Source organism: Camelus ferus, chromosome 13 (genome assembly GCF_009834535.1).
Source record: "Camelus ferus isolate YT-003-E chromosome 13, BCGSAC_Cfer_1.0, whole genome shotgun sequence".
In the NCBI taxonomy this organism is placed as follows: domain Eukaryota; kingdom Metazoa; phylum Chordata; class Mammalia; order Artiodactyla; family Camelidae; genus Camelus; species Camelus ferus.
In genome coordinates, this window is record NC_045708.1 from 16,338,826 (window position 1) to 16,478,174 (window position 139,349).

At 45.1% G+C, this 139,349-nt stretch overlaps 7 protein-coding genes, 2 long non-coding RNA genes and 1 other non-coding gene across 20 annotated transcripts in view; 5 read left to right on the forward strand and 5 right to left on the reverse strand.

Annotated features, from left to right (window-relative positions):
- Positions 1 to 24,469: 24,469 nt before the first annotated feature.
- On the forward strand, positions 24,470 to 28,578 carry RPL11 (ribosomal protein L11). Of its 3 annotated transcripts, none has more exons than XM_006179154.2 (6): positions 24,482 to 24,542; positions 25,280 to 25,430; positions 26,398 to 26,504; positions 26,820 to 26,951; positions 27,961 to 28,071; positions 28,500 to 28,578. In XM_006179154.2, exons 1-6 carry the CDS (start codon positions 24,537 to 24,539, stop codon positions 28,527 to 28,529), a joined length of 537 nt encoding a protein of 178 aa, XP_006179216.1. In that variant the 5' UTR covers positions 24,482 to 24,536; the 3' UTR covers positions 28,530 to 28,578. The 3 variants fall into 3 exon arrangements, with proteins under 3 accessions (XP_014410089.1, XP_006179216.1, XP_032351345.1); XM_032495454.1 differs by lacking the exon at positions 24,482 to 24,542 and adding an exon at positions 24,549 to 24,691; XM_014554603.2 differs by having other exon boundaries at positions 24,470 to 24,542; positions 27,961 to 28,501.
- Positions 28,579 to 38,905: 10,327 nt separating this feature from the next.
- On the forward strand, positions 38,906 to 58,489 carry LOC116668297. 2 transcript variants are annotated; one of them, XR_004325419.1, is made up of 3 exons: positions 38,906 to 39,283; positions 42,392 to 42,474; positions 56,347 to 58,489. It is a non-coding gene; the product is annotated as an uncharacterized LOC116668297 (long non-coding RNA). The 2 variants fall into 2 exon arrangements; XR_004325420.1 differs by lacking the exon at positions 56,347 to 58,489 and adding an exon at positions 43,105 to 43,353.
- LOC116668373 lies at positions 56,343 to 56,508 on the reverse strand. The gene has a single exon (XR_004325543.1). It is a non-coding gene; the product is annotated as a U1 spliceosomal RNA (small nuclear RNA).
- A 984-nt stretch (positions 58,490 to 59,473) lies between the features above and the next one.
- Positions 59,474 to 73,680, forward strand: ELOA (elongin A). The gene is made up of 11 exons (XM_032495455.1): positions 59,474 to 59,658; positions 64,052 to 64,108; positions 64,847 to 64,953; positions 65,359 to 66,547; positions 66,889 to 67,003; positions 67,774 to 67,929; positions 68,018 to 68,115; positions 68,942 to 69,122; positions 69,420 to 69,531; positions 70,029 to 70,210; positions 71,164 to 73,680. The coding sequence occupies exons 1-11, from the start codon at positions 59,506 to 59,508 to the stop codon at positions 71,223 to 71,225; spliced, it is 2,412 nt and encodes an 803-aa protein (XP_032351346.1). The 5' UTR covers positions 59,474 to 59,505; the 3' UTR covers positions 71,226 to 73,680.
- Positions 73,673 to 81,857, reverse strand: LOC106728953. 3 transcript variants are annotated; one of them, XR_004325418.1, is made up of 4 exons: positions 81,716 to 81,857; positions 81,332 to 81,497; positions 78,107 to 78,175; positions 73,673 to 75,421 (listed from the first exon to the last, which is right to left on the reverse strand). It is a non-coding gene; the product is annotated as an uncharacterized LOC106728953 (long non-coding RNA). The 3 variants fall into 3 exon arrangements; XR_004325417.1 differs by having other exon boundaries at positions 81,691 to 81,852; XR_001365223.2 differs by having other exon boundaries at positions 81,332 to 81,852.
- A 24-nt stretch (positions 81,858 to 81,881) lies between these two features.
- On the forward strand, positions 81,882 to 89,343 carry PITHD1 (PITH domain containing 1). 2 transcript variants are annotated; one of them, XM_032495460.1, is made up of 6 exons: positions 81,884 to 82,199; positions 82,857 to 82,900; positions 83,282 to 83,359; positions 86,823 to 86,927; positions 87,605 to 87,713; positions 88,389 to 89,343. In XM_032495460.1, the coding sequence occupies exons 1-6, from the start codon at positions 82,002 to 82,004 to the stop codon at positions 88,488 to 88,490; spliced, it is 636 nt and encodes a 211-aa protein (XP_032351351.1). In that variant the 5' UTR covers positions 81,884 to 82,001; the 3' UTR covers positions 88,491 to 89,343. The 2 variants fall into 2 exon arrangements, with proteins under 2 accessions (XP_032351352.1, XP_032351351.1); XM_032495461.1 differs by lacking the exon at positions 86,823 to 86,927 and having other exon boundaries at positions 81,882 to 82,199; positions 88,389 to 89,339.
- A 138-nt stretch (positions 89,344 to 89,481) lies between these two features.
- LYPLA2 (lysophospholipase 2) lies at positions 89,482 to 95,811 on the forward strand. 2 transcript variants are annotated; one of them, XM_014554602.2, is made up of 10 exons: positions 89,482 to 91,536; positions 92,947 to 93,050; positions 93,319 to 93,350; positions 93,472 to 93,537; positions 94,007 to 94,054; positions 94,144 to 94,214; positions 94,357 to 94,430; positions 94,512 to 94,613; positions 94,686 to 94,859; positions 94,945 to 95,811. In XM_014554602.2, exons 2-10 carry the CDS (start codon positions 92,973 to 92,975, stop codon positions 94,993 to 94,995), a joined length of 696 nt encoding a protein of 231 aa, XP_014410088.1. In that variant the 5' UTR covers positions 89,482 to 91,536; positions 92,947 to 92,972; the 3' UTR covers positions 94,996 to 95,811. The 2 variants fall into 2 exon arrangements, with proteins under 2 accessions (XP_014410088.1, XP_006179213.1); XM_006179151.3 differs by having other exon boundaries at positions 89,482 to 91,506.
- Positions 95,812 to 95,864: 53 nt separating this feature from the next.
- Positions 95,865 to 100,474, reverse strand: GALE (UDP-galactose-4-epimerase). 2 transcript variants are annotated; one of them, XM_032495456.1, is made up of 11 exons: positions 100,359 to 100,474; positions 98,528 to 98,746; positions 98,262 to 98,377; positions 98,064 to 98,177; positions 97,681 to 97,857; positions 97,295 to 97,408; positions 97,139 to 97,205; positions 96,962 to 97,047; positions 96,772 to 96,849; positions 96,406 to 96,520; positions 95,865 to 96,242 (listed from the first exon to the last, which is right to left on the reverse strand). In XM_032495456.1, exons 2-11 carry the CDS (start codon positions 98,646 to 98,648, stop codon positions 96,184 to 96,186), a joined length of 1,047 nt encoding a protein of 348 aa, XP_032351347.1. In that variant the 5' UTR covers positions 98,649 to 98,746; positions 100,359 to 100,474; the 3' UTR covers positions 95,865 to 96,183. The 2 variants fall into 2 exon arrangements, with proteins under 2 accessions (XP_032351347.1, XP_032351348.1); XM_032495457.1 differs by lacking the exon at positions 96,406 to 96,520 and having other exon boundaries at positions 95,867 to 96,242.
- Positions 100,475 to 102,659: 2,185 nt separating this feature from the next.
- Positions 102,660 to 117,599, reverse strand: HMGCL (3-hydroxy-3-methylglutaryl-CoA lyase). Of its 3 annotated transcripts, XM_006179148.3 has the most exons (9): positions 117,450 to 117,599; positions 114,033 to 114,116; positions 111,987 to 112,094; positions 111,176 to 111,271; positions 109,903 to 110,051; positions 107,545 to 107,608; positions 105,942 to 106,130; positions 104,466 to 104,591; positions 102,660 to 103,409 (listed from the first exon to the last, which is right to left on the reverse strand). In XM_006179148.3, the coding sequence occupies exons 1-9, from the start codon at positions 117,507 to 117,509 to the stop codon at positions 103,308 to 103,310; spliced, it is 978 nt and encodes a 325-aa protein (XP_006179210.1). In that variant the 5' UTR covers positions 117,510 to 117,599; the 3' UTR covers positions 102,660 to 103,307. The 3 variants fall into 3 exon arrangements, with proteins under 3 accessions (XP_006179210.1, XP_032351349.1, XP_014410085.1); XM_032495458.1 differs by lacking the exon at positions 111,987 to 112,094; XM_014554599.2 differs by lacking the exon at positions 105,942 to 106,130.
- Positions 117,600 to 128,177: 10,578 nt separating this feature from the next.
- The window catches only part of FUCA1 (alpha-L-fucosidase 1), a 15,636-nt gene continuing 4,464 nt past the window's right edge, over positions 128,178 to 139,349 (reverse strand). Inside the window, exons 2-8 of the mRNA XM_032495462.1 lie at positions 138,114 to 138,248; positions 136,124 to 136,261; positions 134,262 to 134,367; positions 131,704 to 131,904; positions 130,380 to 130,570; positions 129,163 to 129,262; positions 128,178 to 128,937 (exon numbers count right to left, since the gene is read on the reverse strand). Coding sequence (XP_032351353.1) covers positions 128,797 to 128,937; positions 129,163 to 129,262; positions 130,380 to 130,570; positions 131,704 to 131,904; positions 134,262 to 134,367; positions 136,124 to 136,261; positions 138,114 to 138,248 — 1,012 coding nt within the window. The 3' untranslated portion in view covers positions 128,178 to 128,796. The remainder of the gene's footprint in view (positions 128,938 to 129,162; positions 129,263 to 130,379; positions 130,571 to 131,703; positions 131,905 to 134,261; positions 134,368 to 136,123; positions 136,262 to 138,113; positions 138,249 to 139,349) is intronic.

Sequence of the window (139,349 nt, forward strand, 5' to 3'; positions counted from 1 at the left end):
ACAACTCTGAAAACTGCAGAAGTTAAAAAACATTTATTATATAATATTTGGTGAATACACAAAAAAATGTGTGATGAATGTCTGGTTTATGAAGAGAAACAACTATGAATCTACCGCCCCAACTTAGGAATTAGAACTTCACCAGTACCGTTAAAGCCAATTATGTGTTTCCCCAATTCTGTTCCTTGAATCACTCCAGAGTTCAACACAATCTTGAATTTTGTGATCACCATTCACTTGCTTTGGAAAAAACAACAACAACAACATAGTATCACCCTATGGGGTTGGATCCTATACAACATACTGTTTGGTTTGCTTTTTGACTTTTATATAAATAATATGATGCATGGGCATTCCTCTTTGGCTTAATTTTTTCATAGACTACTAGGTTTCTAAAATACACACTTGATTTTGCATTTTAGCTGACATGCATTCATTTTTTCAGCTGTCTAGTACTCCATTGTCTAAGTTAGAACTTAGCTTCTTCCATTCCCAGTCAATGAGCGTATAGGTTGTTCCCAGTTTTTTGTTATAACTAATAGGGCTGCCATGGTCATTTTTATTCAAGTCTCTTGGTGCACACACATGGGGGTTTCTCTAAGCTACATATCTGAGATTGAAATTGTGGGTCATCAGGTGTGCACATGTTCAGCCTTACAAGTGCTGCCAAATTGTTTTCCAGCGTGCTTGTACCCTTGAAAACTCTTCCCTTCCGCTGCCATGGTGGGTGAGAGTTCCAGTTGCTCCACGTCCTCACCAACACTCAGTATTACCAGAATTCTTCATAGTGTCTAACATGTCAGTCTTCATTCGCTTCCCTCTAATAAGATGAAGCATCTTTTCATTTGCTTATTGTGCATCCTGGTTTCTTTTTCAGTGAATACCTGTTCAAGCCTTTTACCCACTTTTCTGTTAGTTTGTTTAGTTTTCTCTTATTGCTTCGAGGCATTTTCAGGGAAGTTTTTTGGTTTTGTCCCTTAAGAGAGTTAGAATCTGAGACCCAAGATCACAGAGGACTGAGCTGGGTCCCAAACCCGCATCTGCCTAACTCCAGGGCTCTTCGTACCAGTCCCTTTGCCTCTCATTCATTCGTTCATTTTTCAAGTGTCTATTGATGACCTTCTCGGTAAATGTTGGAGAGGGAGGAGAGGTTGTGGTTGAGACTGTAGACCCTAGACCGCCTCTGCTTGAGTTATAATCTCTTCCCAGCCACTCACGAGCTGTAACCTTGGGTAAATTTCTAACCAATCTGTACCTTAGTTTCCTTATCTATAAAATAAGGATGATACTAACAGTACCTCTTTCATGGGGTTGATGTATGGGGATCGAATGTGTTAATTCATATAAAAGGGTTTAGGACTGTATCCAGCACAGCCAGTGCTGAATAAATAACCAGCACATGCCAGGCACTAAGCCGGCAGGGTACTTGTTCTGGGACCTGGGTTTGAAAAGACAGACGAGGACACTGCCCTCGTGGAGCTCTCTGTCCAGTGGAAGGAGACAGACACAAAACAGGCAAATTGACTGATTGCTTGATTGATGTGACTTGCAAGAAGCACAAGGAAGAAAACCACAGGTGACAAGAGAGAGTGACCAGAGTGACTCAGCTGGGTGGTCATGCAAGCCCCCTGGAAGAGGTGACATTTAGGCTGAAGTGGAGAGGATGAGAAAGAGCCACTCAGGCAAAAAGCAGAGAGAAGGGTGCAGGGAAGGGTGAATGCAAAGGCCCCGAGGCAGGAAGAATAGGGCATGTCCAAGAGACTGCCGAGAGAGCAGCGTGGCTGGAGCCAAGGAGGCAGGCAAGGGGCAGGAGAGGAGGGTGGGGAAGCCACCAGGGTGAAGAGTCTGGAATTTATTCCAAGTGCAGTGGGAGGTTGCAGACAGTAAAGTGTTTCTTGTGTTTTTAAAAGATCACTCTGGCTGCTGTGTAAAGATCAACTATCTATGAATTCATCTAAATACTTCTTGTTGCCACTAGTATTTTTAGCCAGTACCCCCTCTGTGCAAAGCAAAACTTCCCTTTATTGGTCTTAAATTTACTGCTTTCGGGTTTCAAGGGGAGCCCCCTTCTGCCTTGTATCTGAGGGTTATTGGGCCCCATGTGAGATCTCCGGTCAAGATTTTTAGAGTGGCTGAGAGGGAGGTCTCCCAGCTGACACCTTACCTGCTCTGTGATGTTTCCCCATCTGTAAAATGAAAATGATGAGAGTGGCCACCTCAGAGAGGCTGCGACGGCGAAAGGAGATGCAGCTTGGCGGCCGGAAGTGATCAGTGTAGGCTGGCAGTGCGAAGATGACAATGGTGGTGTTGACGATGAGAATGATGGGGTGATGGTGGTGATGGGGATTCTGCTGCACAATCTTGGGTGAGTCACTGAGCCTCTCAAGCCTGAGCTGAGAAATAAAATAAAATCAGGGTGTTGTAAAAGAAAGCTGGAAAATAAGGATGTTGGACCAGGTGAACTGGGGGGACCAGCCCAGCCCTGATATCCTAGAATTCTGTGATTTAGACCCTCTCTTCCTCCTTTCAGCCTGGGTTACTCTCTTCCCTGCAGTTTTGCTGTTCCCTACTGACATGTGATGAGAGAGGGAGTAGCTTGGCAGAGAGAAGACTGGCCTGGAGTCAGGAGGCCTGAGATTCCAGCTGTTCCATCTATGCTGGAGTCCTCACCCCAGTGCACTTAACTCACATTTGAACACACACGTGGAAGGAGAGAAGAGAGAGAGCAACGTGCAAGAGTCCCACTGCAGAGTCCCACTCCCATCCCACCTCATGAGCACTCACACCTTGATGGGACGGGACCTAATGTGACCTAACCTGGTCCCCCAGTTGGTCCCAATTCCCCCACATCCAGCAAATTGTGAGCTCTCACTGTGCCCAGTGTGATCCTGGCATTCAAAGGATTTTCTAATGTGTGGCCCTAAATACAAGCCAACATTTTCACCTGGTGGTCAGTGGAAGCTACAGCTATCTGTAGCAACACAGGAGTGTGAGCCTACTGTATTCGCTGTTAGCTGATAGATGACCCTGCTTCCTGTTTCCCTGAAAAAACAGAAGCAATCAGAAGGAAGCTTCCCCAGACTCCCACCTGGCCCTCCGCTCACCCGCCATCCTCTGTGCCCTTTCTCTGCCTCTTCCTCGTTAATCGCTACTTGGATGCCTTGTGTGTACTTCTAAGACCACGCCTTCCACTAGGGCGATGCACTGGGTCCCTCTGGCTCCCAGAGGCATCCAGCAATTCCTCCTGTCTCTCCTAAAGCATCCGATTTCCTCCACTTCTGTTAGTTATTCCCATCAGCACGCAACCATGCTGCAATTCTCCCGGTCTTGAATGCACGTGCATGCACACGCTCATACACACACACACGCACACGCTCATACACACACACACACACACACACACAAACACACACACAAACACAGTCTTCTTTGCTTCCCTTGACAGTAAAACTTATCCAAGAGTTTTCTGGATTGACACTCTCCCTCTGTCTCTTTTTTTTTTTAATATTTTATTTGTCCATCTTAAATTTAGATCCTTATCCATGTGCAGATTTTGCTATATTTCCATTATTATGCTCCACAGGATTTGACATTCCACCCACCTCTTCTGTTGAAAAAGTCATGCCTGTTTTTTGTGTTGAGCTTTTTTTTAGGGGTGGTGGTAGGAAGAGGTAATTAGGTTTATTTATTTATTTTCTAAAGGAGGTACTGGGGGTTGAACCCAGGACCTCGTGCATGCTAAGCATGTGATCTACCACTGAGCTATACCCTCCCCCACACATTGAGCCTCTTAATTGCTCTTTTCCCTTTCCCTCCCTCTTCAGTTCACTCTAGTTGAGCTTTCACCCCCACCACTTGTCAAGGTCCTCAGTGATTTCATGTTGCCTAATGCAGTGGTCACTTCTGGGGGTCCTCAGCAGCAGCATCTGACCAGGTGATTGAACCTTCCTCCTTGTACACATCCTTTCTGGACCTTCCTGGACCCCATTCTCTCAGTTCCCTGAGATCTCTGGTTCGACCTCAGAGGACCCATTTTCAATCTCCTCCCTCCTCTTCCCGACGTGCACATGCTGGAAGTCAGCCCTTGAACGTCTCCTCTCCTCCAGCTCACTCTCCCATCTTTCCTGACGCTTTAAATGCATCCTATATACGATGACTACAGATTTGTTTCTCTGGCGCAGACCTTCCCAGTCAACTCCAGAATCATACATCACTACTCAGACGTCCAACAAGAAACCCACACTTACTGTGCCCGCAACTGAACTCTTCGTTTTTAACCTCAAACCTGATCCTCCCTTGGTCTGCCCATCTCAGGAAATGGCAGCTCTATCCTTCCTGTTGCTCAGGCCATAGCTTGAGTCATCCTGGACTCCTCTGTCCCACGTGCACGTGTGATTCAGCACAAATTGCATCCGTCCTTCCTTCAGAAGATGTCTAGAACTGACTCTCATCACCTCCACAGCTACTGCATGAATCCAAGGCACCATTTTTTCTTGCCTGGGTTTGTGTTAAAGCCTCCCAGTGGAGCTCAGTTCCCTCCCTTTTCCTCCCTCCATGTTCCATTCTCCATGTCATAGCCAGCATGATCTTTTATAACATGAGTGAAATCACTTCATTCCAGTGGCTCCCTTCTCATTTGGAGAAAATCTTCACACTTTACCAAGGCTTAGAAGGTCTTGCTTGAGCTGAGCACACCCTTTCTCACCTTATCTCCTCCTACTTTCACCTCCCTCACTGCAGCTACCCTGGCATCCCTGCTTGGGGAGAAGCCCAAGCACAATCGCACCTCAGGGCCTTTGCACTTGCTGTTCCCTTTGCCTCGAGCGGACTCTGGCCCATTTATCCACCCACAGGGCTCACTTCTGCTCATCAGTATAGAGGCCTTCCCTGGCCACCTTACATAAAATAGCACCCCACCCCCCTCACCTCTGGCACTTTCTAGTCCTCTCTCCTGCTTCACTTTCTCCATAGCACTCATCACTGTCGAACAGACATGCTAAATATTTTCCTGTTTATTGTAACTCTTCCCCCTAGAATGTCAGCTCCACAAAGGCAAAGACTTTGTTTCATCCTCTGCCGTATTGTGCTGATCAGGATAATGGCTCCAGAACCTAGCTCGTAGTGGCTGCTGAATTCATATGTTAAATGAAAAAAAGGGTATGAATAACCCAGAAGCTATTTGTTGGTATCCACTGTGGCATCTTCCTTAAGGACTTTCAAGCACCAGCTCATTCAACAAACATTTTATGAGGTATTTTATCCACGTGTCAACTTAAAAACCCAGCCTCCAGGAGGATGAATTTCCACTGTGTTCTCTGTGTCATGGCCCTCCCTAGGCTCTGTCTGTGAGATACAGAAACCATCTGTCCAACATGAATTTGCTGAGCATCAGTCACGTGCCAACCATTGTGCCAGGGTCTGAAATTCAAAAAGGAGCAGCCCAAATAAGATCATCTCTGGAGAGAGAGGTAGAAAATATATAATGTAAACACACAGTTGCCCTAAGAGTAACAATATTGGTGAGGATGTGGGTGACAGTACCAGTGGAAGTGTTAATGGGTACAACCTTGCAGAAGGCAGGTCCTTTTGCTCCTCAATCTCCAGTCTAGGAATTTACCCTCAGAAGTTTATCACCCAAAGGCAAAAAGACTCAGAGATGTTCACTGAACTTTTTCTTCCCATTATAGTGAAAGATTGGAAACTCCAATGTCCAATCATAAGAGGTTGGTTATGAAAGTTATGATAAATTCATCCAGTGGATACTAAGGGGCCATAAACATGATGTTATAGAAGAGTATTTGCTGAAACTTGAGAAGATATTTGCAATGTATTATTAAAAGTAAAAATAAAAAATTTAAGATAGCAGAACAACATGTGTATCATTCTTTTTTTAAAAAAAGATTTATTTATTTTATATTGTCTTTTCGGGGCAGCTAATTAGGTTTATTTTTATTTATTTACTTTTTTAATGAAGGTACTGGGGATTGAACTCAGGACCTCATGCACGCTAAACACGCACTCTGCCACTGAGCTATACCTTCCCCCTCATTCTTTTTTTCAATTGAAGTATAGTTGATTTACAATATTGTGTTATTTTCTGGTGTACAACATAGTAATTAAGTTATACATATATATTCTTTTTTTGTATTTTTTATTATAGGTTATTACACGTTATTAAATATAGTTCCCTGTGCTATACAGTAGGACCTTGTTTATCTGTCTTGTGTATGATAGTATCTGCAAATTCCAAACTCCTGATTTATCCCTCCCCCCTTCCTCTTTGTTAACCATAAGTTTGTTTTCTATGTCTGTGAGTCTGTTTCTGTTTTGTAAAAAAGTTCATTTCTGTCATTTTTTTAGATGCCGTATATAAGCGATATCATATGATATTTGTTTTTTTCTGTCTGATTTACTTCACTTAGTATGACAATCTCCAGATCTATCCATGTTGCTGCAAATGGCATTATTTCATTCTTTTTTTATGGCTGAGTAGTATTCAATGCATGTCATTCTTTTTTTTTTTTCCCCTAAGGTTTTTTTTGGGGGGGGTAATTAAGTTTATTTATTTATTAATTCTTTATTAATGGAGGTACTGGGGATTGAACCCAGGACCTTGTGCATGCTAAGCACACACTCTACCACCGAGCTATACCCTCCCCCCGCATGTCATTCTTATATACACGTACTTGTATGTGTTTCGATTCAGGCAGACATTTAGAAAGCGAGCGCCAATGTGTTTAAGTGGGGTGGTTTCAGCTGTTGAACTGAGGAGGCAGATGTAAGGGTGTTTATTGGGCTACTTTTTCCACCTTTCTGCATGTTTGAAAAGAAATCGTACAAGAAAAATTTGAAAGAAAATGTGGTTATTTGGGAATAGAGTGATTTGGGGAGACAGTTTTCTTCTTTGTAGTTTATGTATTTCATTTAATTTTCTATAATGAGCATCTACTACTTTTGCAAAAATAATGAAGTGATTTCAAAATAAAAGATAGCTTTTGTCATACAAAATACTTTATTTAGACAAAGAATAGTTGCCATGATAGTTAAAAAAAAAAAAGACAATACAAATACTTGCAAATAGAGAATTGGGAAAATAAATAATGGTAGTCATACAAATACTGTGCTACTGTTTAAAAAGGTGTTATATAAAAGATATTTATAGTACTTTTATAAGTGAAAAAACAGGCCATAAAACAGTTTATATAGTATTAACTCATTTTCAAAAAAACAGTATATAATGCCCACCCATAGGAAAAACTGGAAATATTCACTCCAAAATGTCAGCAGTGGTTTTCTTTGGGAAATGGAATTACAGGTTGCTTTTTTCCCATCCTTTTCTTATTTGTATGTCAGAAGTCAGTTTTGTCCAATAGAACTTTCTGCAGTGATGGAATCGTTCTGTATCTGCTCTGTCCAATATGGTAGCACTAGCCACATGTGGCTACTGAGCACTTGAAGTGTGGCCAGTGAGACTGAAGAATTGAATTTTAAATTTTATTTAATTTTAATTAATGTCAATCTCAATGGCCACGTGTAGTAAGTGACTATTGCACTGGGCAGCTCAGTTCTAAATTGTTTACAAGGAACACACACTGGCTTTGCAAAGAGGAAAGAGAGCTTTTCTTTCTTGTTATCTTGTTTGTCCATTTGCTCTGCCCTGCTGCTTACAGAGTTCCTTTGAGATCTCAGCAAGAGTCAGTGAGTGTGAGGGCTTTGCAAACTGTAAAGTCCTGTGCTCGGGAAATGCTGCTGTATGTGACTCTTCTTCCTCTTGCCTGGGCCCCTTTCCCTCCCTGCTTTTGGGCTCTGAGCTAGAGCCCTGACTAGAGAAAGCATCTCTGAGTGGTTTCTGGAAGGGGGTCTGGGGTCTGGACCCTGTAGCTAAGGAGGAATTCATTCGCTCATCCATTCATTAAACAGCCATTGCACACCCTCCCCGTCCTGACCAGGCCCTGCACTAGGCACCAGATACAGAGGGACTGTGACGTGTGGAAGCTGCCCACGTGGAGATTAAAGTCCAGGCTTGGGATGCATGGAGTGGAGAATCACAGGGTGTGGACACAGAGGCCTGGCTTTGAGTCCCAGCTCAGCCTCCTTTGAGCAGGCCACTCGGTCTTCCTAAGCCTCCGTTTTCTCTTGTGTAAAAGCAGGAAAACAGTGTCACTGCCTTGCCGACCCCACAGGGTTGATCAGGGCTGGGGAAGTGAATTGCAAAGGCCTGCAGAGATGTTCATGGCCAATGGACACAGTGTCCTGGGGAATAAGTGGTCCGTACCAGCCAGTTCCAATGCCCACTGTAGATATTATTACTGGTGATACTTTATCACAACACACCATGGTTTTTATAAGCATAGTTAAAATATCAACTTTTACGAAGGCTACAAAAAGATGTAATCATTCATCCGTAGGACATATGTTGAACCCCCATGGTTTTCCAGGCCAACGTGATGTAGGTTCTGTCTGGAAATACAGACCTGGATTACAGCCCTTCTGGTAGAAACCGGAATTCATTCAGCCATTCCACTGGTATACGCCAGGCCACTAGGGACGCAATGGAACAAGACAGCCTCTGCTCTCAGGAAGCTTTCAAAGGAAATGAGGGAGGCAGATAGTCATCAAATAGTAACCCAAATATATAATTAGAAGCTGTGATAAGGGTTAAGAGGAGCAAGAACAGAGAGGTAGGAAGGCGTATCATGGGGGATCTTGGGTTAGTAGTGGTGAGAGGGTCAGAGATGATGTATCTGAGAGGATCAGGATCTGAAGGAGTTTAATAAGAGGTGAAGGGGTGGGGAAAGAGGGTCCAGGTGGAAGAAACAGTATGTGCAAAGGCCTGAGGTGGGAGGAGGAAGAGCACTCCGAGGCCTTGCGGCTAGAACCCGCAGGAAGGCAGAAGAGATGGGTTACGTTACCTGGCTGAGGAGGGGCGGAGCCCGCAGGGTCCCGTGGACCATGGGAGCCAGTAAAGGGTTCCATGGGAGGGCGGTGAGAGAAGCTGTTCGTTCTGGGAAGAACACTGCAGGGGCAGAGTGGAAACAGGGTGGGCACAAGGGTGGCTGGTGTAAGGGAGGTGGCACTGGGGATGCAGGCAAGAGGAGACTTGAGAGCTGTATGGGAGGGAAGTAACTTGGTGTTGGATTCGCCCTGGGGGAAGTGGCAAGAGGGATCCTAGTGCGATAAGATCCGTGATGGAGGAAGGTCTGATTAAGGCTGACTTGAGGGGCCTGGGGCAGGTCTCCCAGGTGGAGGGGATCTCCCTGGGCTGTGGGACAGGCTGCAGCACCCCTGGTGGAGAGACAGGGGAAAGACAGTCTCTGCAGATGAACCCGTGGAGCAAAACTTTTGTGTGCTTGGGGAGCCCGCCGGAAATGAAATTAACATTTGTTGAGTACTGGCCACGCTCCAGGCCCTATTCCCAATGCTTTATTTTCACCACCTCATTTAACTCCCACAAAAACCCTACGAGGTTGATGTTATTATCACTCCCACTTTACAGATGAAAAAACTGAGGCTCAAAGAGGCTCCGCAGCTGGGACACCAGCCAGGCTGACTCCCGACCTGCCGTTGGGCCATGGTGTCAAACTGCTCTTGTAGTTTGGGGTGACTAGAGCCTGGAAGGGTTGGAGAGGTGAGAGGGATGAGGCCAAGGCTGGAGAGACGGGCTGGGACCAAATCCTGAAGGGCTGCATGCGTCCAGTTAGGGGATCTGGACTTTACCGTGGCAGAATATGTAGTGTGTTCTTAGGGTGAGGATGATGAGATCACATGCTTTTTTTTTTTTTTTTTTTTTTTGAGAAGTCACTTTAGGACCAGACAGGGGGAGAAAAGCCAGAGAGGGAGAGACAGGCAGGGTGTGTATGGAAGCTCAGGGGAGAGGCCACTGCAATAGCAGAAGATGGGCGTGCAAGGCTGGAGCTGCAGGGCTCCGGACAGGGGTGGACCCCAGACAGACAGTTCCAGGTTCTATTTAACAGGCTGGTTGGCAGGCGGGATGTGAGGAAAGAGCAATAAAACTTGAGTAACTGAATGGTGCTGATTACTTTATTCATGCAGACAGACCTACTTAAGCACCTACTAAGTGCCAGGTCCTGAGTGAAGTGCTGAGAACACAAATAAAAAAGATGAGCTTGCTGGCCCAAAGAAGCCAGGAAGGGAGGTGGGAAACCCTGGAAGAGGAGAAGGGAGGGGAGGGCAATGATGAGTTTGGTTGGGGGTGTACTGAGTTAGAGGGGCCAGGGGTAGCCATGTGGCATTATCTAATGGGCTCTGAAGAGACAGTCTGGGACTTGGGAGAGAGGTCGACTTTGAGATACGTGATTTTGAAAATCAAATCTTGAATTGCTGTTCCGCACCCCTCCCTCCGGAGGGAAGACTTCATGTTGTTTACTGCCAACTTTTTGTTTACTTTTCAGATTTGTACTACAAGGCTTAATAATAAAATCGAAGTTTTTTGGGAAAAAAAACTTCCCAGAAATCATTGAATTGTACACTTAAAATGAGTAAATTTTTATGTTATATAAATTAACACTCAATAAGGTTTAAAAATGCACTTAGAGGGGGGAGGATATAGCTCAGTGGTAGAGCGCATGCTTAGCATGCATGAGGTCCTAGGTTCAATCCCCAGTACTTTCATTAAAATAAATGAATAAATAAAACTAGTTACCTCCCTACCCAAATAAAAAGTACAAATAAATCCATTCTGACAATCCCTGCCTTAAAAAAAAATGCAATTAGGAAAAAAAGTCTCTAGGAAGTCACAAAACATGGATAGAGGGAACATTCCACACAGAGGGCAGGAGTGAAAGCCTGGGTGACGTGACCAGATGTGGGCAGTACGGTGTGGATGAATTTGGGCAGCTCGGAAGGGAACAGGAGACAGCGCCTGTCTTTCAGAGCAGCTGTACTAGTCACGTCACTGAGCACTGACCCCCTGCAGGTGCTGCAGGAACTTTTCATCCTAGATGGAATCAATCCTCCAAACAGAGGGATGCCATCCTTGTTTTACAGATGGGGAAACTGAGGTTCAGAGAGGTTAAGTAAGTTACCCAAACTCACATTGCCTTTATTAAAGGGGTAGAATCAGTCCAGCTCCAAAATTCGGCTCTTCATGAACACTCTAGACCAGGTTTTGCCACATAAAACAAACATACCTATCCAAGCAGGGGAAGGCAGTATGGGCTGGGACCTGGGAGCTCACTGCAGGAAAACGAGGAGCCGAGACACTGGCGCTACGATGGCGCCATCTGCTGGCCAAGATGTGGAACTTGGCGGGCAAGGGGAAGGTGCTCATTTCCAGCACAATTCTTTTTTTTTTTTTTTTTTTAATTTATTTCTCTTTTTTGGAGGTGGGTGGGTAATGAGATTATTTATTTATTTATTTTAATGGAGGCACTGGGGATTGAACCCAGGACCTCATGCATGCTAAGCACGCGCTCTCCCACTGAGCGATACCCCCCACTCCCAGCACACTTCTTTGTTTGCCCTCTCCTCACCGTGGTTGCCTCCCAACAGCCCTGGATGGCTGCTAGGCAGGATTATTGTCTGGCTTCAGTTTACCAACAAAGAGACCGGGGCTCAGAGAGAAGAAGTGACTTCTCCGAGATGACTCAGAGAAGTAGAGGAGGACCTAGGATTCAAATCCATGCCGGTGAGATGCTGTCCACATCCCGTCTGCCCCCAGTGTGGATTTAGCCTCCAGAGTGTCCCCTGAGGGCATCTAGGAGCATCTGGGCCAATCCCCTTCTCTGTCTGGTTTACAGATGGGAAACAGCTCAGGTAGTGACCTGACCTACCCAGGTTTGTCTCTGCGGGGTTATGCCTGCAGGGTCTGCATGGGGTTTTCTGGGTTCTAAGGTGGGGCAGAAACCACCCCGCCTTGGGAATCCAAGCCAGAGGTGTTTCTCTTTGGGAAATGGCTGCCCTTTCTCCTTCCCCAACCCCTCAGGTATCCTGGGTCTCAGGTTCAGGAAGGAGGGAAGGGGGAAAAAGAAAGGAGGCCCAGTGGGAGGGGAGGAGTGGGTGGTGAGCTAGGAGGAGAGGGAGAGGCAGGGGCCCTGCAGGAGGCAGAAAAGTGGGGCCAGAGCAGGGTGAAGGCCAGCAGTAATGAAAGCGAGGACCCTAAGCTGAGCTACCACTGTTGAGGGACAGGCTTTACAAGGGTATCACCCTTAACCCTCTCAGTGACCCTGAGATGGGGGAAGGATTACTACCATCATTTACAGCTGGGGAACAATATCAGGGAATTTCAGTAACGTGCCCAAGGTTACAAGCAAATGAATATGAAGCTGGAATCTGAACACAGGAAGTGTGACTCCAGGAGAAAGGGACTGATGGAAAGCAGAGAGAAGGGGCCAGTGTGCTATCCAGACATCAGGCTGGGACTGGGGAGCACAGGGGTCCTGCTGCTGGGGGTCCTGTCATTGTGTGTGTGCATGTGTCCATGGCAGGGAGGGAGAATGTCTGAGTCTGTTGTCACACCTTGGTGACCACCTTGGAGCCCGAGTTGTCTGACTGTGGCTGAGCAAGCTGGGATTGGTGAGTGGCCTGAAAGGCTTCCTGTCCCCTACATGTGTGGGCTGATGTGTAGTCACCCTTCCCAATTCGGCTTAAAAGTCACCTCCTCTGGGAAGCCCTCCCACATTGCTGAACCGAGGTTAGATCCCCATGTTACACACTTGCAATGCTTCTCCTGCCAAGTGGTTAACTCTTTGTATTCATTCAGTAAATACAAGTTTGTCTGACCCAATTTGTAGTAGGCAGGTACCAAAACTCTAGAAAAAAATAGACATGCAGGGGTGAATGAACAGGACCCACTAGCCTGGAACATTTACTGTCTCTTGAGCTTCAGGCTGTGGGTTTTACAGACAGGAAGGAGAGCAATGGTTAATTCTCCTATGGGTTAATTTGAGATTTATCAAGCCAGTTTCCACCATGTCTTAATGTCCATCTTTCCACTCTAGTCTCCAGCCTGTGAGGGTCGAGATGACTGTCTTGATTCCTGCTATATTCCCAGTACGTAACACAAAACCTTGCACGGGGTCCTGGCATTAGGTAAATACTTGTTGAACAAATGAGTGTATGAATGAATGAAGCCCATGGGTTTGGGCACAGGCTGCAGAGGCCAAGTTTGTCATGAGGGCATGAGGGGAAGGGACCCAAGCAGGACTGGCACAGGGGAGTGGCAGGCCACTGTAGTCCCCTCCGTGATGGCCTCTCCTGGGGCTGCACCATGCAGTGCACAGCCTGGGGACCACATCCGGGGGCCCTGAGCCAGTGCTTCTGTGGTGGGCTGGCTTCCCTTAAAGGCTACTGGGAGACAAAGCCTGGAGAAGGCAAGCAGCGGGTCCCCCTTCTTCCCCACCCCCCACCCCAGATGGCTGGGCCCCCCTTTGCCCACATTCCCTCCTGGGAAACCCAGGAGGCTAAGCCACCCATCCTGGGGAAGAGGGCCAGGCCACCCACCAACACCTGGCCAGGTACTGCCCTCCAGCATCCCTGGGAACAGAGATAACGGAAATAGAAAACTCCCCCCTCCCCAGCTTCACCCTACCACACCTGATCCGGAAGGAGGGCTTAGACGGGAGAAAGCGGGCAAAGGGAGTCAGGCAGATGCCACTGTTCAGCTGTAAGGGGCAGGTGAGCCTCAGCCTCCTCACAGGCAAAGCAGTATAAGAACAGTGCCTATTTCGGAGTCCGCTGTGAAGATTACATGGTTTCGGGAGCACAGATAGTTAGGGGTTCAGTAAGCGGCAGGCGACACCGCTGCCGACATTGCACAGTGAGGAGTCGCCCCCTCGTGGTCGGCCCTCACCAACGCTAATGTCTACCTTCATCCAGTGCTGACCATGCACCACGTACATCCTTAGCACTTCATCTGCATTAATTCATTTAATCCTCATATGATGTTGTGCCCATTCTGCAATAAAGACAGGAAGTCTTAGGCATAGAAGGGCACGCGGTTTGTAAGGAGCAGAGCTGGGGTTTGAACCCAGACAGTCTGGTTCCAGAGTGGCTGTCCCTAACCCCTAACCCATAACCCCTCACCCCTCTGCCACATACTTGTATTGTCTGGTCATGAGCTTTTTTCACGTTGCTGTGTCATTAGGAATGATCATCCTCTTAGGCTCGCTGCACTTTATTCTGCTCAGCATTTTCTGATCACTTATTGGTGCAAGGCCCTGTGCTGGGATAGAAAAGGAGACAACAGAGAGCTCCCAGCTGGGCGGGAGACAGACACTTACACAAATACCCATGCTAGCAAGTGATGGGTTCAGTGATAGTGCTTCTATAAGGCGCAGAGGAGGGAAGGATACACCTTAGGACAGATGACTCGAAGCAGAATGATTGGCTTAAGGAGAATGGCTCTGACATCCATCTGTTTGCATTAGTGATTCTCTAACGTTTTGGTCCCAGGAGCATTATCAAGGACACTACAGACCTTTTGTTTATGTGGGTTATATCTTTTCAACATTTGCCGTATTGAAAATTAAATTCGAGAAATGCTTAGAACCAGAGCATATGTAAACACACATTCCATTTTCCATCAGAACAATGGCACAGCTGTGTCCCAGGACCTGTGCTCCAGCAGAAGAGTGGGAACAAAAACCCCAGCTCCCAGGTCCAACTTTACAAGAAGCAGAGGTAAAGCTTTAAAAAAAAATTAGATTTTAATACTGGCATTACAGTTGGGCAGTGTGGCAGAACCGCTTAGTGAACTAGGGAAATATTTCTCCTCCCGTGGATAAGTACCAGCTGCCGGGAACCCTAGCAGCCTCAGCCTGCCCCGGAGATTCTCCCACTATTGTAAATCATTCTAGAAAGAATACCCCTGTAATTATATTTCCTTTTGATAAATACCTAGAATTGAATTATTGAGTCAAAAGGATGCACATTTTAAGGCTTCAGAGTCACATTTCCAAAATGCCATGCAGAATGTTTATGTCAGTTGAAATTCCCACCAAGAAAGCATGAGAGTGCCCATCTTCCTGTGTCTCTCCCCAACCATGCATGGTCTTCATACTTTTTCTAATGTTTGAAAACCCAGAAGGTGAAAAATGGTATATTGCTTTCATTTGCATTTCTTTGATTCTTAGAAATGTTGACTATTCTTTCTTGATTTATTGATTTATCTATTGACAAGGCCTCTTTTTATTGATTTTGGAGGGGTGAGGTAATTGGGTTTATTTATTTTGAATTTTTTTGGTGGGGGGACGTAATTAGGTTTATTTTTTTATTCTTAGAGGAGGTGCTGGGGATTGAACCCAGGACCTCGTGCATGCTAAGCATGTGCTCTACCACTTGAGCTATACCCTCCCCCACTTTTTATTGATTTAAAAGAAATCTTTGTATATTAAGATGCTGCAACTGCAAACTGTAAATTCTTGACTCTAGACCTGATGTGGGGATTGCCTCTTTCTCTCCTACCTCCTCTAGCCTCCTCCATGGAACTAGGAGAGGAATTACTTTTACTCATTTCAGAAAGGCTTTTTGTAGGAGAAATCTTGAGAAGATGGAAAATAAGAGATACTGAGAGATTCCGAGTACTTTTTATTTTGGAGGACTTTCCTCTCCAATCTACCCTTCCCTGCTTTGAACTGTGGAAAGGTTGCTGTGTTCTTTGGTAGCAAAATAACTGAGTCACGACCAAGTGTGATCTTTCTGGGTTGCAACACTCTAGGCCAAGTGCGTCCCCATCCAGGAAATCGCACTTTTGTGCTGTGCTGACTGAGGTAAGACCCAGCGCATTGTCGGCTCAGCAAGCCTTGATTCATGATGTCTCTGCTGCTCCCCAGCTGTGTGTCCTTACACAAGTCCCTTAACCTCTCTGTGCGTCAATTCCCTCTGGAATGGGGGAAACATTACTCACCTCTTCACAAGGGTTGTTGTGAATATGAGAGCAGGTAATGTGTGTGTAAAGCACTGGACTCAGTGCTTGGCACAGTGTAGGTGCTCGAGAAACCTCTGTCAAATTAATAACTGACAGTTGTCTTCCTTTCAGTTTGATCTTACTGTGGTGTGTGTGTATGTGTGTGTGTGTCCTTGTTTAGCTTTCTCTTTTTTTTCTACTGAAATCGTACTCAGCTTTTCAGAAAAATAATAAACCAAACCTCTGCGCATTAACCTAGGTGGGTTAGAAACCTTTGGTGACAAGGAACAGAAGTTAATTGGGAGCTTAATAGAAAAGAAGAAAGTGGGGCAAATCCATTACAAACACTCAGAGTGTCTCACGGTCGAAGAGCTCAAAATGGGGACTCCTCTCTGCTTCTCCCGGTAGGTCTGCTATGTTCCTCTCTCTGTTTCTCTCTCCGTCCCTCTAGACTTTCCCTGCCACTGTGGCCACCAGCTCCTGCTACTCCCAGTTCCAGTCTCAGCCACGTGCAGAGACTCGCTAACTGACCCTGAATCCCAAAATCACATTCCTGCTCAAATCTCAGATCCAACCAGGTGCTGTCCTTTGAAAAGTACACAGTCAGTCCCTGGAGGACAAAGGAGCTCATCAAAGCTGCTTTTTGTAGGCAGGGAAAGACTGGGCCAGCTGAGAAGCTTGAGTTCTCTGAGAGACTGGGTGGACGTGACTAGAAATTGATATCAGAGCTCAAAGAATTGACCCCAGAAGGTCATAGCCTGAAAGAGATTCACATATTATCTAGTTCAAACTCTGCCCACATTTAAAACAATTTTTTTTATAAAGAAGGAATGAGGTCCAGACATATGTGGTTTGTCCACATACAATTTGGACACATACATGTCCACAGCCTCCCAGTCAGTCAGTGACAGAGCTGGAACCAGAAGTCAGGTCTCCCGCCACCATGGCCCAGTCTCAGGCTCTCGAAGAGGTAGGGGTTATCATACTCCCCACTCTCTCAGGGAGTAAACTGAGGCAGAGAGCAGTCAGGTGGCATGCCCGAGATCCCCCAGCTGGATGGTGCCACAACTGGGGTCTGAGCCTGGGTCCCAGTTCTTCCCATGGCCCACTGTGGAAGAGGGAAGGTGGGAGGGAGAATCAGAGAGGAAGATGGAAGGGTAGAGTAGGGCAGGGGGAACAATGGGGAAGGGAGCTGAAGGGGGTGGGAGAGGAGAGAGCCTCACCCTGGACAGGATCACCCTCGACAAGCTTTTTCCCCAAGAGTGTTAGGCCCCTCCGTGCTGGTCATGGCTGTGAGTCTATCACCTCAAGGCTGCACCTTGTTCTTTTGCTCCATGACCTTGACCTTGCTCTTTCTCTCCAAGAGCAGGCTTCTTGGTGAACCTGATGAAGTGCCCCCAGGTGAGGCCTTTCCTCCCCACCCCCCATTTCCCTCCCTGTCACGTCTACCCTTCCCACCTGGGTGAAGGTTGGGTTCTGATGGGAAATAAAAGGTCAGAAAGCCCAACAGAGGACAAAAACTGGGACCTATCGGCTAAATTCAATGCTTGGAAGGTCTGGGTTTGGTCCCGACCTTCCAAGCATTGAGAAACTATTCCAAGCATTGAGTGAAAATAACAATTTTATGAAACTTGAAACATCTTAAAGAACCAGGTGTGATGACAGCAGGAGGAGATCCTGTGTCATGATCTTTCATCCTGCCTTTCATCCTGTTCTCCAGGTTGTCTTCATAGTAAAGAAAGATTTCTCTACACCCCAATTTTTATCAAATGTATGGAAACAAAAGTCAATGAGGGATGGATGTTTCAAGAAAAGTGGAAGTATCTTTGTGAAAGAGAGCTCATCTCTACAGGTTGAATTTTAAACAAACGGTGTTGCAGGAAGACAAGTGATGGTTTTCACCTGCCTGATCCCTGGAGGTGCTGAGTTTGCAACCTCTGCCTTGGCTGGTTCCAGCAGGTGTTTCTCAAAGATGGGGCATTTCGTTAGGAAGCACTCTCTCTATTGGACGGGAAAATCCACGCACGGAAGATGTTCAGCAACCCTGTCTACCCCTACTCCCTAGAAAATATCAGTAGTGCCCCCCAAACCTCTGAGAGGGTCCTGAGTGTAGGTTTTGACCCAGAATCTCTTTGGGGACTGGGCCAACATCTGGGTAGCCATAGCAGCACTGATATGGGCCTGGCGCAGGCTTGGTGCTCACAAGCTCTTGTCCTGTTCTGGTCAGTCCTTCCCTGAGGACCTAATAGGCGCCAGCACCATCTGGGCACTTCATATCCATGTCTCATCTAATCCTTACAACATCCAACTGAAATCAGTATCATGAAGCCCATTTTAGAGGTAAAAATGCTGAGGCTCTGAGAGGGTATGAAATGTGCCCAGGATCTCAAACTAGGAAAAACCAGGACCAGTATTTGAACTCAGCAGTGCTGACTCTAAGACCAGCTGTCTTGTACCTGCATGATCAGGCCACCCAGGATGGTGGTTTTCCTGCTCTCTGTACGTCCCTGCTTGACTAGAACCTGCTTCGCCTCCACCTACTCACATGACCGACATTCTGTCCCAGTCACAGAGCCCAGTCAGTAACTGCCTATGCACTTACCCGCCAGCCCAGCTAGTGATTGTTCTAATCTTTAGATCAGAACTACCTCCATTATGATAGTCTATTAAAGGGACATGCCCTGTGCTGATTTCCCTGGTAACTGATAGCCGATCTGATGTCAAGTCCCTCCATAACTGGTAACCTTCTTCCCACCCCCACCCCAGCGCCAACCTCTTCCTACTCTCAGCAAAGACTGCTGCCATGTCCTGCCGTCCGCCTCACAAGGTGGAGTGTCTCTCCAGGACCTTGCTTCAGACGTGTAAGATGCCCCTTACCATGGATGTCTCTGTTGCTGACTCCATGCTCTTTCTTCCATCTTTAGGCTGGGTGAGTACAGAGCGTGCAGGCCTGCGGGGTGCAGCCCAACTGCACCACACCACAGCTGCTTCTCAGAACACAAGGGGACACTAGAATGCCAGCCCCTGGGGGCTGTTGTTGCCCACATTCCCCTGTTAGTTAGGTGGAGGAGCCAGAAAACTCAGCTTCAGAGCCCATTCTCGTAACTGCTACCCAGGCTGTGTCAAACCCAGGTTCAACCCCAGCTCCATCCCTTGCCCACAGTAAAGGGATGCGTGAGGTATTAATGCTCTGGGACTTAGGACTCACTTCATGGGGTTGTGAGAATTACCTGCAATACTCCACATGGGCATCTGTTCGTGCATACAGTTGGCACTCAAGTGCAGACTACTGTCATTTATTACATTTGCTTAAAGCCTACCTTTTCTACAACTGACTTGAGAATTCTTAATCTTCTGCTCCACGTGTACATGGATATCTTTTTCTGATTATAAATGTAATGTCTAACATTTTACAATGAACATTTCATGTAGATATGAAGTATAAACTGCAACCCCCTGGCTTACAGATAACTTACTTTTCATGTAGCTCTTTCTAGATTTTTACAGGTGGACTCAAATTAAACATAATACTCTATTCACTTTTTCAAAAATGGAGGTACTGGGGATTGAACCCAGGACTTTGCATGTGCTTAGCGTGCACTCTACCACTGAGCTATACCTAGTCCCCTCTATAACACTTCTTATTTTAAAAAGTTCCTTGTCATTTAACATGTTGAATAGTTAGTGGATTTTTTTTTATTGCATCTCAAAGTACAGTAGTTTGTTTAGCCACGTCCATTATGAAATGAAAATGGTGATTAATGATTAGAGAAATTACTAGGTAACAGACACCAGACTAAGCAGTTTACACATACAGAACCCCAGAAAGAAGGGATTTTATTTCCATGTAAAATAAGAAAGCTGGAACGCAGTTAAGGAATAGCTCAAGGTCACCAGCTTCTAAGAATATTGTTCCTAATTTTTATTAAAAACTGCCATAAGCATTTTGGTAAATAAATCTTTGCATGTGTCCTCGATGACTTAATTAGAATAAGTTCCTAATGAAACAAAGAGTACGCATTATTTTGGAATCTTCTCACATATCCTGCCTAATCGTCCTGGAGAAAGATCAGAACTGCCATTGGCAATGTGTTCCTTTGGATGGTATTTGAACATTGACAAGCACTCCAGGCACTGTCCTTGGTGCTGAGGGTACCATGGTGAATAAGAAGCAACTCTGCTCATGGCACTTATAGTCTTGTAGGGGGGGTGTGTGTGGAGGAGGCAGGTGGATAGTATAGTAGGTGAATGCAAGTGCTGAGAAAAATCTAAAAGGTGAAGGGACATGGTATGAGTGAGTTAGTTGTCAAGAAGGAGTCATCTAAAATGACAGAAATCTGAAGCTTTTAATGCCTGTTTCCCCTCACCCTGAGTATTACCACACATTTCAACCAGTGAGATAAGGGGGTTTCATGCTCATATCCTCCTGAGCATTTATTAGGCACCTGCCATTTTCTAGATGCCAAGAGAACGAAGCGTGCAGCTAGTGGACTAGATAGTAGACTTGGAGTTTTGTAGCTCTCAAGAAATACCGGTGACGCTGGAGATCTCGGTTTGCTCAGCTTTAAAATGGCGATGATGCCGACCCCATAGGCTTATTGTGTAGGTCTGTGAGTTGGCATAAAGCCAAGCAAGTTGCCAAGTTCCTCAAACTAGTGGAAGAGCTAGTCCTCACTGATGAGTCTGGTGTTTGAGTGGGGAGTTGGTCTCGTTATCAACTTCTGGTTTGGCCATCTGCCAGTCTTTGGTCTTTTGGCAACCTATTTCTGACCCTCAATTATCCCCTCTGGAAAGAGAAGGAATATTCTTTTTTTTTTCCCTCCAAGCTTGATTTATATAAAATTGCTTATTAAATTTTTTCAGAGCCTCCTACCCCTCCCTTCTCCTCCACCCTCTGTAAGAGTTGAATATTGTGGGGAGGGTATAGCTCAAGTGGTAGAGTGCATGCTTAGCATGCACGAGGTCCTGGGTTCAATCCCTAGTACCTCTTCTAAAAATAAACAAACAAACATAATTACTTCCCCTTGCCAAAAAAAATCATTAAAAAAAGAGCTTGATGTAAAAAAAAAAAAGAGTTGAAAATTAATAGAAATAGTAGCATTCTTCCTCAGGCCACTAATTTTTGAGTCCCCATGAGGCGAGATGTGTTCTATGTGGCTTCTGTGAAGCATAGCTCTGCTTCTCTTCCAGGAAAGAAGGCTTCCTTGACTGGAGCCTTCTTCCCCATCCAGCAAAACTGTCCCTGATCCTCCTTTCCCAACCCTTTCACCCATGGCAGTTGTTGCCTCTTGCCCCTTCTGAGAGTGACCACGCACTGAGAGCTTGCTGTATGTGACCTCAGGGCCAGGGCATGTACCTCTCTATAGTGCCACGGTAGGGGCTGGTGTTTCCTCTGATGGTCATGGGATACTGGGGTTTCAAAGCCTAGAGATTTGCTTAAGGACCTACGCCAACTGGAAAGGAGGAACTCCATCAGGATTCCAATAATGGGCCTAACCTATAACGCTCAAGTGCTAACCAGCTCTTGGTCAGCCCACTTGGCCTTTAATATCAACCTCCTTGGTTCTTTCTGTACTTCCCCTGTCCTGGATGTCCAGTTAACTGATACATCTTTGAGGGCAAAGATGATGCCTCTGACAAGCTTTGTATAGGGTTTTTAGAGGAGTAATTACAATGTCTGCTTAAAAGGCATGCATACAGTGCACTGTCATACTGATGTCGGCTTCCCAGGGGGTCTTTGACTCAGGAACGCACCCTTGCCTACAAGCCTGCTTCCTTGGTCTTCAGAGCCTGCAGCGCCTTCTTTACGGTGCCTCTGTGGGGGAAAAGCTTAGTCTTTAGAAGGTATGAGTATCAGAGTATTTGAGTCTTGTTTTCGTTCTCACTCCTGATGCTTACTTCACTTTGCTGAATGTTAACAAGTCCTTTTCCTTCTCTGGACCTCAGTTTTCCCAACTGTGTAATGAGCAGATGGAATGAAATCTAAGTGCTGAGACTTCTGGGTTTCCAACCATTATGGCCAAGTGAACTTCAACTTCCTTGGTCTGTTTCCCCCCGCATGAAATAGAGATGAGATCTACTGTGAGTTGTTGGGAGAATTAAACAAGCTCATATGTACAACTCAAAGTATCAGCTACGTTACTCACTCGGCCTCTTGTGCCATGGTCCCATAGCTCGTGCTGCTGGCAGTGTTCCCCACTGTTTCTCCACGTCCTGTGTCCTAGGGTGCTTTGCTGCACAGGATGTGAGGCAGGATGGTGGCTATTGGGGTCATCAAAGCAGTGGAGGAAAAAGCAGCTACTGGAGGTAGAGTCACTACCTTTTATGGCAGGTGGTCATAAAAGCCACCAGGAAGTGAGGGCTGACAGCTACTCAGGCCCCTCCAGCCAGGGGCAGCCCAGGCAGAGCTCACCTGGGAAAGAGTGGCTCAAAGAGAAGCCTTGAACTTGCTCTTCTCTTACTTGAACTGTTTTTCCCTCCTCTTAACTGAGGCACTGAGGATTGAACCCGGGACCTCACGTACACCAAGCACACCAAGCATGCACTCCACTGGTGTGCTATGCCTGCCACCCCCTTGCCTGAACTGTTCTAAACCTGCCCCTGCTGACCCAGTTTTCTTTGTGCTGATGAGTTTATGGCATGGGAATAAAGCACAAGTCCTTTTGCCTCTGTGTCTACTGACCTGCCTATTTCAAGCAAGGAGGAAGCAGAAGGGTGCAGGGTCTAATTCTGCTACTCCGTCTTCCTTCTAGGGGCCTGACTGGTGCAAGAACCAGAGAGCTGGGGGTCACGGGGAGGAAAAGGTATAAAGGGGGAAGCCTGGGGCAGCTTTTGGCCCTGGCTTAGTTCATCAGCTCCTAAATCAGGATTAGACTCTGGTGTTAGACCATCTGACTTAAATAGAGTCTATAAATGTTACTGAACTTCTGTGTGCCTTGTTTGCGCATCTGTAAAATGGGAAAACAATAATACCTACCTCCACTGGGACGTTGAACGTTGAGTGATTGGTACTTACTGGGCACCGTATATTAGCTGTTAATTAGCTTTCCTCATTACCATGTGTGGGTACCGCAGTCAAGTGACTCAGTTGGAGAAAAATTGTGGAGGCAGGGAATGAGATGAGAGTTTTTGAAAATAAGCTATCTTGTATCCTCCTAGGTACATGTTTCCCTCAAGTTTAGAGAAGTTGCAAGAAGTCCCATGTATCCTTCATCCAGATTCCCCAAAATCTTAAATTTACCACATTGGCTTTATCCTTTTCTCTTGAAATATACATCCCCCCCCCCCGAACCAGTTGATAGTAAACTGCAGATATGCCCCTTTCCTCCAAATACTGAACGTGTATTTCTTAAACCCAGGGAAATTCTCTTAGGCAGCCAAGATCACGTAATCAGCCCAAGCATTAAATGAACATTTCTGACGTCTGTAGATTCAGATTTTGCCAGTTGTCCCAATAATGTGCTTTACTGGAAAAGAAAACCCAGGATCCTGTGCTGCATTCAGTTGTCTTATTTCTGGAGTTCTGGAGTTGCCCCTCCCTTGGCTCTGCCCATCCTAGGGGCCCAAAACCCCTGATCTGGGCTGGCACTGGGTGCTGGATAGAGGAGGCTCGAAGGATGGCCCTTTGCTCTGTGCCTTCTTCCATCAGCCCAGCTTCCCAGATGTGCCGTTTTGTCCTCAAGGATGAAAGCCTGGGGGCTTCTGCCTCTCCTGTGGCAGTGGGAGCAGGAATCATGGAAGCAGAAGAAAACCCTTGGCTCCTTTTCCACCAAAGCCCTGTATGGTCATCTTTTTCCATTTGTCCCTGTTAAAGACACTGGCTGCCTCAAGGCAAGCTTCTGCCTAGGATGTGGATCCTGTCACCTCCTTGGGTCCTGCTGATGAGGATTTAGTGCAAACCTAGGAAGACCTGTTACTGTCTGAGATCGGTGTCCTTGTCTGTCAAGAGACTAATTTGCAAGCTGTCTTGGTGCCTGCACGATGACCCTCTCTTGCTTATGTACCATGTCTAACAGTTTTCTGGGGAGGGGGGAGTGGGTTGCTTGAATACAGTGAGTTCATATTAATTAGGGTAATATCTTATCGTGGGCTTACTGTGTGCTCCACACCTCATTTAATTTTCACAACAATCCCGTGAGAAATAAGTATCCATTTTAAAGCCGAGGAAAACTGAGACTTAATAAATTAGTAGCCAGTTAAGGTCACATAGCTATTTAGCTAGCCAAGACAGACTGCATCCGCTTGCCTTCACAGCTCTGAACTCTCAAGCCAACACTCTGTTCGAATTACTATTTAAATTCCATTTGTTTACATTGTTGCGGAATAAAAAATTAATTTCAGGATTCGCATAATTGACATAGCGTAGTTCTGGTCATCTCTAGGCCAGTCGTGAGGCTGTGGGCGGAAACAGCGTTAAGGGGGACTGGAAGCTCAAAGAGATGCCAGCTCAGGGAGTCTAAAAACTGACTTTTGGAAAGCCTGGGTCCCAAGGAATCGGACAGCGTTGCCTGCAGTTGCCACTGTGTCCACGAGGGGGAAGCCAACCCAACGCGGCCCCAGACTCGCCTCTCTTCCTCTCGTTCGTCTCACTGGTTAGCCTGGGAAAAGAGCCCGCCTCCTGGCCCATAAGGCTCTGGGTCGGAAGTCTCACTCTCTCTTCCTGTTTCCCATCATGGCGGTGAGTGGCTGAGACCTGGGTTTGCTTTCCTTCATCCGTCTCCATCCACGGCCAGCCGAGCCTGAGGGGGTTACCTCGCTCGTGGCCCGAGAAAAACAGAGCCCTCATTGCCGGCCGTGCTGAAACTGGCAGAACCATGCGACCCCAGGGTGCGGAGCAGGGCTTTGTCACCTTCCTCCCACCCTCTTAGGATCGGGCTCCGGGCAGCCCCCGCAGGGTCTGGAAGTGCGGCCCGCAGGCTGCAGCGAGGGCCGTGCTGCGAGCGGAGGGGCCTGGGACGCGGGGTTCGGACCTCTCAAGTCCCAGGAACTTGAAGCTTGCGCTTTGCTGCGGAACCTCAGCCGGGTCGTCCTTTAGGGCGGACGCTAGGCTTCCGCTGCCCTAAGGCTAGACGGCTTCCGAATGGGGTAGGGGACGCTGTACAGCCACGTGCTTGCTGTTTCCTCAGCAAGTAAATCCTGTTTTCTTCCATCTCGTCTGCCGTGTAATGACGCTGTCACTTTAGACTTTGAGTCACTTAGGGTTTACTTCGGTGTCTGTAACTCTTAACACCAGGTATCCGTCCTGTTCACCCGTTTGTGCTTGGGAGGAGAAACAGGGCCCCGAGATGCCTCCCAAACATCGTGATAGTTCATAAACCTTTAGAGGTTTGCCATTTGAGCTGAGCTGTGCATAAAAATACCGGGCTGACAGCTGCGGTGGGGTTGTGTGTTGACTGGTGCGCTTCCCTGTTGCAGCAGGATCAAGGTGAAAAGGAGAACCCCATGCGGGAACTTCGCATCCGTAAGCTCTGCCTCAACATCTGCGTGGGGGAGAGTGGAGACAGACTGACCCGGGCAGCCAAGGTGCTGGAGCAGCTCACAGGCCAGACCCCTGTGTTCTCCAAAGGTGAGCAGTGGCAGGTACAGAGAGGGCTGGCCACTCAGTAGGCCTGGATGTTTCTTACCTCGCCTGCTGTCGAGCCTGTTTTGTACCCTTTTAGGAGGTGACAGTTGGCATTCCTTAAAAGCATTGCCTTCCCGAGCTTTCCAAGCTCAGGTGGCATTGGGATACCAGGTTTTATGAATGGAGACTTAAGACTAGCCCAAGTAGAGATACCCAGGATATGAGGTAGCGTGGAAATGTTGAGAATGCAGAAAATGGCATTTGGCTTGATGAGTGGTTAGGGTTAAATAGGCTACATCAAGAACAGGGCTGTGTACCTAGACTAACGTAGTTCAGATCCTGGCTCTATCACTCGCTAGTGCTTTTGACCTCTCTGGGTCTCAGCTTCCTTAATTGCATAAAGGGGATGGTGATAGTTGCTGTATGAAATTGCAGAGGATAGAATGAGTTAGAAGATGCCTGCTCCATAACCAGGAGCAGTGTCAGCTTTACTGTTATTTTTGTTTGTTTTTTGCATTTCCTTGCTTCAGGGTAATGGAATACGGCAGGTCCTTGAATTCAGATCCTGCCTCTTATTTCCAGCTAATCTTGTGCAAGTTAACGTATCAGAACTTCATCTGTGGAATGGGGAGAACAGTACAATAAGGTTTTAGCAAGTATTTGCTATTAACATCAGTAATGTTTTCTTCAGAACACATTGTTTTCCAGTGGCCTAGTCAGGTTGTGAACTTGCCCTTCCTGGGGCTTTAACATTATGGCTTCGAGGTCTTAACTGCTTAGTATGAGTGAGTGTCTTGGAAGTTGGAAAATCTGCTTTCTGTGAACAGATTTAGGTGACACTGGTTAGAACACCACCACTTTAGAGAGTGGATGGATACTAATATCTCTTTGGAGCCGTGGAGACGATGTTCTGGGGACAGAAGTGAGTACAAGTGTGACAGCAGCTGACTCCTTGTTACCCTGCCTGCAGCTAGATACACTGTCCGATCCTTCGGCATCAGGAGAAATGAGAAGATTGCTGTCCACTGCACAGTCCGGGGGGCCAAGGCAGAAGAAATCCTGGAGAAAGGTCTAAAGGTGAGGCTTCGTTCACGATGTGATGCTAAACGCATCAGCATAACACATGTGGATAATGACAGTGGCAGTAGTTACGTCTGATGTACTGTCTTTGTTCTGCTTATTTTGAACTAATGGCTGTTAACTTGTCCTTTGAAAGTTAGTAAAGTTCTCTGAAATCCATAATTGAGATGTGATTTGGTGTAGTGGGGAAGTTAGATTTTGTTACTGGCCAGATTACACAGAATTGTGTTCCTGGGCTTATGAGTGTTGCAGGTTGAGCTAGTTAATGGGGGTTGGGTTGACAGGGAGTGATTGCTGTATTTTTCTCCTCAGGTGCGAGAGTATGAGTTAAGGAAAAATAACTTCTCAGATACCGGAAACTTCGGTTTTGGGATCCAAGAACACATTGATCTGGGGATCAAATATGACCCAAGCATTGGTATCTATGGCCTGGACTTCTACGTGGTATGAATACTTAATCTTTTCCACTTCTGGCTTATTACAGTGGAATCTGTTACTCCTTTATTTCATATGTGCTGTCTTGATGTTCACATGTTGGATTGAGGCTTTGAGTGTTGTCTGTCTCTCCCTCGGGAAGATACACCTTGTTTGTGGCAGGTGTGGAGATATAGCATCTTGAACCAAATGGGTAAGATGCCTGCTGCTGTGGAGCTTACGGCCTAGGATCTAGCACACACCAGTGTGGCTTAAAGGTGGATGAAGGAAGCACTCCATCCAGCCACTGTAGTGAAAATTTGAGAGATGGTGCTGGGGTTGCGTTTGGCGTGTGGGTTGGCTGCACTCAGGCTGTTCTTTCCCTGCTCCTTCGCTTATACCCTGGGGATGGGGTGGCTTCCGTCCAGAGGACACAGGAGCAACTTTGGTGATGTGATTCTTTGCTCAGTCAGGATGGGGATTTTAATGTAGAAATGCCCATGTGTGTCACTAATGTTTAGGTAAATCCTGACTAGTGTGACCCTGAGCAATGGCAGCACCCTCACTATTAGATTTGATTATGCAAACAGTAGTGAGAGTTGGGTGTACCCGGGGGACAAGAAACTTACGAAGCACTTAGAGCTGAAGCAGAGGAAAGAAATATAACTCTTTGTGCTTCTTGGAATTTTAAGATTTTTACAATGCATATGTTAAGTAAGGTTTACTGAAATGTTATTTTTAAAAATAAAAGTGCTTTGGAGTTCGGGGGCAGTGGAGAATCCTTAACTACCACTGGAAGTTAGGTAGGGGAAGGGCTGCAAGTTCTAGCCTCCAGAGCAAACCTAGAGTAAGGTGGTGTGTTGTCCAGGTTGCTGGTCACAGTTACATGAGACACTGAGATCATGCCATGGGCCTCTTGCTCCAGAATTCATTGGGCGAACAGGTGACTCTTGAAGACTGATCTCTCCACTGTGTGAGTCTTGTCCGTCTGCTCTTGACTCTGAGCTGGCTAGGTGACTGTTGGTTATTCCTGGGACAGGTGCTGGGTAGGCCAGGTTTCAGCATTGCAGACAAGAAGCGCAAGACAGGCTGCATTGGGGCCAAACACAGAATCAGCAAAGAGGAGGCCATGCGCTGGTTCCAGCAGAAGGTAAAGCTTGATTTATCTCAGGTGATGTGGTGGAATGTGGTGTTGGTGAGTGGAGCTGGGATACGGGGATGCAAGAGCGAGCACCCTCTGGTGGGTAGCTTTCTTAAAGATAGAACACTTGGGCAACTTGGCCAGTGGGGGCTTCGCGGGTGTTGGCTTAAAGAACACTCAGGCTTTTTGCCCAGCCCCATGAATGCAGGTAGCTGGAAGGGGGAGGGATGTGGCTTTAATAGGAGCCACTTTTTCTCAGGGTGCAGTAAAATTGAGCCTAGGGTAGCAGTTGTTAAAACTGGCCAGCTTCCTGTTAAGGGATATGGGATTAAAAGCCAAAGTTCATGTATCTGATTTGAATTCTCTTAACGTTAGCCATTGCTACAGTCTTCACTGTTACCTCCTGTTCTGAAAAAATTAAATCTCTTCTCTTTCAGTATGATGGGATCATCCTTCCTGGCAAATAAATTCCCGTTTCTATCCAAAAAGCCAATAAAAGGTTATCAGTGAAATGTACAATTACTGTTGTGTGTTCTGTGAAAGGAGCCTGGCCATATTCAAGTCCTTGGACCTCAAGCCACTTAAAGCTTCGATGGGAATAGCTGGTAACAACCCTGTCATCCATCCCTGATTGGATGTCAGTGTTTCCTGGCAGATCCAAGCCTGAGCTTCACAGCATTGCCCGTGTTCACCACATCCTTGTTGACAGGCTGTTGTGGTGGTCCTGTGGAAACATACAGAGGGAGGGTGTGGTTGGGGCTGGGGTTTGAAATCAGAGCCTTAATTAAAGGTAGGGCACAGTGCTCCCCTGTTCCAGGAGCCTCCTCTCTACTGTTCTTCACTAGAGGTTTTATCAGCACTGTCTGGTGAAGGAATCAGAGGCTTTGGTGTCGTGCTTGGGGTTAAATTTTGGACTCGGTTTTCCTTTAAAGTGAGAATCTATGGGGTTGTTAGGCAGTATAAGTAGAGAAGGGGGTGGTCTTTGAGACACATTGCCTGGGTTTGATCCCCGCCCTGCCTTGTATTAGCTGTGTTACCTAAATCTACAATAATAGTGATATTTCTCAGGATTAAATGGTTTGATACTTGTACACTGCTTAAACACGGACAAGGCACATAGTGCTCAAAAAGAGTTAATTTTGTGTTTCTGTATGTGAGAAATGTTACTCTTACCTGTTTGTTCCCCCTTTGGTATGAAAATGGGACTTGCCTGTGCTTTTCCAGGTCACTGAGGCAGTGGCATTCGAAAGCCACCATTTCTCTGTTAGACACACTACTTGGCCAGTGGTTCATAGTTTTCAATCTCGGTTTTACATTTTGAACACAAGTTAATTCAATAATTTACTCACGTGTGACTGAGTTCATTTCTCCCTAGGCCACCTTTTCCTTGCCGTTAAATCGTTCTCTAATTTCTTAGCTGCTTATGTAGATATTTTGAAGCCTGGAGATTATTTGGTATGCCTAACTTTATGAAGATGTGGCTTATATTGTCTTCCTGATAATAAAGTCTTATCCATGAGATCCAGTTGGTTAAAGGGGAGAATCATGAAATGTGTTAACATAAACTTTTTGTTTCACTTACAGTGTCAATGCGCACTCACTTCTCAGTCTTTTTCTGTAGGGGCACCACTTTGTAAATGGTATTGAAAACTTGTGAAGGAGTCCGATTTCTTGTGATTCAGCTTCATTTTTATAGGGGGGGACCTCATTGTTTCAACTTCTGTAATTACACTAACAACTACAACTGGAATAAACATCTTTGAGAACAAACTAACTCTTGGTCAATATATAGCTAACCTAGTGCTGGGTGCTGGCTGCTGTGGGAAGTCTGTATTTTCCAGAGGAGATGGAGTGTGTGTTAGCTTCAACTAAATAAAGCATTTCAGGAAGATGTAGAAAGTGAGAGTCCCGCTAGTGGCGTCGCCACCCTTGTGCGCGTTACTCTTAGACAAACGTTTGCTGTATCGCTGTGTTTTTATGTTTGTAGTACCGTATGATTTAACTGTATAAAGCTCCCTGCCCTTTATTTGTCCTGCTGTCTTGTGTACTCAGTTGAGTTCACTTCCCATTTAAAAAATTTAAACTGCCTGGGCTCCTGGCCCAGTAGGGAAAAGCCCCTGGGGAGTTTGGAGATCAGCTGGATTTTGCTCCTAGTTCTAGCAGTGATATTTTAGGTGAGTCATGAAACATCTTGGGGACACTTCCCTAACTAGTTGAGAGCAGCAGTGCCAGGAAAGCTTAACTCCTGTATGGTTAGAAGCCCGACTTCTAGACAGATGTCATACCAGGTCTGAAGCATTCATGTTGGGTTGAGCTTGCTAGTAAGTGGGTAGGACCACCTGGGGGGTTGTCAAAGCTCTTGGGCTCCACCTCGGACCTACTGAGTTAGAAGTTGTCTGCTTTTAACAAGATCTACGGGTGATACGTATGAACACTATAAAGAGTAGAAGCCCTGACCACATCCTAAAGCCAAATCAAGGGAGGGCGGGAAAGCATAACATCCAGGGAGATTTCTTTAATAAATTTAGTCTTAAGAAGTTCCTGCTGTGTGGTTATTTTTCTCATTTCTTCAGCTGCTACACATGAAAACTCAGGGTGATCTTAGGTGCCCCTCTGCCCCCATGTTGCATTGTGATTGTCTTCAGAATAAGGTGGTGTACATGGCGAGCATCTGTCTATATCCCAATTCCAGGCCCAGAAGTACTGGATGCTACTTTGCTGAATGAATCTTCTAGTCCTGCAGCTGTCCTTTAGGGCAGAGTTTCCGAGCTGAGGCAGTAGCATTCATCCCCCATCCTGGGGTATTTGAACGTTTGTGGGATTGGGCCTTTATCACAGGAACTAGGGCTGCTGTTGGCATTAGTAATGCCTGGAGGTCAGGGGTGTGAAACGGCCATTCTGGATGATCACACAAATGTGTAAAGTGCTAGAGTTAAGTACAGGGTGGTTACTGGTGACTTAGGGCCACTCACCTTTCCAAAGCTAACAGGTCTCAGTCTGTTTGGTTTAGAAACAGCAGGGTGACCACAGAACCCAGAGTATGGGTGGGGAAGAGTAGTAGATCAGGTCAAGCCAGTGAGGGGCCAGAGCCTGCTGTTAGAGCCTCCAGCCCTGGCAGCAGGACAGACCTTAGAAAAGGGAATGGGGGCACAACAGAGGAGACCCTGTAGGTTATTCCAGGGGGCTGGCGTTTGTATCCACATAGTATGGCCAAAGGGGAGAGATCAAAATCCACAGACAAGTAGTCTTGGGAAGTTGCATGCGTATGTGCCCATGTTACTGTTTTGAGCTTTTTGAGCTTTTAGGTAGAAAATGTGCCAAATAACTAATCAAATTAAATGTAAGAATTAGAGCTAAGGACAGTAGGTTTTCTCTGTTGGAATTGCTAATTCACAAATACAGCTAATGTTACTTTCTGGCCTTTTTAAAAACAAGTTGAGGAAACCAGAATTATGATTTGTACTTTTTCGCCCCTCTTAAGGCTTCTCACGTAGTAATGGTTTTATATGCCATCCATTGGGTGTGTAGGATATATTGCCTTACCTCTGCAGCCACCACCAGATACCAGCAATGTCAGTTTCGTAGAACTGCCCCAGTAGAAGCTTTTTTGTCCTGTTTTCTTGGCCCTCTGTGCAGTGAGTATACGTAAGATCCTTGTTATCTTGAAGCTGTTAGACGGCATGGTATGATTGAAAGAACACTAAGCCGGAAGCAGGTCATCCAAGTCCCAGTAGTTTCTGCTAGTGTTGCAAATTGCATCCCCCCGGCCCTCTGCAGCAGAGCTGATTGGATTTTGTACTTTTGCCTGTTCCTGCAGCTGAAACATGGCCAGTCCCAACCTGTTAAACTCCATGATGAATAGGCTGCCAGAGGGGCCTGGGTCCTAAAGGGTTAAGGCCCAGGCCTTCTAGGTGAATGGCTAGGTCAGGGCCCAGAAACCATGCACAGATAGTTTAAGCTGCCCGCCACTGGGGACCTAGCTGGTGCCTGGGGGTACAGAACCGCTTTCGGAGCAGCTTGTTATGGAAACCACCCTTGTGGTTGTCAGGGGAGAATCTAGCCTAAAGCACCTGGGGGCACCAGGAGGACTGAACTTGACTCCCTTTAAGGTGCAGGAAAGCTTAGGAAACAAATGTAGATGGTTTGTATTTTCATAAATCTGAACAAAAATGATACATGATTGTACCAGTTAAAGACCTTACATAACATGATTTTAAGATGTTATGTAGTTATATTTATCACTATTGATTTCATTTGTTATGTGATAAATATGTCAGTAGTTACCTGGAGTCTGAAAGTAGCTTGAAAGGCAAAGACATTCATCAATTTATGCACTAATGATGTTCTAGGCTCCCTCAGTTACCCTGCTGAATGTATTGTTTTGATAACATGACTTCTAACCCTCTCAATATCATAGTGACTGCCTCTGAAAGCATTTTCCTATGTATATATATTTATACTTTTTGCTTTTAAAGATTGGCTCTGCTTAAACATTACATAGTATATATCACAGTGGGTAAGAGCACAGCATTTGGAATTTAAGCCTCACAAATCCCTTGTAGGTCCCTGGCAGATAGTGTAGGCTTGTTTTCTGTGAAGAGTCCCACCAGCGGCCAACTCACTCCTCTTCCAACTCTAATTTTAGGAAATAGCTGTGCAACTGTTACTCCCAGGCGGTGGTCCAGACAGCTCCGGGGGAGGCACATGCTTTCCTGGATGCTGGTTGGGGTTCTTTGCTGGCACATACTATCTCATGTAGTTTTCATCACTCTATGAGGTGTTAAAATGATGAGGACACACAAAGAGACACAGAGAAGGAAATTAATTGCCCAAAGTCACAAGTCTTCAAACCAAGGCAGTCAGACTCCGGAGCCTCCAGACCAGCTGTCTTTTTGTAGTTTTATAGCTTTTAAGTAATGAGGTTAAACCACACATCTGCCCCTTGAAATAAGCTTCTATCAAATTTTCCCTGAAAATAGGTTGACCGGCCCACAAAATGCTGTTTCTCATTCTAGCCTATGTTCCGCAAGTGCCCAAGGAGGGCTGGCAGTCATAGAAATGGAGTTAGTTTTTACTTTTCAATGACTTTATCTATAGGGATAAACACCCCAGTAAGCGCTGAATGAAAGGAGGAAATTTCTTCAGGATGGGAGATGTGTGCATTTTGTAGCTGATGTTCTGTAACCTCAGGCACAAGGCAGTGGTGCGCTCCCAGCATCTGACCCCCTTGTTGCTCAGAGTGGGCACAGCCAGCAACACTGCCCCTTTCTACCTGGGTGAGACCTTAGGCAAGTCAGCCAGCCTCTCAGGGCCACAGATCATATGTAAAATAGGTCAACACCTACCTTTCAGGGTTTTCAAAAATTAAAGGTAGTATATGTAAATAGTAGGAGCTGTTACTAGTTTGTATATATTACGTATTTATTGAAATACATATTCTTTATGGTCTGTGGTAGGCTTAGGTGTAAGAGGTTTTATTCAGTGACTTGAGTGCTACTCTTTCCTGAGAAAGGAAAGAAGATGAGGATGGGGGTTACTCACTGTAAAGGTATTGAGTAAGTAAGCTCAGATACAGGTGGTTGCTTCCTGGGCTTTTCTCGTTTCGAGAAGTCCCTAAAATCTATGAAGAACTGGGCTTTGGGAGTGACAGCAGCCTGGAGAGAGACCAGGTACAGCTTCCTGTTCTTCCAGATCAGCATTTTTCTCTCTTGTCATTCACTCAACAAATACTCGAGTGCTTACCTACCTGAAGCATGGCATTGACCCAAACAGATACAGTCCGTGCTGCTAAGTGGACAAAAAGTACATGTTCCTCCTCCTGCCACTTTTCAGGTGGAAAAAAAAATCCTGTGAACTCTTGAAATAACAATAAATAAGTAATAGCGTTCCTCCCCAATATAACAGTACAGGGATATTAACTATGCTTTTCCAAATCTTCCCTTAACCACCAGAAAAATGGAGGGTTGGGATTTGCATTCCAGCCCCTTCATCCTCCTCCCCTAGTATTGAAAAGCACTGGTTGAATTGGTCCTGGGGGCAGGTTTGAGTTCACAGAGCTCAGTAGTCTATAAAGTGTGGTCTAGGACCCCTTCCCTTCATGTCACCTGTTAAAAAATGCAGATTCCTGAACTTCACTCAGAGACTTGAAATTTATGGGGCTTAGAAATCATATTCTTACAACACCGAAGGTTGAGATTCATTGTTCTCTTAACAGTAGCTTTCACAATTTTTTGACCACAGCCCCCCCAACACACAAAGTATTTTGTATCACCACTTACTACATCCATATACTTACCTCTGAAAAATATTTCATGAAATATAACCTTTACCACAGGCAATACATCTCATTTTATAGTCTGTTCTATTAAGTTTTTTCCCTTATGCTGGTTGAAACGTGTTAAATCTGCAGTTAAAAAACCCTGCTCTCCAGTGCACTGTAGTCAGTTACGTTTTATCACGATGTCAGAACTTGCGAGCTAGAAGAGCCCATGGAGGTTATCTGATCCAGCAGTCGCCAAGTCCTAATTTTTGCCCGGTACTGGACTGGTTACAGGAGAATTACCTGAGACATTTAAAATACAGATTCCAGGCACCAATCTCAGAGAGTTTAGAGTGGAATATAGGGGTCTGTTTTTTAACAGCCTTCCTAGATGATTTGTATACACAGCCAGGTTTGAAAATTCTAAGATGCGTCCCTTATGCTGCGAAGGCCCTCAGGAACGGGAGAGGATCTGAATTTGTCTCTGTGTGTAGAGGTCAGGGTTTCTCCACTTGTGTGTCACCTGCAGATTCTTTCTCTCTTTTTTTTTTTAAATTGTAGTATTGTTGGTTATAATGTTTTGATTTCTGATGTATAGCATAGTAATTCAGTTATACATATGTTCTTTTTCATATTCTTTTTCATTATAGGCCATTACAAGATACTGAATATTGTTCCCTGTGCTATACAGTAGGTCCTTGTTGTTTATCTATTTTTTATATAGTAGTTAGTATCTGCAAATCCCAAACTCCCAATTTATCCCTCCACTCCAGATTATTTCTGAAATACTATTATTTACCAGATATTTTCTTTAAGTCATAAAAGAACCTGTTACTCCTGAACTTACATACTTAATGTGTTTACTATATTACTTTATATACTTTTAGTATATTATACTCAAGTATAATATACTAAAATAAATATGTAACTGTCTAAAAAATGTGTCCTGCACAAGGCATTTATTCAGTAACTTTTTTGAGTTACTGAATAAATATACTATAAATATAAATATAAATAATCTATATCCCCAGCACTTTTTAATGTTCTTGGGATACATCAATGAACAAAAACAAAGATCTTCATGGAGCTTAAATTCTAGTGGAGGGAGATGGACGATAAATAATACACAAGTGAATTATAAAGTATGTTATAAAATGATGTGTGCTGTGGAGGGAAAAAGCAGGGGAAGAGGACAGGGAAGGCTAGGCAGGGTAGTCTTACTGAGAAAAGTGAGATTTGAGAAGACTTGAAGGTGGTAAGGGTTGGCCAGGTGGATCTGTGAGGAAGAGCTTTCCAGAGAGGGAGCAGCTAGACCAAAGGCCCTCAAGCAGAGGGGCGTGTGGCACTGAGGCCAGCAGAGCCAGCAGAGTGAGAGAGAAGGAGTATGAGGGATGAGGTCAGAGAAGGGAGGGCTTGGGGAAGCTGCTTGTGTAGGGCTTCGCAGGCCGTTGTGAAGACTTCGGCCTTCACTGTGAGTGGAACGAGTCCCTGCAGAGTTACGAGCAGAGGTACCACATGATCTGACTTCCATTTTAAAACTGACCTTGCTGTGTTGAGACTGGAATGTGGGGGCGAGGGTAGAAGCAGGAAGCCCTGTTAGAAAGTATTGCAATGATCCAAGCAGTCTTGTTGGCTCCGGCACGGTGGCAGCATTGGAGGTGGTGAGAAACGGTCAGATGATAGGTTTTGAAGGTGAACCAACAGGATTTCTTTGAATGGAAGAGGGTATGAGAGAAAGAAAGCAAGCATGGTTAAAATTTCTGGCCTAAGCATCGGAAAATACAGAGCTAATTGCTGTTAATTTTGATAGAGAGGGCTGTATTTGGAGCAGCTTTGACAGAAAACTAAGAATTCCATTTTCAACATGCTTAAGAAGTCTACTCCCCATCCAAGGGAGGACGTGGAATTGGCAACCCGAAGTCTGGAGTTTGGGCTGCAGGTGTGTGTTTGGGGGTCTTCAGCGTCAAGATAGCCGCATTTGAAGTCTCAAGACTGGATTAAGTCATAAGGGAGTGAGTATGATGAAAAGAGAAGACCACCCAGGGGAACCTTGGGGGAACTTCAGTAATAAATGATTGGGGGAAAAGAAGAATTGGTAAAGGAGACTAAGAAGGAGGGGCCAGTAAAGCAGGAGAACAGAAGAGTTTGGTGCCCTGAAAGCCAGAGAGTGTGTGAGGGGGAGGCTGTGATGAACTGAGGGGAGTGCTGCTGACAGATCAAGTAACGTGAGCACTGGGACTGACCGTTGGATTTCACCACATGGAGCTCATAGTGACCTTGACCGGAGCAGTGCTGCTAGGGTGGTAGAGGTGAGAGGCTGAGTAGAGTGGGCTTAAGAGAATAAGGGGGGAAGGTATAGCTCCGTGGTAGAGCACATGCTTAGCATGCACAAGGTCCTGGTTCAGTCCCCAGTACCTCCACTAGAAAATAGATAAATAAGCCTAATTACCTTCCCCCCCAAAAAAAATTTTAAAAAAGAGAGAATGGGAGGAAAGTGACTGGAGACAGCTGGCACAGCTCTTAGGAGGAGTTTCACCGCCAAGGGGAGCAAAGACGAGTGACATAACTTTTTCAGTAGAAATTAAAATTGACATGGGAGAGAGGAGATGTGCTGTAGCAGTATCTTTGAGTAAGTGAGAGGGGTGGCTCTTCGCACACAAGTGGAGGGATTAGATTTGGATAGAATTGTGGCTGGGTGTGGTGGTGAGTCAGGAGGCTGAGTATGTGGGCGTAAATGTTGGTAGGTGGTAGATGTGGGAAGGAGATCTATGGACATTATCTTCTGACTGAGCTTCCATTTCCTCAGTGAAGTCAGAGAGGTGGGATGGGGGAGAGGTGTTAGGCATTGGAGGAGTGAAGGAATCACCAGGGAGAGTCCTACACCAAACCTGGGGGAATGGAGCACCTACGGGTGAAGAAACATCGGTTGGGAGCTAAAGGGCCATGATCACACCGCTGGTTAATGGCAGAGCCAAGCCCAACCCAGATCACCTGGTCTCCTGGCCTGGTACTCCTTAGATCCTCGGGAACTAATCTTTCCATGATAGGCTCTTTACCTTTCTCGTAGTGTCCCAACCGGCAGGTCTGTCCTGGTACAGAGAACAGCTTCCTCGCATCTCTGCTCTTGCTCTCTGGTTTCTCTCTTGACTGTCTTTTGTCCCTGCTCTAAATCTTTTTCCTACAGGTCAGTGATGATCAAACCCAAGAGTGCATTAGAATCTCCTGTAAGACTTTTAAAAACCAGCTTGCTGGGACCCTCCTCTCAAAGTGTCTGATTCGTTAGGCCTGGTGTGGGGTCTAAGGAGTTTCCAGGTGATACTGAAGCTACTGATTCAAGAACCATGCTTTGAGAACCACTGAACTAGACTATATGTGGCTGTTATTCATTCAGCAAGTTCATACTGAATACCCACTGTGTGCCTGCCATGTGTTGGGATCTGGGGGATACAGCAATGGAAGACAGTCTCTCCCTGAGGAACTTACAATTTCGTGGGGAAGACAAATGAATTAATATGTATTAATAACATGTTATTATAATAACAATATACTTCCTCACCTTTTTCCTGCTCAGCTTTATTGAGGTTTAATTGACAAATAAAATTATATATATTTAAAATGTACCATGTGATGATTTGATATATATATATACATTATGAAATTGTTACTACATTCAAGTTAATTAGCACGTCTGTCACCTCACATAGTTATCTTTATTTTTTTTTTGGTGAGAACACTTGAGTATACTTCTCCAATTTTATTCATTCCAATACTGTTCTTATTTTTATTTTTTTGCTGTATTCAGGTACCACCTGTATTATTACCTAATGTTCATTTAAAATGCACTCGTTAAATTTATCTGTTTATATTCTACTATAAATGGAACATCAGTATCGCTAGCTGGTTAGGTTCTGTTGCCTGCTGAAGGCTCTGGGCCTGAGGCTTGCTCTGTTCAAGAATAAGCAGCAATAGTCAGAGAGGTGCCAGAGAGAACTGTAATAGCCATCTGCTCCTGAGCACTTGCCCTGTGCAGGCGCTGTGTTATTAACTCTTTAACCCGTGGAACGACCCCATTTATGTTCTTATCTGTGTAGTGCAGCCACAGAAGCTGAGGCCCAGTTGGCTGTTAGGTGACATAGCAGGGATTGAACCCAGGCAGTCTGGCTCCACAGATAACCACCGCCGTCCTGAAACGTCCTCCTTGTAGTCAGAGATTGAAAGAGAATTGGAAAGGGGATAACTTACTCGCTTTGTGATTCTATGTTGTTTAATATTGTGTCCATGCATGCCCACCCCACACTTTAGGATAGGGCAGGTTAGAAGACTGTGATGTGTGCCGTGCCAGAGGCTTTTCAGGCTGTTCTGTGAGTACTGTATGTGCATGTGTGTTGGTGGGGTGGAGGGGAAGGGGTCGCTGATGACAAAAAACTCACTTGATTTAAATGTCAGTGTCATGAGTGAACCAAGCAAAGAGAAGGGCTGAGGAATGTCATTTCAGTCAAGGCAATAGTGATCACTAGGTATGGTTGCAGGAAGAAAGATGTTAGTTATTTGGTGTGTCTGGAGCTGAGAGCGGTGTTGGGGGTGTGACAGGAAGGCTCTGGGGAAGCCAGTCAGCTGTAATGGGGATGGCACAAGCTCTGGAGCCACAGAGACCTGGTGGAGTTCCAGTCCTGGCTCTTAATAACCTTCTGATCTCGGCGAGTTTCTTAATTTCTTTGAATTCAGTTTCTTTGGCAAATAGGGATAAATATTCCAATCTGACTTGGTTATTATGAAGTAGAAGTGTAAGTGAAGTTATTATGACACAAATGGTCCTAGTTTTGATCAGTTACCTTTGTGTTTAGAAAGCTCATCCTGGCAGCAGGGCATCAAGACTGGGCAGAGGCAGAGGACCGGGAACACTTTGCCGTACTCCTGATGTGAGATTGTGTGACCTGATTTGAGACAGTTGGAGAGGGGATGGTAAGTAGGGATAGCTGAGTGGTGTCTGGTGTTTGCAGATTTTAGTCAAAACTATAGCTGTTTGCAAACAAACCTGAAAGTCTGCAGCAAATTTTATTTTGTAATTTTGCTGAGGCAGCCTAAGAGGTGTCTGTTATGAAAATCATTTGCTAGTGAGGGTGATGGAGGTGAAGTGAAAATGATATGCTCTAAGGAAAATGGTTTCAGAGACACAAACAGTGGGAGATAAAGAGTGGGGGTCAGATTCTGCAGCCTTGAATCCATGCTGTGAGGTGGCTTCTGTATAGGTGGAATACTGTGAACTGTACAGCAAAGAGGAAGAGCCATTTGTTTCATCATTTTCATCCTGAGTAAAAGTTACTCATCCCAAGGAAAAGGAAAAGGTCAGGCAAAAGCTGACAAGAGAATTTAATAGCTCTATAAAGCACTGTAGTCCTGGATTTATATGACCAGTAGGTTAAGAAGATTAAGGATCTTTTTTCCCCAATTATACCTTATATCAATTTTGGAGGCATTTATATGGAAGTATAAATTTGGGGAATTCTCAAAAGTCTTCTGTCCTTCCAGAATATCAGGTGTTCTCTGTGGAACTGATGGGCCTTGGTCTCTTAATTTTCAAGGCTAAACTTTTCTCATGTTTTCAAAGATGGCAACAACAAATGAAGTCAGTGAGTGTAGGTTCTGAATTGCAGGCCACAGAGCTTAGTTTGAGTTACATTAATCTAGTATGCTGGTCCAGTCTTTCAAAGTATATGCCACTGATTAGCGCATATCTGGAGGGCTATGGGCAGTTTGGAGGTTTTGACATATCAAAGTAAGATAAAAAGAGGGCCTCCAGGAACAAAATATAAAAGATGTCTGGACTATCTGAGATCTTTTGTATAAGTACATGTCATTCATCCGAGCTGTAAGTATGTAATTGTTCAGACTGGTGGGTTCAGCCTAGACTGACTCCCACTGAGCCATAATAGCTGTCAGAGTCGAAATAAAAGGGCTTTAAACTCAGACCTGCCTTGTGCTGCTGAATTTGAGCTTGTGCGTTAACCTCTCTGAGCTTCAGTTTTCTTATTTGCAGAAGAGGGATAATACTATTACACAGGATTATTAAGAACTAAATGACATCATACCTGTACAATACAGTAGGTCTATGACAAGCACTGGTTCCTACATCCTTATAGGCAGTATCTAACTAGCCTTTGTTTAGAAGAACAGAGTAAATGACATCTATCTAGTTATTCATCTAATAAATATTTATCAAAGGCTAGTGTATTTCAGGCACCGTTTAAGCTTGGGTGTACTTACTCTCATTGGCTTACATTTAATAAACATAATAGCAAGCGTTGATTAGTGGTGTGAAAGTTAACAGTGTAGAGAGTGATGGAGGATGTTAAAAAGAGTGGTTGGGGAGACTTCTGGGGAGATTACATTTGAACAGGCCTGAAATAAGGGAGGCAGCCTTGTGAATATGTAGGGGAAGAGCTAATTCTAGACAGAGGGAACCTTGACATGAGAAAGGCCTTGGCCACTTTGAGAAACAGCGAGGAGGCCAGTGCGACTGGAACACAGCTAGGGGGTGAGAGAATGGAAAGAAAAGAGGCTAGAGAGGTGCAGGGCAGACCACTTAAGGCCTCAAAGGCTGTGGTAGTAAAGAGTTTGGATTTGTTGTTTGATGGGAAGCTGTTGAGGGGGTTTGGGAAGGGCACTGAGGTGGTCTGATGTAGTTCCTCCTCTTGTTCCCCTGATATTTCATCAACTTAAAAAAAAACTTTATTTTGGAATTATTTTAGACAACAAAAAATTGATGTCATATATACACAAATGAGCACAAGTTAAATGGGGAAGATGGGTAGATTGCACAATGTTAGTATCCTGGTTGTGGTACCGTTCTGTAATTTTGCAAAATACTACCTTTGGGAGAAACTGGATGAAGTGTACAAGGGATGTCCATTATTTTTTGCAACTGCATGTGAATCTATAATTATCTCAGTCAAATTTTCAATTTAAAAATAGTAGAGATCTGTACTATAGCCTTCACCTGGGTTACCCTGATGTTAACATCTTATGTAACCACAGTGCAATGATCAAAACTAAGACGTTAATATAGATACAATACTACAGACTTTATTTGGGTTTCACTAGTTTTTCTAGTAATGGAAAAACTTTTCTATTTCAGGATCCAATCCAGATCCCACATTACATTTTTTTTCTTTTTTTTCTACATTTTTTAATTGAGTTATAGTCATTTTACAATGTTGTGTCAAATTCCAGCATAGAGCACAATTTTTCAGTTATACATGAACATACATATATTCATTGTCACATTTTTTTTTTTCCCACTGTGAGCTACCACAAGATCTCCACATTATATTTAATTGTTACCTATCCTTAGTCTCTTCTAGTCTGTGGCAGTTCCTAGTCTTTCCTTGTCTTTTTATGACATTGATTTTTATTTTTGGAGGGGGAGGTAATTAGATTTGTTCATTTATTTATTTTCAAAGGAGGTACTGGGGATTGAACCTAGGACCTCATGCGTGCTAGGCAAGTGCTCTACCACTTGAGCTATACCCTCCCCCTTGACATTGACACTTTTGAAGAATGTCCCTCATTTTGGGTTTATCTGCTGCTTTCTCATGGTTAGACTGAAGTTAGTGCATTTTGGGGAGGAATACCACAGAGGTGATATGCCCTTCTCAGTGCATTGCTATCAGGAGGTATGTGATGTTGATCTACTACTAAAGAGGTAGGGAGAGAAAGGATCTGACCTAAGTAACCTTGGAAAATAGTGTTTGATTGGAAACTGTAAGGTTAAAGACAAAAAGAACAGTACACAAACACTGTATTCTAGTTGGTAAATTTGTTTATCACACTGGGGAGAGGGAGAGAGCAGGAGGGGTGTGAATTAGCAATTCTGAAGTTATATTTATTCCAGGATTGAACAATAAGTAAATAAATTGCAGATAATGAGAACTAGGCATCTCAGTGACAAGAAGAATTACCAATAAGCAAAAGGGAAATGCTAGCTGGATTGGAGTGGGTATTAGTTAGAACTTGAAACAAAGATAAATGTGTGTCGATATGTGACTTAGTGTAAACACAAATATTTTCTAGCTCTTTCAGCTGAGAAGGCCTGGAAGAAGTGACACCCCAGCACCACCACCTTAACTGAGCGATCAAGATTAACATCGCCAACAGTAAGACATACTGTCATTGTGATGTATGTTTTTAAAAGATTAGCTGTGAGGAGAGCAGGCTGTAGGAGCAAAGAATGGGTGTGGAGGCCCTCACAGTGAGAGTGGCCTGGACTAGGTTGGTGGTGATGAAGACTTGGTGAGCAGGGTGGGATTCTGGGTGTTTGAAGATTGGATTGGCAGGATGTGTTGATGGATTGGATTGGATAAAGGGCCTGAGAGAGAATGGCATCAAGATTGCCACTGAGGTTCTTGGCCTGAAGAGCTGGGTCAGTGGTCTTGCTAGTTCCCAGTGGGGAAATACTGCAGATGGAGCAGGTTCAGAGAGAGAAAATCAAGAGTTTGGCTTTAGACACATTACACTTGAGATGTCTTTTAGTCATCTAAATGGAGACGTCAGATAAGCAGTTGGATAAGCGGGGGAAATAGATGTAAACTTGGGAGTTACCAGAATACGTTCCAGATTGCATCAGTTTATACATTTTGTGTGGCAAAGTGCTTCTCAAACTGTAGTGGGTTTACAGATCTCCTAGAGAGCTTATTAGAACATGGCTTCTTCCTGGACCTCCCAGGGATGCTGATTTAGTAGGTCTGCAGTGCAGTTGGGAATTTGCATATCTAACAATTTCACAGGTGATGCTGATGCTGCTGGTCTCCCAAGCGTACTTTGAGTAGAACCTGATGCTGGCCTTTCCCGCTGTGTGTTCAGTTTTTCCTTCCTCTCTCCCAGAGAGGGCAAAATATACTCTGCAGGACAAGTATCTAAAAGTCGTATGCCTCAAGTAATTATTATGTCTTTTTAAAAACAGATAACCTGAGTCTCATTTACTTTATCTTGCCTAAAATCACAGCATGAATGAATGGCCGGGTCAGAATTTGAACCCAGATCTGAATGTGTTGCATTATACCTTACTGCCAAATGCAGGCTGTGTAACCTTAGACCAGTCGTTCAGCTCTCCATCTGTTTCCTGCCCGGCTCAAAAAGGATAATATAGTGAAAGTGCCAAGCAAACTCCACCACTGTCTGTCCTTGTGAGGCCTTCCTTATCATTTCAGATGTGGTCAGTGTTTGTCAATGTGCCAAACGTTTCTGATCTGGGAAGAGTAAGGACCCTCTCACCTCTAATTGTGGACTGAGCCTCTGTGGAGAGAACGTGTAGTGTATAATGAATTCCTCTGTGTTCTACAATATGTTCCTCTGGTCTTTGTTTTAGAAATTGCCCCCATGGTGATCAAAACCATAAAAGCTTTCCAAAACAGATTATCATGCCTATCAGCTGAGCACACATGGTGTGTGTGGGGACAGTTAGAGGAGGAGAAAACGAGGAACTAACACTTTATTGACAGCATCTCCTTGGTTCCAGGCCCTTTACACATTTGAGATAATCTTTATAGTTGCTCTATGAATTATATGATATTCCCATTTTACAGACAAGGAGAGAGAGGCTCAGAGTCACCACCAATAAGTGGTGGAGCTTGAATTCTAACCATGTTCCTTTTGACGCAAAGTTGTGCCCACAGTGTGCTCCTGTTACCTCAGGAGGAAGAGTAAGTGTAGACACTTGGACACAGTGGTATATGCTTCCACCCGATAGCTTCAGGTGTAGGACCACAAGCAGGGTGAGCCCTATAGAAAGGTTATGAAAACTTAAAAGAAAACTGGAGAAAACAAGACAAACTTGTGGGCACCCTCCTTGGGACTTCTGAGGGTGAAAACCCTGGTCAGGAACTGCTGCCACTTTTCCTCTGTCTACAACCGCTACAGGCCTCCACCCTTCACCCAAGTCAGCCACATTCTCACACTCATTCATTCAGCAGCGATTGAAGCATCAGCTTGTGCTGGTCCCAGAAGTAAGATAGACATGGTTCGTATCCTCACGGTACTAAAGGCTGCAGTGCAGGAAAGGGGCAGGGAGACTAGAAGAATGGACAAAAAGCAATGTGTATTAAACATACAGTTACCCCTTGATCCAGCAGCTCCACTTCCAGGCATATACACACAGAAGACTGGAAAGCAGGGGAATTGATATTTATACACCATTGTTCATAGCAGCATTGTTCACAATAGCTGAAAGGTGGAAGCAACCCAAATGCCCATCAGTGGATGAATGGGTAAACAAAATGTGGTACATCCATACAATGGAATATTATTCAGCCTTAAAAGAGAGTGAAATTCTGACACATGCAACAATATGGAGGAACCTTGAGGACTTTATGCTTAGTGAAATAAGCCAGACACAAAAGGACAGATATTGTATGATTCCACTTACATGAGGTACTAAGAGTAGTCAAATCCACAGAAAGAGCAAAAGCAGTAGTTACCAGAGGCTGTGGGGAGGGGAGAATGGAGAGTTGTTCTTTAATGAGTGTTAAATAGAGTTTCAGTTTGAGAAGATGAAAAAGTTCTGGAGAGGGACAGTAGTGCTGGTCACATGACGAGTGTCCTTAATGCCACTAAACCATTACGCTTAAAAAATGTTACAGGGCAAATTTTATGTTATGTATATTTTACCACAATAAAAAAGGACTTTGTCTTGAAGAAAATGAAATGAGAAATTATGAAAACAGATTCCTCTTATATTTAACCAAGATAAGGTAATACAAATAGTCCTATGATGGTCATCAAGTTAAGTGCTAGAGAGAGTGCTCCCTGGAGTTGGGAGAGAAGATAACAGGTGAGCCTGCTCCGGTCAGTGGGCTGAGGGAGCTGGGCAGGGCCTCCTCAAGAGAACGGCATCTAAGCCAAGCTCTGAAAGGGTGAGCTCGGTGAAAGTAGGGTGGGTATGTGTGGAGGGCAGACATTGCCAATAGAAGGAACAGCTGGGGAAGACCGGGAGCAGGAAAGGTCCTTGGTGCAGTTGAGGAGGCACCAGGTTTGTGCAGGGAGCAGAGGAGGAGGCAGAGTGGGAAGGGTAGGTTGGGCCTGCAAAGGATTTTAGGCTTCTCCCTGGAGCAAATGGAAGCCACCAGAGGGTTTGAGCAAGGGATTTTTATTTTTAATTTAAAAGCCTATCAGTTTAGTTGAGATTAAGTAAAAAGGGAAGTAAAGTTTATTGAGGGCTTGCTCTGTGCCAGCTCCTTACCTACCATTCAGTGGTCTCTAAGCATAACACTTGGCACAGATGAGGTGCTCAGTAATGATCCAGATGGTTAATTTACAGAATGAGGCTCAGGCAGGTACATTAATTTGACTCAAGACAGTACTGCCTATGGGATCCTGGCCTCTGTGCTTTAAAGGGTCCTTCCTTGGACCACTCTAGGAGCTGTGTGCCTCCCAACATGACCTAGGAATTGTGCAGCCCAGAGCCCATACCCTCTACCAAACCAACCACAGATATGGAAAATGCACATTTCCTTGCTCAAATGGCCCCATCTCTTTTCTAGAACCTCTTCCCTGGATCCCTCTGAGAACACTGGTGTGTGCAGCTCTATGCCCAAGGGGTGGCCAAGGGGCAGCTGTTTGTTGAAATGCCACTTAGGGCTCCTGACTGGTGTGGCCCTGCAGGTGAACACGATGCCTTGTGCTTTGGGGCGGAGCTGGGGCCATTTACTAGTTTCCTGTTGCTGCTGTAAAAAATTATCACAAATGTATCCTCTTACATTTCTGGAGGCCAGGAGTCCGAAGTGGGTCTCAGCAAGCTACAGTCCACGTGCCAGCAGGGCTGTACTCCTTTCTGGAGGCTTTAGAGGAGAATCTCTTTACTTGCCTTTTCTAACTTTTAGAGGCACCCATGTTTCTAGGCTCGTGGCTCCCTCCCTCCGTCTTCAAAGCCAGCAGTCCTGTGACTCCACACTCTGCTTCTGTCATCATATCTTCTCTGACTGATTCTTCTCCTCTTTCACTTGTAGGGACCCACCAGGATAATCCAGGGTAATTTCCCCATCTGGAGGTCAGTTGATTAGCAATCTTAATTCCCCTTTGCCATGTAAGACAACATAGTCACAGGCTCCAGGGATTAGGCTGTGAACGTCTCAGGAGAAGGGGAGCATTACTCTGCCTCCCACTGGTGGGAAGAGAAGCAGAGAGGTCAGGGCTAGCTTCCTTGTGCCACTGTATTCCCAAGAACCCTGAAAATTCAAAATTCAAACCTAGCTCTCCAGGTCATTATGAAGGTATCTTTATCAAAGTAGGAGAATGGAATAGAAATAACATTTAAATGGTCCATTAGTTTAATTGATGCCTTTTAGATAGTTAGACATATGGTATGTACCTCCATTTGCACTCAAAGTCACATCACAAGCAAATGTCTAATTTAGGATACAAATTAGAACACAATTCCTGTTATTTCCACCACATACACGACCTCTTCAAAGAGAAGGCAAGAGGCTGCTACCACTGTCACTACTACCACTATGTAGATATCTGTTTGCCTTCTTGGTGGTTGCAGAGCTGTCTGTTTTGGAACCTCCTATCCAGAGCCTGGTTTCATGAAGCTTCTGGAGCTGTAAGCCTCCTCTAACTAGTTTCCAGTCTGCTCATAACTTGCTCATACCATATACTGTCCTATGTGGATGCCTCGTATACAGAGCCTCCTCCTGGGCATTCAGGTTCACTTATTTATGGACTCACCAAACAGTTAGGGCCTCCACTGGGGATACAGAGATGGTTTAGTCATTATCCCTGACCTCAAGGAGCTCACAGTCTAGTGAGGGTGCCAGATAATGAAATGGACAATGACAGCCATAGACACGGACAGGTGCACTGTTAATCTGGGCAGGTTCGGGGGCGGGGGCAGGTAGAGCCTTTTCAGAGGAAGTGGTTCTCAAGCTGAGTCTTAACTAGGCCAGGAGTCTGAAGGCTAGGTTTTTGGTTGAGAGAGTGGCACGTTTATGGGCCCTGAGGCTACAGTGGGGCAAGTTTGGGGAATCCCAAATCAGTCAGAATGGCTGGAATAAAGAGTGGGAGGTGGGAGGAGGCAGAAATAAGGTTTAAATACTAACAGCCGGGTTGACCCTGATAGACCGTAGGCTTCATGAGGGGCCTAAATGTTACTCTTCACTTAGCCTCATGCCAGCAAGGTGTCTGGTACACAAGGTGTCTGGTGCTCAATAATAAATATTTGCTGAAAGACTGAATGACATGGAGTTCCTGAACATCGCACAGAGGAACCTGGAGACCAGCAGCTCTCAGTCCTGGCTGCACATAAGAATCACCCGGGAGGCTTTAAAAACCAAAAGTCTGGGCCCAGCTCCAAGCCAGCTGAGTCTGAATCTCAGGATATGGGAACTTGGTGTGTTGGGGTCATCACAGCAACTCCCTGGCTGACTCCAACATGAGGCCAGGGCTGAGAATCAGGGCTGCAGGTCACCGCAGACTGTGGAAGTGTTCTACCCAAATCAGACTGGCAGGTCGGAAACACGCTGAATTGACAGCCCCGGGGGAAGTGAGTGCAGCTGGGAACGGAGGTGGTGGTGGTGACGGTGATCCAGGTGGTGATCCAGGTGACAGAGAATGAGAGCCCCAACTAAGGCAATGTGAAAAGCAAATGGATTCTGAGAGAGTTTAGGAGGATACAGTCAACAGGATCTGGTGACGGGGGTGGACAAGTAAGAATCTAGGGTGGCCCCCGACTTCAGGTTTGGGAAACTGAGGAGAATAATGGTGCTGTTTCCTGGAATTAGAAATACTGCGCAGACACAGGTTTAGGAAGAGTTTCCTGGCCTTGTAAACCTAACAGGCCTCTATAAATATCTGTCCACTCTCTTTCTGGCCTTCTGAGCTTTAAGCCACAGGGTTTCCCTAATCTCCTCCACCTTGCCTCAGGCCCTGAGTAGTTCCAGCTGTTTTCTTTTCTTTACCACTTTCCCTATCCACTTGCAGGTGGGCAGGTAGAGAGACGGCTGGCACTTCTTCCACAAAATCTGGCTGATGACAGGAGACATGTCTCTTTAGTTTCTCTCCTCCATGCTGCCCCAAAGACACACTCTGGGCCTGTTTTCTTAAAAAAAAAAAAAAAAAAAATCAAAGGGGATGGGTACAGGAATAGGGGACAGCAGGGAGAAAGTTTACCCTACTGTTATCAGAGTAACACTCATTTAAGGATATTTGGGAAATACTAGAAAAAAATCACTTACATCACATCCACATAAACCCAGTCAGTGCCATCATTTTGGTGTGTTTCCTCCCCCCACCTTTTTTTTAATTAGACATAGATTATTTTGTTTTGTTCTTTTTATACTTGTAATCATACTGGTGAAGCTGAACTGATTATAATCAGGCAGCTTAAGGGAAATAGCTTGAGCGCAGTGCACAGAAAACAGGAAAAATGTACCCAGTGGAGGCACGGGCATGGAAAACAGGCCTCTGTGTGGTGTTGCTGGGGATGTACACTGATAGAGCCTTTCTGGAGGGCAACTTGGCAATGTCTATAAAAATCTTACATGTGCATGATCTTTACCCCATAATTCTAAGTATCCTGCAGAGGTTATGTTCACATGCACAAATTTACTTGAACGTGGATGTCTGCTGCATTTTTTTTAAGTAAGGAAAAACTGGAAACAAATGTTTATAAGGAGATAAATAAATTACAGTGTGTCCATAGAAATTCAAGACCATGATGATCTGGAAAGTGCTTCACGGTGTATCGTTAAGTGGGAGGGGAATACTTTGCACGATGGGATGTGGTATCCCATTTTGGTGTTAAAGGCTAACACAAAATGTTGGTCTTGAAAGAGAGGCACTGAACTGTGTATTGGCGAGGTCCGAGGTCTGGGAGGTAGGCGCTTGATCTGTGGAAGCTCCAGAGTCCTGTCAGGGTTGTGCTGAGATTCAGGCTCTCCAGTGAGGCTGTTGGGCTCAAAACCCTGTTCTGCCTCTTACCAGCTGGGTAACCTTTGACAAGTCATTAAACCTTCTGTGCCTTCTTCTTCTTCTTTTTTTTTCTTCACAAATAAAGTGGAGATAATAATTGTTCCCAGGGTTGAAGTGAGAATTAAATTATTTAGTTCATATACAACCCTTAAAAGTGCTTAAGTATATGAATGTGCTTTATCAACATTAGCTCATTCAGAGATTCCTGAGTTTGCATTCCAGCTTTGTAACACTTTGGGCAAATTTCTTAACTTCTCTGAGCCCTGGTTTCCTGCCAGATTATATGGGTTAATGATATGTAAACACCTTGCTGAAGATATTGTCTCTCGCTATAGTTCCTGGCCCCGTTGAAGAGTTGGTAATACAAGTTTCTGAATCTTATGCCCGAGAGTAGATCCCATGAAATCTTCAATTGAAGAGGGGGGATGCTTCAAGGCTAAAGGTAATGCAGTGTGTGCAACAGCCCTAGTGCTGGCGGCTTGGAGAGTGGTGGGGACACGGTGAAAGGTGGGGTTCAGCTCCTACCCAGCTCTAGCCACGTGTTGCCCTGTAGACTGGCCAAAAACTGCTAGATCTTAACAGTTTTTTGAGAGAAGTTGTGAAATCTCCTGATTTTTAACTCTTGGCAACTAGTTCAATTTTGTAAACACTTTGGGGGCAAACAAAACATGGCAGCAGGCTGTATTTAGCCCATGAGCTGCCAGTTTGCTATCTCTGCTGCAGCCTTTCTATTCTTGGATTAGCAAAATATTTACTCAGTGCCTGCTGTACCTGTACTCCTTCAGTCCCGGGTCATGTGTATTTTTTGCAACTTCAGGTCTGCTGGCCCAGTATTTCTATCAGGTATTATTAGTTCAGTCTAGTGGGTTTGAAATGGTATTTCACTGTGGTTTTAATTTGCATTTCCCTGACTACTGCTGAGGTTGAATATCTTTTTATGCATCTACAGAAGTTTCCTCTTCCTCAGTAGAACTTTTGTTTCAAGTCTTTGGATCATCCTCTAGTTGCTGATACGTTTAGGGCTTCCCTAATAGGATTGTTCTTCTGAATAATATTACACCCACTAGTCTGGACTCCTTATAACTTTGGGGCTGTCTTCACATCTTAGGAGGCCCAGCACCAAACACAATGCCTGCCACAGAGTAGGGGCTCGGTAAATAAATTGAATGAATCAAGTCATGTCTCAAGAGTATGATATCTTTTTATTTATTTTGTAGTTCTTGGCACAAGTAGTATTGATTCATTCAACAAGCACTACTCCCCTACTTTGATAAGGAGACAAACTGAGAGAGATTTTTCTGTGTCTTGCCCCGTTAAAACCAGGAAGTAAAAAGAGGAATTGACTGGCCTTAAGGGAACAGTGATTCTTTCAGGTGATTAGGGAAGTTTACTGAAAGAGGTCCTGAAGCTTGAGAGAGGGAGAGATTGGAACCCTGATAGACAACTGCCTAGAAATTATCCTAATGTGAGGCTGAGGATGGTAAGCCTGAGCTGTGAGTGGCCCCATGGTAGTTTGTGCATATCATATTTACACCTGGAATTGAATATGCCCTTTTCCCTCATGACATAGAGGGTCCTCCCTCCTATGTTGGTCAATTGTGAAGTGAAGTCTCTTTCGTCTCGAACTGAAAAGAACATTGTTTTCACAGCTAGAGACCTAGGTTCCAGTCCCAGTGGTTCCTACTACCTCACCAAGCCTCAAGTTTCTCTGTCTGTAAAATGGGGACAATAATACCCACCACATAAGGCTATCCTTTAAATGAGGAAGTATTTAAAGCACCCACTTTTCCTAATAACACTGTCTCCCATTTGATTTTTATTGTTTTTACCATAACTAGTTTGCCTTTATATATATGTATATTTTAATTGTAGTATAGTCAGTTTACAATGTTGTGTCAATTTCTGGTGCACAGCACAATACTTCAATTATATAGGAAAATACATATATTTGTTTTCATATTCTCTTTCACTATAAGTTACTACAAGATATTGTAGTCTGCCTTCAACTAGGTCAGAGGAACCTCTTATCTGGTGGGGATCTAACCCATGTTCATCTCTGAATCAATCTGCTTGTCTTAGGCAACTCTGCTCCCAGGAGTGGTCTTCCTGAGGATTTGCTGATCAAACTTGATCTTTATTGGCAGGGGGGTATAGCTCAATGGTAGAGCGCATGCTTAGCATGCATGAGGTCCTGGATTCAACCCCCAGCAACTCCATTAAAACAAACAAACAAAAAAACCCTGGTCTTTGTGGTGGCAGTTTCTCTGATTTTTGGTTACACGATGGCTTTTCTAGAGAGTAAGTTCCTTGAGGGCTGCAAGGAGGTCACGCTAGTTTGAGCATCGTGGTTCTGTATGGCTGGAGGTCATGCTGACTTGAACATGGTGGTTCTGTGTGGCTGGTTTTGCATCTGTGCTCAAATTACCCGCGTTTTGTCTTCACACCCCTTAGATAAACATCCACTGGAAGTATTTGTGGTTGTGTTACCAGTTTCAGGGTACCTTGACCAAGGTTGGGTGGGGGGTACACTGTGAGCACTGCCTTGTCCCTGGGCTCTCCTTCATATACCCTCCACTTGACAACCATTATCTCCAATACTGCAGACTCTCTCAGACCTCCAGTTCCTTTTGCCTGCTGTTGCCTCACCTGCAGTGGCCTTCCACACACTACTCACCTGGCAAATTCCTTCCTTCTCATCCTTTAAGATCTAGATCAAATGATTCCTCTCTGAAGTTTCCTCTGGCCCTCCAGGCAGAGTTAGGACTCCTTTCTTTATAGATACCCATTTACTCACTCACTTGGTTAGCTACAGATTAATGGAGGTGCTACTGTGTGCCAAGCAGAGGCTACAGGGATTCGTGAAAAACAAAACAAAACAAAACAAAAAACCCTGCTCTAAAGGCTAGCAGGAGAGACAGAGCCAAATATGCAGACAGACATGCTAACTGTGTTAAGGAAGCACTGAGGGGGAGTGCCTCACCTGCTTTGGGGGACAGATGACAGGACTGTTCCTGAAGATGGTGACACCTGAGTCCTAAGAGTGTGGGTATCCAGGTGGAAGGACTGGCTTGGGCAAAGCCACAGAGCAGAGACATAATATTGTGTGTGCAGGACAGTGGCAAATGGTTGTGCTGGAACATTGGCAGGAGCTAGAAAGCATAGGACCCTAGTGGGTTGACCCAAATGAAATTGTCATTTTCGTAGGTCAAAAAAAGAATAGTCATATAGCCTCAGTTTCATATGGTTCAAGCTAATGTGTTACCTTAAGGGTCTTGGATCTTATTGTTTCCCAAACTTCTGTCATTCTTGAACCATCTTCATGATTTTTACTACTGAGTATACACTTAATTTTTATCCACTTTTTTTACTTAAGTAAACTTATTTTAAAAGGAAACTGTATGTCAAAATTAAAAAAAAATTGTCACCAACATAAAAAATTGATTATAAAAAGAACCTCAATGAAAACAAAACTGTTAGATCCTGTTGCCTGCCATGCTCTGTCTAAAAATGCCCCCTTCCACAAATAAAAGGAGTCTAAGCAGTAAGCAATTGTTAGAGAAGTGTGCAGAGAAAGTCTGAGAGAGCAGACGTCTTTTAAGAGCCCGAGAAGGTTTGTGACAGTAGGAATTTAGAGGAGAAGATGGAATCAAGAAACGCTTGAGAATGAAAATCACCAGGATGAGTTAGAGGAATCAAGAATGACTTTCAGGTTCCTAGCCTGGAAGGCTGGGGGTACCTGCTGTTGATGTGGGGAACAGTGATTGAGGGAGGGAGGATGACCTTACATTTGAGATGCCCTTGGGGCCCCCCAGGTGGAGTTGCCCAACAAACAGCCAGGGCGAAGGTTTGTAGCAGAGCCACTGGGTGCCGGCAGCACTCAGGGCTGATGGGATGAGCCTCCAGGAAGTGAGCTACGGAGGTGGCCATTTTGCTGGGGGTGCTTCCCTGCATTTCCTCGTAGGCTGAAAACAGATCTTTGCCCTCCCCTTTATGAAGAAGCAGATGGAGGTCCTGGGGCAGGAGTGTTCTTCATTACCTTGGTCTCAACAGCTCCTAGCTCACCAGAAGGAAGGAGGTGTAAGGAGAAGATGGCAGGTTCTGTCTAGAAACTGCTGAGCCATAGGGCATGGGGGACAGCCAGAGGGAATGTCCATTCAGAGGGATTCTTAACTCCATCCAGGCACTCTAAAGTTTGGGACTGGACCTGCATATTTGGGAATCACCAACTTATAGATGGTGGCAGAAACCATGAGAATAGATGAGAATGCCCAAAGGGAATACAGAATCATAATATTAGCCGGCCCAGGACTAAACCCAGAGGCACTACAGCATTTAAGGGGAGAGAAGTGGTAGGAAAGGAGACTTAAGGAGACAGAAAAGGAGCAGTCAGAAACCTTCGAAGTTAATCAGGAGAGGAGGTATCACAGAAGCCAACAGGTGCAGTTTCTCAGAGAGGAGAAATCATCAATGTCAGATATAGCAGAGAGGTCTGCCACGAGAAAACACCCTCAGATAGTGCAACTGGGATTTTACTGGTAAACTTAGAAAAGTTATTTTCAGTGGAGTGGTGAGAATAGAAGCCAACATTCATATTGATTGAGGAGATGAACACACATAGACAGGAGATGTAGATTCTTCTTTGGGGGTGGGGTGGGGTGGGGTGGGGTGGGGGAGTATAACATACCTTTGTTATTTGTTCACGCAATAAGTATTTATTGACTGCCTACTGTGTGCCAGGCACTGTCCTAAGTGGTGATGAATAAAAGCAGTGAACAAAAAGAGTGCTTGCTTTCATGGAGTTTATATTCTAGGGATGGAGAGACAAACACTATATAAAATACTGTTGGCCCTTGAACAACAACGTGTGAGCTGTGCGGGTCCACTCATAGGTGGATAATTTTCCATACATATACTACTGCGTTTACCACATGAGGCTGGTTGAATCCACAGATGGGGAACCACGGATACAGAGGGCTGACTATAAAGTTATATGTGGAGTTTTGAGGGTTGTTGGCACCCCTAACACTCTAGCATTGTTCAAGGGTCAACTGTATATCAGGTGGTGATAAGCGCTTTGAAGAAAAATCGGGTGACAGAGGTGTGTGTGTGTGTGTGTGTGTGTGCACGTGTGCACTATTTTATATAAGGTGATTAAGTCAGGTCCCTCTGATCTGGTGACTGTTATAAGGGATTAAGTTTGTTTTAAAGCACAGTATCAAATTAATTGTAGTCCTTTCTTCTTGATACATTGTCTGCAGTGTTAAAATAATTTATAGGTTTTATCACTCTCCTACCTAGGTTCCATAAAACTTTGCAATAAATACAGTGTCCTTATCATGGTTTCTAAAACCCTCCATAATCTGCCCTGCCTTCCTCACCAGATTCATCTGGTACTGTCCTCCCCCTTTCTCCATCCACTCCAACACCAGAGCTGGAGTGAATGAATGAATGAATGAATGAAGTGTGTCAGCTGGGTGGTGTCTCCCCAAGTGGCTTCTCTGGCAAGGGGAGGCAAGGCAGCTTAAAGTCAAAGAGCTTGAGCTTTGGTGCTAGACAGACCTAGTTTTGACTCCCGGCTGTGCTGCTTTGGGTAGGTCACAAATCCTCAGTTTCCTCAACTGTGAAATAGAGATTATATGATCTATATATTGCAGGTAAAGTTGATAATTAATGCAAACTGTTTGGCATAATGTGTGGCACATTGTAAGCGCCAAGAATTGGTAGTAGTGCTACATCATTGTTATTGTTATCACTACTTTGACACATCAGGCTTCCTCAGTTAACAGATGAGGAAGCAGGCTTCACGAGAGTCCTGCAATGAGTCAGGGAAGGAGAGGTGACCCAGGTGTTCAGACAGGGAATTTGGCCAGTGTGGGCTTCGGGGCTGAGCAGACCCTGGTTCATGTGTTGGATTTGTCTTTTGCTACATTTGAGCTAGTTGCTTAACCTCTCTAAGCTTTGGGTTCTCCATCTTTAACATGTCTCATGAGGTTGTTGGAAGGTGGAGAGATGACACATAAAGGCAGCACAGAGCTGGGCAACCTAGAAGGCACTCAACAAGCAGCACTGTTTTTCCCACCCCAGCTGTGGTGATGCTTCCTTAATCTTTTCTACTTAACCCTGTGGTTTGTTGGTTTGTTTTCCCAAAAGGAGGAGGGAGTCATGGACCCTGTTGAGAATCTGTGGACACCCATACTCAGAGTTCATAGACCTTTGCTAGTGAGGGGTGATAGGGAGGGGTGAAATTTTAATCAGCCCAGACTTAATCCAATCAGTCAATCTCTCCTTCCTCTCCCTGCCCCCTCTCCTTTCCTTCCCTTTACTGTCTGGCCCCATGTGTTCCAGGCCAGCTGCCTTTTGCTCGCACTTTTCTAACAACTTCCTTCCAAGGGCGTTCTCAGCAAAGGGGACCACAACCACACGCTCAGTTTTGGGGGCTGAGGGCATGTGTCCCTTAAGTTTCCAAAGCATCAATTTTCTTATCTGAAAAGTGGATAGTGAGGATTAATTAAAATAACATTCTTGGTTGATAGCACTTTGCCAAGTGTGTTCACATATAATCTCATTAAATCCAAACAATAATTCTCTGAGGTAGAGTTTTCATTCAACTCAGTCAATACTGAGTGCCTAATAGGTTCTAGGTAGTTTTAGCCACAGTGATGCCTCACAGAGATTACATAGTTGGAAGAGACTATAAAAACATGAACTACTACATACGGCAATTTCAAATTGGGATAGACCCCATAACACAAATGAAACAAGATAAAGAGCTAAGGGAAGGCGGTTACTCAGATACAATTTATATTAGTTCATAGTATAAAAGTATCAAAGTATATACTTGTTACATTTTAATTTTTATGGTAGCTTTTTTTCCCCCCTGGTAAATACAAATTTTCAGTGGACTATTCTTCATGGACATTATAGAATGCTTCAGTCTGCCCTCTTTAAACAAAGGGCCTCAGAGTGTTTCTAGGCCTCATATCCTTAACTAGTCAGTAGAGAGTTTAATGGAACTTCAAGGCAAGTCTATGAAAGGTGTAGATTTTTTTTTCTTTTCTCTTTAGGGGAAGCATGAACGCAGTCTCCCCACTACCACAAATTATGCAGTCAGGTTTCCCACATTTGGGGAAATCACAGGGGTCAGCACATCCAGAGTGCAATGGATGAGCCTCGCCCTGGGAGAACCCCCTTCATGATCATGGTCTCTCTCCTGCCAGAAAAAGTGTGGAATTTGAATCTCAGACACCATTCCCTGGAGCTGGCAGTCTCCATTTGCATTACTGTATTTGAAGAGGGCAAATACAGCCTGTGAAACTCAGAAAGATGCCATCCTTAAGTAAAATAACCAACTGAACATGTCTGAAGGATGTGAAACAAAGATGAATGTAGTTAATTCAGAAACACGAGCCCACTGGGGAAGAGAACAGCAGCTACAGCCGTGCAGAGCAGAACTGCCCAGATGGAGGGTGTTACATTCTCCTTTACAGAAGAATACAATATTCTCTTTACCAACGCAATGAATTTTCCCTAATAATTGCTTTTTAAAAATACTTACTCTATATTAGTTACTTAACATATTAATAAGCCTCACAAGAAATCTATAAAGAAATTATTTCAACCAGTTTAATTTAAGTAATTTGACCACAGTTAGCATTGGCAGAGGTGGGGACTGGAGCTCAGGTTGCCACTGAGCCCCAACCCGGTGTCCTTTACACCTATCGTCCAATAAACCGCAGGTACTGCCTACTTCATAAGACAGAGGAATGGCAGAGCGCAAGCCAGGAGAGGCCCAAGGGGGAAACCCCCACTCACCAGTATGCCTCACTCAACGCACTTTCTAGCCCACAGAATCCCACTTGACCATTCCATGAAAGGCACGGGCTCCTTTCTGCTATTCAAGACATTTTTTTCACTTATCTTTCAGTGTTTTAAATGACCCTAGTGCCAATTAGCCTGGGATTGCTTTTTTCCAAAAATTAAAATACCTTTAAGTTGTTTTCATTATAAAAATAGATCATATTTGTTGCAAAAAGTCAAAAGTGTGCATAGCAAAAGATGAGAGCCTCCCTGCTTATTTTCTCTCCCCAAGTATAGCCTTAAATATGCCTTCTGACAATGTTTTGTTGTTGTTTTTAAAGATGGTTTTTTAAGTCCTTTCATAGGGGGCTCTATAGTACAGGTAAGAGAGCTAGAGAATCCCCCTCAGGTTTTCAGATGATACTCTGGGCTAGCTTTAAGGTGAATAATAATTAGTTCAGTTTTCAAGAAACCTTCATGGAATGTCACCTGTGTTCTAGGTGTTGCTGATCCAGATGGACAAAACAGCCTCTGACTTTAGGGAACTCATTCAGGTGTTGAAAACTCTTGCATAAACCAAAGATTTGGTGAACCATCTCCAGTGAACATATACAGAGTATCATTTTTAGAACTGGTTAAAAACTTTCCTTTTAATCAGCATGACACATACGACATAATTAACTGATATGAGAAGTACTTAAGTATTAAGAGTAAGTGTTCCTTACTTTGCAAGTAACCCTTCCTCAGGGGACATAGATGGGGTGGAGGGATGGGGTACACTCTCTCCAGTAGCCCCCAGCACCATACATTGTTTCTTTTCATTCTGGTTGTTGAGATCTCCCTGGGTAACATTATGTGCAAAATGTCTCTTGTGTCCCAGGTCACTCAGTCACTTAGCAATTCTGCTTAAAGAATGGAACCATTTTTCCATTACACCAATGCAACACTTTCAAAATGGAAGGCATTTGAAGTGTAAAACATTTGCTATACAGAAGAGGGAGACTCTAGAACTAGAATCCAAGTCTCCTCACTCGCAGTTTGATGTGTTTTCTTAGGGCACCAAGTGGGTGATCATTTATCTTTAAGGACTTTTTATCCAATGCTGATTATATGGACTGGATTGTGTTGGTCAACAGAAATTTAAAGTTGGACAAGTCAGTCACTGCACTTGATAAATAAACAGCCCTGGCAAGAGAGGATAAGTGGACAGTTTACACCTTGGAAAGTATTAGTTGCAGAGGAAAAAGCACCAAGCAGAGAGGTGAGAACACAGGCGGGAGGGCTTCTCAACATAATGAATGAAATCTCATTTGAAGAAGCAATTTATATTGTTTTTCTTTTTGAAGAGCCGCTGGGCTTTCCCACATTGGGTGAGAGGTCAGGCTCATCCATTGCCAAATTGCTGACAGTGATCTGATTATGATGTAATCCGATATGCTCTAGTCAAACTCGATGTAATCGATGCTGGTATCTTAAACCAATCTTAAACTGTTCTTTTTAGTAGTAATACTTGTAATAGTAAAATTTTGCGCTCCTAGGATGAGGGTAAGGGTACCTCAAGGATGGTGTCTTGGCTTGGCCTGATTAAGGCCCTACTGCTTTAGAGGAAACAGCTACTCATTCATTCACTCACTCATTCATTCAAGAAGTATTTAGAAGGATGTCTCCGTACCAGACACTGTTTTGGGGGAAAATGAGACACAGGCTATTACCTCATGTAGCTAAACTATTCGGCTTTTGACAAATCCGTTTCTCCCTCTGGGCCTCAATTCCTCGACCTTTTCAGAGATGTGCATTCACAGTGGACTTGAGCTGTTTAGATTCAAATTCCAGCGTCACCTCTTTCCTGTTTTGTGACCACATGCAAGTTAATTTAGTCTCCCTGAGCTTCAGTTTCCTCATCTGTAAAATGGGGATAATGTAACTCGTTTCACTGGGTTGTACTGAGGGTGAAATTAAGCTCCTACTGGCCCTTAGTGCGCCCAATCTAGTGTCGTCACTAGCGTTAATCCCTGTTGATTCCCTGAGCGGCGGACCCACCCTAGAACCACACACAGGTGTTCTTTAGGGCGTGGCTCACAGCGTTCGGAGGATGGGGGCGGGTTAGGATTTATAAAGCTGGGGTCCAGCGCTGTGGCCTCATTTCAACTTGGCTAGACACCGGAGAGGTCTTCCAGGCCTTGGCTCCGCACACTGAGGACCAGATGCGGGGCTTCCCGGCGGCGACCAGTGCGGAGCCGGCGCGCCTGGACTAAGTGTCCCCAGCTCCCCGCGCGCGCTGCCCGGGGTGCGCGCTCAGGAACGGGGACCCCAGCCCTGGGGGCGGGGCCTGCAGCTGGCCGGCCCTCACGCCCCGCGCCGCCCCCCCCCCCCCCCACTTCACCGAGCTCCGGAAGGGGCCGGTTGCGCTTCCGTCTCCGCCGGGGATGCACGGAGGGCGGAGCTGCGGCCCGAGGACGCAACGCGAGCCCAGTTCCGGCGAGGAGGCCGCGCCAGTGACAGCGATGGCGGCGGAGTCGGTGCTCCAAGTTGTGGAGAAGCTGCAGGCGCGCCTGGCGGCGAACCCGGACCCGAAGAAGGTGAGCGGGTGGGCAGCGCAGAGCGCAACGGGCGTTGGGCGCGGTGCGGCCCCGTAACGGTCCCAGGCCCGAGCGCTGCCCCTTCCCGACCAGCTGAGGCCGTGGAGGCTCGAACCCGGAGCGCGGCCCCGCTGGGCTTCGGCCTGCGATCTGGAAGTTCGTGGCCACTGGCCGCTACCCACGCGGTGGGACCCAGCTCGTCGGGCGGCGCGCCTCGGCGGGCCGGGCCTCCTTGCTTCCCGGGCCAGGCCGGGCCGCCCGCGGGCTCCGGGCGGGCCAGGGCGCGCTCCGTGCGGACACCGCGTGCCGGGAGCCCTCCCCTGGCGTCCGGGGCCAGCTGTTTTCTGTCGGGAGAGCTCGCCTGGAGTTAACTCCTGCCCACTCCGTTCCTTGTCCTGCGAAATGTTTCTTATTTCTTAGTGTCTTTTCATGTTTGTTGAGAGAAGGTGGTTCTGCCTGTGCTCGATGGAGTCTAGGTTCCGTTTGTGCTCCTGCGTCTTAAAGAGACGTTTTAATTGCTTCTCGACTTGATATTAGGACGTCGACCTTTTCGCTTTCTCAGTAAATCTCTTTCAAAACAAAATAAACCTTTTGTCGCCTAGCTAAAAACTTAGGTTGTAATTGGAAGGGAAAAAAAGAGGAGTTGGAGCTAGATTTCCTTCTGGCCGTGATTGAAAGTAGAAAGGTAAGAGCTACCGTTTCTGGCTGCTGCGAGTGATGGGCGACCATTTTTAGTTGTACTCAGGTAGTTCCCCCCACCCCCAACTGTTTTCTTAAGTTAAATGCATTATTCTCTCTCTCCGACTTTCTGCCATCCCGCTTCTTGGTGTCTGGGAGAGTATCTGGTGGATGTTAGAATTTTTTTTTTTAAGTGAAATACACTGATGAAAACGCTCAAGGTGTTTGACATTCTCTGTCAGCATTATAGCTAGAGTGCACAGTCCTGAAGAGTTGGATCTCTGAGCCACATAGTGGTTTTTGAAGTAGTAGTAATATAGGGAGGCAGTCAACATTCAAGTGGTTGAGGACATTTGAGATCTAATCCATTAACCAGCCACGGGGTTACACTGGGGGATGTTCTTTGCTAAACCAGTTTCCTCACCTGCTTCTTCCTAGGATTAAACCAAAAGACGGAAATGCTCAGTAGATATAAATCTCCACTCTACGATTTTTCTTGAAGGCCCTCTTTCTCTTCAGCTTGTTTCCAGCCTGTCATAAGTGACGTTTTCTCCCTCCATTTCTAAAGGCTGCTCACAGCATCTCACTATCAGATCACTTTTTAACTCTGCTCATTCATGGCTAGCTTAAAGATTCACTTCTTCAGGAAGATATTTTAGCTTAAAGTCTGTGAATTTAAATAAATGCTTTCACTAGTTTTGTGTTATATTTTCTATCGTGGCTTCAGTACCTAGTGGACAGGCATATTTACAAGTTTCTTTTTACGGTAACCCTTTGTGGGCATCTAAAAATGGTCATTATTTCTGAGTACTAGCTTGTTTTCCCAAGCACTGTAGGTTTGTGTCTGATTTTTAAAACCTTAAAGCAATATTATGTAACCCCCCCAAACCCCTCAATTTGGTCTCCCATCAGGTTTTTTTTTTTTTTAAAAATGCACCATGTAGAACCTATAGTCATTTTCCCACTAGAATTTAAATTTTGAAGTAGCTTTTTGAATAGTTGATGTGTATGAAATTTCAAATGAAGAAAAAGTTTGTTTGATTTTTCATCCTACTTGAACTATCAGTGACTATTGTGAGTATCTGGGCTTTCTCTTCCCAGATAGAAAATCACTCTGAACTTCTGGCTTTGCATCATGAAGATCATTTTCGTGAAGGGCACAATAGTTGGCATTCACAAATGAGCCAATGCAGAGGGAAAACTGCAAGCTGGCACACTGGCCTTCTTCTCAACCTTCTGTTAACCCAACAAGCTCCCACAGGTTGTTCTTGAAACTGCAAGATGATTATATAGCAGTACTGAATTTGCAACTAAATTTTGATTTCAAACCATTATTAGCCAAAGAGTTGATTCCACACCTATGTTCATGGATTTTTCTGGCATTAAATATAGATGTTTAACTGTCACTATGTTTTCCATCTGTGATCTAGGCTTTCTTGGAGAAAAGAAGTATCAGGCAGACCAGGGTCGCTTGGTTCTTACTATTTACATGGAAATAGTTTTCATGGCTGGTAAAGTTATTTGTCTCATGTTACATTTTAAGTATGGAAACTACTAAGAGCACAGTTTGAAGGCAAGTGGAGAATAAGGGGTCAACATTATTACATCTTTTGCTCTTTGGGTTGAAGCAGTGTGCAAAGATCAACTGAGATTCTTAAGCGTGGACTATGCAAATATTTGACATTTCTCAATGACCTGTTATCAGTTCTTGCAAACCCTACACTGGTCCCTGGGTTTGATAACAGCAAGTTTCCACCTACATGAGGATGCCCAAAGTGCGTTCTTTACTTTTTGAATGCTTTGTTCTTTCTCAAACCTCATTGAAAGTAGAGAGGCTCTGAAGCCCTTTTTCTCTTATATTGGGCTAAATTGGTTTGTAAGTCTCCAGGGTTTTATTTTTGTCTGCTTTTAAGTCACCCTTACCAACCCAAAACCAAGTATAAAGGCAGCATTTACTCTTCCAATTAGTGCTAGGCTTTGAGATGAACACACCTTCAGTGATGTCTGGCCCCGTTCTTATATGTTGTCTTTGTAGAGGTCCTGGGATTCTTTGTCCCGGTGGTGACCTTCTTTCGTCTTGGACTCTAAACTGTCTGACAAGGTAACACTGAGTGGGAACTCTTTTGCTTTGTTTTGAGTATGTTAAGAGGCACATGAACTACTGCTCCATTTTCTTTTCCTGTCTTCGAAGGACAGTGTTTCTGTGTTGGATGTTTCTCTGAGTTCTGTAGTACATGCTGTGGTAAACACACTTACTTGCTTGTTAGGCAAATTACCTGACCTCACTAAGCTCAGTCTCAATATCTACAAAATGGGGAGAATGATATCCACTTTATAGAGTTGGTTAATGAGGATGAAATGAAGCAACACATGTAAGAACTTAGCACAGTAGCAGACACAGTAGATAGTATATAAATGCCTTCCAGGGTATGGCATTAATCTGTTTTTAACCTTTTCAATAATTGTAAATTTTCCTTTAAGAAAACAAATTGGCATTAATCTTTACACCTATAGCTTGAGTGACAAGAAATACATATATACATTGTCCTGAGTTAGATGGTGGTGATCAAATTTGAAATAGATGATAATTTTCACTCAACTACGAAGGTGAAACTCCTTAGATACACCACTTGACTTCTCACTTTTTTCCCAAACAAGATTATCACATGTGGTCCAACTGCTCTGCCTAGCGACCATTTTCAGTAATTATTGAAGTAGAACGACCAGAAAAACATACTTGCTACTCCACCTAATAGCACCATGGTGAATTGTAGCCTGAGCGACACATGGAAAAAGAGCAGATCTCATTATCAGATATTGTACTATAAAGGCATTTAAAGAACAGTCAGTTGATGAATGAAACGATTAGTAAGAAGCATTTATTGAGCTTTTGTTGCATTCTAGTACTATGGCTAAGGACTGCGTATGGCTCATCTCTCTGAATGCTGTGAAGTAGGGACAGGATCCAGTTCCTATTTTGGAGATGAAGTAACTGAAGTTCAGAGAGGTTACTGACTTGCACAAGAGCACCCCGCAAAGAAGTGACAGAGCCAAGTGAAGCCTGTCTCTGACTCTGGAACTGTCTTAACAGCTCTGCTATCCTGATTTTGACCTAGTTTAAGGGACTACAGAAAGGAAATTTGGCCAAACCCAGATCACTTCTCTAATCTACTCTGACATTTTATGTCCACCATTTGCAGCTGCAAAGTTCTGATTCTAGCAACCTGAAATTGGTCTTGGCTTCCCAGTTTTATCGAAAAAATACTATGACTTTTCCTGGAAACATGATACCCTTTTCCTAAGATACCTTTTCTCCTTTTTACTTTCTTCTGTACTGGGTCCATGGGTAATTTCCTAAAACTGGCACCTTTTCAGAAATTCTCCTCAAAACTGGGGCAGAATGATAGTTATGGATGACTGTTATTAGAGTTGGTAGGTTTGATTCTCTCAAGTCGTCTTCCTGTTGGTGCAGCATAGTGGTTGAAAGCATGGAATCTAAAGCCACAGACCTGAGTGAATCCTGCCCTGCTTGCATCCTGGGGCAAGTAACTTTTTTTGAGGCTATTTTCATACTTGTAAAATACGGATAATAACCATACTTAATACTGTATAACACGTAGAACAGAGTAAGCACTTAACCATTAGGTATTCTTATTTATTCCAGTGAATGATTATGATTTTATAGAAATTAATGTTTATTTTATTCTCTCTGCAGCTACTGAAATATTTGAAGAAACTCTCCACCTTGCCTATTACAGTAGACATTCTTGCGGTAAGAATTGTGTAATTTTAGATATTATATAATGATATCCCATCCCCTTCCCAGTGGGAGAGATTGTACAGTAGGATTAAGAGTATGGGCTTTAAAAGTGAAAAAACCAGACGCAAGGCCACATATTGTATGGTTTTAGTTATATGAAATGTCCAGAATAGGCAAATCCATAGCTAGAAAGTAGGTGAGTGATTGCCAGGGGTGGGGAGAATTGGGAGCAACAGGGTTTCTTTCTAGTGTGATGGAAATGTTCTGGAAATAGTGACGATTGTGTAGTATTGTGAATATTCTGGAAACCACTGAACTGTACCCTTTAAAATGGTTAAAATGGTCAAATTTACCTCAAATTTTTTTCTAAAAATTAAAAGAACATTGGCTTTGGCATTTAGTTCTAGATTCAAATCCAAGTTCTGTGACTTTAGGGTGTTCCTTCTTTGTAAAATGGAGCCGATTCCTGCCTCATAGAGTTGTTATAAGGATTGATTCAAATACTGTATGCAGTGTTAAAGTTCTGTAAGTATTTTAATTTAGTGTTTTCTTCTTCTGAGTCTGGCATATTTTGCTACTGTGTGTCATTAGAGGTTTGGGGCATTGACACAGTAATTTTGTATTGAGACTTGACAGGTATGTTTTTAGAAGGAAGCATTGGTTTGTTGAGAGCAGGAAGCCTTATTTCTTTACAAAATTGTGAGCCTAGTTCCACAACTCTCTTGACGATTCGTTTTGTCAACTTTGTAGGAGACCGGTGTTGGAAAAACAGTAAATAGCTTGCGAAAGCACGAGCATGTTGGAAGCTTTGCCAGGGACCTAGTGGCCCAGTGGAAGAAGCTAGTTCCTGTGGAACGGTAAGAAAAGTTTTTCTTTATTATTCCTTCTGTGTCTGGAATGTTTCTTTGTAACCTGTTCTTAAAAGGCATTTTTATATAATTGTGAACTAATAAAAATTACAGCCCCTTATGTAGCAAATAAATATTTCCCTATGTTCAAAGGCTTAAGCATTTTCATATCCATAAGATATTTGATCTTTGTATCCTGTAGTTAAACTTGTCATTTTCCATTCACTAAATATTTGAGTTTTCCCGATTTTAAAATTTAGTTGAGTATCTTTGAACAGAATCCATTTAACCTTGTCCCAAGACCTCGTTTGTAACTCTGTGAACTCCATCTCTTTTGTGAGTTCAGGTTCTGTTACTCTGTCCTGTGAACAAGGATTACCCTGAGATTTATATCTGCTTTTTCTTTTCTTTTAGAAATACTGAGCCTGATGAACAAGATTTTGAGAAGAGCAATTCTCGAAAGCGCCCAAGAGATGGCCTTCAGAAGGAGGAGGAGGTAGAGGGGGACTGTGCAGAAAGCTGGAAGGCCTCCAGCAGCCGGTCGTATAGTCCCGATCAGAGACAGAGAAAACACAGAAAACTCTCAGAGCTCGAGCGGCCTCACAAAGTATCTCACAGTCACGAGAGGAGAGACGACAGAAAGAGGTGCCACAGAGCTTCTCCAGTTTACTCTTCGGACCATGAATCTTCTGACTATGGCCACGTTCAGTCCCCTCCGTCATCCACTAGTCCTCATCAGATGTCTGTGGACCATTACAGATCCCTGGAGGAGGACCACCAGCCCTTTGTTCCACACCAGAAGCCTGGCAAAGGCCACAGCAATGCCTTTCAGGACAGACTGGGGGTCAGTCAAGAACGACTGACCCCCAGTGAACCCCAGGGGAGAGAGGTTGTGAGTCAGAGCAAGGAGCACAGATCTTCCCATAGAGAAAAACGTCCAGTGGATGCCAAAGAAGATGAGAAGTCTTCTTTGAGCAGAGAAAAATCACACAAGGCCACCTCCAAAGAGGAAAACCGGAGGCCACCCTCAGGGGACACAAAGGAGAAACCACCCTCCAGTGGTGTCAAGAAAGAGAAGGAAAAAGAGGGCAGCACAAGGAAGAAGGTTTTGCCCCCCTTGGAGGTGGCTTCAGACAACCACCTTAAAAAGCCAAAATATAGAGACCCAGAGAAAACCAAATCAGACAAAAACAAGCAAAGTCTGGAAAGCTTAGACATAGGCAAGGGGGCAGGAGACCTGTTGCCCAAGGTGAAAGAGAAGGTTTCTAACAACCTAAAGACTCAAGAAGGGAAAGGAAAACCTTCTCTATCGGATAGAAAGTCAGCAGGCTCCTTCCCTAAAAATGAGGAGGCAGATATGGATGATGAATTTGAGCAGCCCACCATGTCTTTTGAGTCATACCTCAGCTATGACCAGCCCCGGAAGAAAAAGAAGAAGATTGTGAAAACTTCAGCCACAACTCTTGGAGAAAAAGGACTTAAAAAAAATGATTCGAAAAGCACTAGTAAAAACTTGGACTCAGTTCAGAAATTACCTAAGGTGAATGAAAACAAGTCAGAGAAGCTTCCGCCAGCTGGAGCCAATTCAGCCAAGCTGAGAAAGGTAACCCTTGCAGCCCCTTCCCATTCAGAGCACCTGTTCCTGCAGAACTTCCCAGGATGCCCCCACTGCTGTTTTGCTTGTCTGCTTTTTCATGACCTGTTGAATTTCAGCTGGAAGTAATTTTCTTCAGGCCTTTCTAGCTGCTAGAGTCAGTAGTACCCAAGACAAGTATTTTCTGAGGTGTCCCATTGTGCTGGGCCCATCTCTTATCTCCTGACGTAGGTGGTGTCAGGCATGGCTGTTGCCCCTCCTCTAGGCTGGATCTGCCTGTGAAGCCATCTGCCGTGGCAACACTGTGCTCGTAGAAAGAGGCTCTCCAGTCACTCCTCTCTTCTCTGTAGGTCCCCAGCGACGCGTTGCCAGCGTTGCCAGACCTTCCATTACCTGTGATACAGGCCAATTACCGTCCCCTTCCTTCCCTTGATTTGATGTCCTCCTTCCAACCAAAGCGGAAAGGTAATCTTCTGTATCTTTTGTTTTTAATGGGAAAAAAAAATTTTTTTACTTCATTTATGATCTGTCACCAGATTTTGGTGCATCTCCTAAAGAGCACAGGTTCTGGAGTTGGATGGTTTTGGTTTGAATCCCAGCTCTGGCTTCTACTACAGGTTATATGAACTTGGGTAATAGCTTGATTTCCTTGGACTTCAGTCTCATATTCTGTAAATGGGAATGATAATGGTATCTGCCCATGAAGTGGATTGAAAGTGATCATGCTGGTAAAGCTCTGAGCTCTGGGTTTTTTCCACATAGTGTTCACTAAATCTTAGCTGCTATTACCATCAGCCCTTTATTCTATACGTGCTACAGGGGCTTTAAGAAAAAGTCTAGTTTTAACAGCAAAGGAATTAGAAGCTACATTAGTGCCCCTTAGCAAGAGACTAAAAGATGGATCATGGTTCGTCCACACAGTGGCACCTTTGCACTGTGTTAAAAAAAAAAGGTGAGGGGGTAGGTAGAAAGTCTGTGCACCGATGTGGAATGATTTCTAAAATGTGGTAAATGACAAAATGATACTGAGTATTTTATTAATTGGTTAAAAAGGAATAAAATAAAGATTAGCTTATTTTTGCATAGACTGAAAGGAAACACAAGGAACTGGTAGAATTGGTTGCCTTTGAGAAAGGGAACTGAGAGGCTGAGGAATAGGGTGGGAAGGAGTTTTCACTATATAGCTTAGTGCCTTTTATAACTAACATTCCTGTTTTTCTTGCCCTGCCCTACAGCACTATCCTCACCCCAGGAAGAGGAAGAAACTGGATTCACTGGACGAAGAATGAATTCTAAGATGCAGGTGTATTCTGGTTCCAAGTGTGCCTATCTCCCCAAAATGATGACCCTGCATGAGCAGTGCATCCGGATACTTAAAAACAACATCGACTGTAAGTCACTTGCTCTTGCTCATTGGGGCAATGGGACAGTGGGCGACTTGGCCACTACTCAGTACTTTTCCCGTTTGATTATCTGCAGCAATCTTTGAAGTGGGAGGCGTCCCGTATTCTGTTCTTGAACCTGTTCTGGAGAGGTGTACACCTGATCAGTTGTATCGCATAGAGGAATACAATCACGTAAGTATCTTATTTGGATGGGAAGAGAGCAGTTTTCTGGCTTATGTCTCCAGAAATAGCTTTGTCTGCATCTGCCACAGCAATGGGCAGGTGGTGGTGGGATTACGGTTCTGGGCTTTTAAACAAGCATATTTTTAGCACCTGCTCCCGGCATCTTAAGTGGGCCTCTTGGGCTAGAATCAAGGTGAGACTGAAAGGCAGTGGGAGTGGGGACGGGGTGGGCGGGGGCATCACTTCCCATACCTCCCTGGAGCTTGCCTAGTCACAGAGGTTAAGGGACAACCCTGGCAGCACAGCCCCTGGGATCCAGGGCGGGGACGGAGCTTTGTATTGACAGTCAGTGAATACAAGAGCACAGATTGGCTAGGTGTCTTCTAGAGAAAACCAGAGCTATCCTGAAGTCCTCCTAATGCTGGAGATGCTCATTTGAATGCATTAGCTGTCTCCAATTCTGAGGGATCTATAACATGTCCGGCCATTGCTGTTCAGTATAATGCTGGAGAAATGCCTGGGTTTGACTTCATCCCAATTCTTCCCCTGCACTGATTTTCTAAAGGAAAAGACTGATCTTAAACTAATTTTTGTGTTGTTTTCTCTCTGAGCCCCACAACCCCCACAAAAGCACCTAGTATGTAATGCATCACACTAAATATTTTTTTTAATTCAGTGATTGTCTTTTTTCCCTAGAACTGTGGTATTTTAATACAATACTACTGCTGTGCAGACCAAAAATCATTTGGAAACTGGTCACCCCTGGGTGATTAAGGATGGAAAAGACATATGTAAGAGGGCTTGCATGTAAGTGATGTTCTGGTTCTGATTTAAGGTATTAATTGAAGAAACAGATCAATTATGGAAAGTTCATTGTCACCGAGACTTTAAGGATGAAAGGCCAGAAGAGTATGAGTCGTGGCGGGAGATGTACCTGCGGCTTCAGGATGCCCGGGAGCAGCGGCTCCGAGTCCTCACGAAGAACATCTTGCACGCACATGCCAATAAGCCCAAAGGTAGGGGGTGGGCGGGTCTGGCGGAGTAGTGAGCCCTGTGCTCTGGTAATAGCAGGGCCTTGGTGGGCTTGGCTAAGGTAGAACCTCTGGCCCCTAAATCTCTCTCATATTTGCTGAAGAGGGCAGAGGTGGATTGTTTCTTCTGCCACCACCCATGCTCCCCTGCAGAGGGGCTGATAGTCCCCTACCTTTGGAAGCACTTGTTTTCAAGCCTTTATCTCTTAATAGCATAGATTACTAAAATAAGAGCAGCATCTCAGCTCAAGAAGGCAAATATTGATCTCCATTTCCCCACAGGCCGACAAGCAAAAATGGCCTTTGTCAACTCTGTGGCCAAGCCACCTCGTGATGTTCGAAGGAGGCAGGAGAAATTTGGAACAGGAGGAGCAGCTGTGCCTGAGAAAATCAGGTGAGAGAGCCCCAAAGCCTGTCATTCAGCCCTGAAGCTGCCCAGGGGCAGGAAGCAATTCATTTTGGGGGTGAAAGCATGGCTTCTTGAGAGTGGGTTCTGGAGGCTGACCTTGACCTCCCTGAGCCTCAGCTTCCTTGACTGCCTTTCAGCGGGGTCAAGATTAAATGGAGAACAGGGCTTGACTTCGGAGAAACATTCCCTAATACTTTCCCTTTCCCTATTTAAACAAAAGACCTATTACTGTGGTGACTAAGTTATCTAAGTACATTAGCATTTGCAAAATGCAGATTTATACCTACACAGTGAAGTTAGTCGAGATCATCATTCATTTTGAAGGGCTACCACTGTCATTTCCAAGCCATCACCAGAATCTAGGGTGCTAGGTCCACTGGTCAGAGCCACAGAACTGAGTCTTCAGACCAGCCAGCTCAGGCTGCTGACACCGAGGGCAGATTTCTCCTGTTCTGGACTAGCAGCTGTGCTCTGTGTCCCAGGATCAAGCCAGCGCCATATCCCACGGGAAGCAGCCGTGCTCCCTTCAGCAGTGGCAGCAGCAACAGCTTTAACGCCAGCCCCGAGGAGCCAGCCTATGATGGCCCGAGCACCAGTGGCGCCCACTCGGCGCCTGTGGTCAGCAGCACTGTTTCCTATGATCCTAGGAAACCGACTGTGAAGAGTAAGTAACTTGGGGTTCCCGCTCAGATATTTCAGAGCTAGTGTTTGAACCCCTGCTGTCATTGCTGCTGCTTCATGCTTCGCGTGTTAGATGTGGCACATGTGATGCCTTGCACACAGCTGGTCTAAACGTCCCTGCCTCCTCCTCCCCGCTTTGTTCATATTGCATAGTTCCAACGTGTATTTTGAAATTATGTTCATAGTGAATACTCATTTTCATACTCTTTTTTTTTTTAATTATTTTTTTTAACCTGAATGTAAACCTGTTTCTCTAGGCAATAACATAAAGAGTTCATAACTATTATTATTAACAGCTAAATGATCTTATTGAAGTTTTATAACCTTATAACCCCCGCTTCCCAGTATTTATTTTCCATATCTAGTTGGGTCTATTTCATATTTTACTAACTTTACTACCATAGACTATCTCCAGTCTTCTAAGGGGGTGTCCTACCGTAAGCATTATTCTCTATTTACTTCAGGGCCCACAGGAGGGTGGGAGTCCTGACCTAGGCTTTGGCTGGGTCCAGGTTAACTAGTCTGGAGGGCAGGCTAGCCCTTGGGTGGTATTTGCACTCAGCTCATCTCAGACCTGTTGCTACACTGGACAGACACGAGTAGGAGGGGGGTGCTTTTTGCTGGTTTGGATATTGGTGAGGCAGAGTTAAATTGCGGCTCAGAATGGCCTTTAGAGTCTGGCAAGGATTGAATTCCGGTTCTGCCACTTACTGTACAGGGGCCAGTCTGAATCTTGGGGAGGCTGTGAGAAGTGGAGAGTGATTGTCAGCGGCCTGGCAGGTGCTGCTTTTAGGTGGTGCTGGCAGGTAGCTGCTGCTTGTATCCATTTGTCTGGATATGTAGAGCCAAGAGTAGAAAGGCTTCGGTTTGATTGTAAACTACGGGTGCCCAAAGTGCCATGGATCCGAAACAACTGCCTTATTTCTCTTTTCACAGAAATTGCCCCAATGATGGCCAAGACAATTAAAGCTTTCAAGAACAGATTCTCCCGACGATAAACGGAGGACTTGTCTTGGAGATGAAATGTTGGGGGAGGAATACAAGGACGATGGGGGTTGGGGAATGGAACTTCTAAAGGAGACCAGACTCTTTGGCTTAGTGGAAACTTTTGGCCTCCAAGTCGTGCACAGCGAGCAGGTGCTGTGCCTGTGCCCGCAGCCACTGCCTCCCTGACTGGAGAGCACTTCAGAGTTCTGAAGATGTGAAGCCTCATTCTCACTGAGGATTTTAAGGTCAATTGTACCTTTGTTGTTGATTAGCTTCTTTGTAAACTATAAGACATAGTTTTAATTAATAAATATTGCCCCCAGATTGTATTTATATTACCCCCAGTTTTTCCCCCCCAGTCCTCTATCACACACTTAGCCTTTTATTTTTGGGGTCCTTTGTTAATAGACAAAAGCCTAGTGAAAGCCATTCCCCTGTCCCAGTTCCTCTCTCCTGAGTGGACTTTGGTCCAGAGGGAGGACTGGGCGTCCCCAGAGCCTGTGTAGTGCCTGCTGCACGTAGGGGTGGGAGTCCTGGGCTGCCTGTCCTGGGCGGGGGGAGCCTTGGCATGGAGACGGAGTGTTCAGGTTAGGCCTCCACCTCCGAGACCCTTCTCAGTGTTGTTTTGAGGTCCTATGCAGGTGCATCTCTTTCTCATTAAATTGTATTTATTAAGGGAAATTATTTGGAAAGGCCTAGAGTCTTTCCCCCTATCCTTTTTGCCTGGTCCCGCCTTTTTTTTTTTTTTTTTTTTTTTTTTTGAGGCCCACTAGAGGGCACAGAATCTCAGTATTTTTACATTTTCCAGTTTCTAATTCAAAGCTTTAGGCTTTTTTCCTCCACTATTTTTCCTTCTCTCCACTGGCATGGGGGCAAAACACAAACATGTGGCAGGGCTTTTTGTAGCCCTCCAAATACAACTTTACAGTTTTAAAAGCCAGCACTTTATTCTCTTATTCCCTGTGAATTGCTACTGCAAGTGAATGGTTTTAAAAGTTGTAATGGTATGTTGGAAATTGGCTTCGTTTTTGCCTTTAAAAGATAAGATCATGAGATTGGTAGAGCACAACAGTTTGCTATGTTTTGTAGAGAACTTTGCAGCTTGAAACTCTACATTTTGTCTTTAAGCCAGAATTTGGAGGGAAAAACCAGCTTAAGGAAAGTGAGCTGTAGCATCAGGATGGGGGAGAACCACAAGGGCACCCAGGCTTGGGAAGGAAGGATCTCACTTTCTAGTTGACACAGGGGCAAGACCAGAACTAGGAAGACTGTGTCAGCTTCCTTCGTGGCTGTTGAAGGGCACTGATCTAATAGGAGCCCGCTTGGTGTGACCCAGGTAGAAGTAGATACTATAGATCTGAGGTGCGCATCCTTAAGAAACCTGAGAAGCAGACTGAGGGCATGGTTAGTGTGGCAGCCCATGGAGCTTGACAGTTAGTCCCTTTGATAAGCTCACTCAAAGCCCAGAGTGTGGAGCCCACTGTTTTTAACCATCCTGGAGATCTCTAACTTAGATTGCAGAGCAACGCAGCAAGAAGTCTGTATGGCAAGAGCTGCACTGTTCAGTGTGTGTTGCTGTGCAGGGTGCCCGAGGGATGCAAGTATTGCTGTGTTTTAATTTGCTGTATTTTTGAATTGGGTAAAGTATTATTTCTCTTGATCACTTGTTTTACCATTCCACCCCCGTCCCCCAGCCTGTCCCCCAAGTCTGATGTTAGGAAGCCTCTTACTTAAAACCAGATGAGCATCTGGGTCAGCTGCCAGACATCTGTTGCCTAGAATAGCTTCCTCTAGGTGTCCACCACCTTGAATTTGTCTCTTACCTGTGTGTTCAAGTCTTTGCCATTGAAACAAGTTTTTCAGTTGTGTGTGATTTAATTTCCTTTACTAGGAGTCTTTAGGTAGGGAGGGAAGAAAAGACACATCCCAACATCACTACCCATTTTTGGTATATAAAGATTTTGGATCACCCCTGTTTGCACAGAGCCAGATCTTTCCCCTTCCCCCTCCAAGAGTGTCTGTTCTGCATCAGGGGTGTGACTTGGTGAGGAGAGTAAGGAGGGAAGAGGAGGAACTGAATTTCTAAGGGCCATCCTCTCCTGGGTTATTGAAATGGCCGCAGAGCGGACACAGGATGATGTTGAACCCTTGATCTCATTTGTGAAAACTTGTGCAATTTTTTTCCTCTGCTACACTACATACAAATCATCAAATTACAAATTAACTCTCTGATCTTTGGTGTAATGAGCAGTTTTAGGGGAAACTTTTTCTTTCCGGGAAGCAGGAGGGAAAGGAGCAAGGTACCATCTTGCTCTTTATTTGTATTTTGGTCCCAGAATGTAAATACAATTTTCTATGTTACTTTTTTGTGGTAACTACCAAGATGAATATTTTAATTAGATAAGTTATATGAAAAGACAGGAAAATTCCATGTCTAAATAAAAACAACAACAACAAAAAACACACCCATATGCTGTTATCTTTCTTCCTTTCTCTCTTATTGTGTCAGAGCATGGAAGTTGGTCACGATGTCTAATTCCTTGGGCTGGGCCATAAGGGATGTTGGATTTCTGTCTGTACTGTAGCACAGCAGAATGGGGAAAGGGGAGCTCGGAGGGAAGGAACCCAATGAGCAAAGCAAGGAAATGCAGACAAAAATGAGCACCTGGGGGGACCAAGCACTGTCCCTTGTGCACTTGTAACCCTGGGACTGAACTGTTACCCATTTCACAGTTAGAAGCTGAGGCTCAGAGAGGTGAAATAACCAAAGCTGCATAGCTAGGAAGTGGCAGAGGAAAGGATTTGAAACCCAGATTCTCTGACTGCAAAGTGTGTGCCACTCCACATTTCAGTCACTGGTGGGTGTGGAGGACCCAATTAGGTCTCCGTCTTAACACTGGCTTCCTAATGAGAGCATGAGGGACAGGCAGGCAGCAAGGTGGTGGCAGCAGCAGCTTAGTAAGACCCTGCTGTGCTGGCCCTGGCTGAGCTGCAGGTGCTTCAGCATTTGCTAGTGGAACCAAGGTTCCAGCCCCTGAGTACCAACAGGCTGTATCTGACAGATTTCAACCTCTTACGGTAACATGGTTTTACTATCCCTTCTCTCCTAAAGAGGGCATTCCTGGTGAATGATCTGTACTTATTTTTCCCAAGTCTTTACTGGATCTAATTCTCACTATGCATGGAAGTTGTTAATTATGGAACATTATCTGATAGGTGACTACCCAGAGTCTGCAAGTTGTCCCTTTGTCCCTTACTAATTCAACATTTGCTGAGCCAGGACCTGTAGTAGACCCTAGGATACAGAGTAACACACAATCAAGTCTGGCGCTCACTCAGGTAAGAGTAACTGGCCTCACTGGTTACACACCTACCCTGTGCCAGGGACCACTGTCTCACAGATGAATGTTATCTCGATTATCACAATGACCCTACAAAGTAGGTTGTTATAACCTGCATTTAAAAAATGAGAAATCTGAAGCACAGAGAAATTAAGAATTTTCCCGAGGCCACACAGTGAGTGAGCTGTGGTGCTGTGTGTTGGTCTGACTCCCAAGCACATGTTCTTAGTCACATTTACCATCTCATACACACACATAGCTAATGTTAGGCTTCTGGAGCAAGGTCGACCTCCAACGCATTAAGATGCCCAGGCCAAGGCCCTAATCGTTTCTAAGAATGATTTCTTCTCTCTGCTGCAGGTAACTGATGGCTAGAAGAATCAGCCCTCTGGCTGGCTTATCACCTTGGCGGATGTCCCTTTCACAGGGTTTCTCCCCTAGGGCTCCACATCCATTTGAGTGTCTCCCTGATTATTTGGCTAAATGGTGAAATAGGCAGTTTGTCCACATAGCTCCTAGACTTCTCTTCCTGTGATACCTAGATTGTCTCAACTCTTTTCAGAAACTTTCAAGGAAAGGTCAAGCCATCAAAATCTTTCACAGCTACACCTGTGTTTCACAAGCATAGAATCTCGGGGGTTGAGACCCCAGAGTGTGCATGTTAAAAAAAAAAAATTCTTCTTACAATGTACATTAAAGTTTGAGAGCAACTCCAGAATTTTCCACAGTTTAGAAGCTCTTCACAGCAGGTCCAAAGGTCAGGGCTGGGAGGCTTGCACACTCAGTCACACAGCAAATACTCGTGTCGCCCCCACTCTGTGTCACTGAATGACGAAGACGTCGCCCCCGCTTCACGGAGCTTTCACCTAGTCGGGGGGACAGTAATCAACTATCCAAATCATTGTTTAAAATACAGGTTTCTGGGCCCCACTGCAGAAACCTGAATAGATCAGAGGTAGGATCTGGAAATATGTACTTTCTTAAAGGCTTCCTGCAATGAGTTCGATGAGCAGCCTGGTTAGGAAATGCCCAGTGTGGTGGAAAAACAATGCATGAGCTTTGGAATGAGTCAGATCCAGGTTCAAATCCTGGCTCTACTACTCTTTAGCTTTGTGACATCGCTCTGAGCCTCAGTTTCTGCAGCTGTGAAATGGGAATAATGACAACCCACAGGAATTCCGGTAAGGATTCAGTGAGAGATTTGGGGCTCAATAAATTTTAGTGTCCTTCCTTCATTTCCTCTAAATGTAGAATGAAAAGGAAAGTTTTGTTTCCTATTGATGGGAATTAAAGCTTTAGAACACAAGCTAAGAACTATTCGGAGGCCAGTGAGTCCTTCCTCCAGCTTTCCTGTTTCTGGGCCCCTGTCTACTCATCTATTCTTTCAAGTCCCTTATACAATAGCCTCTAATGACCACCGAAAAGACAGATGATTCTAATTTCTTGTCTCAGGGGTCACAAACTCATAAATACCAGGAGTTTAGCGTATGACAATGGTAAGTCGTGGAAACAGAAGGAAAACGAGATTTATTTACACAGCTCCACCTGGTTGTTTCCAGGTGGAAGGCAGGCCCAGTGTTACCACATTTTCTGAGTTTTAAAGAAAAGACAAATCTAGACTTCTATGTAAAACTTCCCAGTTTTTAAAACCCTTTGCCACAACTATATGCAATATACCAGGAAACTATATGAAGTGTATAATTTTCCAGAAAAATATAACTTCCCAAAATTGACCCCTATAGAGATGGCAAATCTAAACAGACTAATTACCATAGAAGAAATAAAGCTGGAGAACTATAAGAGAACTCCAGGCCCAAGAAGGTTTCATAGGGGAATTCTTTCAATCTTAAAGGTCAGATACTACCAGTGCCACTCAAACTATTCCAAAAAAAAGCAAAAAGAAGAAGGAGGATAAGGGGGAGGAGGAGGAAGAGAAGGGGGAGGAGGAAGAAGAAGGAGGAGGAGAAGGAGGAAGAAGAAGAAGGAAGGAGGAGGAAGATGAGGAGGAGGAGAAGAAGAAGAAGGAGAGGGAGAAGAAGGAGAAGATGGCCAATCTTATTTGTGAATATTGATGTAGCTATCCTAAATGTTAGCTGACTCTAACAGCAATATTAAAACAAAGAAATCATGCCTAAATGGGGTTCATTTAGGACTGTCAGAATAATCAGACTATTAGGATGGGTCAGGGCAGTAGTTCTCAACTGGAGGTGATTTTTGCCCCCAGTAAGACACTTGGCAAAAAATGTTAAACTTTCCACAATGCACAGACAGCCCTCCACAGCAAAAAGTTATCTGACCCAAAACGTCAATAGTGCCGAAGTTGAGGAACCCTGGACTTGGCTATGGTGCAGTAACAACTCCCAAATCTCAGTGGCTCGAAACAACAAAGGTTTCTCACTCACACTACATGTCTAATGAGTGTCTGTTAGAACTCTGCTTTATGTCCTCCTCACTCAGGGGCCCAGGCTGAGGGATGCCTTCTAAGATTTTCAAGGCAAATTAAGAATATTGCACTGGACCCTAAGCTATGTCCAGAAGTGACATCCATTATTCCCATCATATTTCATTGGCTGCACTTAAATTCAAGGAGATAGGAAGTACATCCATCCATGTGCCTTGATGCAGAACTGGAAAATGTTGCTAACTCCTTTAGTTGGGACTCAAAGGTAATCTGCAAAGCTACCCAGCTTTGAATCCCAGACTTTCTAGCTTGAGCTAGGTCATAACCTGTGTCTTAATGTCGTCTTCCAAAAATGAAGAAAATAAACCAACTTTATAGAGCTATCACATAATGATTTAATCAGTTAAAATTTAGCATAGTGCCTGGCACATAAAAAGAGCTCAAGACATGTTAAGCCAGGATGTTGATGATGAATTAGGTGAAGTACTCAACGTGGAACTGGCATTTAGTAAAGGATTGTTGTTATTGTTGTCTGAGAAAAATGACTTATTCAAGGTAATCTAGCTGGTACCTGCAGCATGGTGGTTAAGAGCCTGAGCTCTGGGGTCTCAGCTTGGCACCATAGTAAGTACCTAATAAATGTTAACTATTATTTGGAGAAGGTTCAGTGTGGTTAAGAGCACAGCCTCTGGAGGCCCACTACCTGGGTTCAAATCCTAGTTCCATTAACTAACAAGCTGTGTGTCCTTGGGCAAGTTACTTAGCATTTCTGCGCCCTGGTTTTCTCATTTGTAAAATAAAGATAATAATAGGACACCTGTAATTATGAGTATTGAAAAACAATATATTTTTAAATTGTATAAAAATTTTTAAATTAAAATAAAATTTAGAAAAAGCAATGTAAGTAAAGCCCTCAGGACAGTGCTTGGCACATTATTAGTGCCATATGGCTGTTAGTTATTATTATTATGATACTCTTGGTTCGCCACAAGGAAGCATTCAAAAGTAACAGAAAAACAGCTTGTTTCTCCCAGCCTAATTGAGACAGGAGAGAAGGGAAGATGGATACAAATTCAGCAGTCCTTGTGCTACAGAAACCTTTGCAGATGGAGCCCAAAGTAGGAGAAAAAAAAATAGAAGCTTTTCCTACCTGCCCCAGGATATTCCTAGAAGTCAGTGAGAATTCCCATTTGTCCTCAGACATCCCTGCAATGTAGGACTGCAAGAGAAGGGACAGGCAGAGTAAGCAGAGCCAAAAGGCGTTCAGAGCTTCCCTGCGACAGCTGGTTTCTTCCAAATCCAATCCTGTTAGTAGCTGCAGTTTCCCATTCAACCAGACGAGGGCGTTGAGCTGAAAGTCTGGTTGGCAATGAGTGAAAAAACGCTATTTAACCTTTTCCTACCCACCAGATGTTGCTGCAAACCTTAAACCCCAAAACTTAAAAGCTTTAAACAACAACATTTATTTCTTGTGATTCTGTAGATCACCTGGGCAGTTCTTTTCAGGGCAAGTTGGCTTGGCTGATTAGTTTGCATTATTTCATATCACCCTCATAATAAAGCCTACAAAGTAGGTATTCTTATTATTCTCATTTTATATGTGACAAATCTGAGGCTTAGAGAAGGTAAGTGACTTACCCAGCAGGCTATACCTAATATTTGCAGGACTGGGGCAAGAGTATAAATGGAGGTGCATTTAAGAAGTTACAAAGGAAGCAAATGAGCAGTTGAATAAAATACAACCTATTCTGCTACCTTGACAAATAAACCTCCACAATGACCTGGAAGGCCATATGCAGATATCTGAGCCCCATGGAACTCTGCACTAGAAGGTGATGGAATTGGGGAGAGCAGGACAGTAGCCCCACTCCCCTTCTCTTTATAGTCCTAAATACGTTTCCCTGCAAGGGGCCTTGTGCACATGTGTGCAGGTGTCTGAACCTGTACGCTCGTGTTCTGTTCTAGGGCTTCTTAATTGAAAAGGTCCATCAGGTATCCAACACAATGAATGATTAACGAGCCACAGCACATTTCAGTACACAGGGAACCAAAAGAAGATCTTAAAAGCCTCCAGAAAGAGAATGGGGAGAACCTACACCAGAGTCAGGAATAAGAATGGCAAAGCTAGAAGAAACCAGAATAGCTTCAAAATTCTGAGAGAATTCTATCCTCATCCAAATCACCATTTAAATGTACGAGAAGAATAAAGACATTTTCAGTGGTCACTTAACATGTATGGTAGTGTGGTAACCACCTCCAAGGGGCCTCTAATGAGTTCTTCCTCTTGGTACCCACACCCTTATGCTCTTCTCTCTCACACTGATTATGGCTGACCTTTGGTATCATGGAATATTGCAGAACTGACAGTATATGATTTATAAGGCAGGGTCATAAAACATTCTGGTTTCTACTTTGCTCTCTCTTGGATCACTTGCTCTGGTGAAAGCCAGCCACCATGTCATGAGGACAATCAAGCAGTTGGATGGAGCGGTCAATATGGCGAGGAACTGAGGTCTCTTGCCAACAGCCTGCACCAACTGGCCAGCTACACAAGTGTACCATTTTGGAAGTGGATCCTCCAACCACTAGTCAAGCCTTCAGAAGACTTGAAGCTCCTGAGAGAGCCAAGCCAGAGCCACGTAGCTAAGCCACTCCCAAATTCGTGACTAACAGAAATTGTGAGATAAATATTAATTGTAGTTTTAACCAGTGAAGTTTGGGAGTAATTTGTTACACAACAGAAGATAACTAATACTGGGGGAAAGGGGAAAGTGGGGAGTCACAATGTTTCGTAGTTCTTCCAATTAAAAGGTGGAGTCTATCTCTTCACTCTTGAATTTGGATTTGGCCAGTGAAACTTGATTTGGTTGATGGGATATTAACAAAAACTACAGAAGCTTGTGCAATAGAGTCTTCCCTCTCGTGCTCCTGGAAGTCAACAATTGCCACAGTGTGACTGAGCTCAGGCAGCCTGCTGGAGACATGTGGCCATCAGCTCAGCTGACATCTAATTATCCACTAGACAGGTGGGTGGGGCCATTGCAAACTAATCAGCCAAGCCAACTTGCCCTGAAAAGAACTGCCCAGGTGATCTACAGAATCACAAGAAATAAATGCTGTTGTTTAAAGCTTTTAAGTTTTGGGGTAATTTGTTACACAGTATAAGCTAATGGATATAACATATTTATTTCACGTATAACTTTTGTTTCAGGAAACTATAGGATGTGCTCAAAGCCTAGTTACTTCCTAAACATATCTGATCTTGGGCAAATTAATTCACCTCTTTCAGCCTCAATTTTCCTTATCTTCAAATTGGAGATAACATTGGGTAACACTTCCTATTTCTTAAAGGTCATGTGACAAATAATTGAGATGAACTACATGAACTACATATGTGCTTAGCACAAAGCGTGGCACACGGTGCTCAGTAAATCAGTAAAAGATGACAGTGATGTATGTAAATGACAGGAAAGAATCCAAAAATAAGTAGAAGTCATGGGTAAGGCCTGGGTTAGGCCTGCAGTGAGACATGGTCTTTCCAAAGAAAGGCTATTGGATGTATCATTCAATAAACAAATATTTACTAAGCATTTACCACGTGCCAAGCCCTCTGCCTGAAACTGCGATGTGAAAACAGGAAATCAGTCATGACACTGAGCTATTTGAACTAGAACCAAGCTTGCCTATTTCACAAAGAATTGAACTAGGACATCAGAATGTTTCTGAATGGAACTTGAACAGATGGATATTTTAGTTTGCAGCCCTCCATCTTGTCTGGATACTCCAGAGCCAGAAGTGAAGGGCAGAGGATATCCAAAGTATTCCTTAACTCTCTACATCCTGTCTTTTCCTGTCTCCACCAATTTGTAAGGAAGCATTCTATCCTGAAACCAAAATCATTTCAACTCTAAACAGGGGCTTTCCATTTTTTTTTACCTCAACCCACAAGATGAAAAACATTTTAAATTGCACCTGAGTACACAAACCAAAGCTGAAATGAAAGTACCATAAATTGAGATTTAAAAATGTGTGACACATTCTGAATTTTTTTATTCTATTCTGTTGAATTTTGTAAAGCTGGTCACAATCCTCTAAATGGATTTTAAGACCTATTAATGGGTCACAACCAGCTGTTTGAAAAAACTGCTCTGAAATATCACATGAGGAGGGGATGTAAAGATCATCTTGTCCAATCCTTTTACTTCACAGGGGGTAAACTGAGACTCAGAGAGGTTAAATCACTTGCCCAAGACCGCACAGCTAGTAAGTGGCAGTGCTTGGATCTGAATCAAGATCTGACTCAACTACTGAATTCTTACCATGTGTTAGCTACTGTGCTAAGTTCTTGACATGCATTATTTCATTTAATACTCACTGTGATCCTATGAAACAGACACTACTATTCCCACTTGGCAGACGAGGAACGAAGTCTCAGGATGGGGAACATGACTAATTCGGGGTGTCCACCGTCAACAACAGACCCAGGACTTGTCTCCAGATTCGGCTGTCCATAAAGCCCGGGGTCTCGACCGCTAAGCCCACTGTGAAGAAAGTGGTTATGAAAATGGGTTTGTGAGCTCTAAGCGCCTAAGCGTGCACATGTGAGCAGTGACAACGTTGTGCTCCCCACTCCTCAGGGCATTATCACTGCGCCACCAGCTCCCAAAAGCCATTGGTGGTAAACGAGAGTAGACTTTAGCCTGAGGGGGAGGAGGATTCAAGACCCAGTCCCACCATTTACTCAGAACACCAGCTTAACCTCTCTGCTCTTCAGTTTCAACATCTGTGAAGCTGGGAAAGCGACAGCATCCGACTCCAGGACTGAAAGAGTCAACGTTCATTCCCTGCCTTCTGGAAGCGCAGGTCAAACTGCAGCCCTTCTCCAAGCCCCGCCCCGCTACTTTTCCACAAGCGCATGCGCCGCACAGGGGCGCCTTTTACGACGCGGCGGCCGCGGCGCACTTGGCGGCCGGAGCGAAACCAGCTAGACGCGGGCGGCGGCGGCGGCGGCAGGGCTGAGGGGACGCGCGGGCGGCGGCGTCGCCATGTCGCACGGCCACAGCCACGGCGGGGGCGGCTGCCGCTGCGCCGCCGAACGGGAGGAGCCGCCGGAGCAGCGCGGCCTGGCCTACGGCCTGTACCTGCGCATCGACCTGGAGCGGCTGCAGTGTCTCAACGAGAGCCGCGAGGGCAGCGGCCGCGGCGTCTTCAAGCCGTGGGAGGAGCGGACCGACCGCTCCAAGGTGGGCCTTTTGGGGCCAGGGGCGGGCGGGTGAGGCGGGGACTCGCATGAGGCCTCAGGCATCCCGTCTGCTCTGCCAGCCTCATTCTCCAAGTTAAAAATAACCGCGGCGCGATTGCCAAGCGCTTTCCCGTGCCCGTCTCCTGCCAGCCTTTTGAGAGGCGGACAGGGTCGAGTGTCCCCATTTTGCAGATAGACGAACTGAGGCCCAGAAACGGAAAGGGGCGTTTTGGCTTTACGCGGCCAACGTTCAGTTCCAGGGCTGCTGAGGGTAGTGAGGAAGGATGGCCAGGAGGGCGTTTCCCTTACCGTTTGGCCACTAGTCCCAATGGCTGCCTGATCACTTATCACCTGATGAAGACCAAAGACCAGAGACTTCCAGCCCAGGGAGATGAAGCACTTTACCCTATCTAGAACATCTACCATTGTGGGGTCACAGAGCCATTTGAAAGCTGTGGACCGAATAGGCACAAATCTTTGCATACAATTTCAGGAGGCTAGTCGGCCCTGGAAGTTAATAAGTGCTGGAAAACCGAGGGAGGTTGACTGTTTATTTGCATTGCACTCCAGTTGTAGAACAGGGTGGAAGATGCCTGAAATTATAGGCTCTCAGCAAATATTTGTTGCTTTCTTCTCCCCCACCCCCCATCCCCTCCAGTTTGTTGAAAGTGATGCAGATGAAGAGCTTCTGTTTAATATTCCGTAAGTATCTCCTTGGTGCTTGCCTCAGGCTAATAGATACCCAGTCACATTATCAGGATTCATTCTTTGGTTGTGTCAAGAGCACACATCTGTTTCTAGAAATTGAGTAAATTACTGTGGTGGGTGTGAGGAGGAAAGCATCCTAGCTTTCTTGATGCAGACTGAAGAAGGATGTATTTGTCAAAAGATAACTGAGAAGTTGAGGTAAATTTCTTAGAACTGCAGAATGCCAGAGGCAGACAGGATTGTAGAAATTATCTAGTACCAGTCTGACACATGAGTAAACTGAAGCCCAAAAAGGGAAAGGGTCTTGCCCAGGGTCACACAGCTCAGCAGAGATTCAAACCCAGGTTGACACCTCTCTTTTTTCCATTCTGGCAGATTTACAGGCAATGTCAAGCTCAAAGGCATCATTATAATGGGAGAAGATGATGACTCACACCCCTCTGAGATGAGACTGTAAGTGGCAAGGGTTTAGGCCCTCAAGAATCCCCTATTTCTTTTTCTCTTTAGTAGCACTTTAATCCAGAATAATACAGTTTTTTTCTTTGTACTGGGTTAACTGTTGCCTCCTTCTCTTAAGGAAAAATCTTGTGCTTGTTCTGTGTCAGAATTCACTTAACTATTCCTGAATTGACATTTTTAGATTAAGCATCTTTAGGGCCAACAACTTGTCTCTCTTCAAAGTGCTTGCTATGGCACCATTCATTCCAAGAGCATCCTATAAATGCCAATTTGTTGATGACTTTGCAGTTTTCTTAATAATCCAGCCACAGATCCCAAATGATCTTTATGGATTCTACTCTTGGGGTTAGCTTCAAAATTTTCCCTTGCAGTTTCAGATAGTTATGATCTTTCTTTTTGTTTTGTTGAGATGGAATTACTCCATCTGAGTTTGCCTGGCCTTTAGTTAGCAAAGTTCTATATACCTCTTTTGACACTGAATCTGTTGACACCAGAGCTAGTAGTCCCTTTTTGACAACTTGCCTTTTTACAGCATAGCTTTTCTAAAAGAAGGGGAAATTGATTTTGAGTGCTAGAGAAACAAATATCAAAAGAACCTTACATAAAAAAAATTTCTTGTGAAGACATACAGATGGCCAATAGGCACATGAAAAGATGCTCAACATCGCAAATTATTAGAGAAATGCAAATCAGAACTACAATGAGGCATTACCTCACACTGGTCAAATGGCCATCATTAAAAAGTACACAACAATAAATGCTGGAGAGAGTGTGGAGAAGAGGGAACCTTCCTGTACTGTTGGTGGGAATGTAATTTGGTGCAGCCACTATGGAAAACATGAGATCCTCAAAAAACTAAAAATAGAGTTACCAGCAATCCCATACCTGGGTGTATATCTGGGAAAAAAAACTCTTAATTTGAAAAGATACATGTACCTCCATGTTCATAGTAGCCAAGGCATGGAAGCAACCTAAATGTCCATCAACAGATGGTTGAATAAAGATGTGTGTGTGTGTGTGTGTGTGTGTGTGTGTACACATACACAATGCGATACTACTCAGCCATAAAAAAGAATGAAATAATGCTATTTGCAGCAACACGGATGGACCTAGAGATTATCAAACTAAGTGAAATACAAAGACAGAGAAAAACGAATATCATATGATATTACTTATATGTGGAATCTAAAAAATGATAAAAATGAACTTATTTACAAAACAGACTCACAGACATGAAAAACAAACTTGTGGTTACTAAAGGGGAAAGTGGGGAGAGGGATAAATTAAGAGTTTGGGACTAGCAGATACAAACTACTGTATATAAAATAGATAAACAACCAGGTCCTACTGTATAGCACAAGGAACTGTATTCAACATCTTGTAATAACTTATAATGAAAAAGAAGATATGCATAATTGAATCACTGTGCTGTACATTGGAGACTAACACAACATTGTAAATCAATTATACTTCAATAAAAAAATTTTTTTCTTATAAAAATTTGATCAACTGAAATGAGAGATTTAAGAAATGGACATTATTTTTGAATGTTAGAAACATGAATTTGAAAGCAAATTCACATATTTAATCATTTTAAAGAAACGGTACGTTTGAGTCGATGCTTTTGGAGATTCATTTACTTGGGAGATGGATTGGCTGGAGAAGACTAGATATCCATGTTGCATTGTGGTTAAGAGCAGGCTCTGGAATAAACTGCTCAGGTTCAAATTCTGGCTGTACTATTTGCTAGCTGCATGACTTTGGGCATTACTTCTCTATATCTTAATTTTTTCATTTGTAAAATGGCAATAATAATAGTCTGGACCTCTTAAGATTGTGGAGAGAAATGAACTATAACATGTAAAGAATGTAGAATAAACCTGGAACATAGTAAGTGCCTAGTTGTCGAAAAGCAGGTGCAAATACTTACATAGCCCTGAGTTCTAAGCCCTTTGCATATGTTATACTTTATTGAATCTAAGATGTCATTGATTGTAAAATGCACCATTAATAAAGAAAAAAATAGCGCCTGTTCAACTATGACGTGTCATTGACACATCCAGAAAAGTTAAATTGAGACTTAAATCTATGAAATTTGAACACAGACTAGGTGTTAGATGATATTAAAGAATCACTGTTAATTGTTAATAGTATCTTAGGTGTTTTTGTTTTTTCTAAGAAGTCCTTACTCTGTAGATATATATGCGGAAGTATTTATGAGTGAAATGATATGAGTGAAATGATTTATGAATGAAATGATGAGTTTGATATGGGATTGCTTTAAAATATCAAGCACAAACAAAATGGGCCTGATAGGCAAATTGGCATAGTGTTGATTATTGAAGCTGAGTAGTAAGTATATGGAGATTCATTATATTTTCCTCTCTAGTTTTGTATGTTTGAAATTTTCTGTAGTAAAATTTTTTAACATATCTGTCTCTTAGAGTTGACTTAATTTAATGTCTACATCATCTATGTGGGATATGTACTATTACTATCCCCATGTTACAGACGAGGAACTAAGAGACAGAGAGGTTAAATCACTTGCCCAAAATCACACAGCTGTTAAGTAACAGAGCAAGGTTTTAAGCCTGGGAAGTCTGGCCCCAGAGACACTGCTTTTAACTACAGTGTTACACTGCCTCTCATAATGCTGCTCATAAATGTTCACTGCTGTTGTTATTATTCTGTGCATCATTCTTAAAATCACTTTGAAGCAAACATTTGCCTTCTTAAATTACATGCCTTTTACTGCAGCTAATGCCTAGGCCCCTCCCATGTGGGTGTGTTAATAAAACATGCTAGAGTTTGGGGAATGTGGCTCGGTCCTTCAGAGTCTGAGTTATGAAGGAGACAGCTGTTTCTTAGATACGTTGTTGAAAATTTTTTTCTTCACTAGCAGTTTTACTTGATTTTCCAGATCTCATTGTGAGCTTGCAGACTTTTGTGCTCTTTTCAGAATGGAAATCCCCAAATTGTATTTTTTAAAAATTGTACAATGACTCAGTATATAGGGTAATTTTGAACACAAAAAATGCTTTAGCATTGGGTTACCTGATCTTATCTCTTAACTGTTTAATATGTTTATGCCAAAGTATTTTTTCCCCATGAGTAAGCTGTTTTATTTAACCTCCTCAGCTTGGTCTGAATGTGCTGAGTTGCTTATTTTCTCCATGCATTTGCTGCATGTGACCTAGTTTGAGCTATCTCTTTGTGTATTGCTTCTCATGTGACCTTAACCCACTCAGAGATGCCATTGGCTTGTGTTGCAGTTCTCAGCTCTTTTCTTGTTGAATTAAAGATATTTGTGTATAAATGCCAGTAAAATGCCATTTCCAAAAGGTGATCTTCTTTTGACAGAACTGAGGAGAGAGTTGAGGCATCAGTAGAAAGTTTTGAGAAATTGAAAAATGTGATAGCGCACATTTAAAATTTTTTGTTCCCTTTCCTTTCTCAGATACAAGAACATTCCACAGATGTCCTTTGACGATACAGACAGGGAGCCAGATCAGACCTTTAGTCTGAACCGGGATCTTACAGGAGAATTAGAGTATGCTACGAAGTAAGCATTTGACCTCTCTTCCACTCTCTGGCTTTTTCCAAGAATAGCAGGCACTCCCTCATTTGCAGTGAGCTTCTGTTAATTAGCACTTACTGGGCTTCCAGTTTGTTTTTGGCCCATCTCCTGCTCTCTTAGCATCAGAAACAAGTTAAAACAGTGGAGGAGGCTTGATCCTAGGCTTGGTCAAATTTTGGCAGAGATGGAGTGCAAGCCACAGACTTGTTAACCTGTAAGCAGTTGGCAGATGGAATGAGCTCATAGGATGGCCTTAGGAAAGATAATTTCAGAATTCCTCTTTGCATAGTGGGCTTGCAGCAGGCCAAGTTACACGTGACCACCTTATCTCCTCACTAGTTATTTTTCCTACTGAGCTTGCTTTTGAATTCCTGCGTGGTAATATAGCATTTCTCAGTCCTATCTCTTGAGGGCAGGGGCATTGTTGATTTCTTTTTCTGTCCCTGTTGCCTTGGGCAGAATCTGGCAGATGCTTAGTAAATGTTCACTGTATTAATTGCTTGTCCAGAGAAGAAGAATGAGACATAAGACCTCAAGAGTGTCCTCTGACATTTGCCTGGGTTTTACAACAAGTTGGAGCTGGAATTGTCATTTTTGACATGGTGGTGAGCTTCTCATTGAATTCTGATTGTTGTCTTCTCTCCCCACTCTTCATCCTCTAGAATTTCTCGTTTTTCAAATGTCTATCATCTCTCAATTCATATTTCAAAAAACTTTGGAGCTGATACCACGAAGGTCTTTTATATTGGCCTGAGAGGAGAATGGACTGAGGTAAGATGGGGTTGGAAATGTTGCCCCCTCCAGTGTAGGTACATGTGTATGTATATAGCTGCATGCTGTGGTTGTTGGAGGTTGGAGTTTAAGGAAAGGAAAAAGGGCCAGTAAGACACTGACTGCTCCCAGTCTCTCTATAATTTTTCTTGGTTTCATCACTGTAAACTGTCTGTTTCATTTGACAAGTATTAGGAATTTTAAGGGGGTTGATATCAATTCAGTTTTTCACCTTGAAATTCTTTCCTTCATTCAACATTGTTGATAACCTTTCTTGTTCCAGGCACCAGAGATAGATGATAAACGAGATAGACAAGGGGGGTGTATAACTCAAGTGGTAGAGCGCATGCTTAGCATGTACGAGGCCCTAGGTTCAATCCCCAGTACCACCTCTAAAAATAAATAATAAAGCCTAATTACCTTAAAAAAAAAAGAAAAAAAAAAGAAAAAAGATAGACAAGGTCTTCTGATAGTGCCTCCATTGTAGTAGCAGAATGAATCTTCTCAGTTATGGGATGAATCATTGACTTGATCTTGTCCAGGCTTCTCAGGATAAAAAGTATCAGAACGGAGAAGAGATTAGATGACAATTTCTAGAAATGAACCTGAATAAGGACTACTCCTTTGTGTGGCCTGGGAAATGGCCAGCTGACCCAGCCTCTCATTTTCTTGCAGCTTCGCCGACATGAGGTGACCATCTGCAATTATGAAGCGTCAGCCAACCCAGCCGACCACAGGGTCCATCAGGTTACCCCACAGACACACTTCATTTCCTAAGGGCTGGCCAAGGCTCCCACAGAAGCTTTGTGTCAGTGAAGATGTACGACATCCTGTTGGGAAGGACAAAGAGAGATGGGGCTCCAGAGAGAGTTGGCTGCCACAGCCTCTGCCAAGCTTGTCTTTGCGGCTTGCTGCAGAAACCTGGCCCATGGAAGACACCACGCCACTGGAAAGGGTTGTGCTGGTGCTGAGGGACAATCGTGGTTCTCTGGGGTCCTGCAGAAATTGGGTCTTGGGCTGGTCAGCATCTGGCAGTCATGGATAATGCTCGCCTTTCCAGTTAATGTGGCCATAGGATCCCAAGTGTCTTGTTGCTTTGTGGCAGGATTTTTGTGTGATTTGTGTTTTTTTTTTAAAATAGAAACTATTCCTGGGCTGCCGTAAACTTTCTGAAGTCTCAGCATTGTGTTTGTACTAACCATCAGGAGGGTCTCCAACTAGAAATACTTGTCCCTGCTTGCTCCTTCTCCCTGTCATCATTCAGCATTCTTGTCAGGTTGCCTAGCTTGGAGTTGTCTGTCATGCACTAGTGTCCCATGGTTACGGCTAGAAGAGCAGGAATCTCCTAATGATGGTTAATAGCTTGAGGAGAAGGTCTTTTTTTTTCTACAGTCCAGGTAAGCAGTCTGAGGAGAGCATGGGCTTCATGTCTGTGTTTGTGGGTATCCTGCTCAGGGTAAAATTGGGACTTAGGTAAGATTCCCCTTGGGACATCCTTAATGTTTATTAGCTTCTAACTAGTGTTGTAAGCCCAGTGGCAGAATTTGAAGATCTCAGTTCTTCCATTCATGGCTTTTTAATTCACTGTGACTAATAAGCTTCCTAATAAATCCTTGCCAGACTTAACGTTTGTATATTCTTTTGAGTTCTTGGTAGTACTTATGAAACTTCTACTTTACTGGGAATTGTGTAGAACTTTGAAATTTGTTGTTGTTGTTTTGGATTAGGTAGATCACACTTGTCACAGTTACATGGAGACTAGATCAGTTTCTCTAGGAAAGGTCAGGCTTAATTCTGTACCGTAGGCTAAAAACATTCCTACACCTACCCACCCACATTTTGTAAAGAGGAAGGTGAGGTTAAAAACCTTTTATTCCATTTCTCATGTAAGGAAGTAACTTGTGGGGTGACATTTACAAAAATAAGGGAGAACAGATTCTGGAGCTCATCAGAAGAAACAGTGGTGAGGGAAGTAAGTTAGCAGCACATACAGCCTGAACGTAGACCCAAGACTTTGGACTTAAGTTTTGAAAGTCGGTACAGCAACTGGAGAGAATTTAAGTATCTAAAAAGAGGATTTGAAATGGTCAGTTTTCTCTCCCTTGCAGAAAACAGAAACACTTGTTAATGGGAATTAGTGTTGAATTTGGTCCTCTTAAGAGAATTCCTCTGAGGAATTGGCTCACCCTCTTGTTAGGAGGATGTGCCCACTGTTTCTCCAGCCTGTTCTGAGGGAACGCTGTCACCACTAAGCTTTGTGGAGCCTCAAAATTTCTAAAATGCAGCCTGAAATCAACCATAATGCAAACGTAATTCTTGATGCATTAAAGGTCCTACTCCTCCGCCATAGCCTCTTTATTTCATTTGGATCATTTTGGAGATAAAAATAAAAGAAGGGCTACATTTTAATTCGGAGTTGGGGGAAATACAGTTAGAAATCTTAGACTAGCTCTTCATTAATTTCACTGATTAAAGCGTTACTCACAGCCTCTGGGACTGGGCCTCTGAATTTGAGCTTCACTGAAGAATTTTCTCGTAGTGCCACATTGTCTCAGGTGACTGGGGGCTCAGGAGGAATTGTTTATTCTTCTGTTTTCCTACTCAGGTATTGGTGTTTCAGGCTCTGTCTCTCTGACCTAATAAGCACTTAAGACCAAACTGCCTCTTAACCTGGGAAAAAGTGCTTTGTTGAGCTTCCAAGTTTACTGTTTTCTTTCAGTTCAAAGAAAAACTAGTGTAGGTTACTCTGGGCAAATGAATCCTAAGCTGCTGAGGGATGAGCATGACTCACATCCTCTTTGCGGATGCCCACAGGCTTTCAGGGACATGGTCCTGCAACTCAGTTTACCTCCCCTTCCAGCCTTTATGTGGACTGAGCCCCATGCCACTTTACCAGTGCAGCAAGGAGCTAAGTGTGACTCGGTGACCAAATAAAACCCTTTTTGTTAACAGCTGGAGCCCTGTTTGTGCACTGTTTGTATGGCATTGCTTGCTGAGGGCAGAGCTAAGACAATACTTCCGATTCCTGTCCAGTTGTCCTGGATACTTGCTGATGCCAGTGTTCTTTTTTCCCAGGGCCCTTTTTAGAGTCATTATGTCCTCACGCTGGTTTTACACTGTATAAAGCATTTCCCCATGACCCCGTTTGAACCTAATAGTAAAGCCGTGAAGTTGGCAGGGTGGTTTTTATCACTGTTTTATAGCTCAAGAAGCAGGTGCAGAGGCAGCATTACAGTGTAATCCTGAGACTGGTTTACTTTGCTTCCCTAAGCCTCAGTTTCCTCATATTTAAATAAGACAGGAAGACTAGATGGTCTGTAAAGATCTTTTCAGCTGAGTATAGGACTATACTTGTGATCCTGGAACAGGGCATGAAAGCCAGCAGCGGATACCCAAGACCATGGGTGTTAACTAATGAAGTGGGTCTATAGGGATAGGAAGGTGGGAAACTATGCTAGGGTGAGCCTTCAGGATAGATTTCCTCCAGGAGGCGCATGGGTGGTGGCAGGAAGTGGGAGTCACGGATGCACTGTCTAGATTCTGCAGGTGACTCCGTGACTTAATGACGGGGAGTGGCCCCACCTCATCCAACATGACAGCTCTTATTTGAAGAAACCCGGACGCCCACTTCCGGGTTCCGTACGGCTGGCCAGGCTACTTCCGGCAGCGCGATGGCTGGTTTCCCGGGACTCGAACGGAAGTTCCGGCGGGGGCGGTCGAGGGGGAAGAGTGTGTGTCTGTGCGGGAGAAAGGAGAATCGCACGAGAGGTCTCGAAACCCCCAGGGAGTGGAGGTACCCTGGTCCGGGGCCAGCAGGCCGAGGGTGGGCACTGGGGGAGGGGGCGTCGTCCCACCGCGAGGGTCCTGGCGAGTGGGGAGGGGCAACCGCAGTCTTGAGGGATGGGGGTGGGGAGTGAGGTGCGGAGAGGCGCTGGCCAGTCTTGGGGACTTTAGGGGTGGAGACGGGGAGGAAGATGGGGTCCGGGGATGATGAGAGGGACTTAGGGTCGGAAATGGAAGATCCCATTGTGGGGCAGGGGCTCTCCGGGGTCAAAGGTAGAACGCCTCTTTGTTGGCAGGGTCCAGGGTCAGGATAGAAAATGTCACTCTGGCGAGGACGATCCTAGGTCAGAACAGAAGTTCCCACTGTGGGGAGTGGTAGACCCTGGATCAGGGTGGAAGTTTTTACTGTGAGAGGCAGGGGGAGACTCCAGGTCAGAGGCGAAGGCACCACTCTAAGAGGAGGGACCTGGAGTAAGAGGTGGAAGTCGCCCAGTGGGGAAGGAGGATAATCTCAGCTTAGGGCGAAAGATGCGCTCCTGTGTGGGAAGAGGAACCTCAGGGTCAGAGGTGAGGGATCCTACTGTGAAGGGGGGCAGTTGGGGTCTGAGAGGGAAGGTGGGAGGGGTGGGCGCTGCTAAGAGGGGTAGGCACTTAGGAGCAGGTAGCAGAAGCTTCCGGGGAGTTTGGAGGATGCTAAGAATGGGGAGGAGCCAGCCAGTTTGACATTCTTTTGTGTTGTTGGGAGTCCCAGAGCATGGTGGAGCTGGGGGACTTATTTGGCAAGTCAGTGGGCAGCAGCAGCAGCAGCAGCAGCAGGTAGCCCCATTCGGTGGGGCATGAGGCACCATTTAGGGGGTGAGTGGTGGACCAGTTCATGTGCCTTCTGGGGACATGTGCAGCTCCAGGAATGGCTGAGCCAGAAACTGCTGTCAAGGCTGATGGGTGCTGGATGGGAGAGAAGTTGGAGAAAATGTGTGTGGGGTAGGAGGTAGGGGCTGGAAACATATTTCCCTAGCATTTTTCTCCCCTTCCTTTCCCAGTAGGGCCCAGAGTTGGGGAGGAGGGTACCCGAGGGCCCTAGGGAAGAGGGATGATTGGAGCAGGGAGAGGATGCAATTACTGATGAGTGTTATGTGGGGAGGAGGCAGCAGGGGGTGCCCTGGCTCCCCTCCCCGATGGCCCCTAAGCGCTGCCTCTGCCCATCTCCAGGCTGGATGGTGGGCCAGAACGTGGGCCACTCGGGTGGCTGCCTTTGCTTTTCAGCCCTGGAATGGAGGCAGACTTCCTGCCTGCCTGGACCCAGGACTTCTTGCTCAGCTTTTCTTTGTGGGCAGGACAGAACCCAGGGTGCTCTTGGGGGCTGATCGCTTGGGTTTGAGGCTCGGCTCTTGTGTCAGGATTCTGTCCCCTGCCTGGTCTTGCTCTTGACCACAACCCTGAATTTGCACAGGCCCCAGCCGTGGAGCCCTGCAGTGTATGTGTGGTAACACCATGTCTCTGCCCCTGCTCACCGATGCTGCCACTGTGTCTGGAGCTGAGCGGGAAACGGCTGCGGTAAGGTTCCTCTCCTACCCACGCAGCCCCCAGGCCAGCTGGGGAACTGACTGGAGGGGGTGTGGGGAAAAGGGAGGTGGCAGTGATGAGAGGGGATCAGCCTGAAGCTGGGAGGCAGGGGGTTAATCACCTGTTTGGCTGCTACCTCACTTCTCCCTCCAGGCCTTTGGGGGTGAGGGAGGGGTGGCCAGGGGTTGGAGGACAGAGGGAAGTGAAAGTGGCAGAAGGATGATGAGTGCCTTCTTCCCCATCTCTGATCCTTTTACAGGTTATTTTTTTACATGGACTTGGAGACACAGGGTGAGTGAGCTGGGGAGGGGGTGTTGCTGGTGGGAATGGCCCAGTGGGCAGGACTGGAGAGGCCTGTGCCCTCCCTGGCTCCCTCTCCACATCGGTGCCTTTTCTCCCTTCCCTCCTACAGACACAGCTGGGCTGACGCCCTCTCCACCATCCGGCTCCCTCACGTCAAATACATCTGTCCCCATGCGTGAGTGTCGCCCCAGCAACAGAGGGGCTAAGGAGGGGGGTGGTCTTGTAGTCCCAGGCCTGTTTTCTCCTGCCAGCTGCATCCTGGGGCCTGGGCCCAGGGCAGTCAGAAGTGCCATTTTCAGCCTTCATTCCTGTGGAGCCCCCAGGAATGGGGTCCAGCCCCCAGATCAAGGCCTCCTAGACCTGAGACTCCTAGAGCCAGCACCCTCCGTACCCCTTCCCCAAATACTCACCGAGCTGGAACCCCGTCACACCAAGTGCTGGGCTCTGCTTCTTCATAGCTGCTGCCGCTGCTGCCCCAACCACAGCCTCCAGCCCCACGTGGCAGGTTGCCTGGCAACACCTTAAACACAGGCCCTGCCTGCTGGGAGGGTTCCCCGGGGGCTGCCCTGCCCCCTCCTGGGCTCTCTGCTATGGCTTCCTTCTCCCTCCTGAGCATGATGGTCCTTCTTGCTGTCCCTCTCCAGACCTCGGATCCCTGTGACACTCAACATGAAGATGGTGATGCCCTCCTGGTGAGTTTGGGGAGGGGAATAGGAGCTGAGGGAGCTCCCCGTGGCAGGCTGGAGACTTCCAGTAGGTGCCAACGCCTCTGCTCTTCCAGGTTTGACCTGATGGGGCTGAGTCCAGATGCCCCAGAGGACGAGGCTGGCATCAAGAAGGCAGCAGAGAACAGTAAGGCCCCAGCCCCTCCTCAGCATCCTCCCTCTCCCCCTCGGTCCCCCCAGGAAAGTGCTGGGCAGTACCTCTGTCTAGTTCCCTTCCCTGGGTGCCTCTAGCAGATTTCCCTGCACCCAGTCATGCCCCCTCCCCCCAGTCAAGGCCTTGATTGAGCATGAGATGAAGAATGGGATCCCTGCCAATCGGATCGTCCTGGGAGGCTTTTCACAGGTGAGGGGAGAGAGGGGGGCGGGGGTGGGTGGTGGGAGCTGAGCTGTGCCCTCACGACTCCTCATTCTCTCCTTCCTCCAGGGTGGGGCCCTGTCCCTCTATACAGCCCTCACCTGCCCCCACCCTCTGGCTGGCATTGTGGCTTTGAGCTGTTGGTTGCCTCTGCACCGGGCCTTTCCCCAGGTGAGTGTCTCCTCAGGGCTTGGGGATTGTGCCTAAGCGCTGTCTTTGCCCTTAGTCCTGTCTGCCCCACAGGCAGCCAACGGCAGTGCCAAGGACCTGGCCATCCTTCAGTGCCATGGGGAGCTGGACCCCATGGTTCCTGTACGGTTTGGGGCCCTGACAGCTGAGAAGCTCCGGTCTGTTGTCACACCCGCCAGGGTCCAGTTCAAGACCTACCCGGGGGTCATGCACAGCTCCTGTCCTCAGGTCAGTGGTGAAGGGCTGCTTCCCACTCCCGCCCTCTCCCTCCTCTCTGCAGCCAGGAGCCTCTCACAATCCCCCTCACCCCCAGGAGATGGCAGCTGTGAAGGAGTTTCTTGAGAAGCTGCTGCCTCCTGTCTAACCAGAGTTGCTGGTCTCCAGCGCAGTTCCCGAGCTCACGGGGGACCCAGCACTCACGGCACCATCTTGGATCTGAGCCGGTCGAGCCCCTTTCTCCCCCTCCTGGACCCATCCTTTTCCCACAGGCCTCTGGGGCAGGCAAGCTAGGGCCTGGCTAGGCCTTCCTTCTTGGCTTCAGCCACCTGGCTGTCTGCAGCAGGGGGTGGGCTGCTTTCTTCTCCCATTTCCCTGGAGGTGGGGCCCCCCCGGCAGCAGTATTGGAGGGGCTGTAGGCAGCGGGAGAAAGGGGCCCAGCCGCTGACCCACTCACTCAGGACCTCACTCACTAGCCCCGCTTTGGGCCCCCTCCTGTGACCTCAGGGTTTGGCCCGTGGGGCCCTCACAGGCCCCACTTATTACCCCCTCCCCTCAATTGATTCTGCCCAGATAATCGTGTCTCTCCTGCCTCCACTCCAGCTGCTTCTCAATCATGAATGTGGCCATGGCCCGGGCCCCCCTGCTGCTGTGGGCTACCTGTCCCCCGGGCAGGAGTGCTGGTGAGCGGGCAGAGTCCTTGGAGGGGGCCTTCCCTCAGCTGTTCTGACTTGGGGGCTGGGCCCTGCCTCCCCGTTACCCTCCTCCCTGCAGGCCTGGAGCCTGCAGGGCTGGACTGAGGCTCAAGGCCTCCCCCAGCTGTCTCACCCACGTTGTCCCCACTCTAGGGCCGGGGGAATGTGGGGAGGACTTGTGTCTGGTCTTCTGTCTCCATGTAGTTTTGGGTGTTTTTCTTGTTGTGTCCTGGATTCCGATAAAATTAAAGAAATTGTGTCAACTCTCAGGCCTGAATGATTCTATCCAGTGGGTAGAGAGTGACCATGCGCAAGAACCTGCTCCAGTGTAAGGAAAGGTTTTATTTTAAATACTTAGGGAAGCTCCTTTGTAGCAGTATAAATTAGTGCCTGGGAGGAGGGTGTCATGTGTGTCTCAGCCCTGCTTCCCGCACTCACTCTTGGTGGTCTTCGTGGGTTCCTGGACCCTGTGGAATAGACTCCTGACACCTGGTAACTGGAGCCCCTGGCCTCATGCCTGGTGGGCTGAGTGTGCCCAGCTGGGGCCTGAGGTAGGGGAGGCGCTGAGGCCCCTGGGTTCCTGTCAGAGGCTGGAGAGCAGGCAGTTGTTTCTCTTTCTTCTGGTCCACGTCGGAGAGGGGTCAGGCCTGCGCGCTGAAGCCGGAAGGATTCTGCTTCTGCCAGCGCCACAGATCTTCACCTGCGACAACGCAAGGTCAGGTGTCCACGCTGGAATGCAGGGCCCGTGCCACCTCAGGCAGCCCAGGGTGGGCATTCTCAGACTCTGACAGCTCTTTCCTATCCCCTCTCTCTCTCCCAGGGGTGAGCAGCACCCAGGGTCAGGGGGTGGGGACAGCACTCACACATCCTGTCCAGCCCTAAGGCTGCTGTCCAGCCCAGCTCCTTGAGGGCCAGGCTGGGGTTGGCGTAACAGGCAGCCACGTCACCTTCCCGCCGTGCCACCACCTTGTACGGGATCTGCAGGAGAGGGAGCGGGGGTAGCTTCGCTGAGCCAGCCCTGGCCTCACCCACTGAGTTGCTAACCACGCTGTTAAGAAACAGGTATGGAGCAGGATCTCGCTCTCAGGCTTCAAGTCCTAAGGCAGCGTGAGTGGACAGGACAGTGCTGGGATGTCTGTCAGGTAGGTTAGTGGGAGGGGCCCAGGTTCGCTGTTGCTGCAAGTCAGGTGGGCTGGGCTGGGCTGGGCTGGGGTGGACTGCCAGCCTACCTTCTTCCCTGAGGCCTTCTCCATGGCGCGGACCATCTGTAGCACCGAATAGCCCGTGCCCGTGCCCAGGTTGTAGATCTGCCCAGGAGAGAATGTGGTTGTGGAGGGGGCTGGACTTAACACCCCTCTGGCTACACTTATCCAGGGACCCATCACCCTCCCCTCCCTCGATCCTCCATTCTCTCCCTACCCGGCAGCCACACTGCTCCTTCAGCTTCCTCAAGGCCGCGATGTGGCCCTTGGCCAGGTCCACAACATGGATATAATCCCGGACGCCTGCACAAGAGGAGGTTGTTGGGTGGAGGGGCTCAATACAGTTTCTGTCTTGCCTCAGTCTCCCTCCTGGCTCCCCCTGGTCCTGGCTCACCTGTGCCATCCTCCGTGTCATAGTCATTGCCAAAGACATTCAGTGCCTCCCGTCGCCCAATCGCCACCTGGGGTGGAGGTCAGGTTAGTTGTTCCCAGGCCCTTGGCACTAGCTGTACCCCTCTGCCCTAGGGCTACCCGCTGCCTTCTCTCTTACCTGGGAGACATAGGGCATGAGGTTATTGGGGATGCCCTGGGGGTCCTCGCCAATGCAGCCCGAGGCATGGGCGCCGATGGGGTTGAAATACCGCAGCAGCACTGCGTTCCAGGCCTGTGGGACACCAGTCAGATCTGGGTAGGGGTCCCAGCTGAATCCAGAGCCCTTTTACCAGAGCTCCCCACCCTCCCATGCCTGTTCTCTAAAGGAGCAGGGGATGGACACCCCCCTGCCCACATATGCTGTGACCTTGTGCAAGTCACTGACGCTTCCTGAGCCCTCGCCTCCTCCCCGGTGGGCTTACTCAGGATCCCATCCTCAGGCTCATGGGAGTGCTGTGAGGGGCCCATGAGCTGCACGAGGGCTGAGTCAGAGGGGGTCCTCACCTTATCTGCCTGGCACAGGTCCCGGATCATTTCTTCGATGAAGAACTTGGACTTGCCATAGGGGTTGGTACAGCCACCTGTGGGGTGGGCCTCGTCCAGGGGCAGGTACTGGGGGTTCCCATACACGGTGGCTGAGCTGCTGAACACCAAATTCTTCACCCCGTGGGCCTTCATGATCTGCCCGTGGAGGGGAGGTGTCAGTGGCCTCTGCCTCACACGTTTTCCCTGCCCCCTTATGCCTTCACAGTGGGGGCTGAGGTATGGGCACCCCCACTACAGAAGGGGGATTGAGGCTGAGAGGTAAAGACCGTCCAAGATGACCCAGCCTGGGCCCTGCCTGACGAGGGGTTGTCCAGAGTCTGTGCTCCTTCCCCACATCTCACCTCCAGAAGCTGGATGGTTCCTGTCAGGTTAACTCTGTAATAATCCAGAGGCTTCTGCACTGATTCGCCCACAGCCTTAAGCCCAGCAAAGTGGATGACCGCCATAAAGCTGTGCTGCAGGGTTGGGAAGCTAGGGTCAGAGGTTGCTCACAGGCCTGGCCCTCGACAGTGCCTTCTACCTGCCTGCCAAGCGCTTACCTTCTTAAAGAGACACTGTAGGGCTGCCTGGTCCAAGATGTCCATCTCCTCAAACTCCACAGAGCAGCCCGTCAGCTCCTGAACCCGCCGCAGGCTCTCAGGCATGGAGCCCCCTCCTGGTTGGCACATGGAGGCCATCAAATTTGGAGGAGATGGGGTCCTCAGTTCCCAGGGGATTGGCCGGACTTACACCCCTTGGAGGTGGAGGCAGAACCTAGGATTTTCCTTCCATTCCCTAGTGGAGCCCCAGCCCCTCCAATGCTCACCACGAATGGCATTGTGGAAGTTGTCGATGACCACAGGCAAATAGCCCGCCTCCAGCAGCTCTAGCACCGTGTGGCTGCCGATGTAGCCTGCCCCGCCTGTTACGAGCACCTTCTCTGCCATCTTGCCTGGCCCAGGACAGTTTCAGAGGTGGCTGAGGCTGCCCGCCCAGGGCCTCCTTTGAATTGGAGTCTGGCCTTTGAGGGAGGCAGTGGTGTGTCCTGGTTAACAGAGTGGGTCCGGAGTCAGCCCTGGTCCACATCTGGATACCATCACTTTCTGGCCTTAGGCCTTGGAGACCACTTATCCTCTGTTGGCCTTAATTTCCATCTCTATAAGATGGAGTTTATAATCGTACGAATATGTGGTAGTGTGAAGGTTAAATGTGATTTTAAAGGACTGCCATCTGGTGCAGGTGGGGTGACTGATGCACAGGTGCCATAATTTCTAGTCCTAATTGCCTGGGGGTTGGGAAGATGGAACCTGAAGCTCCGCACTGCCTTCCCCAAGGTGCCTGGGGACTGGACAGTTCTGGACAGAAGGAAACAAGGCAGCAGCATTGGGACTCCAAGAGCCCAGGAAGAGGTTCTAACTGCTCAGACTCAGACCTTCCCAGTCTCTCTGCCATCACTAGGTATAAACTGGCTCCTTGACTTGGTGACTAATTCCTCCTGCTGCAAGCATCCTCCCGACAGCCTCTCCCATGAAGTTCAACTAAGAGAAAGCCAGAAATAAAGTAAATGTCCTCAGGGTGGGGTCCTTTGCCAGGAACGCTGAGCCCAGCTCTGAGGCGGCAGCACTGTGGTCCTGGAGTGGGCCCCAGCCCAGGTCAGCCAGGCTGGTTCAGCCTCTGCCAATGCCACTCCTGGCTTGGAGCTAAGAATCCCACCCAGCTCTAGGCGGCACTTTAGCAGGGTGGTGTAGACGTGGCCTTGGCCCCAGACTCCACTGCCAGGTGTGCACCACCGCCCTGAACAAACTCTGAGGGCAGAGAAGGTGGAGGGGGGAGGAAGCCCAGACACTGAGGCCTTTCATTCAGGGTGGCCTGGTCGGCAGCCGCCTTCCTCCAAATTGCCTCAGTCCTCTTCTGGGCATCCAGATAAGACCCATTAGACTGAACACCGCTGCTTGTCAGGCTCTGTAATGGGCACTTCTGCATTATTTTCCTGAAATCCCCCAACATTCTGATGAAGCAGGCTGTTATTACTGGCACTTTACCAAGAAGGATACTAAGGTCAAACAGGTGAAGTAATTTGCCTGAAGTCAAACAGCTGGTGATGGCCGGGCTAAAATCACAATCTCGAGGCTCAAAGCCCCGCCTCTCACCCCAAGCAGTTCGCCCCCCTGCCCCCACTGTTTCCCGCTGGACTCTGCTCCCGGCGCTGAAGCCGCCCCCGCCCCACTGAAGTCCACGCGCTGTGCCTGCCCTCGGAAAGCGGTGGTGAAGGGGCCCCCGGAGACAGGAAGGCTGGCGAGGCCGGCCTCCCTCCAACCGGCGAGATGACCTCGGTCGGCTGCCGCCTCCTCAGTTTTCCTAGTCCGTAAAATGGAGGGGAGGGGGCGCCGGGCCGTAAGCGCCAGAGTGCTCTGAGCCTTGGGCTGGGGTTTGGGCCGTGGCTTCAAGGCGACCGAACTAGGAGTGCCCCGGCCAGGAATGAATGAACCCCGGCAGCCCCAGTCAAAACAGGCAGAGCTGGGAGCAGTGGGGGCGGGCCCGCCCCGGCGGAACTCTGCCCAGAACGCGGCCCAGCCCCTTGAGAGACTCCCCCTCACTTCCCCGGGACCACCCGGCCCCTTTCGAGCCCGCCCGGCCGCCCCATTCGCCTCCCGAACCTGCTCGGAACCACGCGCCCCTCGCTGCCTCCAGCGGCTCCGCCTCCCGCGACTCGCGTCGGGGGCCCTTTAAGAGCCGATGGTCCACCCTGGTCCCGCCTCTTCCACGCCCCGAAGAAACGTGTCAGTCGGGAGACCGCAGTACGGTGCGCGCAGAGGACCAAGGGCATTGCGGCTTCAAGACGCCTGCGCGGCACCTCCCTCAGAGGGCGGTGCCGAGCCGTGCCGGGGAGGTCTCAGAGGATGGCGTAGCTGGACTGGGATTCCGGGATCCTAGCGGCAGAGGTTCGTTCCTTGTTCGGCGCCCCGGCTCCCCGCTCCAGGCGCCATTGCTCCTCCTGACCCTTGGAAGCAAGCGCTGCACCCTGTGAGATGGGGCTTGTCTGCAGATTTTCCACATTTTTTATATCAGCTAAACCCTTCCTTCAGAGTAAGCCGGCACGAAATAAACCGCTGCCTGGAACTAAGGCAAAAGGGGCGGCGCCGATGGAAGGGAACGCGTAGAGGGTAGTCCATGGGCCGCTGTTCTGGGAAGCCTAGTTTGAAAACCCATCAAAGGAGGGAGCTCTGAAACTAAAGCAGAAGTTACAGTGCCCATTGCACCCAGCCTTCAGGCACACGGTGGCCCCCAGCCTCCAGGAATGGTTTGCACCCTGCCTACCATGGTAGGTTGGAAAACAGTGTTAAGTTTTTGTTTACAATAAAGGGAAGGCCTCTTGATTAATTCCAGGTGTTTAACCATGCCTCTTAAGTCTTTTGTTGATTATAGACAGCTAACTCCACCATCTCATCTAAGTCCAGGACATAAAATAATACGGGACTTAACTATTTTATACTAATAGGCCTTTGCCCTGACACTGTTCATAACTTGCCTCTTCTATGGATCCAGATGGCTGCTTCCTTGTTAAAATTCGTCTGCTTCCAGATCTTTTAATACATCTTCAGGATATATCTAAATAATGTGGCACTCCCCAAAATGCATACCTCAGGAAAGATTCGGCCCGTATATAAATGATTATCTTTATATCGATGTGTGGCATGGAGAAGCCTGTACATTAGGACATTTGGTCTCATTTACAGTTAATAGTCATAATCCTACCCTTCCTCATTAAACTATTTTCTCTTTAACCTCTTGGTAAAGTTTGTGTCTTCCAGGTTACAACAGTCCCACATCAGATGATGGCTATGCCATCATTCCAGCCCTACCGCTCTCTGATGCAAAAACAAGGCTGTCATGCCCCTGGGGCCCCTAGGTTAGGCATTCAGAAATTTTTATTCTCTGATAGGCAGGGTCAACACCCTTACTCAGCCCAGAACTAGACTGGCACCCCCCTGTACCCTCATAAAATTATGGGAGTAAAATCTCTGAGGGGAGGATGAGATAGGAAGGAAGGGGGCAGGGTACAGCCATTCAAGAAATAACACAGCAGTTAACACCAAGGTGGCTGAAATTTCAACTCCCAACAGACCTTGAGGCCCAAGATGGAGATATGACTTCCAGTAGACCCTAAGCTTCATTATATGCCCATTGTATTATATTAGCATGGTAAATGACAGTCCCACAGGCACCATGACAGTTCTGAGGCTAACCATAAAAGGTCAAAAAGTGGGTGGTGGCCCAATTCCTGGGAATCCCTGCCCCTTCCCCAAAGTAGTTGGAATAATCCTCCCATTTGTTAGCATAAGAAATAAACAAGCCCATAAAAACGAATCCCCACACCTCGTGGCTGCTCTCCCTCCTGAGTAAGATGGCCACACTCTATGGAGTGTGTATCTACTTTCACTAAACTAAACACCCAAGCCCCACACCCCTACACCTCATGGCCTTTCTCTTGCCTTCTGGAACAGCCTGCACGCTGTGGAGTATGTATCTAAATAAATCTACCTTTACTCAAAAAAAAGAAAAAAGAAGAAAGGGCTAGGGAACGATGTGTATGAAGGCATGACATACTGAATGATGAAACCCAAGCAAAGGAAGAAGTGTCCCACTTGTGTCCCACAGCCTGGAGTGCCCACAGGTGGCAGAGCCTGAGGTACAGACAGCTGAGGGCGCCCAGAGCTGCTCCTGCCTGGGCCCAAATCACGGGAGCAAGTGGCGGCGGCTGCTGCCTGCAGAGGATCCTGTGCAACAGCCCTGGTCACAGAGCCAAGAGCCTCAGAAACCACCTCTCCAGGGTGCTCTGGTCAGCATAAGTTTTAAGCCACTGATTTCCAGTCACTGTGAATTCTCAGATTCTCAGGAGGGGAAAGAGGGAGAAAAATCCAGAAATTAATAAACTAAAGTCTACATTTTCCTCTGAGTGCAATTTTGTAAACATGCTTTATTTCCTCTCTCATATATAGACACATCTGCACAACAGATACTGGAATGGTTATGTCATTAAATCTTTAATTACATAAGTGAATTTATAAATCAAAGTGGAGGTTTTCCAGAGCTGCTGGAGTTGGCAGGTGGCCACCACAGCTCAGCCCTCACCCCCCCTTCACCAAATGCCCTCTGCCAGCTGGGGGGGAAAACTCCCCCATACCCCACTGCCCTACAAAGTCAGAGAGTGATGGCCCCAAGAATATGGCAGCATCAAGTTGTGCAGAGTGGCCAGCTGGCAGGCTTCACCCAGAGGTGAGACTTGAAGATCAACCCAAGCCAGGGAACTGGGTTCCCAAGTGCCCTCAGGCATACAACTACTGGGCCTTTGAGTCCATAGGGAAGGGAGACCTCCAGCTGCCCACGCCTCTCACTTGCACTCAGGTCAGGCAGGGAAGACCTGAGGCCAGGCAGCTCCTGTCCACCTCCTTTCTGCCAGAAGACATCCTTGTGCAGAGCTGGCAGTGAGGTGCCTGCTCCTGTTAATTTCATTCCCATTTCCACAAGTCCATCTGTGAATCATCCACAAGTGTCCCTATTCCCACATAGTCCCCAGGGCTTCTGGGGCTTACAGGAAGGGCTTCTCACAGCTTAGAGGTAGCCTGAGCAACTTTGGAGCTGGTTTTTCTGTTCAGGGCTTGACAGATAAAGGCCCCAGCTTCCAGGAGCTTCTGGAGGTTCACACCCTTTGAGAAACAAGTTAGAGGATGCAGTAAGTCATGACATACCCTCAACACCCAGGGAAACATCAGACAGGACAGAAAACTGTGATACTGGAAAAGTGAAGGTGACGACAACTAGGCTCTTGCCCCTCTGACAATGGGACACCAGCTGCCTGTGAGGTGATCTCCTCTGGCATCTGGGGCTACCCCTCTGCCTGCCTTCAATCTGTGTAATGGTTTGTAGTGCCGCCATCAGGAAAGGGATCTCATTAGTCTTGTAGTCCAACACCAGTCTTGTAGTCCAACACCAGGACTACAAGTCCAACTTGTAGTCTAGCACAGGCCTGGGCCACTGTGGGCAAACACTGCATACTGAAGTCAGGACCACAAGGGAGAGAGAAGTCGGAGTAAAAACAACTAGAAGGGCCATACTGGAAACCTCTGTTCACAACAACAGCTCCTATTTACTAATGCACACTGTGTGCTTAGCTCTGGGCTAAGCATTCTACATTTTCCTACTTACCTTCATAACAACCCTGTGAGACAGGCACAATTATTATTCCCATTTCTTAGGCCCAGAGAGGTGAGGTAATTTGTCAGGTCACACAGCCTGGGAGTGGCAGGACTAAATTTTAAATCTAGTTCTGTCTGATCCCAAAGCACAGATGTATATTGCTTCCAGCCCACACTGAGGACCCTGACAACTCTGGCAGAGCCCTGGAGGGGCTAATTCTACTGCCTTCATTTTACAGAGAACAAAACAAAGTCCAGAGGGAACGGACTCATTTCAGGTCATGGCCTTACCCCTTTCAGGGCTCTTTCCCTGCACCCTGGTGCTTCCTTGAATTGAACTGTCAAACTCATGCTGAGGGCTTGGCCTTCTCATGGCCTCTGTCAAACATACTCTGTTATCTCAAAATGTATGATGAAACAGCCCTAGTCCCTTGGCACCCTCCCCTCTTAACTGCACCAATACCACCACAAAGACCCTGAACAAACCCAGCAGCTTATGTCCTCTGGCTTCAGGCAGACCTCTGGTCATTTCAGGGCTGCCGCCAGCAGGGCACAAGGAAAGCTCACCGTGTGAATGCCCAGGCCGGTCAGCATGTAGACTAGGTCCTCAGTGGCCAAGTTTCCAGACGCCCCTTGTGCATAGGGACAGCCTCCAAGTCCTGCCACAGAAGAGTCCACGACACTCACTCCCATCTGGAAACAAGGATGGTGAAACATGGCTGTCACTGTGGGGACCAGAGCCTACAAAGCCGGTTCTTGTAAACCTATCATCTGCTGCCTAAAATTTCACTGAGAGTTAATCATTCCTTTGGCTTATGACGCTGTTGAAGTGAAAATCCCACTGAAAGAGACAGTGTTTCTCTTTTTAGTTTTGAAGCAGTGTGAGTCTTTTTGGCTACACTGTTTCCTCTGCCAGGAATACTATCCTCCTTCCTTTCATGGCTGATTCCTCACCTTCTTCTTCTCAGCCTAAAAGCCACCTCCTCAGAGGGGCCCCTTCCAATTACCAACCCAAACTCTCCCACTGCTGAGGCTTCCCGCTACAGTTGTTTACTTTGCTCATTTACCCACTCCCATCCCCCACCACAGGCCTCTAACCCCACGGGGCCTATCCCATTGTCCTAGGTCACTGGCTCCCACTTCCTAGATGACTGTTTCACTTTCCCCTCTCTCCTTAAACCTCAACTCTGAGAAAATAGACCCAGAATGTAACAGAATCATCTGGCTTAAAGACATGAGCCTCTCAAGGTAACCTGAGAGCTAAAAAGAGGGAAAAGGGTGGGCAGGATGGCTCCAGCTAACATTCAGACAACAGGCCAGACTTAGACGAACACTGCTGCAAGGTAGCCTGTGGTCAGACACTCTAAACTTTCTTTCTAAGGGGCTGCTGGGCCATGGGACCCCCCGTTCTGGGCCAGCCCACAGAAGCAAACCTCAAGGGAAACCCAATCTGAGGTCTTAGTCCAATCTTTGGGGAACAGCAGTAAAGGCTCTCCCTCTGAGTGAACTCTGCCTCCCTCCCTACTTCCCACCTGCTCCCCCCACCCCACACACAGGCACAGGCACATGCACACTCACAGCCCCGCGTGCTACCTAGGGGCCAGGACACCTGCGTCCTCCCTTACACCTTAGTCTTGCCATGCAGTGCTGCCTGGTCATCTTTCTGCTTCCCCTTTTCAACTGCTTAACTTCTTCATGCCCTTCAAGGCTCACTCAGGCCTCCTCTGGTGAGTCCTCTCTGACCTCCCCTGCTGGGATGGAGGCCTTCTCAGCCTGTGCTTCCTCCCTTAATGGCATTTGTCATAACGCATTAGGATTATCATTTAACTCTTGACTGTCTCCCTAACAGACCAGATGCAGACACTTTCAGGGCAGGGTCACATGTCTGTGTCCATCATAGCCAGCCTGGGGACTGACACACAGCTATCGGCCTTCAGCAGAGTGGAATGCTTGCTGAGAGCACAAATGAAACATAGCTGTCCTGCCACCATGCCCTTTGGGAGAATGGACACATGCCCTTATCCTGGGGCATGCCCTGATTACCTGCAGGGCCATCAAGGTGTTGGCTAGGGCCTGGCCGTAGGTGTCATGGCAGTGGACAGCCAGGGCAGCCACTGGCACCTCATGCATGACAGCAGACAGCATATCCCTCATGATCCCAGGGGTGCCCACGCCAATGGTGTCCCCCAGGGAGATCTCGTAGCAGCCCATTGAGTACAACTTCTTGGCGACCTGGGGAAACAAGCAGGCACTTGGAAGACACTAGATTCCTCGAGCCAGGGGTCCTTACCTATGCATAACACCTCCGTGTCTGAAGCACTGAATTCCTATGGGACCACAGGCTCCTTACAACTTTAGGAGTGGGAATGATAATCCTCTTTCTAGTCATTAGGAGACTGGGACGTAAGGGAGCAGAACTGGCCACTGCTACAGGCCCTGGAGCTCCAACCCGTGTTCCCCTCCCACCCAGTTAAAATCTAGTCCTTCACTCACCCCTCTACACACAGTGTCAGACCCAGGTACTGGAATCAGCAGAATTTATTCCTTTCATGTAGCTTTATCCTTGGTAAGACGATGTGTGAAATCATGGGTCTGAAGTGCTAGTGATATATTTTAAAGAGAAGTACATAAAATTTTTAGGAGCCCATTTGTAAACTCCTAAAATCTTTGCAAAACCAGAGCAGTATATGCTCCACCTGAGGAGGTGCTGTCGTACACTGTTCTGTGGGAGAAGGTGGAGGAAGGATGTGGCAGGGCCAGGGATGTAGATGGTACTCAATGATGGCCTGCTGGATAAAGGAGATGGTGACCCCCTCCCCTACTGCCATGGAGCGACAAGGAACCATGGCAGCCTGCGGGGGGTAGAGGGGCAGTGAAAGGAGGCGGCTTTGGAGTGACGTATGCTAAGGTGAAATCCCAGTTCTGCGGCTCACTCGCTGGGGGATCCTGGCAATGGACTTAACTTTGCTGAGCTTCAACTTCTGCTTCGGAAAAATAGTGATCAGCCTCTGTAGGGCTATGGGGAGCACTGGCAGCCAACAGAAGGCTGAGATCCGGACTACAGCCGCCACTCTCAATAAGCAGTTGCTACTGCTACCATTGCTCGTTTCTGGCTGGTGGGTGGGAAGAGCAAGAGGGCTTTGGAGATAAGCAGATGTGGGCTGAGACCTGGTTTCACCATTTACAACCTACATGGCAAGTTAGTTGGTCTCCGTGTCCTCAACTGTAAAATGGAGTAACTATAATAACACCACATTTACAGGGTGGTTTTGAGGACAAAATGACATAAGCTCTTGGTTTGCTCAAACTCAATTCCTGTACTGTGTTCTTCTCAGAGCTGACTGGGTTACTGCTCAGAGGATGTCCAGTGGCCTCTCCAACTACTACAAGGATTCTCACCTCAGTTATCATCTGTCCACTGACCAGGCTAGAAACTGAGTCAGGCTTTCACTCTGGGGTAGAGGGAGGGGCTTCAGAGACTCCATGCCCAGGCAGGGAGGTGGGCCTCCAGGAGCAAGTGCAGGGCTCTGCTCTCAGAGGGGCTTAATGAAGGAGCCTCAAGGAAAGGGTGGCGAGAGCAACCCATGCGCTCAGGGGCAAGCACGGAGCCAGCCCTCACAACCCTCACACCCTAACAAACACACACCTCAGCTACTTTAGCCGGGGAGATCTTCCCTTCATAAGGGCATCCAAGCACACAGGAGATGTACCTGTGGGAAAACAGGGAGGAATGATGTCAATGCCCTGGAACTCTTCAACCAGCAGGGCTGAGGCAGGGTGGCTGTTTGACACATCGCTAGTCAGCCTGCACCCAAACCAGCAGCTGGGCAGGAGGCCAAGGGTGTGGGTGAAAGGCTGATTCAATGATGTGGAGCCAAATGAGGGCAGTGCCGCTCAGTGCCAGGAGGGGGCGGTGCAGCACCGTGGCAGGGAAGGGAAGGGAAGGGACTAACAGGCCTGCAGTTCAGGAAGCTGGGGGTGCACAGTCTCAGGAGAGGCAGCCAGAGAACAGCGCTGGAGGAGAAGCTAGAGAGGGCAACAGGAGCAGCCGCCTGAGGCACACGGGGGAGGGAAAGTAGAACACAGGCCAAGGTGGGGCCCACACACAGAAGAGGACCAAGGATGATGAAATCAAAGCAGGAACAAAAAAGCTGGGCTGGCCTGAGGGCCAAGGGATCAGCTGCTCTGGTGAGTTGCTGGAGGATTCATACACTCATTTATTCAACTGATAATGAGTTGCCCCATAATGTGCCAGGCACTGGAGTACGCAGTGAGCAAGGCTGAAAGGTCCCTACCCTCATGGAGCTTGAAGTTTCAAGTTAGGAAGACAGCCGATAAAAAGGTAATCTAAAAAGTGAAGGAGATAAGCTCAGAAAATGACATGCTATGAAGAAAAGACAAGACAACTGTGACAGAAGCCAGAAGGGGAGGCCCACAGGAGTCAGGATGGTCCAGGAAGACCGCTGTGAAGACACGGTGCTGGAGCTGAGACTGGGGAGAGCCACGTTCCAGGCAGAGAGAGCCAGTGCAGAGGCCTTGAGATGAAGATTAAGTGTGTTCAAGACACAGGACAAAGAACACAATAGCTGAGGTACAGGCAGAAAGGGGCAAAGAAGGACAACATGAGGTTGAGAGGTGGCCACTGGCCTGATCACAGGGTCTTGCGAGCTAAGGTAAGGAGTCTGGATCTTGGGTGTAGACACTTCTATGCCCACTCACCCCACTGAGGCTGAGGCTCCATTAAAACCTTTTAGAGTCTAGCAAACTACTCTGCATGTTAAGAGGCATAATGAGTATTTGCTGGATAAACAATTTCAGACTCAACCATCTCAGCGTATTTTTCCATTTCAATTCCACCCTCCCTACTCTCCAATCATTGCTGAGCAAGGAAAAGTTAAGAGAAATACTGAAGAAAGAGCACAGGCAGACCCGACACGCCCCTGCTTCCCCATCCAATCATCTGCCCAGCGGTTCCTGTGCACACAGTGGGTGTGCTGGGAGAGGGAGCACACCAGGGACTGACAGAGATGTGGGCCCCGCCCTCAGGGAGAGCAGAGTCCAGTCAGGGCGGCAGGAGGGAGGATTTAACAAGCAGCTAAGTGCTATGTTAGAGGATGTCCAGGGGACTGTGGTAACCCGGAGGAGAGGCACCAACTCCAGCTGAAGGACAGAGAAGGCTTCTTGGAGAAAGTGGACCTGAAGATGAGAAAGTTAGCCTTGACAGGTAGGATGTACAAGGAAGGGGGTTCTGAGTCCACAGAAAGCACGTGTGAAGGCCCAGAGGCAGGAAAGAGCAGGGGCATGTGACAGATGGAAAGAAGTTCCATCCAGTGGGCAGAGGAAGTAGGGCAAGAAGGGAGCAGAGAGCAAAGAGGCTGCAGAGTGGTAGGGGCTGAATCACACAGGGGCTTGTAAACCATGCTGAAAACTCTAGAGTTGACAGGTCACTGAAAGGTTTTTAATCAGGGGGTGATGAGATCAGATGAGATCAACTTCTGAACGAGCATTCTGTCTGCGAGTTGTTGTGTGACCTGACAGCGGACTCTTCATCCTTCCTGAGCCAAATTTGTCATCTGGAAGTGGGGCTAGCACTCTCCTGGCTGGATGATTGTGACGCTACAATCAGATACAGATGGACAACGCCTGGCACTACTGCTATTAAAGATGTGATGCTGGAGACATTTCAGAGGCCTAGAGGATTCTTCAGGCATGTGTGAAGAGTTGGTGGTAGAGCCAGGGTTAAACTGACCTCCACAAACCTGGCTTAGTGTCCTGTCCTGCTAGATTCCTTTGGTGAACCGACCCACAAATTACGTTTGGAGAAAGCACTTGCTTGCATTCCTTCTGACCACGTTTACTTAGGAGAAGATGTCTAGGTGTAGAGCCTGTGCTGCCTGCACTCAGGGTAAGGGGTTTGTGAGGGAGGGTCGCTTGAGTCAGAGCCTGGCCCCATTCCAGAGGGTACTGAGGAAAAGACGGGCAGCACCGATGTGGTCAGACTCACCCCCGCACAGGGATACTGGCTGCCTGAGCTGCCTTCAAGATTTCATAAGACTGCTGCAAACTCTCGTCTATGGAGCAGTTGATGTTCTTCCTGGTGAAGAGCTCAGAGACAGCTCCAAAGATGGCCACTTCCTTGGCTCCAGCAGCAACCTGCCAATAGCCAGATGAATTCCTTTCAGCGTTGTTGTTCTTCAAGGAACACTAACGTAGAGTGGCAAAAACCCTCGTCTTACAGTGATTTTTGTGATATGTGACTCTTCTAGGTTGAATTGTCCTTCCCCAAAAATTATGTTGAAACTAACCCCCAGTATCTCAGATTGTGACCTGATTTGGCAACAGGGTTACTGTAGATGTAATTAGTTACGACGAGGTCATATTGGTCCCGACTCCAATATGATCAGTGCCGTTACAAGATGGCAGCCATGTGAAGACAGACACAGGAGGGCAGGCCAGTGAAGACAGAGGCAGACAGTGGAGTGATGCACCTACAAGCTGAGGAACACAAGGACTGCCAGCTGTCACCAGAAACTAGGAGGGAGACATGGAACAGGTTTTTCCCTGAGTCTCCAGAATGAACCAACCCTACTGACACCTTGATTTCGGACTTCAACCTCCAAAACTGTGGGAGAATCCATCTCTGTTGTTTTAAGCTACCTAGTTTTTGGTATTTTGTAATGGCAGCCCTAGGAGATTAATACCATGAATTATATCTCAATAAAAAAGAAGTCTTGGCCTTCCCCCAAGGACCAACACTGCTGCTGCCATCACCAGCCTGGAAATCAGTCCTAAAAGACACTTTTTGCCTAAATTCAGAATCAATATCTCCAATGATGTTCTCATCTAAAATTATAAGAAAGTTGGCACATACTAGCAATCACCTTTGAACTCTTGTGGAGGCTTGGTTACCTTTCTCTACAGAGGAAACAGGCAGTCACACAAGAGCTAACATTTATTAGGCTCTGTCTTCTACCAGGCTCTTCCTAAGCAATTTATGTGCATTCTATCCTCTGAAATCCTCACAATGTTAGGAACTATCATTAGCCCCATTTTATAGGCAGAACCTGAGACTCAAAGAGGTTTAGCAGCTTGTCAAGATCAGAGAGATGGGAGTGGCAGGGCCAGGACTGCCCCCAGGTCTGTCTGATGGTGCCCATGACCACTGGAGACCAGTCATTCAGATAGATATCCTGAGACAGGGACTGAGGCCCAGGGACAAGACAGGGACCAATGCCTTCAATCTTGTTTAAAGGGCCTCCACCAAAAACAAGTCTTACCGCTGCCTGGTAGCCTTTGAAATTTGGGGTCAGGACAGGGTAGTTGGTGCCAGGAAATTTCCGGATGCCCTTCAAGACTTCAGCATGGTCAGCCATCTGGGAGCCAAAGAACACATCGCCAAGTCACCACCAAAGGCAGACAGAGACCTCAGGTACAGAAAACCTTTTTTTGAGCACAAAATCTCTGTCCTCCAGAATCCTTGGAGAATAAGTCCTTTTGCAGAGCTGAGTCTCCCCAATGCTTTTACTATTTGTTTGACTCCAGAAGGCTCCTTGGCATGCATGAGATCCCCAATTTCTCCATATGGTTAATACTGTCAGCTCTACGGAAGCAGTGACAGTGGTAATGATACTTTCAGACATTTACTCAGAACGTGCTCACAGCCCAGCACTGAGCTCAGCTCTCTGTCTTCTAACCCTCAGCTAGGACAGGATCTTTCCTCCCAGTTGACTGTCTCTGTGAAGCAAGAGTTGTCAGTCTTTCCCTTTTACAAACGCAGAAGCCATACCTCTAGACAGGACTAGAGATTCTAGACTTCTACAGTCAGAAGAGATGTGAAATGTTTTCCTGAAACTGGGGATGGGGAGGCCTCATCAGGCTCACCAAGCAAGCCAGGGCAGAGCCAAGACTGAATCCGAGCCTCCTGCCTCCCAGGGCACTTTCTGTTGCTCCACCATGTGACTTAATCACCTGAGACCCCTCAAAGCCAGAGGCCAAGAAACTGACGTTCCTAACTTCTACTTACTTCTAGGGCAAATGCAAAACTTTACATCCCTTTCATCTGAGAAATGCTCAAGGACTGGGGCTCACCTGAGGAACCCACTTGGGAGACACAAAGCTGGTGGCTTCTATAACAGGGAGTCCTGCTTCAGAAAGCATGTCTATCAACTTGATTTTTGTTGGAGTAGGTATGATATTCTGCAATGGAGAGAGAAAAATACCAGGGAAGACAGGTCAGCCAAGGTAGGAATAAAATGGTCTCAGGATGCAGCCTGTCTGTTCAAAGCTTTTGCTACGGCAAGCACTTCACTATCTCAACCTTCAAATGCTAACATGAATTCACACCAGCAGGTGCAGTAAAGCTGGTCTTCAAGTTCTACAGATAGTGTTTTGCAATGGAAGCAGTTTCTCACTTGAAAAGGAGTTCATACTTACATGGAAACAATATTTTTCTGTCATACTGGCTTTTAAACTAAATTTGTTACTTTATAACACAATCATAAACAAACTGAGAGCAATGTACCATGGCCTGAAAGGGCAGGGATGACCAACCCTCTGGGTCCAAAGGAGCACACCCTCCCATTTTCTAGCTCTCAGCTGGCAGAGGAGATCATCCTCACATGTTCAGTCTGGGGCTTCTTTCTTTCCCTCCCCCACCATGTCTAGTTGCTTACCAGATTCTATAGATTCCTATATCCAAATCTGCTGTCATTATCCTGTATGCATTATGGCATGGTCTCACTCTACCAAATCACCCCACACAGGAATCCTTCTAAAACACAGCCTCCAGTATCTGCTCAAAAGCCTTTCATGGCTCCCAAGTACTTACAGGCTTAGGTTAAAAATCTAAAAACTCCAAGCCCTTCTTGCCAGGACCTTCTATTCCTAATTTCTCTCTCACTGCTTTAATTTAATCCATTTCACAACTTTTTTTTTTTTTTTTTTTTACGAGGGGGAGGTAACTAGGTTTACTTATTTATTTACTTTTTTGTTGGAGGTACTGGGGATTGAACCCAGGACCTTGTGCATGGTAGGCACGTGCTCGATCACTGAGCTACACCCTCCTCCCAACAAGTAATTTCTGAGAGCCCTTCATGTTCCAGGGGTTGTGCTAGGTACTATAGGTACAGTGGTGAACAGAACAGACAAGATCCTGCCCTCCGGGACCTTACAGCTTACGGTTTCCAACAAACGCTCACTATTAAAGCTAGGCTGATTATACTTTAAAAAAATAAAAAAGAAAAAGGTTTTCTTATTGTAAAAAAATTAATACATGATTATTTCAGAAAAATATATGTAAAACAAAAGAAAACCACCCTTAAAACCTCCCAGAGATAATACTATTAACACCCCAATATGTAACTTTCTAGATCTGTGCAGCCCAATACATTAGGCACTAGCCATATGTGATTATTTAAATGTAACTAAAATTACATTAAAAATTCAATTCCCCAGCCACACCAGCCACATTTCAAGTGCTATATAGCCACATGTGTCTAATGGCTACTGTATGCGACAGCTCAAGTCTGGAACATTTCTGACTTCACAAAAAGTTCTACTGGACAGCAGGGGAGATACCCCCACACATATATAAGCTTTTTTGTTTCATATGCAAAAGTATAAGATATATATATATATACTATTTATATATATTTACTATTTTATAATCTGCTTAAGTCACTTAATATACTCCTAAATTATTAATAGCTTCATAATATTCCATTTTATGTAGTTATTAATGTATCTGATCTAATGTTCCTTATACTGAACATTTAGGTTGTTTCCAACTGTCCTGCTGTTACAATAGGGTTGTAAGGAGCATCTCCAAGGCTAAATCTTTGCATGTGACCTTCATGTCTTCCTTTGGACAAATCCCCTCATATGGAATTGCTGGATCAAAGGCATGCCCTCACCTTCCCTCTGCACTCCTGCAACACCCCAAAGGGCCTTGGGATGGACCTGGGGACACACTACTTGTGACACCACCATCTTGGATGACTGAACTGGCACAGATGCCTGGCCTCCCCAACTTGGCCCTAAGTCAGGCAGAGTGAGCATATCTTGCATAGCTTTGTACCCATCACATGGAACTCTCAAGGCCTGAAAAAAACTTTTTTGGTTGATTTCCATTTTTACCTTTTCATTTTGTAGTCCGTCTCGAGGACAAACTTCCACAATTTTCACCCGCTTTGGGAAAGTACCCCCAGATGAGATGCTGACCTTTGATTTAAAAGAGGAAACAAAAAGTAACAGGAAGAGACTGTCACAATTCTCCAGGGGGACAAATCTAAAAAATGCATCCATCACATTAATACTGAGATATGAAGTAATATTTCTCACACTTTAATCCACATTTGGTCTGTTTCAGAATTAAGAACAAAAAGAATATTTCACTTAGAAACAGGAAGTAGTAAGAGATTCCCGCACCCAGTGCAGAGCCATTTCCAACTCTTCTGAAGTCCAGACCCATTTCCAGCTGCCTGACATTTGAGCACTTAGGTTGTTTTTTACACAAACCTATTTGTACCTCTCAAACTTAGAAGTCCTCAAACAGAACTGTTTAATTTCTCCTAAAGCCCAGTCTGACTTCACTCTATCTCAGAAAAAAACATCACATGCATCCTGTTGCTTAAGCCAGAAACCTGACTCATCCCCTTCCCCAACTCACCTTGGTCTGTAAGATTTGCATCATTTGACTCCTGCCTATTGGTGAATTTATTACTTATTTCTACTGTTCCACACCCACCCCACTGATGGGTCACTATACTCCAGACCCACCAGCCTTTCTCCCACAGCAGGGCCTCAGTGCTTGCAGTTCCCTCTGCCCCCAACTGCTCTCCACTTGGCTCTTCCCACATCTGACTCCACTTTTCAGTCATGAAAGGTGTGTGAAGCTGCCAATTCCTTCACCCTCATTGTTTTCTATTTCAGGAGTACAATTACTTCCTTGAGAGCCCTGCAAATAATGCCTGCCCAGTGTTTCCCCCAGTAGAACATAAGCTCTATGAGAGACTTTGTCTTGACCTCCACTTCATCACACTGTTTGCCCCTGTGCTTGGCACAAAGAAGGCTCTCATTAAAAAGTTATTAAAACAACAAATAAATGCATGAAGGGCATAGCTTCCCCAGAGGAGGGCAATTACTGAGTGTGGTGAGGCATAGTCTTGGACTTTTTGGGGTTGAGGGGAGTGGAGGAGGCTTCTGTTCTGTTACAATCGCAGGCTGGGTGATGACAAGGAGTCAGTCTGGGAGGAAATGAAACCTTCAGCAGTTGACATTTTAAATAAAGGCCCTCAGTCTCCTCTATATGAAGTCTGCCCTATACAAAGTCCTCTGTATAAAATCTTCCTCTTCATCACCAAGTAACATGAGGCTTCCCCCACCCCTTTCCTCTATTCTTAATACTACTTAATACTCTTCAAATTAACTTCATTTTTACCAAATTTAATCTGGATAAACATACTGCAATGGGACAAGGGGAGAGGTGTACTGGGAATCTGCTAAGGACCCCAAATTCCTAAAACCCTTAAGGAAGGAAATATTCCTGGCTATGAATCAGCTAGAACTTAAGACAACTCACCTGAACTGGCCTTGCTTTTAGCCAGCAAAGTTTCCTAGAGACTAAAGTGATGAGCCACTGAATGTCACGAAGTCAACAGGCTAGTTTGGAAGGTCCCTGAAAGTTGAATCTCCCTCCAGCAGGGATGTTCAGCCTCTGCTGGTACATTACCCTAAAAGGATCCCAATGGAATGTAAGCTCCATGAGGCAGGGACTTTGTTTTATTAATTGCTATATTTTGAAGGCCCTGGGACCTAATACGGGCTCAGTAAATAATTGTTGAATGCTTTTGAAAGAACGTGAAACCTGTTCCCAAGTTCCTTTTATTAGAAACTCAATTCCACTTCCTTCCCCATAAGAACTCTTCATATACTAACAACAAAACAATTCACACTTACTAAGCATTTACCATTTGCCAGGCACTTATAAGTTCCTTTTGCATATTAATCCATATCATTCTCTTAATAACCTTGCTAGGTAGGAACTATTATAATTCCCATTTTACTGTAAGAAATCTGAAGCCCAAGGAAATTACGTAACTTTCCCAAAGTCACATGCTTCGCTAGTCACTGAGCCAGTATCTGGACCCGACAATGTGGATCTAGAGCACACGTTCTTAACCCCTACGCCACAATGCCTCTGCCACCTGTTGTTCCCTCTAGTCTTCTCTTGGTAAATAAATTCATTTCCCCCATAAAGTTCTGCCTAGAAATAATCCCCTCTTACCACACAAAACCTGGACCACAGCCTCCTGAGCTTTGGTGTACCTATATCGACAGCTAATACTGACTAAAGCCCACTGCTAACTTCACACGTCAGCACCTCATTTAGTCCATAGTGACAGGGACTATCACTATCCCAACTCCACAGAGGAAGAAACAGCCTCAGAAAGACCCAAAATCACACAGCCAGGAAGTGAGGAAGCTGGACTTTACTGTCTAGTTCTGACAGCAAGTCTATGCCTGTAACCCTATGGAGGGCCCACCATGACCATCTCATTACACCATCTCATTTAATTTCCTTAACATTTCAGGTTGGAATTACCAGCTTTATTTTGCACATGAGCAACTGGTGGGGGACAGCGGCCTAGTAGACACTGAAATGGTTTTCTGAGAGAGGCCCACTGCCAAGATAGTGTAATTTTTAACTGCTGCACAGTTTTAACTCCTCTAAACTCTAAGGCAACAACTGATACATCACTTTCTAAGAGCCAGAACAATGTCAAATGCTTTACTTACACTTTCTTTAATCTCCAAACCAACCCTGAGGTAATGTTTTTCCATGTTAAAGATCAAGAAAACTGGGGTTTAGAGACCTGTCACTCAGCCTAGAAAGTGTCTTCAGAACCACTGTGACACCACGGCTTGAGCTTTAATCTACACAACGTATTCAACCCTTTATATAACTCGGTCTCCTACACTTTCCCTCCACTCTCTGAGGGCGGGGGAGAGGGGGGAAAATATCAGGATCGCACAGGCCCAAAGTACAATTCCAAGGGAATTACACCTCGCGTCCCACGCGATTCAAGTCCCGCTCAGAACGCTAGGGCAGCTCGCCAAGCGTCTGCAAACGCAACAAGAGCTGGAAGTGGAGGCGGAGGGAAGGGGATGACTTTACTTTTTCCACTCGGAACCGGCAGGGTATTCGTGATTTTCACTTATGAGGAGCTTGATCAGGGCAGAGGCTCAATGAGAGGGAGAAAAGTGCCAAGGTCACCGGGAAGAGCCTTGGCTAGGGAACTAGGACACCTGGGATGGCGTCGCAGGTCTCCAGGACACGGGCAAGTCTCTCTCTGTCTCTGGGCCTCAGTTTCCCCATGACCCTCAAGGGATCTGAGCGGCACAGAGAAGATTCAAGGCTCCAAGTCCCTCCTGACTCTCGCCTGAAAAGCTGTCTGGCTTCGCCTCTCAGAGAGCAGCCGCTACGGGCCAAGCCCCCGACCCAGACCGTCATGGTGCCTTCAGGACCGCCCCTGGGCAGGCCGAGGCACTTACAGCCGGGAGGGACGCCAAGCCCACCAGTCTCCGCAGCAGCGCCTTCCTCACTGTCGCCATCTTGGCCCAGCTTTCTCCGCAGCGGCGCAGCGGCGTCCCACGTGACCGCCGAGCGTTGGGTAGGCATGGCCCAGCCTATGGGGCGGGGCCTCCAGGACGGACGCGGTGACGCCATATGCTGGCTCCGCCCCCAGCCCGTCTGCGTTTTTCTTCCGTCTGGCCAGTTGTTTGTTAATCACTTTTCCCGAGCGTCTTCTGTGTGCCAGGTCGAGGCGCTGGGACGGTAAAGATGAACAAAAATTAACCAAAGAGGCGCTGGGACTGTAAAGGTGAACAAAAATTAACCAAAGTCTCTGACTTCATGATTTGTAGTCTGGGTGATGTGGTAAGAAATATGAACAATCACATATACAGTTATGTAATTACCTTTCGCAATAAGATGAAGCATTACTATTTACCACGCACTGTTCTGAGTTATTTGCACATATTAGCTCATTCATCACGATCTTCAGGACTCAATGCAGACAGTCTACTCCAGAGAGAGAAGCATCCTTTAATTTCATACCTTGAAGAATGAGTAAGATTTAACGAAGTAAAGATACAATAAAAGCTTTCCAGACAGAAAGCATAACACATGCAGAAGCCCCAAGGCAAAGAAACTGAATGCTTAGACCAGTGTTTTTTAAAATATATGTTGTACCACATTGGTCATAATATCAATTTAGTGGGTACTTTTAAAAAGAAATAGACAGGAAAGTATCAGAGTGCATTGTATAAGTGAAGGTAAGTACTGCTTTGCAAAACTTTTGTTTGTTATTATATAACAAACTAGGTTGCACTGTAAAATAAATTTCTTACTGTAGGCTGCAATTAGAAATGTTTGAAAACATTGCTTTAGAAATATGGAAAGGCCAGAAAGACTGGAGAGCAGGGAAGGAGTTAGAAGGGGTCTTCCCACTAAGATGGGAGAAATTGGTAGGGACTGTACCATGGGGCTTTGGAGAACACATTAACAGCTATCATAATAGCAATGCATTTGAAGGATTTTAAGCAGGAAGATATGATCAACTTTGCATTTTGCAAATAGTCACTGTGGCTGTTGGGTGGGTGAATATCCAATGAGTGCAATTGTTATGGAAATGACAGGCCAGCCAAGAAACAAGCACCACTCGGAGGGTTGGAGTACTCAGATTTATTGCGCCGGCGGGCTCAGAGGGGCTTCTGCTCCGAAGCTCTGAGCACCTCCAAGACGTGCACATGAGGTTTTATAGGGTTAATTACAAGTATGGGTCTATTAGCCAATAAGGCTCAAACAACAAAAAGCAAGGAATCAGTACACTGGAGCTTATCAATTTGGAACAGATCACGTTACTGACACTTGTTGAACTTGGATTTACGAGTTAGCTTGTTAGCCAAGTAAACTGACACTAAACTTCAGATTTACGAGTTAGCCCAGCAGAACTTAGATCAGTAAACTGACACTTACCACACTTAGATTTATGACTTAGCTTGTTAGCCCAGCTGGGCTTTTCCTTCACACAATGAACTGACATTCTCAGAGTGGCAGAGAAGGCACTGTCCCTGCTTTCAAGGGGCTCAGATTTTATCTAGGGAGAGAACAAGACATGGTAAGTGTTCTGTTATGCTTCCACAGCACCAAAAATTTCCTCTATTGTAACAGACCACTGCTCACAGAATTCTTAAACCTGCAGCTAGAGGGCTGAACTTGACCCCCAAATACTAGCCTGGTGTTTATAATAAATATGGGTTTCAAGACCTGTACACTGAAAATTACAAACCACTGCTGAAATTAAAGGAGACATAAATAAACGGAAAGACATCTGTTTCATGAATTGGAAAACTTAATATTGTTAAGATGTCAGTACTACCCAAAAGTGATTGTAGCTACAGAGTCACTGCAATCCCTTTTTGCAATCCTGGTGACGGTTTTTGCAGAAATAGAAAAAAACATCCTGGGGGGAGGGTATAGCTGAGTGGTAAAGCATGTGCTTAACATGCATGAGGTCCTGAGTTCAATCCCCAGTACCTCCATTAAAAAAAATTAATCCTGTGTGTTTAATTGTTTACCATTTACTTTCCTTCACAAAGACAGGAACATTATTTGCATTGTTCACTGCTGTATCCCAACTGTATAGAACAAAACCTCACACCCAGTAGATGCTCAATCAATATTTGTGGAATAAAAATGAATGAATAAATGAATGAGGTGACTTTGATTTCTTAAAAAAAAAAATCCTGAAATTTATACAGAATCTCAACTCAACCCTGAATAGCCAACATGATCTTTAAAAAAAGAACAAAGTTGGAGGACTCACATTTCCTGATTTCAAAACTTACTCTATTAATTAAAACAGTGTGGTACTGGCATAAAGGAAGCCTTAGACCAACAGATGGGAATAGAAAACTCAGAAATAAGCCCTTGCATATGTGGTCAAATAATTTTTAACAAGAATGCTAAGACTATTCAATGGGGAAAGAAAATTCTTTTCAAAAAATGGTGCTGGGAAAATTGGATATCCACGTGCAAAAGAATGAAATTGCACCCTTACGTGATGCCATATACAAAATTAATTCAAAATGGATTCAAAGACTTTTTAACTGGTTGTTCACTGTGATGTCCACAATGCCAGGTACATGGCTGGCACTAAGTAAATATTTACTGTAAGAGTAATACGAGCAAATGTATGGAAGTCTGCCCGGGGCCACCCTCAGTTGGAAACTTATTTTAATTCAAGATGTGAGAAAAAGAACAACTGGAAAACTCCTATTAAGTAGAATGAAGACAAAATAAGGGTAGAAATTTGAATGACATAGGAAAAAAGTTACAAATGAGAGAGGATAATCCAATTAAAAAAGAAAAAAGAAAACTGGCTCTTTGAGACTAATAAAATTGACAACATTGTGTGACCACATTGATCACACCCAAAAAAGACATGAATAAAACAAGAGGACAGAATTAAAGACACTGCACTGTTTAATATACAAATGTATGGACAATAAATCCGAAAACTTTGAAGTGGATTTCCTAAAATATTATAACTTTAGAAAGTGGCTCAAAAAATAAAAGACACTTTACATCCACTAGGATGGCTATAATCAAAAAGACAGATAAGTGTTGGTGAGGATGTGGAAAAATTGGACCCTTCATACATGACTAGTGGGAATGTAAAAGGTGCAGCTGCTGTGGAAAACAGTTTGGCACTTCCTTAAAAAGTTAAAAATAAAATTACCATATGATCCAGCAACTCCACTCCTAGGTATACACCCAAGAGGACTGAAAAGCAGGAACTCAAAGAGATAATTTTTACATCAATGTTTATAGCAGCATTATTCATAATATCCCAAAGGTGTAAACAATTCAAATGTCCATCAACTAATAAATGAACAAAATATGTACAACAGTATTGCATCTCATGTACATATATATGTACAATGCAATATTATTCAGCCTTAAAAAGAAATGAAATTTTGATACATGCTATAATATGAATAAATTTTAAAAGTATTATGCTAAGTGAAACAAACCAGACACAAAGGAGAAATACTGTATGATTCTACTTATATGAAATATCTACAATAAGCAAATTCAAAGAGACAGAAGATTAGAGATTACCATGGCTGGAGGGTGAGAGGAATGGGGAATTATTGCTTAAAGTTTATAGTTTATGTTTCAGGGTAATACAAATTTTAGAAATAAGTAGTGTTGATGGTTGCACAACATTGTTAAGTACTCAATGACCCTGAATTGTACACTTAAAATGCTCAAAATGACAAATTTTATGTTATATATATTTGATCACTAGAAAAAGTTAAACAAAGAGCTACCATGTGACTCAATAATTTCACTCTATATACTCAAGAGAAATAAAAATGTATGCCCACACGAAAACTTATACACAAATGTTCATATCAGCCTCATTCATAATTAGCTGAAAAGTGGAAGGAATCCAAATGTCCAAATGATCAATAGATAAACAAAATGGGGTGCTATGTCCATACAATGCAGTTATCCAGCCATAAAGAAAGAAAGTACTGATACACGTTACAACACGGATCAACCCTGAAAAAATAATGCTAAGTGAAAGAAGCCTGGCACAAAAACTCACATAGCATATGATTCCATTTGTATGAGATACCTAGAATAGGCAAATTCAGAGACAGAAAGTACATTGGTTGGGGGGAGGGTATAGCTCAGTGGCAGAGTGCCTGCTTAGCATGCAGAAGGTCCTGAGTTCAATCCCCAGTACCTCCATTAAAAAACAAATAAACCTAATGAACTGCCCCCCTACCCAAAAAAGAGAAAGTACATCAGTGGTTAGCTAGGACTTGGGAGAGTGTTGAGGGTGAGAAGGAAAAGCTGGGCTGGGCTAACAAGCTAACTCACAAATCTAAGTGTAACAAGTGTCGGATTACTGATCTGAGTTCTGCTGGGCTAACTTGTAAATCTAAGTTAATAAGTGTCGGTTTGCTGATTCCCTGTTCATGATTCTTTTTTTTTTTTTTTTTTTTTTTTTGCTAGCCAGCTGGATTTTCAAAGAGACATATCTGGCCTTGAAATGTTGGTTTGCTGCCTCCCTGCCTCTACTTTTGTGATAATGATGCTGCTAAAGCCGAATATCCCAAGCTTGTAATCAACCCTATAAAACCTCATGCACACGTCTTGGAGGTGCTCAGAGCTTCAGAGCAGAAGCCCCTCTGAGCCCGCCGGCGCAATAAATCTGAGTACTCCAACCCTCCGAGTGGTGCTTGTTTCTTGGCTGGCCTGTCGTTTCCATAACAAGGGGAGATGAGGGTGACTGCTAAAAGGGACAGGTTTTCTTTTGGGGATGATAAAACTGTTCTAAAATTGATTGTGGTGATGGCTGGACAACTCTATGCATATACTAAAAGACACTGAATTGTATATTTTAAATGGATGAATTGTATAATGTGAATTATATCTCAACAAAGCTGTTTTTTCAATGACAAAAACATAATAAATAAAGGAAGAGAAAGTCCCTGAGATGACTGACAAGGCGCAGTCCCACCTTTCCACCTGCTCCAGGTTGGCCATCTGGGCCTATGGCCCAAGGAAGCCCCCACAGGTACAGTGTCTTGGGCCTGGACTGCTGGGAAACAAGCTGCTGGAAGACAAGCCGCACCTAAATTTCCATGAGCTTAAAATACCGTATTCACAATTACTTGCTTAAAATGCACATGCTTGCTTTGTTTTACTGTTTTACACAGTAGATGAAATTTGTGAGGAGAAATCCTGAGATTGACCGTAAGGGAATGAAGGAGGGCAGATATCTCTTTAGGGTAAAACAATGGACGATCCTGGAAAGCCAGATCATCCATTAACAGAAGCTTGTTCCGGCATGAAAGCATGCTGTTTAACCCGAGGGAAGTATCTGCTATCTCCAGATGTCCCTGAGGAAAAAACAGGATAGACTTAGAAAATTTGCATATCCTGAGGAGGGTGATCCTTTCTGGAAGGGATAGGCCTGAAATTAATCAGTTAACCAGCAAGCAGAACTTAGTGCTTATCGCATGAAATATCTAAAGCCCCACCTCTTTGATAGAATTTTCTTCTGAACTGTGTACTCCTAATAAATATGATGTCGACCAGGCTTTCGGTGCTCTAGATCCACGTGATCTTGAGTCCCCTGGTCCCATCTTTGCTCTTTACTTTGTCTCTTTATTTCTTAAGTCTTGTGTCGCCCGTCCTCAGATACGGTCCCAAGCTGCGCTGGATGCAGCACTGGACAAGGTCTCCTCAAATGCACCATGTTCCCTGGTGGTCACTGTGGCAGGATTGTTTACCTTCAGAGAACTTCCAGCCCATTGACAGACTATGGGAGTCACTTTTTTCAGTTTAGGACTTGATGACAGATGGGAGGAAGTGGCCTTCCAAGGTCCCCAGCTGGAGTCCAGGCATGCCTTGGGTAGCAAGTTTGTAAGAGGTTCAGTCCACTCTGACTGCAAACTGGCCTGGCCTGGCCTGGTAATTCCCATACTGAATTATTTGACATGTTTGAATAGAGGGCAAAATGTGTAAGGAGTTCAGTTTACTCCTCTCCACTGAGAAGGATCCTCCACAGTGGATTTACTAAAGATATTTGATATAATCTGGAAGGTTTAAGAGTTGGGAACATACCATGAGCCTCCATTTTGTAAGAGGGTCTATCCACATGGCTCCACAGCAAACCACCCTAGCTTGTGACCCTCCACTGAGCTATTTCCCATGATGGGGAAGACTGAAAGGAAACACACCTCAGAAATTGGATCTACCAATCTCCATGAGAGTCATCCTGGAATCACGCCCCAAAGCACTCCACTTGTTCAGTATCTACTGGAAGGTTTATGAATTGAGGAAACGCCTGGGGCCATGATTTTGCCAGGAGTCAGAGGCATCGCGGAGTCACCCAACCACATTTCCTGGGGCCCTTCCATACAATCAGGGACACTGAGGTGCCAAAGCATCCCAAAGGTCTGAGAGGCTGCCCGGTGCTGTCTTGTTACCTCTGCGTCTCCTTCCAGTGGGAAATGGCAGTTGGAAACTTAGGGACGTTGGAGCTTCAGTGGTTGCAGCCTCTTGCACAACTTGTACAACACATACACACATATTTCCATGTTTTACCTATTGTGAATAATGCTGCTATGAACACGGGAGTACATATAATCTCTTCAAGATTCTGTTTTCAGTTCTTTTGGGTATACACCCAAAAGTGGAAATGTTGGACCTCATGGTAGTTTTATGTTTAACTTTTTCAGAAACTGCGATACTGTTTTCCACAACCAGCTGCACCATTTTTCCATTCCCACCAGCAATGCACAAGAGTTCCAATTTCTCCACATTCTTGCCAACACTTGTTATTTTCTGTTTTTTGTTTGTTTTTGTTTTTTGGTAATAGCCATCTTAATGATTGTGAAGTGGTATCTCATTATGGTTTTGATTTGCATTTCCCAGGTGCTTTGTGATTTTGAATGTCTTTTCATGTCATATTGGCCATTTGTATATCTTTTTTAGAAAAATATCTGTTCAAGTCCTTTGCCCATTTTTGAGTTAGTTTTTTTGTTGTTGCTGATAATTGAGTATTAGTGGTTCACTATGTATTTTGGATATTAATCCCATATCAGATATATGAGTTGCAAATATTTTCTCTCATTCTAGGGGTTGTTTTTTTTTTTTTTTTTTAAAAAAAACTCTGTTGATAGAGCTTTTTGATGCACAAAATTTTAAAATTTTCATGAAGTCCTTTTGTTTATTTTTTCTTTTGTTGTCTGTCCCTTTGGTGTCATAGCCAAGAAATCATTGCCAAATTGATATCATGAAGATTCTGTCCTGTTTTCTTTGAAAAGTTTTATTGTTTTAGGCCTTACATGTGAGCCTTTGATGCATTGTGAGTTTACTTTTGTATGGTGTCAGGGAAGAGTCTGATTTCATTCTCTACATGTGGGTATCCAGTTTTCCCAGCACCACTTGTTGAAAAGACTATCCTTTCCCCATTAAGTGGTCTTGGCACCTTTGTCAAAAATAATTTGACCATATATGCAAGAGTTCATTTCTGATCTCTCTTTTCTTTTATTCCATTGGTCTACATGTCTGCTTTATGCAAATAACATGCTGTTTTGATTACTGTAGTAACTAAGTTTAAACTCAAGGTACTGTGTTGACTCCGGTGGAAGTGGGAATTCTTGTTCTTTATCTTAGAAGAAAAGCTTTCAGTCTTTCACCACTGAGTATGTTTGCTATACGTTTTTCCTATACGGCTCGTGTTTCGTTGAGGTAGTATTCTTCTGTTCCTAGTCTGTTCAGTGTTTTTGTCGTGAAAAGGTGTTGAATTTTTCAAATGCTTTTTCTGCATCAGCTGAGATGATCATGTGTTTTTCTCCTTCATTCTGTTAATGTGGTGCGTTACACTGACTGATTTCTGTATGGTGACCCATCCTTGCATTCCAGGAATAAATCCCACTTGGCCATGGTGTATAATCCCTTTACTACGCTGTTTGATAATATTTTGTTGAGGATTTTTGTATTAATGTTCATAAGGGATATTGGCCAGTAGTTTTCTTCTCTTGTAGTACCTTTGTCTGGGTTTGGTATCAGGGTGTTATAAAGTTAGAAAGTGTTCCCTCCTCTTCAATTTTTGGGAAAATTTTGAGAAGGATTGGCATTAGTTCTTCAAATGTTGGTAGAATTTACCAAAGAAGCCATCAGGTCCAGGGCTTTTCTTTGTCAGGAGATTTCTTATTACTGATTCAGTCTCCTTTACTAGTTAGATTTTCTATTTCTTCTTGATTTAGTCTTGGTAGGTTTTGTGCTTCTAGGAATTTGCCCACTTTCTTCTAGGTTATCCAGTTTGCTGGCATATAATTGTTCATAATTCTCTCATAATTATTCCTATTTCTGTAGAATTGGTAGTAGTGCCCCCACTTTCATATCTAATTTTAGTAATTTAAGTCTATTGAGACTATTTCTTAGTCCATTAAGCTATAGGTTTGTCATTTTGTAGATTTTTTCAAAGAACAAACTTTTGGTTTTATTGATTTTCTCTATTGTTTTTATATTCTCTATTTTGTTTATATTATTTGGTTTAATCTTTACTTCATTTTCCTTCTGCTAGTTTTGGTTTTTTGTTTGTTCTTCTTTTTCTAGTTCTTTAAGTCATACAGTTAGGTTGTTGATCTGAGATTTTTAAAATGTGTTTATACAAATAAATTTCCCCCTTAGCACTGCTTTTGCTGGGTCTCTTAAATTTTGGTATGTTGTGCTTTTGTTTTCACTCATTTCTAAGTATTTTCTAATTTTCTTTGTAATCTCTTCTTTGACACATTAGTTGTATAAGAATGCACTGTTTAACTTCCACAGTTTTGTGAATTTTCCAGCTTTCCTTCTGCTATTGATATCTAACTTCATCTAGCTGTGGTCATAGAAGATACTTTGAATAATATGTTTTTAAAAATCTACTGAGATGAGCTTGTGGCCAAATACATGTTCTTTTCTTTGATCTTTTTTCTTTCTGTTCCTCATACTCAATAATTTCCACTGTCCTATCATCAAATTCATTGTTCTTTCTTCTGCCTGCTCAAATCTGCATTTGAATCTCTTTAGTGAAATTTTCATTTCAGTTATTGTACTTTTAAGCTCCACAATTTTTATTCTTAGGTTTTCTATTTCTTTATTGATATATTCATTTCACTCATATATCATTTTCTTGACTTTCTCCATATCTTCCTTTAGTTATTTGAACATTTTAAAAAGAATTGTCTTAAAGTCTTTGTCTAGTATATCTGCCATTAAGACTTTTCCAGGGACAGATTCTTTTTTCCAGGGACTTTTTTCTTTTGAATGGACCATACTTTCATGTTTCTTTGTATGTTTTGTAATTTTTGTCATTGTTGTTGTTGTTATTGAAAACTGGACATTTGAATCTAATAATGTGGCAACTCTGGAATTCAGATTCTCACCCTTCTCCAGGGTTTGCTATTTTTTGTTACTGTTTTTGTTCATTGCTCCCCCCCCCCCCTTTTGATTGTTGTAGGATGTCTCTGTGCCAGGGATAAGCCAGAGATGTAAAATTAAGGTCTTCTCAGGACTTTTCTGACTCTTTCCCTGGGCATGTATAGTCATTTTCTAATTTTCTCCATATATACAGTTGTTCTTAAATTTCTTAATCTTTAATGTCTAGCTCCCAAAAGGGAGGAAAAAAGAAAATTGAAAGGGGAAAAAAGGGCATCAACTCTTTGAATCCTCTGGAAGTCACTTTAGCTGGAGGAGGGACTCACAACAACAGGATAGGGCAGCAACAATGGCTTGCCCCCATCTCTTCTCTGTCTGTACCTCTGTGGTCAAAAGCAACAATCAGTAATCAGAGCACAAATCCCTACGGGGTTTTGGAGGATAGGGTCCTTTGCTCACCTTGGCTCTCACAAGCTGTATGCAAGTTGCTCCAGGAACACGTGCACAGCTGCCTATTCCATGACTAGGGATGAGGGATGGCTAGCTGAAATTGACCAGAATTATCCATAACTTACCATCCAAGTCTTCCTCTGGAAGTTGCAAGCCTTAGGTAGACTCCAGGGTTTCAAAATAGTTACATCAGACAGATTCTGCCAGTGCAATTGTTGTCCAGGTGAGGAGACAGATTCTTGGTGCTTCCTCTCTGCTCACTTCCCAGAATCCTCTCTAAAGACTTTATTTTTAAGCTACATTTCATAAGTTTCAATGCATAGTGTTTTCATTATCATTCTAAGTATTTTATAATTCCCTGTATAATAACTTCTTTGATCAATAAATATTTAGAAACCTGTTTTAAAATTTCCAAACATATCGAGGTTTTTTCCTCCAAGTTTTTATGGTCCTTTAATTATATTTTAGACATATTATGTAATTTGTATGATATTGTTTCTTTGGTTATTGCATTTGTAGATGTTTCATATGTGCTTGAGAGAAACAAATTTTCTGTAAGTGTTGAGTAAAGACTTCTAAATATATCTAGTAAATAAAGAAATAGAACATTTGATTAAATCTATAACAATTAAAGAGGCTGAACTGGTAGTCAATACAAAAGAATGAAGCAAGGAGCAGAAAAAACAAAAGAATTACTTTCTTTGCTCTGCATTAAGGAGACTTGGCAGGTCCCCCCACAGCCCTTTTATTTTTAACAGAAACATAAGGCTATAAGCAGTCCATATAGAAACTGGAAGAAGAAAGCTACAACATGCTTTTTGGTAGAAATGATTTGACATACAAATTTATTTACTTGATCATATTTAACAAAGCAGGGCAGAATCACAGTCATTTTCTTCATAGTATCACTGTAAAAAGACTGAATTTCAGAACTCTTAGTTTGCTCTGGAAACATAAGCTGACCATTAGCAACCTAGATAGCTTTTTCTTTCCTCTCCAGGCTCACCAGTTCCTGGGTGGAGGTGGGAAAATTGATGTGAAATAAATAGTATGTCGTGGAGGCTGACAATTCTTTTCACCTCCTCCCCGAGGCAACAGGGCGACTTTGGCTTACTCTTGATCTGAAATCATTTTAGTAAGCAAGCAGGTTATCAAACACAGAATGGAGGAAACTTTCCATTGTAGACAATTGCCAAAGTTAGGTATGGATGAATTCAGAGCTTAACTTCTTCTGTTGATTAGAGAGGGGTATGCTAGCAATGGATCTCAGATCTTTGATCCTGTGAGACATCAGTGTAGTGCATTCAGTTCTTTTTATTAAAATGTGTGGGAAAAGCCATCTCTGAGTAGAGAAGAATAGTTTAGTACAATTATGGTGTGGTAAGAGGAAAATCAAAGTGTAGGCAGGGTCCCTTTCCTCTTGAACTCCAACGATCACTTCACTCCTGTCAGTTTTAGTGTCCAAGCAAACTGAACTGGAAGAGAAGAGGGTGGCAGCTGTGGCAGGTACACAAGGAGACTTTCATCTGGATCCTTGGACCACTTCAGATTGTTTTGGACTCCCAGCATTGTTACCTGCAGGAAGTAAAAAGGGAATGGAAAAAACACTGATGTATTAAGGAGTACAAAATATGGCCTGAAAATGGTGGGAAAGAACCACGCTGGGCCAGGGCAGGGACGACAGTCTAAAAGGGGAATAAATATGGGAGAAACCTGGGGAAGGAAAGAAGCATTAGAGAAGGCCTGCCAATTCCTTCAGGAAAAGTTTCATCTCTGACGGGACTGAATGAGGCTCTTTACCTGTGTAGTCGAACTACTTTTGGGGGATTTAAGGCTTAAGATTCCATGTTTTGGCCAGGACAGGAAGATGGCATAAACAGCTGATCCTTTTGAGGTATACCTGGGGAAAAAGAAACATCATTGTCAAAGATACCTGGCTTGTTACCCTGACACATAACCTTACACATTCCCCCTTCAGTTATCTACCAATTCCAAGACCTTCAGTCCGTCACTGCTACTAGGAAGCACTCAATACCAGTTAAAGTCTGTAGGAAAAAAAAGCAGCCCCAGAAGACCCTCTTTCTGGCAATATATTTCATTTTTATCTGTCTATTGGGTTCTAAGTTTTCTTTAAAAAATTTAAACTCTTAGTTATTTCACACTGAAGTCATTTTGTGTCATTATTCAAATTTTGTTCAACTCCAGATGCATATGAGAACAGCCAATGATATAACATGGGCAAGGTGTGCAATGAAGACAAATTTGTTGTTCTAAGATTTCACAATGCTTAGAGAAGAGGGTGAAAAATCATGACATAAAAACTCATCCAAAACAGAGGGGTGAATGTGTTTCCCCTGATCCAAAGACCCCCACCCTATGGTATAACACTTGCAGAGGTCTTTCGGTGGACAGTTAGTATGTGCCTGGCACTCTGCAGGGTACTCGACATACATTATCTCATTTAACCCTCACAGCCACTCTTGGAAGTCAGATGTCATCATCCCATTTTGCAGTTGAAAAAAACTGAAGCCCAAGGTCAAATAACTAGATCCACAATTGCAAGTATGAATCACGACTTCTCCACTTAGTAGCTTTGTGATTTTAGGCAAGTGATATTACTGCCCTGAGCTGCTTTCTCACTTCTAACATGGGGATAATGACAGTATCAATATGGTGGGATTGTCGAGGGGATTTAGAACAGACCCTTGTACATTGTAGGTACTGTACAAATATCAGCTGTTATTCTTTTTAGGGGGCTGGGCAACAGTGTCAAGCAAATTGATTGACGCTTTGTAGCCTCTTCATTTTTCACCAAGCCTACCACCTTCCCTCACTAGTCAAAGATATCCTGGTGGCCTAAAACATAAATCAGGGCACACATTCAACAGCAAGAGAACAGCTTTTGGGTTTTTGCAAGACGACTTCCAGCCTGGCTGGTACCATGGTGGATCCAAGGAGATGCCAGCTCGGCAGTGGCCACAGTCCCGTTGCTGCACACAACGGAAGACTAGACTCACCATACAGTTGTCGTGTTCTTTTCAAATTGTACCCTCCATGGTTTGGAGGCGTAGATAGCCTCCCCACTGACGCTCAGCCACTTCCCAACAGCAAGCAGCCTTTCTTGGAAAATGGGAACAATCAGTCCATCTTTAGTTGGTCCAATGTTGAGAAGATAGTTGCCTCCCAAACTTACTGTCTGAACCAGTTCCTAGAGAGAGCAAAAACAAAGGAATCCTAGCTCTGAATGCCAGGCCTAGCAGAATGCTTAGAACACACAGGTATGAAGAGAAGAAAAAGAATCTAGGGTACATTCTCCCTCTGCTTTGCAAATATCCTTTACTCTTTTGAAAATAGTATGTTTTTTTTTTTTTAATGGAAGTACTGGGGATTAAACCCAGGACCTCATGCATGCTAAGCATGTACTCTACCACTGAGCTGCACCCTTCCCCCTGAAAATATTATATATTTTTGTCATGATAAAAGCAGAATAGGCTAATATGAGAAAATTGAAAAATTCTGCTACAAGATGGAGAAATACATTAACTTCAATTCCAGGGAGTGCTCACGGGCACTTCCCTGTGACACTGTACCTCCTGCGGTGCCATATGCGGTGGGAAGGTTGTGTGTTAGAAGCACCAAGTGTGAGCAGGGGAGCCGAAAATAAAGCACCTGGCCCCAAAGGACTCCCATGGAGCCATACAGAGAGAATACGGGGATCCGAGAGGAGAGATTTCAAGCAGGTACTCTGGAGACTCTGGGGAGATGGAAGAGACCAGAAGAATTTCGAGACACTCTGCATGTGATAGGTTATATACGTGTACTTGCTTCCCCTTCGGGAAAACATGCTGTAAAGAGATATATTCTTCAGGATTTCTGGTGTAGGGGGTGTGTGTGTGTGTGTGTGTGTGACAATTTGTTACAGTACCCTAAAGACACCACATCATTAACCTTTGATGTTTCCTTCTGGTCTTTTTCCTGTGCAGTTAATTCTCTGTAGTTGTGACAATACATAACTTAATGCCCTCCAAGCATTAACCCATATTACATTCAGAAACATTCTAATGGTTAAAGAAAATCCCCAGATCTACTTAATTATCCCTTAATGGTTGCAAGAAATTGAAACAACCCATCTGTCCAACTGAAAATGATCCTGGGAAGAACACCTCTGTACGGAAAACTCTCTTCTGTCATTAGACCTATTTCCTTAAGGCAGGATTTTATGAGGAGGTTCAAAAGGGTTCTATCACCCTGCACTTCCATCCCGAGTGCTTCCACTGCTCTTGGTCATAAGGTTAGTTTGGCATAGCAGTTAACAGATAGCTACCTCACATGCGCTCTTACCGAAATGATTGTGGATTCATCTGCAACATCCGTTATCACCATGTTGCGACGATAGCCCCAGGAGAGCTTATCTATGGAGGTGCACATCTCCCACTTGTGATCTGGCAAGGTCTCTGGCTTGAATTTATCTTGACAGTTGTAGTATCCTCCATGGTGACAGGAACAATTCTGACCCCACCGGTCATTTACTACTACTGTATCCTAAAGGAGGAAGGAGTGCTGGGTCATTGGGAGTAAAGCCATTTAGCTTCCTTACGAAATACAGTTTTGAAAATTGTGTCTATTTGGAAGCAAGGAACAGATTTGATTGAGAGCAGTGGTTCTCAACTGGAGGCCCTGGATGGGAATTTTGGCAAATGTCTAGAAACAGTTTTTGGTTGTCACAGCTGGGGTGGTGCTGCTGCCATCTACTGGGTGGAAGCCAGGGGTACTTCTGAACATCTTACAACATATAGGATAGTCCCCTCACAACCAGGAAATATGCAGCCCCAAATGCTAATAGTACCGAGGATGAGAAACCCTGGTCTAGCAATATGTAATAGAGATATCATCTGGTAAGCCACGTAGTCTACCAGAGGAGAAATGGAGAGGAGGAGACTAGCCTGAAGTCACATCCCCAGGCAGAGTTTCGGAAAGCTGGGACTATGGTGTTTTTTCCCCCCCCGGCAGCAGGGCATGGGGGTGGTGGTGGTGGTAGTTAGGTGTATTTATTTATTTTTAATGGAGGTACTAGGGATTGAACCCAGGACCTCATGAATGCTAGGCATACACTTTACCACTGAGCTATACGCTCCCCTGGAAAGCTGGGACTATGAATCAAGTATTTGAACCCAGCCCAGGATGCTTTCCACTGTATAACCCTGACCTCCTTTTCCTAGGTAAATAAAAGTCAGTAATCAAGCCTTCTTTTCCTTCCTTCAAGGTTTTGCTGAACTTTAAGAAACCCTTACATGGAATATCTTAATGTAAATGTTTAATACTGCTATGAGGCTCACACTGGGGTATCCAAGGAGAATAAAACACGGGTTCTTGCCCTCAGAGATCCAGCAGAGACTAGCTGAGCAGACAGATACATGGACAATTACAATATGACATCACATCAGAACTTGGGATTAACAGAAATGGGGAACACTGATCCAGGAGTGTTTCTTACTTCTTCCAGGAAGGAATAAAAATTGTCAGGAACCAGATTTAGTTTACATCCAACCAATACTTATTATGTGCCTAACTGGGCCAAGTACTCTTCTTGGAGCTGGGAACATAGCAATGAACAGATCCAAACTCTTGCCCTCACGAAGCTGACATTTTCGTGACAGAGACAGACAGTAAGAAGGTAAATGATATCTGAAATATATTAGACCAGGTAAGTGGTAAGAGAAAGAGAAAGCAGGGAAAGAGATACAGTGTGCCATGGGCAGGCTGCAATTTTGGATAGGGTGGCGGGGAAGATGCCCTCTCAGGGAAGACCTGCAGAGAGCTCGGGAGTGAGCCATGTGGGGACTGCAGAGAGAATGGAGAGTAAGGAGAGGGGGCTGTTTCTCCTAAAAGTACTTTCCCAACATGAGTATAAGCGCCAAGACAACTCTCTCTCCTAACATGTGAGAAGACATTCAGAACAGGAGTGGGCAAACCGGGTCTGCAGCATCCCACCCAAGGGTCCACATCTGAGCCACCCCGGTGTGGGGACCACTGGGGGAGAACCATGATACCGCACCACTGGAAGTCCCCACATGTTTGGCGAGTCCCAGACAACCACTCTTCATTTGTCTCTATTTGTCACATAGGGTTTTGTCTTTTTTCTTTCTTCCCAGTTTCGGAATTTAGTAATATTTACCCAATGAGATCCTTAGAGGTTTATGAATCTACCAAGATAGCTCAGTTCAAACAGGTCTTATACTTAGGTTTCTCTTTAAAATCCACAACAAATCCAGAATATATAAAATTTTTGAAATTTTCTATAGTGAAGATTAAGACTTCTGGTACTTTGAAATTCAAACTATAAATGGGCAGCTATTATGCAATGTGACAGTGTTGATTATGGGGAAGAGGAGGAGGTAGGGAAAGTTCCCTCAAGAATTTGGATATAAGGGAATATGAAATTTCCCCTTGAGAGTTAAACTATGTAACATAAAGTAGCTGAAGTCATAGATATTCGCATTTTTATTCCTACCACTTAATTGTATATGTTTTGTATATTAATTTTTAGGGTGTTCTTCTCATTTACAATGTCTGTTTGCTTAATAATTCATTTTCTCGACAGTGGTTTGGGACTTCTACATATCATTTCTATTCTACTACTTAAATTTAACAAGATTTAAACCCATGTTGTCAAAACCAAGAATTAAAAGAGAAAACGTACATACTACAAGGAAGGCGGGAGGGAAGAATTAAAGGAGAAACATTTAATATTTGTTAAGTCCCCTGGTCCCTATCACACCCATGTTAATATTACTATTTATTATTGTTCTGTTGTCTTTATTGTTATTACTTCAGATCTTGGATCCTCACTTTCTTTTATCATAGCAGACAAATAAGAGGTAAGTCTTACAATCACATACCTTGACTGGGCTGTCATTATAGAGCCAAGAGAGAAAACCTGTAGAGTTCCAGTAAGTGTCGGGAGAGTCCCACTCTCCATCAGACCAAATCAGGTCAGGTTTGTACCTGAGAGACGTGCAGTCAGAACAAAGTTTATTATCTGAATCCATTCACAGTAAGAGTCTCATTGATCTATCTTTGCAACAAATATTTACAATTACATTTTCTCAAAGTTTTAAAAGTACCATGAAACTATCACGGTGCAGAGAAAGTGGAAAAGTAAAGGGACATAAAAATGACAATACACAGACACAAACCCCTTAGCTAACACAATCACTGTTTAATACACAGCACTTTGGTATATTTCCCCTAGTCTTTTTTTTTTTTTTTTGTAATTTCTTAAATTAAAAAGTAGAGTTGTAATTAGTACACATATAATTTGGTTTCCTTCCAGTAACTAATTCCAATGAAAGGAGTGGTGCTCCAGAGCCACAGGATTAAGGTTGCTGCTTTTAAGATGTACGAAGAACTAGAACTATTTCGCCAAATGCATTTCTGGGGACAAGGACCCAAAGCTTTCACTATAAAAAAATCTATTAAATTCACTTGAGCCACAGTTGCATCTTTCACGTATTATTACTCTGAGCCTTATAAGGTATGAGAGTATGTGTGTATTTAAACCTATAAGGTAAACATTATTATTCCCACTTTAGAGAGCAAGAACCTGGTACTCAGTAGGGCAATTTATTTTAGGGGACGGTGACAAAGCTTGTAACAGGAGCTGGAACCAACAGGCAAATCTGCCTGACGCCTAATCCTATGGCGTACTCTGCAGCTACTCAGGACAGCAGGTTGAGTCCAGGAAGAAGACCGCCTGTTTAAGAGGCAAGATAAACACAGACAGTCCGTGTTTTACTGTGTACAAGAGACTGTACGAGGCGCTTTATCCTCATTACCTCATTAGTTCTCACAATGACCTTGTGATGTATAAACAGGTAAAGAAACTGAGAACTAGAATGACTAAGTAGCTTGTCAAGGCTATACAATCAGTAAGAAAAAGAAGTGGATTTCCGACCTAGTTCTGTCTGACTCCAAGTCTATGCTGGTCTCTTACAACTGTACTATTTCCTTAGAGAAGTCATCTGCATGCAAAGAGCTTTTTTATTTTTTTCGTTTTCGGTTTCGGTTTTTTGGTCTACAATGAGAGTCCAGGCAGAGATGGCTGCCTCTTCATCTTTAAAGGCCCACCATCCCCCAGAAGCTCCCAGATGTAAAAAGGGTAAACTCGGAATAAAACATGAAGACTAGTGACAAATCCCAAAGTGAAAGTGGCCATTTTAAGAATAATGATAATAATAACACCTTTATTCTGTACCAGGCATAGTGACAGATACTGTTCACGTATTATTCTGAGCCCTATACAGAAGGCATTATCATTCCCACTTTACCCAGTGAGAATCTGAGGCTCAGAAGGGTGACCTGTTTCAGGCTTTTAAGTTAACAAGAACCAGGATTCAAATGCAAGTCTGCTCCGCACCAAATCCTATGCAGGGACCATTAGACCATGCTGCCCCTCTCCAGGGTCCTGCAAAGAAAACAGCATACGAGGACGGACCTGAAGTTTTGACTTACCACCATCCTAGGGTTGGTTTGATTGTTTCATTTTATAAAGGCAATATGACCACACTTCAGAAGTTTTGGAAAGTAGCAAGAAAAAATATGTTTTGTCTTAAACACAACCACTGCATTTATTATTTTGATGTCTTCTAGATTTTTTTCATATCCTACTCCTTCCCTCTTCCCCTCAACTTAGCAGTATCCTGTAAGAAGCTCAGATGTCATTGATGAAAGTCATAAGGCCCAAAACAGGTCTGTCTTTTACCTGTTAACAAGGTCGTATAGCTCTGGCATTGTTTTTGCATGGACAAAATGCTGTGTTTTGAAGCCATTTTTCTTATCAAGTAGGTAGAGAGGATGGAACCATTCTAAGAGTGAGTGGTAGAGTCCATAGCGTATGTTCCTTAAATAGAAAAACAGGACAGCAACAACCATTAGGCAAAGAAAAATTAATTTATTTTTAGAAAAATCATTTGCAGGGGGGAGGTATAGCTCAGTGGTAGGGTGCATGCCTAGCATGCATGAGGTTCTGGGTTCAATCTCCGGTACTTCCAACAAATAAAAAAATAAACAAACCTAATTACCCACCCACTCTCCCCCCCAAAAAAAATCAAAAAAAAAGAAAGAAAAAGAAAAATCAGTTGCAGCATTTTTACATCTCAGTGAAACTCACCCACAGGGCATGCAGGAGCCAAAACCATTTCCTTAAATTATCTCTTATCATTCACTTAAGCAAAATGATTGGGTCTATAGTGTTTTCGATACTGTAACAAATTATTTTTATACATAAATACCTTAACACCAAACATCATTTAAACTTTTGTCAATTATCTCAATAAATATAGTCCTATTTAGAAAAAAAATTCTCTGTCATTTTGTCATATTGTGTGTGTCAGAATATAATGTGTATTCTGGCAAAGAATACATATTGAAGAGATATTGGAAACCAGAGACAAATATAAAGAATAAAATATCCAAAGTCTTATCACTCAGAAATAATCATTAGCAACATTTTCTATGTAGTTGAAATTAATGAATATAGGTTTCTCATTTCACTTGTAAGGTTTACTAGTAGTTCTTAACACACTCAACAAAACGAAACATGGCGAAAGTGAACTATTTCACACACAATAAAGCTTGTTTTGACTTAGGAATAGTGAGTGTTATGGAAATGCTATAATACAAATAAGAAGTGAAGATAACATTGCAAAGGCACAGATAAGGCAGAAAGAATTGAAGCTCAGCGCTTCATCATGTGACTCAGGGACTAAACAGATGCAAAGAAGGTAAAAATCAAGGATCTTAAAGTCCAGATCTAATCAACATCTCAGAGTTTTTACAGCAGGACAATTAGCAGAGTGCAGCATTGGCAAACTGAGTATTTAACAGGTGACATAAGTCAGCAAATACTTTCTTAATGGGCCGGCTAGTATTTGAGGCTTTGCAGACCTTGTGGTCTCCATCCCAACTCTAAAATTGTAGCTTGAAAGCAGCCAGAGACAATGCATAAATATATGGGCTCAACCGTGTTCCAATCAAACTTTATTTATACAAACAGGCAGCTAGTCTCCCTCTTATGTAAGACATCAAGTTTGCCAAATCACAACAGAGCTGAGATTGGGCATAACACACAGACCACTTTTCCTCCTTACAGGTAAATACAGCCAGAACTATAGGGGCCAAAACCAGAATACCTGGGTTCAAATCCCACCTCTGCTACTTCCTAGTTCTTTGATTTTAGGAAGTTATTCCTTATTAAGTAGCAAATATTAGAAAACAATAATTAGAATCAACCAAGTGGCTCCTTACCTCACTTTTTGCTGCTTTAACTGTCCTTTTTAGTTCTCTCCTGATCTACCATTCATCCAAACCTTCCCTGAATGCCTGCAAAGCTCTGTGTTGACAGCTAAGGAGGACACAAAGATGAGAGACCCAGACCTGGCTTCCATTTGGTATTGGAAAAGGCCCTGGGTTGGAAGACTTTCCAGAAAGAATACTCAGCAGAACGCAAATGGAGCACTGTGGTCTATGCTGGATACTCTTCACCTAACCAGACAGGGCCATGAACTTCTCTGATGGTGTCATTTTTGGTCATATGAAAACTGCCAAGCATCAAACACTGCAATTCAAGGCCAGAAGCCCTTCGGGGTACTCCTTAAATGCAGACTTAGAAAGCACACAAGAGGGGAGGAGGCACGGTACACTGGATGGCTAGATTAAAAGAGATGATGGAGTAACCGTCTGTGGACACACACCTTTTCCGGACGGCTGCTTCCAACTCACCAACCAAATCACGATGGGGCCCCACATCCTGAGAGTTCCAGTTCCAAGACACGGGACTCGGCCAGTTTGTGAAGCCTTCGTGATGCTTTGTTGTCAGGACTACATACCTGTGGACATCAAAACTATGTGAGCAAAGAAGCGGGCAGCGGGCCAGGAATGTGAACTTATCTGGCATGACCTGGGCTTTTAAAATGGTTGGGAGAACTTGACTGCAGGGAATGTACAGTTGACCCCCTGAACAACGCAGGGTTTAGGGACGCTGACCTCCTGTGAAGAAGAAAATCCACATACAACTTTTGACTCCTCCAAAACTTAGCTACTAATAGCCCACTGTTGACCAGAAGCCTTGCTGATAACCTAAACAGAAGATTAATACACATTCTGTGTGTTATATGTATTATATACTGTATCCTTATAAAAATGTAGAAGAGAAAATACTAAGAAAGTCATAAGGAAAAGAAAATACATTTATAGTACTGTACTATATTTATTGATGCTATAAGTTTATGTGGTGTGTTTACCAGGTGAACCATCTGTCTGTCAGTACTTACATCAATATTGTCTTAAAAGACACAAAACAAAGTAGATATCATGTGTATTACTAACACTAGACATCAAAAGTGAAAAGACAATGTGAAAAATAGATTTATATTTCTTTACAGATTTAATGATTCATGCACTGATAACAAAGCAGCAGCAACATGACTGCTTTATATAGCAGTCTAGTGTAATCGGCATGCTTGCTTCTCGGTGGCCTAGTCTATATACTAATGAATGAATCATTATAAAATTTTTACTAAGAGAGAGAGGGAGGGGCATACTGTATGGTAATGTAATTCTTTGAAAGCAAAGATATAAAACAGTAAAAAAAAATGGCTATACTGTTAGTTTTATATTAGACATCACTTACCCTATGCTTATGTACAGACTGGCTCTCCACTTCAAGTCTCGCACATGAACACAATGAACACTTAGGTGATGATGCTGACACACCAGACACATTTACTAACTGTACGGCTCGATGCATACTTATAATTCATTAAGTGCAAGTGGATCATCATGAACGTCTTCACGTTGAGTGGGCTGAGGAGGAGGAGGAAGGGGAGGGGTTGGTCTTGCTGCCCCAGGGGAGGCAGAGGTGGAGGAGGTAGGAGGGGAGGCGGGCACTCAGTGTAAATTTATGGAAATACATCATAATTTCTGTCTGA

Excerpts from the sequence above, each read along its gene's own strand:
- RPL11 (XM_014554603.2), top strand. Across the intron at positions 26,505-26,819 it reads TCCTGGAGAAAGGTCTAAAG|GTGCGAGAGTATGAGTTAAG; the intron begins GTGAGGCTTCGT and ends TTTTCTCCTCAG. Across the intron at positions 26,952-27,960 it reads ATGGCCTGGACTTCTACGTG|GTGCTGGGTAGGCCAGGTTT; the intron begins GTATGAATACTT and ends TTCCTGGGACAG.
- ELOA (XM_032495455.1), top strand. The coding sequence starts at position 59,506 with ATGCACGGAGGGCGGAGCTGCGGCCCGAGGACGCAACGCGAGCCCAGT. Across the intron at positions 67,930-68,017 it reads ACTTAAAAACAACATCGACT|CAATCTTTGAAGTGGGAGGC; the intron begins GTAAGTCACTTG and ends GATTATCTGCAG. Across the intron at positions 70,211-71,163 it reads TAGGAAACCGACTGTGAAGA|AAATTGCCCCAATGATGGCC; the intron begins GTAAGTAACTTG and ends CTCTTTTCACAG.
- PITHD1 (XM_032495460.1), top strand. The coding sequence starts at position 82,002 with ATGTCGCACGGCCACAGCCACGGCGGGGGCGGCTGCCGCTGCGCCGCC. Across the intron at positions 82,200-82,856 it reads AGCGGACCGACCGCTCCAAG|TTTGTTGAAAGTGATGCAGA; the intron begins GTGGGCCTTTTG and ends CATCCCCTCCAG. Across the intron at positions 86,928-87,604 it reads GAATTAGAGTATGCTACGAA|AATTTCTCGTTTTTCAAATG; the intron begins GTAAGCATTTGA and ends TTCATCCTCTAG.
- LYPLA2 (XM_014554602.2), top strand. The coding sequence starts at position 92,973 with ATGTGTGGTAACACCATGTCTCTGCCCCTGCTCACCGATGCTGCCACT. Across the intron at positions 93,051-93,318 it reads CTGAGCGGGAAACGGCTGCG|GTTATTTTTTTACATGGACT; the intron begins GTAAGGTTCCTC and ends ATCCTTTTACAG. Across the intron at positions 94,614-94,685 it reads TGCACCGGGCCTTTCCCCAG|GCAGCCAACGGCAGTGCCAA; the intron begins GTGAGTGTCTCC and ends TCTGCCCCACAG.
- GALE (XM_032495456.1), bottom strand. The coding sequence starts at position 98,648 with ATGGCAGAGAAGGTGCTCGTAACAGGCGGGGCAGGCTACATCGGCAGC. Across the intron at positions 98,178-98,261 it reads TACAGTGTCTCTTTAAGAAG|CACAGCTTTATGGCGGTCAT; the intron begins GTAAGCGCTTGG and ends CCAACCCTGCAG. Across the intron at positions 97,206-97,294 it reads TCATGCCCTATGTCTCCCAG|GTGGCGATTGGGCGACGGGA; the intron begins GTAAGAGAGAAG and ends CCTCCACCCCAG.
- HMGCL (XM_006179148.3), bottom strand. The coding sequence starts at position 117,509 with ATGGCGACAGTGAGGAAGGCGCTGCTGCGGAGACTGGTGGGCTTGGCG. Across the intron at positions 112,095-114,032 it reads ACGGACTACAAAATGAAAAG|AATATCATACCTACTCCAAC; the intron begins GTAAAAATGGAA and ends TCTCCATTGCAG. Across the intron at positions 103,410-104,465 it reads CCGGCCTGGGCATTCACACG|GGTGTGAACCTCCAGAAGCT; the intron begins GTGAGCTTTCCT and ends TGTTTCTCAAAG.